Source organism: Girardinichthys multiradiatus, chromosome 2 (assembly GCF_021462225.1).
Source record: "Girardinichthys multiradiatus isolate DD_20200921_A chromosome 2, DD_fGirMul_XY1, whole genome shotgun sequence".
NCBI lineage: Eukaryota > Metazoa > Chordata > Actinopteri > Cyprinodontiformes > Goodeidae > Girardinichthys > Girardinichthys multiradiatus.
Genome location: NC_061795.1, coordinates 45,816,706 through 45,947,871, shown reverse-complemented (window position 1 = coordinate 45,947,871; position 131,166 = coordinate 45,816,706). Strand labels below are relative to the sequence as shown.

Below are 131,166 nucleotides of genomic sequence, written 5' to 3'. Positions count from 1 at the left end.
TGAGAGTATGAAAAAATGTCCTTTCTACATCTCTCCACCTTTTAAGAGCATTTCAGATTTAAAGGGACAACAGCATCTTTGTGTCCTTAATCATTACTTTCAGTAGTCTTTTGAGACAGATGTAAACTTAGTCCATGATGTTCTAGGAACAAAAGGCAAAAACAGAGAACTGATGGAGTGTGTGGCTGAATTCTCTAATTGGCAGATAGAATAAGTTGAAGTTGTTTTACGTAGATGTGGACTAAAATGTCTGATAAAAATCCGAGACCTTCAAAGGTTTTCACAAAGAGGAACGTGTATAATAAGGTTTTGAAGTCAGGTGAGCTTCCCATATCCCATTGTGGCACTAACCTAAAAGGACTAATCTCTGTTACAAACTAAGAACCATTAGATAGTAAATTCAATTCAATTCAGTTTATTTATATAGCGCCAATTCACAACACATGTCGTCTTACGGCACTTCACAAAAGTCAGATACATACATTCCAATTAATTAATAGTAGAGGACAAAAAGCATGCATTAATTAAGCTAGCGATTTTCAGACTTGCTTGTTGGAAAGACAAACTGAACCTGGTTAACCTGAGCATAAAAACTGTGTTAAAGCCAAATGAGACAAGCTAGAATTAAGTAGCCTTTACCATTGTAGTGCCAAGAGATTGATTTACATAATTCAGGCTTGCACAAGAACTTGGAGCCAAGGCCTGGATTGTTTAGAGTTTTACCTTCAGGCCGCCGCTACAGAGCATTGTTTACTGAAACCAGCCGCCACAGAGACAGTTTCTTCCCCCAGGCTGTTTCTCTGTTGAACATTTAATAGAGTACAAAACAACAGCATACAGATGTTGCAAATGCACCTTTTTATTTATATATGTGTATATTTGTATATTGTATATATATATATTCTTTAATGCAAAAAACTAAAACCAGAGAGCAAAGTGTACCTGAGTCAAATTCCTTGTTTGTACGTACGAACTTGGCAATAAAGCTGATTCGGATTCTCATTCTGATTCTGGATGAAAGGCTGGTCTGCTGGTCCCACTCATGGCCTTTAGGCCTGAAGGTGACCCATTGGAACCACCCTCCTGTGGACCATCCATTTACAGAGGGCATTGTAAAGAACTGGTACATTGGAAACTGGGTGATAGTCTAAAGACTTAATATTGAGGAAACTGCCTAAACATCTGTAGGGGTTTGACAGATACTGGGTTGGCATAGTAGGATGTAAAGGCAAAGCTTTTGGTTTATCAAATGATCTACATTCTAACTCTCACCTAGTGTCATTAGATGTGGGTAATGATTGACAGAATGAGATTGTGAATTCAAGCAGCTGAAATGACTTTTCTCCACAGGAAGTCCGAACTCACAGTTAGGGTTATTTACGATGAGATGCAGAGAAGATGTGATACTTCTTACCGTTGAGAGCAGCCCAGTAAGGTATCTCAGGTATCTGAAATCAGGTTGCAACAGTAAATATGTCCAGGGAAGTCCAGACATCCCTCTCCCCATCAGCACACCAAGTTTCCTCTGGTGGACTCCAATGCATTCCCAAGTTAGAAGAGACGTGTTCTTCCTCTTGCAAATTCTTAATCAGTTCCAGATTCTCCTACCAATGTGACATGTCCAGAAAAACATCTAATGAGAAACTTTCTGAAGGATTCCTTGCAAGGTGTCCAAATTACCTCATGTCAATGCCGTCAATTTCTAGAAGCAGGAACTGATGGGCTCCAGGCTGAGTTCCAACTTTTCCTGGATAACAGAGCTTGTCACCTCCTGTGTAAAGCAGTGGTAAGCCACAGCATAAAGGAAACTGGAATCTGGTATCCTTTTCCTTGGGTATTGTCTAAATCCCATTTTTTAGGGTTGATATGTAAGGACCAGTAAAATAAATCCTCCTGTGTTACTTAACGCATGTTGTAAATGTTGTTTTGTGGTTTATGAGTTATCTGCACACTAAAACAACACAATAAGGACAGATAAGAAACCTTCCAATGAAACACATGCATTAAATGAGCTGAGTGTCATGAACAAGCACATGTCATGTGGAAGACCACAGATAGCTATTTTCATTCTGTTTTGCCACCTAATTAGGATCATAATATTATCGAGAGCGTTTTGTTGGCAGAAATAAAATCAAAATATCACTGTAACCCAAAAGACGACTTTCATTCCCTGGATGCTCATTTATTCTTTACCCCAGAGGACAAGATGTAATTACGTGATGACATGAACATTTGGAAATCTAATTTAATAAATTACGGTACTGGCAGAAGATATCAGTGAGGTCAGGTGTTTTTATTACTGCAAACCCCTCAGCGGGATCCAGAGAGTCACTAAAACATTAAAAGCTCATTTGCATTGTTTTTTCTTCCCATTGATGAGATTTCTCATTTGGACTCCATCAATTTACTGTCATTTGTGACCTGTTGACTTACCACTGAACATCCTTGTCTCAGTCATTAAACATCACTGGTGTAAAATGTATATCTACAAACTATTAAAGCATTAAGTATTTTTTCATTTGGTCACTTTTTTTAGGAGACTGTTGTTGGAACCTAACATAGTTTATAATTCAATTTTACCATTTTCTTAGACATAAAGAATATCTAAGAGATCCATGAGACGGCCTCTGTCACTGCATCAGAACTTGACTGGGCCATCAGAGATACTGGACATCTTCCAGGTCTTTTGGGCTGTTCATTGTATTTTCAATCAGTACCTTTTCTTCAGACATTTTCTGTGACACCTGTAATTTTTATGTCCAGCGCACTGCTTACACACACCACCCAGCAAACATAGCGCCTGATCTTGCCTGACCTCCTTGCAGGTGGTGGACCTGTGCGTAAAGGCCATTGCTTTTTTCTTGCTGAGCTTGGGCTTAGCTCCAGAAGAATACACAACCAAGAGTTGCTTGCTTGTAAGATCTTCTCTAAGCCTGTCTTCATCGGACTGTACTTTCTACGTAATCCTGGCAAAGTGTGCAAGTTCCTGTATTCACCTAGTGTGGATATTTTCAGATTGCTGACCATTTAACTCCTCCTCTGAGACGATTTGCCATGGGGATTGTTAGGGTACTCAAACCCCTTAAAACCCCAGGTTGGACACAGAGCTCGGTATGTGCCCCCAATGGCCTTGGATTCCACCTGTTCAGTATTGCTGGAGAGAAGGATATCTGGGTTCACCTCCTGGATCTGGTACCCTTGATACATGAGATTTATTGACATACAGTGCCTTGCGAAAGTATTTGGCCCCCTTGAACTTTTCAACCTTTTGCCACATTTCCCATGATCACTCTGGATGAACTGCAGAGATCTACAGCTGAGGTGGGAGAGTCTGTCCATAGGACAACAATCAGTCGTACACTGCACAAATCTGGCCTTTATGGAAGAGTGGCAAGAAGAAAGCCATTTCTCAAACATATCCATAAAAAGTCTCATTTAAAGTTTGCCACAAGCCACCTGGGAGACACACCAAACATGTGGAAGAAGGTGCTCTGGTCAGATGAAACCAAAATCAAACTGTTTGGCCACAATGCAAAACGATATGTTTGGCGTAAAAGCAACACAGCTCATCACCCTGAACACACCATCCCCACTGTCAAACATGGTGGTGGCAGCATCATGGTTTGGGCCTGCTTTTCGTCAGCAGGGACAGGGAAGATGGTCAAAATTGATGGGAAGATGGATGGGGCCAAATATAGGACCATTCTGGAAGAAACCCTGTTGGAGTCTGCAAGAGACCTGAGACTGGGACGGAGATTTATCTTCCAACAAGACAATGTACCAAAACATAAAGCCAAATCTACAATGGAATGGTTCACAAATAAACGTATCCAGGTGTTGGAATGGCCTAGTCAAAGTCCAGACCTGAATCCAATTGAGAATCTGTGGAAAGAGTTGAAGACTGCTGTTCATGAACGCTCTCCATCCAACCTCACTGAGCTCCAGATGTTTTACAAGGAAGAACGGGCAAGAATTTCAGTCTCTCGATGTGAAAACTGATAGAGACAAACCCCAAGAGACTTGCAGCTGTAATTGCAGCAAAGGGTGGCGCTACAAAGTATTAACGCAAGGGGGCCGTATAATATGGCACGCCCCACTTTTCAGTTTTTTATTTGTTAAAAAGGTTTGACACATCCAATAAATTTCATTCCACTTCACGATTGTGTCCCACTTGTTGTTGATTCTTCGCAAAAAATTTGAATTTTATATCTTTATGTTTGAAGCCTGAAATGTGGCAAGAGGTTGAAAAGTTACTTTCGCAAGGCACTGTATAAACACAAGTTACTACCATGCAATGAAATGTTTACCTACTAGCTTCCCTTCACATTGACCAAAAATCTTGTGAGACAGTTTATTGGATTATAAAAATCATAAAACGCTGGTTTGAGTGCAGCCGTTTAAAGTGGAAATGTTGGGGTGTGTTTTGTCTTTTGGGCTCTCCTGATGACCCTAGTGGTATAAATATCCCATAGAGAAGACAAGGTTTCTCCAGAAATGAGTGGCGATAATACCTCTGTGGAAGTTGGTGAGTATTTTGGTTGGCATGCCACATTTCTTCAACTTTCACAGGAAGAACAGTCCTTCGTCTTCTCTGGTGATGAGCTGTTTGGTGTTACGAGATGAGGCAAGATCGAAGAAATTGAAAAGTTTTCACCCTCTAAACCTCAGCCTCTCTAATGTTCATAGTGATGTGCTGTGCCTTCCTCTTACTCAGATCAATGATCACCTCCTCGGTCTTCTGACGCCAGACAACAAGTCCTGCTTTTTCCCTCCTGTAATCCACCTCCACCCCTTTACTGATCAGCCACGTGGTGGCATCAGCAAATTTAATGATGCTGGTGTTCCTCTGAGAGGTCAGACACTTGCAGTTGAAAAGCGTTTAGAACTGTGGACCCAGCACACAGCCTTGGGGACTACCAGTACTGATCATCTTTGTGCTCAATTCCCAACTCTGACTGATCTGGGTGTGTCTGTAAGGAAATTCAGCACCCAGCAGCAGAATGTTCAGTGTCAACTCAACAGCCTTCCCATTGTTTTCCAGTTAAAGAAGTAAAATCATATAACGTTAGGTCAGACAAAGGTCTAATCTGGTCCAATGTTAATTTGTCATTATTACCAATAAAAAATATCTCCAAGTTATTGGAAATCTCAAAGACATTGTTGATGTACTATAGCTTGAACCAATAAGCTTTAAGATTATTTCACAGAAAGATTTCTTAAAGTTTGTAAACTACAGATCCGTTACTCGTCAATGACTGATCAACAACACAAAATGTTGATTATGATGTAACTGACTCCAGAGAGAATGAAACGTTTTTTGTTGCTGAATGAATGAATGTTTTCCCTTTTTGATCTGTTTTGAATCCTTGACAGCAGGATTGAGCGTGATGACAGCTTGAGGCTCACGATGCTCTGTGTGTGTCATCTGTAATTGGTAATGCCGGATTTGTGTGTTTCAGATATAAAAAATCAGGGTAGCGATCTGTCTGCATTCAGGCAAACAGTCAAAACATCAAGGGACGTTTTTATATGAGAGGTAAGAGGAGGGAACACTGCAGCCAACAGATCAAACCTCATCTCAATGAATCAGCATGAGACAGAAATTCTCCCCTTCAGTCTCTAACACACACAGGCAGACCGGATAATTAAAGGGAAGATAGACTGGAAGGAAATCAGACAGGCAGGAATGCCGATGGGATAAAGATGCCTTTAAACTTCATAAAGAAAAGAGAGCAAATTGACCCCCTGAATAAGGGAAATGTTTCATTACATGTCCCCTGGGTCTGTGGGGTAATGAGGTTAACACTTGGGGCACTTACTACAAGATTAAAAGACACAGAGTGAGGACAGAGGAAATTAGAGATAAAATCCTTGTGGCACTGCAGTATCCGTGTTTAAACACCCTTAAACTGACTCCAGTCTAAGTTCAACTTGTACAAATAACTGAGATACAAACATTTTCTAAAGAAAACTCAACTACATCAGTGTAGCATTGGGCCGTTTACTGATCAGTTTTTAAAATCTTCTCGCTGAAAGCAGCAGAGAGAAGTCCTCACTGGATTCTGAATGCCAAAGTCTCAATCAGACTGGGACTTCACTGTCAAAAAGACAAAGCTCTCCAAGATGCTATAGAGACAATAACGTGCCCAATAAACTCATAATATGGATTTTATTTTTAACCGGTACATCCACACAGCTGCTGAACAGACCTGGTAAGACCAAACACATGATGAGGGTGAACTGAGAAGATCCAGGAAATGTTCAACTCATGCTTCCAGGAGAGTTTCTCACATGTTCAGAGGATCTGAGAGGACCATTTTCAGATTTGGCTTCCAGGAGCCATGGCCTGAAGGTAACTGGGGCTGCCCCCATGACAACTGAAAGTAGACATAGTTGATGGACACTAGCCATGACGGAAGCCGCCAACTGAAGTCGGAGATGTTTAGGAATAAAACTAAATTCTGCTTGGAGAAACACTAGCATTAGTATTCTCAATCCTGTTGCTCCCAATAATAATGTTTGCAGCAGAAGAAAAGTACACCACGAAAAGCACCAACTATGGCAGGCCAATTAATCATATAACAATTTAAGCAGATATCCATGAATTCAGTTTTAAGAAAAGAAAATCTCAGATATCCAGAATGATATGTAATCTATTCATGATCAACATTTCATATATCAAGAAGAACAAATTTATTTAGGAACAAATAGCCGCAATGGCCTAGTTTAAATTCTTCTTCTTTAAGAACATGGCTAAGTGCATAAATAGAAGGACAGCCATCTTTTCAGGTTTATAAGACAAAAATACAGTACAAATACAGAAAAACACACAAAGTACGAGCAAGTGTACTACCAAGGTGGTAATCTGTAAAGACATCTACTGCTAATCCAATATGCAACAGCACTAGGTTCTGATTGAGACTTCTAGATGTATGTGTTTATATTAGGACAATCACATTATTGACAGATATGGCCTCACATTTGACTCTAGAATACTAGATAGTTTACAGAGGCTTCAGAACAAGGCCAACTTTTAACCCCTCGGTCACCTACCCCTGTCTTTTGGCTACTTTACTTTATGATTTATTAGAGCAGCGGTTAAAATATCCTAAAAGTGGATAACTCTCACAGTAAACCACTAAGCTTACTTGAAATTTTTGATTTCAGGTTTTTAATTTTTTTCACACCACCTTGAAAAAGAGGGTTATTACAACGAATTCATGCTTTTCTTAGTGTACTGAGGGTGTGCCTTTACACAGGAGGAGCAGCAATGAAAGTGCATTTTTTATGTGTTTTCTTTGCCAAAGAAAAGGTTAAATAAAAAAAGTCTAAGAAATAAGTGTTTTTTTTTTAGTTGGCCGAGGTCATCAGTCAGTTCTGAATCTTTTATAGCACAGCTGAATGACCTCCTGCTCTCAGAGATGGAAAAGATGGACAGCAGGAAACAGACACACACACACACACACACATGCTGGAGATGGGCACTCGGTAAGGATGGGTATATGGTGGACCCACTGGCTGGGCACAAGAGTTCACCACACACACATCCAATGTGCACCCGGAACGAGTTGTGCTGGTTTGAAGGGCAAAAGGTCGGGGGTTGGAGGTGACCGACGTCCAGGTGTGCCTCTCCAATTATCGGCTGCAGAACACGCACACACAAGCAGCTGATCCCACAAAAACACACCGATCCGACTCCAGCTCCTTTCACATCCTTCCTCCCTGCACAATTAAAGCACCTTCCCGCTCCGACACCTGGTCTCCTGCAGCAGAGGAAGGCAGGTGGAGAATCGTCTATTTGATATTACCTCTCTGATTCCTGTCAGCATCTCATCTTGTGTCTCCTGTTTCCTCTAAGGTGAAGGTGAGTGGAGGAAAACTGCAAAGCAAACAGGAGTTGAATAAAAACACGACGTGTTGGATGAAAATATGCACGTGGATGGATGTAGATCAAAGCGTGAGCGGGGCGAGGAGTAACATGTTGAGCTGAAACAGCAAACTGAGAAAAGACAGCAGTGTCCAGGGTCGAGAGGCTGTCTTCTGAAGCAAGGGAAAGGTTACTATTACGGTCCTGGAGGACATTAAAACATCCTCCACGTCTGGCAGGAGCAAGACTCTGAGTCGAGAGAGGTGATGATCCGAAGAGGCATCCACTGACCTCTTGTAAAACATTGTACTTTCTCAGGTTGTCATTTCCTGTAAAAGTTTAGTCAAGCAAAATAAAAGCATTTATAACGTTCACTGACTGAGCAAAGATTAGATAAGACAAATTACTTAAAAATCTATGTAAAAAAAAGTTTATGCAAATAATGCAAATTAGGAATTTAAAATGAATATGGCGTCAGCATAAGCAAGACAGGCAGAAAATTAACAGTAGACCCAAAAAATATGAGGTGCTTTGAAGTCAGATGTTGTAAAGACAAAAATAAATGTATTAACCTTATTAACCAAATGTGACCACTGTTGGTCATAAACACAATGTCTCTGCTCACAAAACAAATAAAGGCAGCCTGTGGTGACCTCAGAAGTGTCAGAGTTCTGGGAGTTGCTGTCCACCTGTTTGCCTGCTACTAACCATTTCCAACCACTAGATGGCACCAAACGCACGGTAGGAGCTGAGCCAACAGGTGTCCTCCATCAGCCTCATCAGGAGAGAAGCATAAGAACCTCAAGCTGCCAACACTCCAGTGCCTGAGTGTTGACCTACAGTGGTAACTCTAGCTGGCCAAAACAAATCTCTTTGTGATTATTCTGAGTACTTACCTTCTCGCGTCTTCCTTCCCAGGTTATCTCCAGTCTGCTTATGCAGAAAACCCAGATTCGCTTTTCCAAGAGAACTTCACGGATTATCTTCTCAGTTGGCTACGCTCTGGTTCCAATGCTCCTCAGGCTACCCTGCAAACGAACCTAGCTCACCCTCAACCGTGGTCACCCTCCAGGAAAGACCCACCTGGTGCTACCTTCATTTATAGAGCAAGCAAGACAGGATTACCTGGACCTATTCACTCAACTCACACGACCCCAGAGTTTCCATCCAACTTTCCTTCTCCCTGGTGGGTCTTCAACTGTAAGCAGAATTATACCAGGATCTATAACGCTCAGCAATATCAATCACTTACTATTTATCCCTTCTCCATACAATGGCAAGTTCCAGTTCCCAGTATTCTTACACTTCTTAATAAATGTATTAAACCTTTCTTGTTTCCTGAAGTGTATCTCTGCATGTGGGTCAAAGCAGCTAGAAAAACGATGACGAGAAGGGGTTACATCTAAAACAGGGAAAAATACTCAACACTGAAAAAGCTAACAACCAGAGAGGTGGACTAACATGGAGGTCCTGTGTCCGTCCAGAAAGCAGTGAGCTAACTTGTTGTTAATAACTACCTCAGGATGATTGACTGCTGAGCATGCCAGGCTTGCAGTAACTTTACCATATCTCAGCAAATGCAGTCAGGAGGTGTCAAGTATTTAAAATCTGAAAACTATTTGTTTTTCAGTGGTCACCATCAGCCAATCCCCTCAAGAGTCTAAATCTGGAAGATGGTTTTTATGAAGTTTTGTGTCTGCAGCCTGAAGAAATGATATATTGGAATGTTTTTTATCCTTTATAGCAGTTTGTCCACAGTTAAGCCCAGTTAGAAGTAAGGGAGTTTGAGTTTGTACAAAAAGCAGCTGCTGAGGCTGCTCCAGGGGACATCTCCCGTGCCAAAATACCAGTAAACTGTTGAGGTATTTGTCTAAAGTAAGGAGTAAAAGTCTGATACGGTGGGAAAACCGAGACTTTTTGTTTTTTATCAGAGATGTCTTCTGGAGGATAACAGGAACTAGATAGTGGAGACGGACTGAAAAGCGCATTCCAAACTTGGGACTGTTTGTGTGTGCTGTTTTTAAACCTTTAAAGAGGGACTGTAGGAATTGCTCTTTAAGAATCCTATATTCAGCTTAAGATTTCTCCTAGGTCCGACGCGTACATCTGTAATTTCAATACGAGCCTGATTAAAATCCTCATGTTATAAACAATCCTGTTTCCTGAACATGTGCCGTATTCCTGAGTTACCTTTCCAAATACATTCCCATCTCATGCTGGACCTGTTTCAAATTGTGTTATAAAGTCAACTTATTACTGCTCATGCTGTCTCTTCCTCCTTGGTAAACATGATGCAAGGGCTTTTATTTGGCAGTCTGGCTGGCAGTTACATTTTACATTTAAACTACATACTGAAAAACTAACAGCTCTTGTTAATCATTCTGCCTAGGTACAATATGGAGGTGTGGGAGCTTCTCCACAGCTGGGAGCCCTGTCCCAGCTGGACATACTTTCTGTGAGCAAGGTACCCGAGTTAGATCTGATAGCTATTGGCATGGAGAGCTTGGATTGCAGTTGCTGGAGCAGATCCCGCTGCAATTTGCATAGCAGTAATGGTGCCAACAGCAAACAAATAACAGACTTGGAGCACTGCAAGCCCAGTGTGGGCATGATGTGATTGTAGCCTGACAGGAGGTCGGCATGGCAGAGCTAGCTTCAAATTCTCTGTAGATCGCAGCCTGAGAGAATAGTATACCCCCCACCTGCATGCCACCAAACAAGCTGCGCATGCAAAGGTAGAAACTGCTTTGGGCGTTTGCTTTTTGTTCGCATGAGAAGAGTGTTAGTGCTGCTATCTGAAAATGCTAAACTTATCAAACATCCACAGGTTCTCTGTTCTAAAGGTAAGGACTGTTTTCACCACCCTGTGTCTCTGCTTGGTGCACTGAATACTACAATCTAAGACACAAGAAAGGTTTTGTAGCATTCACACCAAATTAATCTGTTTCTCTAGAATGATCCTTGCATGCTATAAAGATAAAAGCCACCTCCTGCAGAGGTCCGGTAAATGCAGAAGTAGCAGGTGCAGATTGGCTAAGTGTTAGTGAGTGTAACTCCTGCGCCTATCAGCCTTTCTGAGGTGGAGCGATCCTTGTCGCTTTAAGTTATTAATAACATCTCATAATCTCAGTACCATATGTGTGCACACACTTTTATTTTCTTGCCATCTGCACCGTCAGGGAGCGTGTGCTGTAGGTGTTTCTGTGTATGAGTGTGAAGGGGCCTGATGGATGCTCATAACGCCATTAACGGAAAGAAATGCCGTTCCAGGTAAGTGAGGTGGTCCATCTCTGTCAACTTAACTCCTCACCTGGTGCCAGACACGTGTGCAACACAAATGTGCACACACACTGCTGGACAAGCAGCAAGAGCTTTCAATGTAGAACAAAGGATAAATGAACTGAAGGTTGAGTGTAGGGGATGATGTGCTGCATGATTTCCAGAATGTTTTTAGCTGCAGATGTTGAAGGGTCCTGCAGTAGCAGTTTACAAATGAAACACACAAAGCTTTTGAATTTTACACTTATTTGTTAAAACCTAAATTACTGTCTGTTATTCCATTGCACACTGTAAGATCCATCCATTCACCCATCCATCCATTATCTACACCCGCTCATTCTATCACGGTTGCGAAGGGGCTGCTGCCTATCTCAAGCGGTCATTGGGAAAGAGGTTGGGTATTATTTTAAATTTTATTTAACTTTTATTTAATTATGATAAAGTCACATTATTAAAATACTCTTTTTCAAGGGAGTCCTGGCCAAGAGGTAGCACAGCACCCTGGACGGTTCATCACTCTATCACAGGGCAACACAGACATACAGGGCAAACAGACATGCGCACACACACACACACACACACACACACACCTAAGTGCAGTTTAAAGAGACCAATTAACCTGCCTGAAGCTTGTTGCCAGTCATAAAGAGTGTGTGATCAAGGTGCAACTTGCAAAAGGACATTTAGGTTGGGAAAAAGGGAATGTCCTGATGCTTTGTGAAGCCGTTCTAAAAACCATATCCGCTGTATTTTGTACAGCAGTTGCAGTTGTATAACCATAAATCAAATATTCATACAGTTTATCTCTTTTTCCACCACAGAAATGTTATTTATTTGCATGTCCAATGGCAGCCCCATATCTGATCGAACATGTCGCAAATTGTTCATTTGAAGGAGAAACAGACACTTGGAGTTCACACTGAGACACCACGAAGCTCTGTAGGTGTTTGCTTAATGAGCTTCAGATGGGGCTCCTTCCTGCCGCGCTGTTGAGGAAAATGGACAAATCAGAGAGGAGATGACAGAGGAGTGAACGAGCAAGAGAAGAAGGAAGGTAGATCTAAAAGACAAAGTGGCCTGGGAGGGTTTATATTTGATGTGAAATGTTAAAATAAAACTTGTATTTTCTCGATCTTAATCTTGTTGCAACGTTTGATTGGGCTTAGGCTTCAAAAGGACATAATGACAACTTCTCCACACTCTGCTACATTCTCCTACTACTCTCAAATTTTGCATTATCTCCTCTTATTGCTGCCATAAACTTTATGTTCTTTCTCATTATTCTCTTCATAGCACCTACACTTGGCCTGGTGTTCTGTTTAGCTGTCAAACCTTCCTGGAGGGGGACATGAGCCGATAACTGTCTACTTTTTCTTAAACATAGAAAGTAATCCTGGATCAGTTCCATCTGAGAGTATTTCCACGTGAGAACATATTGGTCCCACTGATCCCAGTATTTAAGTTTGATTTCAAGGTGGATTCCACCTCTGGGGTTATCAAGAGGAAGATGAGAGACACCAGAACTAACAATGTAGATGTCCTGAAAGCCACTATCATAGCAATCTGGGCTTCTGTTGCACCTCAGCAGAACCACAGGCTGATCTCCTCCATCCCACAGGGCAATAATGCAGTAATTCATGCAAAAGGAGCCCCAACCAAGTGCAGTCTCAGCAGGGTATCAGTCTCAGCTGAGAGGCTCAGACTTCCCTCTCCCCAAACATCTCCTCCAGCTCCTCTGTAGGAAGGCCGAGGCATTTCCAGGTTAGCCGAGAGACATAGTTCCTCCAGCGTGTCCTGGGCTGTACCCTGGGCCTCCTCCCGGTGGAACGTGCCTGGAACATCTTCCTGGGGATGGGGGCTCCTCTCGATGCAGTGGCTTTACTCTGAGCTCCTTCTGGATGGCCAACCTCCTCATTATTTCAGTCATGAGCCAATGTTTGGGCCCACAGGTGAGAGCAGGAATGTAGACCTATAAATTGAGAACTATGTCTTTCAGGTCAGCTCTTCACCACAACGGGCATGCACAAAATCAGCATTACTGTGGCAGCCACACAGATCCATCTGTCGATCTGCAGCTCCATTCTCCCCTCACTCATGAACAAAAGCCTGAGATGCTTGAACTCCTCCACTTGAGGCAGGAACTCCTCTCCAACCTGAAGAGGCCAAGCCACCCTTTTCCGGTCAAGAACCATGGCCTCGGACTTGGAGAAGCTAATCCTCTTCCCTGCCCTCGTGCATTCTGTAGGTTTTAGCTAGAAGATAGCAGAGACGAAATCCGCTGGTATGCAAGCCGGACCCCCTCCAGGCCCTTGACTGTGCCTAGAACTCATCTCCATGAAAGTTATGAACAGGAGTCCAACATGCCCCTAATAAAGGGACCCTGACTTTATTCTCCTGGAGCGCCCCCCACAGGGCACCTCAAATTGACACTTTCATCAATCCAAATCTTTGTTTCAAGCCTCTATGTTTGAATTTTTTTCTCTGCCTACTGTCTTTACATACGACCCCCTTCTAACATCTGGTGTCCCAGACGTTCACTATGCAGAGAAAAGGTCAGTCATCTTCTATACTGGGTTGCGGGGGACCTGGTGCCTATATACAGCAGTCTATGGGCAGGAGGCGGGGCCCACCCTGGACAGGTCGCAAGGAAACACACAAACAACCATCCACACACTTATTCACACACCAAAGAGCAATTTAGAGAGACCAATTAACCTGATAGTTATGTTTTTGGACTGCGGGAGGAAGCCGGAGTACCCGGTGAGAACCCACACATGCACAGGGAGAACATGCAAACTCCATGCAGAAAGACCCCCGGCTGGGAGTTGAACCCAGGACCTTCTTGGTGCAAGGCAACAGTGCTACCAACTGCTCCACCGTGCAGCCTGCAGAAAAAAAAATTTACTTTAAAACTTCTGATGTTTACGCTGGAAATTCAGAATTTTTGTATCCTACAGTTTTTGTAAAATAATGATTGTACTGTTGTTAAAAACCGAAAATCACCTCTGGATTTATTTGAAAGTTTTCCACCTTTTAATATATTTTGAATGTGGCTTTTTCAAACAGTTTAGTATATTAACTCAGTTCCTGGTTAATATCAAAGAGAAATTTGTAGGAACTGATTGAAAAAAACAATTCCTTTGTGATGCCACTGATGTGTCAGCAGGAAACCATTAAATGTGAATCCCTCTCAAATATTTTAGATTGTGCTGAATTCTTCTCGTTTTAATTTTTCTCCTTAACGACGCTGCAGTTGTTGCAACCTTGAGATGTTCCAGTTTAACATTCGATTGTGCTGTGCATCGATGCTGCCTTACCTCTTTCTTTTTCTCTTCTCCTCTGGCTTCTGTTTCCTTCTTGTCTGCTTGGAAGCAAACAAACACACAGAGACACACCTAAGACCCCCCTCGTCCCTTGTGCCAGCCCTAGCTACAGCTTCAATTACTTGACGGCTGCAGCAGAGGGGCCCTAAATGGGCTGCAGCACCGGACAGGCATGTCTGCAAAGGATTGTCAGTGGGAGGGAAGGAAGAAGAAGAGGAGGTTTAGGGGAAGGTGGAGGAGAAAGGATGCGGGGGGTGGTTGCAGCCATAGAGTATAGGCTTCAGTAGAGGAAGGATGGATGAAGATTTGGAATAAAGAGTGGAAATGAAGCTCCTGCTGCTGGCCTGGAGAAAACACAACTACAAGGAGAAAACAGACGAATATTCCCATTGTCCCTGACGTTTTATAAGATTTGCAAGCTTTAACCTGGGTATGGTATTGTTGTGTTACATGAAGGTTACATGTGCTGTATGCTACTCCTAATTCCTTTTTTCTTCTGCTGTTGCTCCTCAGCTTGTGAGGAGGAGAAGGATAAGACAAGAGGAGGAGGAGAAGGAGGAAAAGGCAAGCCAGCAGAAAGAAGGGGCCGTGAGTGGGCGAAAATGAAAGGAGGCTGTCATTTCCTACAGAGCTTAAGAAATGATCTCACTCAGCGTGATGCCAAATACAATCCACATGTTGTTTTTATGACACAGAATTAAAGATAAGAGTGTTTTATTTTTGCGTCTAAAAAACCAAAACAGAGCTGCATTTTAGACGAACAGTGCTGCAAAAACCCTTAAATCTGCTTCTGATCTGAGTGACGACGTTAAAGGTGAATCTGCCTCCAAGAAAGTTCGTTTTCTTTGCCAGTTGAGAATGAAACACATGACTCAGAACCTCGGAACAAAGAGAACATTTTTAGGGCCAGAACCAGAACATAGTTCAACAGTATCAAACATTCCCATTCTCATTAAAAAGAGATGGAGAATTGACTGCGTTTAAACCTAACCCCCCTTGGTTCATGTTTGATGCCCTTTTTATTTTGTTCTTGCATAACTAAGGCTGTATTTGTGTAAAATGCATAAAGTTTGGCCAGGTTGTGTCTGTTAGGGGATTTTTTGTCCTTTGTTAGTTTGTAAGCTAAATAGAGCTCTGTGTCTCTGGATTGATTGATTCATTCATTCATTCATTCGTTTTAATGTGTACTTGTACGTTTATTCTCTGGTGGTGAAATCCCTTCACAATTCTGCTGTACAAAATATCATTTTTTACCAAGACAGAGATCAATGATTGTCACTCAGAATCAGCTTTATTATTAACTTGCCAGAGTGAAGGATTTTTTACAGCATTGGACAAAAGTGCTGCCAAATCATTCTGACCAGACAAAGCAAACGTTCTCCTCATAACAGCTTCAACAGCTTTCTAAGTGATTCTCATGAGACCCAGACTCACAGCAGAAGGAGACGAGGTGAAACCTGTTGTAATTCTCTCCTGGACATGTGGACAATGGAAACTGAACCCCACACAGAGTGGCATATATGTTATCTCATATAAGTGCTCTGGAGAAGGCTGAGGAGCCATCTCTCTAAGACTAAACAGAACCATAGATCAAGTCTGTGATAGAACAACACAGAAGGGTTTTGAATACTTTTATCAGGTCCTTCAGAGTTTTAAGTAGAAAACAAGGCAGAGCACTAAAATATTCTTGTAGCTAAAGTCAGAAAGCTTCAGCATCTTCATCTCAAAGTTTGGGTTGAATCACATTAAGTGCAGCATTAGGAGAGTTCTGCGCTGTTAACAGCTACTTGTGGGTCAAACTGAAAGAAGAGGATGAGGAGAAGCTACACACTTCTTCTCATCCTGTGGTGATCCAAAGCGAGTGTGTTTTTCCACCAGATCCACATTTTCAGAGTGGATCGTCTTTTCAGTCCGCGTGTGTGTGTGTGTAAGTGACTGTTTGGGTGTGTGTCCAGCGCCATTCACACATTCTGCATCACCATTCGTCTCAATTTAACGGCACTTGATGTGCGACTCCCCACCCGCCCGTGTGTGTGTGTCCGACCATCAGTTGTATAAATCATCAGTGGAGATTACGGCTGTTTTATTATTCATGATGCAGGCCTTTTATTGCCCGCGATATTTATCTCCTCGATATCTCCCATGACCTGCAAGGAAGAGAGAGATGATGGAGGGAGGAGGAGAAGAAAGAAGGGGAGAAAGAGGGAGGTAGGGACAAGTCAGCGTGATTGGAGAGGGTGGGAGGCTGGAGCTGAGCACTACATAAATAAATTTGTTAAGTGGGCGGGTGTGTGTGTGTGTGTGTGTGTGTGTTTGTGTCTGCTGAAAGTGTTATCTTCGATTCTCCCTCCATGAAGCTCAGGAACCACACGGAGCAATCCCACACAGCACTTTTCCCTCTGTTTTCCTCACATATGCATCCCTTCTCCTTCCTCTTCATCCCTCCAGATCTAGAGTATTTTTGGCAGCACCTGGTGAGGATAAGGTAGAACAATCTCACAATAAGCATTTTTCAAAAATGTATTAATCATTATTTGAGTTGATTAATTTGGTGGCTAACAAAAATCCCTCATTAAGAATTAATTACTTATAATTAATGGTTGCATAATTACATCTATTACCAAACAATTTCTTAAACATACATGTAATTTAAATATTTTGTTTTATTTTTTAGAGTTAATCAGAGTTTTAAGGAACATTTGATCACTGAATTGTCATAAATTTGGAAAATTTGACATTATAAGAGAAAAATTTCAAATGCTGTGGAAAAGTATTTAACCCCTAAAGGATTTCTTCTATTTTAATTTTTTTCTATCACACTGAAATGCTTCAGATATTCAAATAAAGTTTAAAATCAGACAAAGAAAGCCTGAGTAAATACAAGCATTTGTTTTCAAATGATAATTTTATTTCTTAATGGGCAACAAACATCACAGACCAATCAGGTCCTGTGTGAAAAAGTAATTGCACCCTTTGGTAAATCATGAATTAACAGTTTTTAACTGTTAATTCATGTGAATAAAACTGAGTTTAATTCACTGATTACACCCAGGCATGACTGCCAGACCCGTAGAATGAAGAAATCTCTTAAACAGAATCCTTCTGACAGCATGAAGTAGGCTAAAATATTCAACAACGCAACACATCATGCTGCAGATCAAAGACATTCAAGAACCAATGAGAAACAAAGTCACTGACAACATCAGGGTTCAAACCTGTTTCTAGGGATTGGGGGTCCAGTGAAGCCAGTGAGAGTTATTATCCACAAATGGAGAAAACATGGAACATTGGTGAACCTTCACAGCGGAAGCCAACCTCATCCAGGAGGTCACAAAAGAATCCAGACAAACCTTTAAAGCTCTGCAGGCCTCACTAAACTCAGTGACAGTCAGAGTTCAAGATTCGAAAATAAGAAAGAGATACTGGACAAAAATGGCATCTGTGGGAGAGTTTTGAGACCAGAACCACTGCTGACCCAGAAGAACACAAAGACCCATCACACATTTGCCATAAAAACACCTTAATGATCCCCACGACTTTTAAGGAAACAGTATGTGGACTGATGGGACAAAGGTTGAACAAACACAGTGTTTGTTAGAAAAAGAACATCATACATGGCCAAACATGTTGGTGGTACCGTGATGTTCTGGATCTGCTTTGCTGCTACAGGACCTGGATGACTTCATATAGTTGATAAAGCCATGATTTCTGCTTTTTGCCAGAAGCTCGTTAGGGAAAATGTCCGACTACTAGCTTTTGACCTTAAGTTCAAGTTGACTGTCTGGTACTGCAGCAGCGGGTCAGAACCACAACAACATCTGAAGGACAGGGACTGCAGATGTGACTTAACTTAAAGCTATAATATGGTACAACACATCAATGCTTGAGCTCTACATTGTCCCTTTAAAAAATAAAGTGAAGTTCAAAGCAGGACCACCACTAAATAAGTCAAAAAACAAAACACTTTTGATTGGCCTAGTTAAAGTGCAGACTGGGATCTGACTGAGATGCTGTGTGATGGGTTTAAACAGGCCATTCATGCTTAAAAGCCCTCAAATGTGGCTTCATTAAAATAAACAGTGGTCCAGAGGTTCTCCACAGTAATGTGAAAGACTCGTGGCCAGTTAACACAAACTCTTGATGGCAGTTGTTGCTGCCAAGCGTGGCAGACCAGTTATTAGGTCTAGAGGCTAATTGTTGTTTTACATCTGGTCAGATTGGTTTATACGGTTTGTTTTCCCTTAATAAATATTATGATCATTGAAAACTGAGTGTTGTCTTTACTCAGGTTAAATTTGTCTGATGGTAAAGGTAGTCTTATGATGTGAAACATTAATGGGACACTGAATAAAAACTGTTAGATGTAATGTTTCTTGCAACCGAATCATGATGGAGCCACATCTAGTTTTGACTCATCGCCTCTCTTTAATCTTCCTCTCTTGGGTCATATTTGCTTTTTGATTCATATTGAAGTAGAACAACTTTTAAGTAATTAAAGAACTTAGCCTGGATTCTGGCTGCCTCCTCCTCTGGATATCCACTGGAAAAATCAGCCGGCCTGGGTTTTCCATTTAATTTGGGAAAATGCTGCACTCAGTCCGTCTCCTTCCCTGTTTTTCTTCCACCGTTTTTGTCTGTTTTTGTCATGTGGAACCAAAGACCTCGCAGGTCAGCCTCCCTTTCGCCTCAAAGGTAGCAGTCACAGCTGTTCAGGCTCCCCCCCCCGCAACACACTCACACACACACACACCGGACTCCAGCTCTCACTGACATGTTTTCCTCATCAGATGCTTTCTTAGTCACACATTAAAAACATTCAGTAAATGTAATTTACTTTATTGAAGCTGTAAAATGTTTTTCTATGCCCTTGGAAATATTTAGTTAAAACACTCTGGTATCGTTACTCGTTTGCAAGGTTCCCACAGTTTCTGGAAAAGTCCAGATCTGGATAAGGATGGAGAAGAAATTCATATCCTTTTGTCTTCCTTCCTTCCTTCCTTCCATCATTCCTTTCATCCTTCCTTCCTTCCCTCCTACTAGCTACCTGCCTATAAAGCTGACTGGCTTTTAACTGCTGGGGAGGTAACTGAGTGACTGGAGAACCAGATAAGACGAATCAGGAAAATGTGGTGCAGCTGGTTGAGAACCTGAACAGGGGAACCAATAGAAAGGTGACTAACACATAAATTAACAAGTAGGTATTTACCAGGACACGAAAGGATCTCCCTGAACCCAAAAGCTGAAGACTAACACTAAAAGTCAAAATCTAAGACAATACACAAAGAACAGACATATGAGAACGAACCAAGAATCATATAAAAATGAGTAAAGCATGCAGGGTTTGAGTGACAGAAAACAGAAATAACAACCTAATAAGATCCAAATACAAGACTAAGAAAACACAGCATCTGCCCTTCCTTGTGTCCAATTTTCCTCACTCTCTTTCTTGTTTCCTTCTTCCTATCTTCTCGTGTCCTCCCTTTCTTACTTCCCATCTTCCTTGTTTTCTTCTTTCTTTTTATGTTCTTCCTTCCACCCTTCCTTATTCTTTCTAATCTTCCCTCCTTCTTTTATTTGTTTACCTTTATTCCATAATTTCATTCTTGTGTCTGTCCTCCCTGTCTTCTTGTCTCCTTCAGACCTTTTTACTTCTCTCTGTTCTTCCTCTACCCTTTCGTTCTTTTTCTTCGATCCCACTGTCCTTCCATCCTTCCCTATGTCTTTTGTTCCCTTTAAACATCATTTGTTGAGTCCTTCCTTCCTCACTATTTTATTCTTGTGTATTTTCTGAATGTCTGGCTATCCATCTGTGGTTTTTGCAGGTTCCATACAAAAAGCACTCTGACTCTAAACATCTTTGCTATAAACTCATAAAGAGTTTTTAATTTTAATTTAAAATGGATGAAAATGGCTGATAATTCTGAGTTTTCAGTTTGGAAAAGTTTGTAATTTTTACTTGAAAAATCAGTGGAAACCCTGCTTTTACTGTTTTACCAGCTGTCGATGGAGCAGGTTATTTTTATTAGTGGATGGTTTGTTGCAGATTGTCTTGCAGATTAACTGACCGACAGAATCAGATTCAGACAGTTAGACATTAGTGCCGAGGACGAACAGAGAGACAGCAGCCTGTCTGTTCCTCTGCAGCTAAAGTAACACTGTGAACTTTAATAAAGACAATATTCCTTTACCGTGTAAGTGTGGACCTCAAATAATGAAAAATATTGATTCAAAGCATCCTTAAGTCGATATTACACTCTGTCAGCTGGGAGCGGCGAGGATGAGAACCAAGAAGCCAAAATGAAGCTTACAGCGCCATCTAGTGGTAGGTTTGAGATCATCTCTGAACCTTTTACATCAAAACATAACATTCTTTATTTTTATTTGCTGTCTGAAATGTCAGTATAAAAGTAATAATATTCATATGATGTTGACTGAACAGACATTTGTCTTAAAATAGTGATATTAAAACATCTCATCTGACATTAAGAAATGCTGTGAATGTGTGAAGCCCAGATTAGCGCTTAATTTTTGAACGATGAGCACTGATTCAACCCCTTCATTATGTGACATTTACCGTTGTTTGCTTTATTAACAGTGTTTAATAACAGTTTTAATCGTAACACAGGCTTAACAACAATTGTTTTTACACATATGGATTATTTTGAAGATTTTCTGTACTCCACACAGAGTTGAACTATTTCCACACACATCCATTAATTTTAGTTAAAATGGCCTTAGCAAGTTGCACCTCAACCACACACTTTTCATAGCCTTCAGCGAGCATCTGACCTCATTCTGGTCCGATATATGACCACTCTTCTGGCCCGAATTGTAAGAGTTCATTTCTACTGGTTGGTCTGATGCCATGGACTGTGTTTTTAATCATAGTGAGAAATTTTGGTTGGAAGTCAGAGCTTAGAAAAGCATCCATAAGACCCATCCACCAGTGTGGATGTGTGTTTGGGATCGTTGTCCTGTTGGAACACCCAACTGTGTCCGAGTTTCAGCAATCTAGCTACTGATTTCATCCACTTTGTGCAATACACCAGCCCCTGCACACAATGCTACCACCACCATGCCTCACAGTTGGTACAGTGCTCTGAGGTTTTAAAGCCTCACCTTGACTCTTTTAAACAGATTTCTTGTCATTTTGCCTAGGCAGGCACTCTCTCAGTTAGGACTGAGTGAAATGGCCTAAAATTAATATCATGATATACTTTAATTTATCAAGATACACAATTTATATTTAAAATCAAATCTTCTGAGTACAAGGTTGCTGAGTTGGTAGAGCAGGCGAACATGTGCAGAGGCTGTAGTCCTCGATGCGGATGTCCTGGGTTTGATTCCCAGTCTCTGGCCATTTGTTGGATGTATTCCTCGTATCTCTCCACCCACTTTCCCTTTTTTAGTGCCAAAAAAGATCTTTCACTTTAATAATGTTCAACTCTCTAATGTCCATCCCTCCAACAGCAAGAAAAAAGCATCATCTTTTGCTGCTGTCATTTTAAAAATTAGTTTTTAATCATCAAGAATGTTTGTGATGTGGAGAAAGATAAATAAAATATCAGTTTTCTGTGTGATCCAAGGTCTGAGAGAACAGACTGACTGAAAAGGAAGTCTGACAAAAAAGAAACAGCTAGAAGGGCGCCCTCTGGTGGTAGGCAGAGGACAACAAAATAAAATAAAATAAGAATAAACTTTATTTTTCAGTTCAAGTGAACAAACACAAATAAAATAAAATAAAATAAAATAAAACATCTCGTTTTAAATTAAAAAAACTCCAAATAGTAGAATGAAAAATAAATAAAACTAATGACAATATTACATGTTACCTTATGTTATTCAAAACAGAAAAAAACAAACCAAAAATGATTTTTATTAAATAAATCACAATAATAGAAAAATAAAAAGTAAAGGAAATTTCATCAAATAAATGCTCTGAAATCTTTGTTTACTTACTCAAACAAAAATAAACAAAAATAAAGATGATTTCTCTATAAAACATCAATAATAAATACAATCGAATACTTTTTTTATTCCTAAATAAATAGTTCAAAAAGAAATTTTGTATTTTTTAAATTTATTTATATCTGTCTTTAATATTAAATTGTTAAATTTTTGTTTCTCTTGGCATTTCCCTTTCAGGGCCCACCCCAGTGCGTCATCTGTCTCCATCTAACCCTATCTCCTGTATCTTCTTTTCTCACCCACAACCTTAATGTTCTCTTTCACTCCATCCATAAATCTCCTCTTTGGTCTTCCTCTACTCCTCCTGCCTGCCAGTTCCAGCCTCAGCATCCTTTTACCAATGTCCTTACTATCCCTACTCTTTACGTGTCCAAACCATCTCAGTCTGGCCTCTCTGACTTTATCTCCATCATATCTAACAGGAGCTGTCCCTCTGATGTTCTCATTCCTGATCCTATCCATCCTCGTCACTTTGGGAACCTCAACATCTTCATCTCTGCTACCTCCTGCTTTGCCTCCTGTCTCTTCCTCAGTTCCACTCTCTGTAAGCCATACAAGATCGCTGGTCTCACCACCATCTTCTACACTGTTCCTTTCATTCTTGCTGATACTCTTATCACACGACACACCTGACACTTTTCTCCACCTGTTCCAACTTGCTTGGACACGTTTCTTCACCTCTTTTCCACACTGTGGACTGTTGACCCCTATGTACTTAAAATCCTCCACCTTCTTCATCTCTGTTCCCTGTAACCTCACGGCTGCACTTGGGTCCCTCTAATTCACACACACGTCTTCTGTGCGATGTCTTGATAAATAAAGCAGATTTTTCACGTCTACACAGTTATATTCCCGCTCTAAAAACATTGTAAAAGTTCATTTGTGTCACAGAAAGTGTAATTTTTCACAATTTACTCACAGCTTTTGCCACTGTGGTCCGCCATGGCTGCCCGTGTTTGACCAAACCGCTTCGACCCGCAAGGAATCATGGGAAAAGATGGACCGCGAAGGATACACACAACTCATCCTTCAAATCGGGCAAAAGAAGGACACATTTGTCGGCAGCATTTGACAGACCTTCCGGCAAGCAGCACTGTGACGTAATCGGCCCGCAAGTACGCACTTGGAAGGATCCAGCCCCTGAATTGGGACACACCCTCGGCCTGCATATGGATCCTCCTTCTTCCTGTTTATTGACCAATAGTAGAGGAGCTGGAGAGAAGAAGGCAGCCCTCCTCATTTGCATAATGAAGCAGAAATGCATACGGTAAAGGAAAAAGAGAGACGAGGAAATGTAAAAAGAACAAAGGCATGTTTAAGGAAAAGGAAAAACAAAATATATATATTTCTGCTTTTATTTTTAATTTAGTCACGATCGGTCCTCCATACACCAGTCGCCACCACTGACCTGAGATTAAATGTGGATAACACCTGCTGACCACTAGAGGGCAGAGCGGTGGATTTTCCCTCATGTTAAACCTGTTTTGGTTTGTTTGGTTCTCAGATTCTGTATTATCGGTGGACGTATTTCATGGCGCGGATGTCATCATAAATTGGGTTACTTTGAGCGGAGTTTTTATTTTCACAACTGTCAGGCAGATAATCATCTTAGGACACAACGCTTGACTGGGCTGTCGTGCTCTGATGAGGCCATCAGTGGGACTTTCCGGATACGTCAGAACGAGCTTCCGACTAGTTAACGCTAGCTACTGCCGCCGCGTTCATGTCGTTAGATGCGGTTAACGTAACGTCGCAGCTCCGAAACAAACGCAGACAGGAGGCCATGAAAACTCCCAGAAGCCGCCAGCAGCGCCAGGAGGTCTGAATACAGAGGCGTGGTGGTCAGAAGCGACAGGGCGGGATGTCAACAACTCGGCCTCTGCTCGGAATGAGACGAGTCACCGAGCTACCGTGCCCGGAGCAGCCGGGCAACAGCCTCTCCGCGTCGGCCGGCAAGCAGCAAGCAGAGGCCTCCACGGTGGACGAGTTTACGGTTCTGGAGGACAAAGAAGATGAGCTAAAGTGTGCCAGGCCCCGAGTAGAGCAGGTCTTTAAAGTGACGTTCACCATTATCGGACTGTTGGACCACACGGGACAGCCGCACGGCAGCAAAACATCCCGACAGATCTGGCTGCAGCTCCGAGGGAACAGAGACGACGTGTCCAAGGCGAAGGTGGGTTTAACCGACCTTTCTGTACAGAAGCCAACCGATCACCTCAGTTTCTTTAGACAAATCAGCTGTTAGCTGTGACATGTGGCCGTTTTTATTCAGATATAAGGACCTAAAGTCCATGTCGGCTGTCCCTGATAAACATGGGTGTCAGGGGCATCAACCTCATCTTTACTGACCAACTGTTTTTCTGCCTCACTGTAGTGGCTCACAAGTGTTAAGAAAAACATACTTTCTTTATTTGTTCTTACCGTCCTTACTGTAAGGTTTAAAATCTTAAAACAACTATCATGTCTTTGTATTTTCCTTTCCTGTCTTTTTCCGTTTAAATGTCCTTAAATCTATTTTATTTTAATGCCAAGCTGCTACACTTGCTTGGTACAGTAGTGTCTATCAACAGTTATCCTGGCTTTTCTTTTTCCTGGTGTTTCTTTGGACTTTGCCTGCCTTTTTAAACCCATTTTCAGTTTTGATTCACCAATCAATCAGACAATGATGCTACTTACCGATTTTCAGGAGGCAAAGCTCTTAAAAATCAGAACCACAACAATCAACGTAGCAACAAAGACTGAAAATTGAGACGAAGTCACAAAAATAGTATTAGTTAAAAAATCGCCATTAAATGTTCTACCTACGATATTTGATGAATGTTCTGCCTTTTCAGTGGTCAGAATAAATGTCAGTTAATGGACTTGTAATGGTACTTTCATTCAGAGAAAAAACAGACAGTTAGTGTGTAATATGTTTTCTCAAATAAAAACTGATGGAGCATATTCTACATTGAGCTTGCATTGTTTTCAAAATAACCCTTATAGTTAAATCCTCAAGGTAAGCTTTGTATTGCAAAACTGGACCTTGCATGGGCTAATTAAGCATATTCATTGATATATATATATATATATATATATATATATATATATATATTCAGCACGACCTAAGGAATAAACTTTGACCAGATTGTTATATTCAGTGATCTGAGCATTTTTATGCTGTAACTGCAAATTCCTGAAACAACAACCTGGCCGAGCAATTAACTGGCTGTTTTTGAGGCATCAAAACTAGAAGCTTCATCATAAATCAAACAATTGGAGCAAAAAAGGCAGCCCCAGACTCACTGATAGGGACAGCCCAGCTACCAGGGTTATTATACAGGTTCGTATTCATAGAATTACAAGATTTTATTATCATGGGCATAAAATTGTGTTTTGGGCTAAAAGGACGTCAATTCATAAATATTTGGTAGAAAGCTACTTAAAAATATGAACTAATTGTTTTTGGCAAACATCAATGTCCAAGGTTAGCCATAGCAACATACCTGCTACTACTAACTGCCTTCATTTCTGTCCTAATGTGGAAAGCAAGCTTTGATTGGAAAGGCTATGGACTGGGCAGTGAGGCTCCAGCTTCACCGCTCTGAATATTTTGAGCCTGTGTATTTTTTTTGTCTTTTGACTTTTGGATTAATCTTCCTCTTCGAGGAATTCCACCAAAATTACATCAAAACTGAAGAAAAGTACGTCCTAATCGTGGCTTAGTCTGCCCAAAACATTTGTAGCTCGTTTTTTTTTATTGTTTTTTTTTAGTATTGTTTACAATTTCCTCTCAGTCGTTAACTTCTTCCACCTAGGACTGCTTCACTGAAACAAAGAACAAAGTGAGACACATGTGGAAAACCCCACTAGGGCAGATTACTGTGGATTCTAGCATTGAAAGCAAAAGTGGACATGGCCGAAGTAGACCAATAGGTAATTGTTCCTAAACATTTCTGTATTCGTTGTCCATATGTATGCACATAAACAGTTGGTGAACTCTTCCGTTTGGAAAAATGAAACTCACCAAAAAAGTAAGAAAATCAGTTTTTAGTGTGGACACGGGCCTGAGCATATAATTACTAAACATTTAGAAGATAAACATGAATGTACAAGATTGTAGCTGGTGGCTAATCTTCATCTTTTGTCCCTTGGGCATGTTGATGGTACCAACTGAGTAATAACAAGCAAAACAATAATGAAATAGAAAAATAACCTTAGTTACTGTTATTAAATGTCTACTTCCAATTATAAGATGCTAGAAATGAGATTGTGTTTCCACTTTTCATTGATTGGATTGTCCAATCTCCTCTACAGTTTCCTGTAATTGACTTGTTTATGTTCTCCTTGAAGCCGTCGTCCGTAACGTTTCTTGAATGATGAGAGAAAGGAGATTTCGAAATAGCTTAGCTTGATGTTCAAACTGACATTACATGTAATGTAGGTCTGGTTAGCATTTGTGCTGTTAAAAAAAAATCCGCTAAAATCCAATAAATTGTTTCGTTTTTACCGGTTCAAACAAAACTTTGCCAACTCTTCATCAGTTTGGAGCCCTTAGGGATCACGAAGCTCCCTCCAGCTTTTAAAAGTGTCTCCAGTGTAAATTTTAGAAAGTTGTAAACTGCGAGTTTTATAGACGGACTTTTACACAATCTGAACTTTCTTTTGAGAAGTAGGAAGTAGTTGAGGGGTTGATAACTTCAGTCCTTGTTTTGGTTGCTCCTTTGCACACCATCTGGCTGACTGAGGGGCGTGAACTCTTTATGCACACTGGCGCTGATTGACACCCCCCTCCAGATAAATACACAAGTCAACTGGTTGTAGGGAGGCATTTTGGATTTGTTGAGGTGTAGAAAGCCGGGGAGAGACTACACTAAAATATAATTATCACAGATTACGTACTTTACATCATATAACAAGTCAGATAGATACATTTAGGTATTACATACATTATTTGACCAAATACACCTTTTTATGTATAGACATAAATTAATAATCTGTCTCATATGGACTTTAACGGTCCACATTTCTTCAAAATGCAACGGTGACGTTTTGGGTTTTCTGGCTAAAACCTCCAGAGCTTGTTATTTTGCTGGGCTTCAGAGCGGTCTTACAGGCTGATGCCCAACTTGGGGTGCAGTAAGTTATATTTTTTATTCAACCAATATCTCATAACTGTTGCACGGCAAAAGGAGAAGGGAACACATGACAAAAAAAGACTCAACATAATATGATGTGATTTGTGCAATAAATTACATGTTAGGAGTTTGGTCTCAGTGATAAAATAATTACAGTTTAGGACACCAGAGAACAATTATATGAAGTTGAAATTATATTTTAATTAAAAACATGTTTTTTAATGATCACACCAAGTCTAATCAGTAATTGTGCGAAAAGGAGGAAGTCTGTGGGCCTTTCTTTAGCGTCGTCACAAGCTGGCCAGACCACAACATGGAGACGATCAAATCCTCTCCAGACCTCAAGCAGCATCAACACGCAATGATTTGTTTACAAGTTTTTTTACTTTAGATTTTAACACTGAGAAAGGTCTGGATGCACCTACAGGGTAAGTGTTAAACCAAAAACAAGAAATAAAGAATATTAGCTAAACTGACCTATTGAACATTATTTAACCAAATGACAACAAGTTACTTCTTTAACCGAGACAAACAGGAGAAAATGAAAGGCAGCACACCCCAACACACTCCTGGATGTAACATAAAGACCTAAAGGTGCTCCACAGGTAAAGGTGTGACTGGTTGGGTTGAGCAGACGATGAATGATGGACAGTCTTATACATCATCTTCTCTAAGGTGACCAATCTGTATGCCTCTGTCTTCTGGATCCACCAATCACAGAGAGACACCGGCACCCTCAGACTTACGCATTTAATAAAACGGCACCCGTCGTAACCTCCCCAAATAAAAGTCCAGTAAGTTTGAAAGAAACACTCAGTATGTTACAGCGACAGTATCCTGTATAAAGCCTGCTTCCAGCTCTTGATTCGCCAACATTACATTTGTTTAGATCTACAGGAAGTTTGTTGCCTGCTTTATTTTGCAGATTTTACAAAGTGGCTTGAAATATTTTTTACAAGAGGAAGGTTTCTGTGTGAACCAGCAGATGTAATGACTAGTTAGCCAATATTTCTTCCCCAACAATGCATGCCGAGCAAATATTTGTGACCATAGACGCAGCAGTTAAACCAGGGGATCTCCATATAGGAAGTCAATGTTCTGGGTTTCATTATCTGGCGTTTACATGAACACACCTGAGGAAATAACTTGGGCAAAGGGATCCTGATTTATCTGACGGTTGTCCTCAACCCTCCCCTCCGTTGGTTTCAGATCCTCCTCAGGTCTGGACTTGTGAGACAGGAAGGTAGCAGCACTTTTGTTTGGTATGAATGAGTCATAATGATCTGATAAAAGTGCCACAGATTTTAAGAAGTCATGTGAGCCTCAGCTGCGTTCAGAGATAATGCTGGTGGCTTTTAGATCAGACGTTAACCAGTCAGTATCCTCTGTGATTTTCCACTCAAGAGCCTCTTTCACACTTCTGCTTCCTGTGCCGTGAGTCTCGGTCGTGTTTTACCAGCTGCTCCGAGCTCCGCCAGTCAAGCAAGACTGTAAGGGGGTAGTGGACATTTCATCACCTGCCTTGTCCCTCTAATGATGAGCAGGAGGCAGTAGTCAGAGGTGGCTTCCAACCAGCAGAGTTATCATAAAGGCTTGGAAGTATGGAGTTTAGTTTGACTGTTTCTAGATCTGGATGAGTGAGGCGGAAACGAGAACAGATTCTGTTTCTCTGGACTCTCCAGATTCCGTTTTTTATTTGAATTATCTGACATTTTAAAACATTTTGGCCCTTTAGTCTTTCTAAAATAAAAACATCATATTTGTCAGAATTTGCTATGTGTGCCAGATTAAGTGATAAGTTGACATTTTTTAAACTCTTTTTTTTATTGTTATATTCTGTCATATTTTTATATTCAGTAAAGGCTATTTTAAGGTATATTATTTACTATTCTGTATTTGATTGATATTTTCTTATTTTATTCATTTATTATCAACTTAACCCAACCTTTGCCTAACCCTAACTTATTTTCAGCTTTCTATTAAACTGTGGTTTTATTTTACATTAACTTGTAGTAAGTAAGTAAAAACTGCCCTGAGAGAAGCAAGCAGCTACATCTTGTTCCCTTCGGTTCTGAAAGCAAACCTGAGCATTTATCGGTCATTTTACACATGCTGCTAGGGCTTCACTAATACTGCGGAGGTGTGTCACATAATCAGTCAGAAAGCTGCTGCACCGTCCCAAACATCTGCCTCAGCCAGGAGAGTTCCCGAAATACGTGTCGGCTGTAGAGGCAGACATGAATGAATTACACAATGACTTGACTTTATGTTGTCTTCTGCTTTCTGTGTAAATCTGATGAGCTTCGCTCCTTCATGCTGCAGGAGTACGTTCGAGGAATGTGCGACCCGGAGCTGCAGAAAGAAGAGCGCTATCCCACAGACATGCACTGCATCTTCGCCGGGGCCCGGGGCCTCTTCCTGGACAGGCTCATACGGGACACCAGCGCCGAGGTTCTGGTGCCAGAGCCGGGCCGTTTGTGGCTGGTGGGCCGAGCTGAGCCTGTTGTGATGGCTCAAAGCAGAGTTCAGCAGTTTGTTGCACTCTTCCAAGTAAGGCTGGTCATTTTAATTAAAGAGGCATGGGTAATTATTGGCAATTTTCGGTGGCTTTTCATTTTGGTCTTTTAAAACAGAACAATAATTCTGCCAGTTGCTCACTCAGCCTGATCCATCTGGGTTATGTTTTCTGTACAGGAGAAGAAGAGTTTGCCAAGTGACAGAGAAACAGCAGTGAAGCGAACATTCAAGTCGTTTGTGGAGGAAAGAGACGATAAATACACCATGGAGCTCCTGCTGCTGCCCAGTGCCCTGAAGGAGGAGTTACTGGGACTGGTTCACAGCCCCACCAGCACAAACACATCTGCTCTGGTTGGTCTATTCAACATCATTTATGGGATTTGGTCACAATCTTGAGCAGAAGCTCCTTGTTTTTTTCTGAATAAATGAGCATATTATCAAAAGGTTCATTTATGTAGAGTCATGTAATTAGCTTGTAAGGTTTTGCACCATAGCTCAAATGGTCAGCTCCATTTAAACTCAGAATCAGCCCTGAAGTCCAAGTCCTGAGTTTGAAAGTTGGGCGTTTCTCACCTGTCAGTAATGATTTCAGCACATCTGTTAGTTTGTATCTCATAAATCCACTGATGGTAAAAGGGAAGTCGTCTTTGTTTCAACCCAACATTATTCTTATGATTTTCAATCCCACGCTCAGGTCAACCAGGTGCTGCTAAACACCATGGCAGAGGTTGACCAGGACCGCTCCCAGAGCAGCACTCCGGTGACAGAGCTCTCCAACCGCATCCTCGACACCAGCTTCGAGGAGAAAGGCGGTGCGGCTGCGTCTGTCTTTGGAGGCGGAAAGTCAGGGTGCGGGATAGGTTTAGGTCAAGAGGCAGTCTTGCTCAACGGCACTCGACCCTCACACAAGCGGCGCTCGTCCGAGAGCGAGACTCGGGACACAAAGAGACAATACTCGCTGGAGCGCAAGGAGGAGTCGCCTGAGAGAACGACAAGAGAGCGTCCTCGGGACAGGGAGGTCCGGGGGGCCGGCAGCAGCTATAGGTCCAAGACCCCATCTGCTTCCTCAACGTTCTCGTACTCAGGGAAAGCAAACACAGTTGCCGGTCCAATCACACAGGAGACGGGTGAGGCGAATCCGGACGATGGAGAGGCCGTCAGCCCAGAAACTAACCTCCGTTGCTTGGTGAATTTTTTCAGGTAAATTCCAAAATAATTGAACTTATTGCTGCGTTTAACGATGTATAATAATCACCTTTAAGCCACGTTTACTCCGGGTATTGTCGACACAAAGCATCTTTAGCAGTATTTGACTTCTTCAGCTCAATTTAGTGACGCCCCCTGAGGACCGTTTAAGCCTAGTTCCTTTTAAATGTTCTAGTGACATTGCTGGGTCTACTTTTCTTTTCCAGAACCATGGGCTACCAGCAGGAGGTGGTGGAACGTGTCGTCAGGGCGACGGGACAGACGGAGGACACCTTTCTTATACTGGAGAAAATAGTTGAAGAAACCAAACTTTGTGAGCACGACTCCAAAGGAGGAGACAGAGAGAGACGAATGAACTCTGTGCATGCCTCCGATACCCTCTGCTCCTCTTCCTCCTCCTCCTCATCATCATCCTCGTCAACAGCTTCCCGTTTCAGGGAAAAGGAGCTGGCAGACTCTGGGAGAGCTAAGGAGAACATAAAGCCGAGCCAGCGCGGAGGAAGCAGCAACGGGTTGGGACACAGACGGAAGTGCAGCGGCAGTGAGACGAGCACTCAGCAGGTATTCCACATCTGGGTTCCACGTTATGGGTTTTGGTTGCAGTTAAAGGTTTAGTGAGATTTAGCGATACTAAATTGCAGCAGCGTTTCTTCTGAAAGGGAAATCTGTCTCGAGAACCTCTGTCCAGTTGCTGTGTGTTGTATTATTGTGAGCGGCAGCGTGTAAAGATGCATACTTCATTCATGACATCTCAAATTTATTGTAAATGAGCTTCTTGGTGATAAATCTTACACCATCGAAAAGCTGGTTTATATCTCCTCGTTTGCGCCAAGGACAATGCATTTGTGGGATTAGCAGCAGAGCTGACCATGTGGGCTGCACTCTCTGCCATTGCCAGACAGCTTTTGGTGGAGGCGGTGTGATGGTGTGGGTCAGCCTCGCCATCATTGGAGTCAACCAGAAATATGGAGATAAGATTCTGCAAACATTGATGAGCCCATATCTTCACTCTTAGGGACTGAACTCGGAACAGGACGGGAGATAAATTAAAGAAAGTTGCTCTGCCGTGGCTTCCTTCAACATTCCTTCATAGATTGCCTTGATTGAATCCGATTTTCTGAGAAACACGCTTTTATTGCTGGTTATCATATCATTTCTTGACATTTTTTTAAAACCAACATCAACTCTTCTTTTAGGCCATCACGATCAAGAGAAGCTCCAGTGCTCAGGGCGGAGCAGGGAACTATGAGGTCATTACGATCGACGATGACGACGACGTCATCCCCACTAACGGCAAAACAGCAGATGGCCGAATGTCTCGGATAATGACGATGCCGCACCCTGACACCACCACGCCGTCTGGATCCCGAACGGACTACCTGGCGCGAGGAGGTGGCGGAGTCCCGCAGCGGGACTTCCTGTCTCGCTGCGGGACTCAAACTTTGGGCGGATCGGTGAAAGTGGAGAGCGTGACGGCACTGCGCAGCACACCCCAGTGGCAGAGTAATTCCTCGCTGGCTTCAGCTCCCAGCGTGAGTGTTTCTGTCTTTGTTTGGATTTGCTTCCATGTGAGAAAAGACATAAAGTAATCGTACTAAGCAACTGACTAGGTTTAATAATGAGAGAAAAGCAACCTCGGATTAACAGGACCCAACACTGTGTTTCAGCAGGACCTGGGTATCTGACGGGCTTTAAAGCCACAGGCTCGCCGTCCCCTATAGGAACAAATAGGAGGTCTTGTTCTCAACAGACTAACGTTGTTAATATGACTGATGCCGTTTATTGCATCATGTTCTGGGATTTGACTCAGACCCTTAATTAATGTCGGTTGCGGGACTCTTACACACTTTGTCCATTTATAGTTAATCAGCCACTGACTCATCCTCCGGTTTTGGTAAATAATATGAAAGATGATCAAAGCTGTACTTAATGATCAAAAAGCTAAAGCAAAAATGCACAAAAAACAAAAACAGAGCAAATCAGGTCAACTGCCTCGTAATTACTCTGGATTTTTATTGTCCTTTTAGTTATTCTATGTTTTGTCATGTTACTTTCTACGATATGACACCCAAATTTAACTTTTCAAAGCTAAGATGAGCTGCTGTCTTTACACAGTGAGGGTTTGGACATGTTTGGTTCTGAATCACAGCGTTGTGTTTCTGCTTTCTTTGACCTCCTCAGTCAGCTCAGCCTATCAACCGAACAGCAGCCTCTTCCTATCAGACCATCGGCCACATGGGCTTTCAGGGTGGCATGGCCCGGACCTCTCCTGCAAATGACCCCCCGGCCCCGCCCGTGACCGGTCTGGCTCGGTTCCACCAGTCGCTGCGGACTCCATTCACCTTGAACCTGCCTAATGAGTCAGGAAACCCAGATCTGAGGCACATCATCATAGATGGCAGCAACGTGGCGATGGCGTGAGTCTGCACATAAACACCGAGTGAACACAGTGTCAGCTGACCTGGTAGCTTAAAGCAGAATTACTGTCACTGTACAGCTTCTGTTCCATGCGGGAATGAGTTGTTTTGCTCCTAATCCTGGATCCCCAGCATTTAAATGTTTCATTATAGACACCGATCACTTCTGGGTCTCTTTCAGTTCTTATAACTTAAATGTGGAGAGAGTGGAGTCGCCATAAAACTCTGAAATGATAAACTGGAAGTGTTTGTAAGAGCAGGAAGAGGACTGCAGGCTCCTGGCAGATAGGTTCTCATGTGATTCACAAGAAACAAAGAATCTTGCCGGGTTTGAATCTGTATGTGTGTTCAGTCTAAACCGTTACCGGTTACCAAACTACTATAAACCGCAACCATTCATAGTAGTTTGACGTTTGTTTGCTGACTTCTACAAGTAGGTTTAATGTGGGAAGACGGAAAGAAACCCGAACTCCTGTTCTCTGATCGGCACCAACTGACTGATGCATTGCTTTATTCAGTCGCCTGAAAGTGACGTAATAAACGTTTGGCAGTAGGACATCGTTTAGATGCTTTTGTAACATTTGGCAAGGTGTGGACCGTCTCTCTAGATGTTCCTCTCCTCAGCCCGCTGATTTTCTATGGAGACAACCATGGAGGGAATGATTTAGGGTCTGGTGAAGCATTTCTGTTTAGATTTGAATCATCATCAGTGTTCTGGCTGAGACCACCAGGTTATATTTTTTCTGAAACTCATATAATCATGATGTTAGGACTCTTAACACGGTACTCAGAGGGCTTTGGAAGAGTAAAAGGCCCACAGAATCACAGGTCCTTCACCGTACTTAACAGCAAGGCATGAGGTGAGTTTCTGTACTCAACCTTTTTCTTTTCACAGCAGACCCATCTCAAGTGTTTGTTGCTGAAAGCTGAATCTTATCTGATCAAAGCAGCCAATGCCAGTTAAAGAACCAGTTGAGGTTAGCAAACTCCACCTGTTTCTGTCTGTAATGTCTACAAAATGACCAGTTGCCATGTAGATGGTGTCTAATTCTACACTTTTTAACAGTAATAATATTTGGTGACATAATCATGATCTGAGTTCACATTAAGAAAAATCATGACTAACATTTTGATAAGAATCGTGCTCTTCTTTCATTTCGCACACATCTTTGGGGTGATACCTGTAATACTGGAGTTACTGGCATATTGTAAGCGTAGTCATTGGCTTTTTAATGTGTTTGGCTGAAATCGAGAGTTTCTTTAAGCAGTGTTTGAGTCAATCCTCACTTTTTGTGATTATAAAAACAAACCGAGGAGTAAATGTTGGTAATACGGGCCAGTCATAACCAGTCTACACTGATATTCTCTAGAATCACTTTTAGGTCGGGTTTTTTTTTTTTTTTTAAGAATCTGTGTGAAGATGCAACGCTTTAACTCATCCGGTGACAAATCGAATCTGTGCTGGGTTGGCGTTGAGTCCCACACCCGTACTACATGTTTTCTTTTTGACTTGTGAAACCACCACCCTTCCCATCAGCACCAGCACCAATTCATGCACGCGCCATACAAACCATCCCTGCAGGCCTATGCTGCAACCCTGATTGCGTGGGCGCACCAAAATGTTGCCCACGCCTTCACATGTCTTTTGTTACTCATCATCTTTGTGTATGACTGTAAGCGGGCCTGAAAGCAGCTGTAACACCATGTCGATGCGAGGGCGGGTCGTACGGGGGTGTTTCTCAGAACAAAATACCTTTTCTAGTAAGAAAAAATCTCAGATTGATCCAGAAATTGTTCCTGAAGAATGTCACGTGTCGTTAAAAGATAAAAGGAGTTGTAGTTTTTTCATTTGACTTTGATGTACCGGCACAGTCTTCATCCTGCATGACCTTATCCCGACTCCTCACTTGCACAACTACTTCCTGTCACGTTAGCGTTTCCTCCTTCCTTCCTCCCCTTTTACCCGAACTGTCCCCCACCTGAAGCTCTGACTCAGTTCAGCCAAATGTGACAACATGCCAGGCAGTTCAGTTCAATATATTTTTCTAGAAACCGTCAGAGTAAACGGGTCATTTCAGTAGGTTTGAATCAAAGGCAATTCATTTAATAAAATTATCTGTACCACTTAAACCTTTTCACATTTGCTGTATAGCACCACAAAGTTTCTGCAGTTTTATTTGGATTTTATGTGACTGACCAACACAAAGATGTTTATAATACATGATTTGAACATAGAAGTAAAAATATGTATGGCATCCATTTATTTTCAGCCCCATTTACTCTGATTGCCTCCAATTAAAATCTAGAAATAAAGTAAACCATGAGTTATTATTAAGCCAATTAAGACAATTTACTTTAAATATAAGCATACAAAATTGGCTAAAATCATTGCTTAGTGACAGACAGCAGTGCTTAATGGTTAAAAATGTGTCATCTCCTTTAAAAGCATGTAATATGGGGTCCCACAGGGCTCAATTCAAGAACACTGCTTTTTCCCTTTACATCAAGTATCTCCTATCTTGTGTTTATGAAAATATAGTTATGTACTGATGACACTGTATTATAATATCATGGTAAAACTGTAGTAGCTGCTCAAAAGTTAACAGGAGAAACGCTGCAGGTCTCCACTTGGTTGAAAACTTTTGTCTAACCTTAAATATTGATAAAGACAGTTTCAGTGTTTTTCACTAATTGGCACAAATCTTTAAATTCTCTTGATATCTTGTTATTTAAATGTAATAACATGCACAAACGTGTGATTTTCAACATGATCCATGGTATTCCTGCCCCTAATTTACTCTGAGCTCTGGAGTTGCTCGTTCAAGTGTCCGAGGTCAGTGATTGTTCCCAAATACAGAACTCGTTTTTTGGCAAATCAGCATTCTCAAGTGTGGCAGTACACCAATGGAGCCCAACAGAACTATTAACATGTACAGACTTTCACAAGTTTTCACACCTGATAAGATCAGACCTGTTCTCCTGATCAACTGCATATGACTTGTGGTATATGCTATTGGAATGTATTTGGGATAATTTATTAATAATGGGCGGTGTTTAATAAATGGCTACCTGTTCCAGGGACTATAGGTGTAACCTGGTACAATGCATCCCTCCTTCCTGAGGTGGATGTATCATGTATACTTTCCCTGTTTAAATAAATGAACTAAGCTCAGTTCTACCGGGGTGGCCGACTGCAGTCTTCAAGAGCCGATGTTCTGCATGTTTTAGATGTTCCACTGGTCCAGCACAGCTGAATCATTCGCAGGCTCCTGCCGAACATGAGGATGTGTTGAGGAGGTAGTTAAGCTAGTTGAATCACCTGGGTTGGACCAGGGACACACAAGGCCGGTCCAGTCCAGTCTAGTCCAGTCTCCTGATATCTGCCATATATCCACAGAGTTCTCCATAAAAGGACCAATGATTCCTGTTAAAAGTCTTTAATTTTGACATAGAAAACGTGTAGAAACCCTGTTTTCAAACGAAACAGTGTTTTTACCTCAACCAAATAATTTCTACCTGTTCTATTCTAAAACAATGAGTTGCAATTGTTGTTTTAGGGACTTTAAATATTTTCAAGGCTTACAGACCAGGACCCTCTATGGAAGCCTATTTCTGCCACTCTGATGAAAGAAAAACACTTGTATCTCATTATTATGGGATACAAGTGATGCTATCTCATCAGATAACATACAGCTTTTCTCATAATGACGAGATCAGGATCTCGTTATTATGAGTAGATGTCATATTTACGAGATAAGATGTCATAAGTACGACATTGCAGCTTTCGATTCAGGAAACAGTTAAAGGGCAATTCCACCTTATTTTTCATTACCTTGAGCATCGTTAATCTTCTCCAACTGTGGTCCAAATGCCAAAACGGCACTAATGTGGCCCTTTATGGAACTTTCACAAAGCAAATAAAGCTTTCACAAATCCCAAATTGTGTTTATAAGGTTCTGACATTAGTGTAGAACAGTCTAGTCCAGGTTTGAAGTGTCTTAAGTTCTGTACAGATAACAGACAAAGTTAAGTCATAATTATGAGATACAGGTTTATTTGTTTTTTATCATTAAAGTGGCAGAAATGGGCTTCCGTAACACCCTGATCCTGGAAAAAAAGGTCTATTTAAAATTATTCAAACGAGCTTGGAGCCTTTTTCCCTCTTCAGGTATCGTTTCCGCAGAGAGTTTGATGATTACTACATAACTTGCCCTGCTTTCATGTCTTTCATTACTTTCTCTTTCAACAGCTGTGGGGACTTCCCTGGTGTTTGCATATGTTGACCCTTGGCTGAAAACGATCTGCTTCTGAATGTGCTGCGTTTAGACCGAGCTTTTTGTACAGAGTAACAAACAGCAGGGAAAGTGAAGCAGGTCTGTAGTTTTTCCCCAGATCTGTATCATGGATTCAGATCAGACACCAGAGTCTCAGCAGGAGTTTCATCAGATTTTATGGTGGAAAGTTTCTCTCCTTAGTTTAATTACAAAAGCTGCAGTGACGTGCAGCGTTTTAGAGCCTGTTCCTGCTGTAGCTGTAGCTTTATCACTCATTGCATCACCATTTGCCCCACAATAAACTTTCTTTGGTTTTTATTTAGGCCACATAACATCAAATTTGAAGTAAACCTGCTAAATATTCCTTATGGCATCACCGTGCTGTAAAGGGCAACCTGTTGAGGCTGTTCCATGCGTCTCCATCAAACCACAGCTCACGTGAGTCCAGATCTCTAAACCTGATAGCAGCCCAAACACAAAGGGGAAAAACCAGAGCATCACAAAGAAGGATTCATTTTACAAACCAGTCTATATTACTAATACCCACAGAAACCCTTTTCCTCACAGGGCGAGAGCTGCTTAAATGCAAAGAAACGATCATTTCTTACTAATTAAAATATCTAAATCTTATAAAAGACTCCAGCATGACTGATTATGACCTGAACCTATTTATCATGTTTCTCATGTATTGGTGCCAAATAAATTCCAGTTTGTCTTTTGTCAAATAAATTGTAGTTGGTCCATCTCTCCATGTTCAGATGACGGACTGAACAGAGCTCTGTGAGATGCTCACAGCTTGGGATATTGTGTTGGAACCTAACCCGCTTTAAACTGAACCAGAACCTCCTCCGTGACCTGTCTGCTGTGTTCCTTGGTCTCCGTGATGCTGGTTGTTCACTGATGTTTGAACCTCTGAGACCAGAAACAAAATAGCTGGATTTATTCTCAGATTAAATAATACTGGCTAACTGGACTTCTAAAGACAGTTGATTGTGCTGGATTTTATTTAGGGGTATCCGAGTAAATGGGGCTGAAAACAGATGTTTCTATTAGTAACAAATGTTTAAGACCATGAATGATTTTCTGCTGAAGGGAATTTGCTTCATTGGATTTTTATCAGAGTAAAGGGGTGGCTGCACCATTTTTCTTTCATTTCACAGTTATTTGCTGGTTTTGTTGGTCTGTTCCATAAAAGCTGCATAAATACATTAAAGTTTTTGGGTCTTTCTTGTAAAAAAGTTCAGAGGGAATTTATGAACATATGAAACATGTTTTTGTTGCTGTCATGTCTTCAGCCGGTTGAATCCATGATGACAGAAACTATGTGCTTTATCTATTTTTAACCTTCAAACGGTTTGGTGGTTGGTGGAGCCGACGAACAGTACCTGGATGAAAATAGACACCGCCTCGTGGCCCAGGCGCTCACACATGTTTTAACTGACTGTGATGATGTTTCTAGTGGTGAGGTCTTTCTGCAGCTTCCTGCTCTCAGGGAGTTTCTCATCTCTGCTGCTGCGTGTTGTTTGCGTTGTGGTTTTCTTGGCCTCGCTACCAACATGTTGTCTTAGAGCTGTGTGACGTGCGCATGCAGTTTTTGCACGTCACCACCGACGATGTGTGTCAGCTGATGTTTTGCATTGGGTCTCTGGAAGTTTTGTTGAGGCTAATTAAAACTTACTTTCTTTTGAAGTTGTTGCTAATCTTTAAAAAATGTTCTGGCTCGTTCTTTCTGGTTGCATCAGTCACAGATGCTCATGCATCAAGTCTCAGGGATGGATGTCTGCACAAAAAGGCCAGATTCATATATTTCACAGCTAAATAAAAACGTTTTGCTCTATTATGAACTTTCTGCTTCCCCGATTCATGGTTTTCTTTCACATTTTTTTTTTTTTATTAATTTCCACCTTTAGTGACACTTCTGAACAAAACAAGACTGTGTATTTGCAGTTATTTCTTGCATTTTATTGCATCTCTCCAAATTCTTTTGAAGTCTAAAGCTACAAATTCCTCAACTCAGTGCGGTCTTCTTCCACTCTCTAGTCACGGCCTTCATCGGTTCTTCTCGTGCCGCGGCATCGCCCTGGCTGTAGAGACCTTCTGGAGGAGAGGCCACAGGGAGATCACGGTGTTCGTTCCACAGTGGCGTCAGAAGAGAGACCGCCTCGCTACAGGTAAACCTGCTATGAAGGTTAATCCTTGCTGCTGTCGTGGGGTTTTAGAGTGAAGGTAGGACCTTGGTGCTGCTGATCAAATGCACTGATCATCATTAGTGGAAGAACCTCTGCCTTTACAGAGGTTAAAGCAGCAGAGGTGCTCACACTAATGAGCACCTCTGCTGCTGGAGAGTACAGGTGTTGAAGACAATGTCAAATGTGGAAAGACATCAGCAATGGGAGAAGCAACTGCTAACCGTCAATCTGGGAAGGGTTATAAAGCCATTACCAAACTATAGGCAGTCCATTATTCCTCAGAGAGAACGATTATTCACCAGTCCCCGTAGTAGACGTCCGGGTGTGCTTCCATGAACAGAAACAACTTTGGACAAAAGATTTGGTTAATATTCTTCTACGGTGATGTGAGAAACTGATAAAGTCAAAGCTGCACTTCTGCTTCGTTTCACACATTCTGGACGTCCTTGTGGGTTCTTGGGTTGTCCGAGGGTTTTGTGTTTTTGGGGATTCCAAATTGGCTTTCATTTGACTGACGTAAAAGTAAAAGATTTTTGTCGTCTCCTTGTGGATTTGTGTAATTAGGATTTGCTGGGATGAAATGTGCAAAGAAAGAAACTAAAGCTTCTTGAACCGATCAAATTAAGGGTTTTTTGTGTTTTCTTCAAGTTTTATTTTCCTGAGATTTGTTCCCATAAAGTTTGTTTAAATGTTTTTGTTTTTCATTTTTCCTAGAGCAACACTTTCTAAACCAGCTGGAAGACCTGCGGCTGCTGTCCTTCACCCCCTCCAGAGAAGTCTGCGGCCAGAGAATATCTTCACATGACGACAGGTAAAAACAGTGTTTCACCTGCGGCGACAACTCATAGCTAGAGGGATCACAGCCAGGCGTTCAAACATACATGGGAGACTCTAGGTGATCTCAGAGCTGCTGGTTTATAGACTCATCTTGTCCCACATAAATATCCATGTTACACCTCCAGCCCCACCACTCCAACCAGTCTCCTAGCTGATTACGGGAAGGTGCTCCTATAAAAGAAGTGTCCAACTTAAAACTAACTTAAATCATGTCTGTTTAGGTGGGCTAAATGAAGCTAGCTAAGTTCAGATCATTTCAGCTAAGATAGAATAAGATACTACAAGCAAGATAAACTAGAATAATTAGCTTAAACTGCAGTAAGCCACGGTCCAATAAACTAAGATGAGACAGGCTAAACTGAGGCAGATTAAGTTAAACTATGCTCACCAAACAAAGCAAAGTTTATGTACATTTTGGTGGGCCTAGTTAAAGTAAGCAAAGTTACACTAGCTGCATTGATGTGAGATTAACATAAGATAAACTAAAGTAATCTAAATTAAGCTGAGCTGATGTAGGATGAAATAAGGCACGTTGACCTGTTTATTGAATATCTGCTTTTTGCCAAGTTTTCAATTTTGTTTATTTGTTTCAAACCTGCAAGTAAAAGAATACATACAGTTCACTGTAGTTCTCAATAATTATACATTTACATGATTTGAAAAGTTGATGGAGAAGAAGCTGTGCTTATACGGTTCCAACCCCCATCTCGTCACGACTCACCGACAACCAGGGCTGAAAGTGAGCCGGTACCGTCCGGTACTGCGTACCACTAAAAGATTCTGCGCCGGTACACAGTACCGGGAAGAGGGAAGAACGGGTCTGCTATGAAGCCGTCGTCCAGAACCAGTTACGGCAGCAAAAATTCACGAGCAAATAAAGATCATATCCGCTACCAATAGCCAGTCTAAAACATAAATATAGCTTTTTTCCCCTCATTCCAAATAGTTTCTGAATTGTTCTGCTATGATGGAGCCTCAACGCTCTTTGCTTCTCTCCTCGGAGTTCGAGGTTTTTATGAACAGCGTTTAAAACGAGCACCGCTACGTTTAATGTCTGTCTGCTCGCTGCTAAATACTCCAGTTAAAAGCAAAGGGAGAGAAACTAGTTGTTTTTCATGTTATTTTGCTGAATTACAGCAACACAGTTCAGCTCGAAAACACCGCTTACGACCAGAGATTTCACATACGATACACAAGAGCGCATGCGCACTTACCTCCGAAACGGAGCGGTTGCGAAGGAGATCGATGCGTTCGATTTAATGGACTGGAAGATTTTACACGGGTGGTGCACAGACATAAAAAACCGCTGCTTGCATTAGGACAGGACGAACAATAAATCACTTACCATCTACAGACTTTTAAATAAAAAATAAAACAACCGAAATGTTCCATTTTTAATTTAAATGAAATCAAAACTTGACCACAATGCAGAGAACAATAACTTCTTTGTTCAAAAGAAAAGACGGAAACTGAAGATGAAAAGTTATGCATCAGAAAATGTTTTATCATGGTTTCATACATGGCAGTTCTTTAACAATTGAGATTATATATACAGTACAGACCAAAGGTTTGGACACACCTTCTCATTCAAAGAGTTTTCTTTATTTTCATGACTATGAATATTGTAGCTTCACACTGAAGGCATCAAAACTATGAATTAACACATGTGGAATTATATACTGAACAAAAACGTGTGAAACAACTGAAAATATGTCTTATATTCTAGGTTCTTCAAAGTAGCCACCTTTTGCTTTGATTACTGCTCCACACACTCTTGGTATTCTGTTGATGAGCTTCAAGAGGTAGTCACCTGAAATGGTTTTCACTTCACAGGTGTGCCCTGTCAGGTTCAATAAGTGGGATTTCAAACCTTATAAATGGGGTTGGGACCATCAGTTGTGTTGTGCAGGAGGTGGATACCGTACACAACTGATAGTCCTACTGAATAGACTGTTAGAATTTGTATTATGGCAAGAAAAAAGCAGCTAAGTAAAGAAAAACGAGTTGCCATCATTACTTTAAGAAATGAAGGTCAGTCAGTCCAAACAATTGGGAAAACTTTGAAAGTGTCCCCAAGTGCAGTCGCAAAAACCAAGGAATGGACATTAGACCAGTGGAAATCTGTGCTTTGGTCTGATGAGTCCAAGTTTGAGATCTTTGGTTCCAACCACCGTGTCTTTGTGCGGCGCAGAAGATGTGAACGGATGGCCTCTACATGCCTGGTTCCCACCGTGAAGCATGGAGGAGGAGGTGTGATGGTGTGGGGGTGCTTTGCTGGTGACACTGTTGGGAATTTATTCAAAATTGAAAGCATACTGAACCAGCATGGCTACCACAGCATCTTGCAGCGGCATGCTATTCCATCCGGTTTGTGTTTAGTTGGACCATCATTTATTTTTCAACAGGACAATGACCCCAAACACACCTCCAGGCTGTGTAAGGGCTATTTGACCAAGAAGGAGAGTGATGGGGTGCTGCGCCAGATGACCTGGCCTCCACAGTCACCGGACCTGAACCCAATCGAGATGGTTTGGGGTGAACTGGACCAGAGTGAAGGCAAAAGGGCCAACAAGTGCTAAGCATCTCTGGGAACTCCTTCAAGACTGTTGGAAAACCATTTCAGGTGACGACCTCTTGAAGCTCATCAACAGAATACCAAGAGTGTGTGGAGCAGTAATCAAAGCAAAAGGTGGCTACTTTGAAGAACCTAGAATATAAGACATATTTTCAGTTGTTTCACACTTTTTTGTTCAATATATAATTCCACATGTGTTAATTTATAGTTTTGATGCCTTCAGTGTGAAGCTACAATATTCATAGTCATGAAAATAAAGAAAACTCTTTCAATGAGAAGGTGTTTCCAAACTTTTGGTCTGTACTGTATATATATATACATATATATATATATATACATATATATATATATATATATATATACATATATATATATATATATATATATGGCCTCACTTATGGCCATGAACTTTGGGTCATGACCGAAAGAACAAGATCCCGGATACAAGCGGCTGAAATGAGCTTCCTCCGTAGGGTGGCCGGGCACTCCCTTAGAGATAGGGTGAGGAGCTCGGCCATCTGGGAGGGGCTCGGAGTAGAGCCGCTGCTCCTCCACATCGAGAGGAGCCAGTTGAGGTGGCTCGGGCATCTATACTGGATGCCTCCTGGACGCCTTCCTTGGGAGGTGTTCCAGGCACGTCCCACCGGGAGGAGGCCCAGGACACACTGGAGGGACTATGTCTCTCGGCTGGCCTGGGAACGCCTTGGGCTCCCCCTTGAGGAACTGGAGGAGGTGTCTGGGGAGAGGGACGTCTGGGCGTCTCTGTTGAGTCTGCTGCCCCCGCGACCCGGTCCCGGATAAAGCGGAAGACGACGAGTACGAGTATATATATATATATATATATATATACATATATATATATACATATATATGTATATATATATATGTATATAGAGACCTCTTCCCAACCCGAAGGCGCAGGGATGCGACCCTCTCATCCACTGGGGTAAACCCCAACACGAGACAAGCAAACCCACACCAGCCCACCACCTTACCCCGTGGGCCACTCCAGAGTAGAAGAGAGTCCAACCCCTCTCAAGGAGATGGGTTCCAGAGCCCACGCTGTGCATGGAGGCGAGCCCGACTATTTCTAGTCGATATCTCTCGACCTCCCGCACCAGCTCAGGCTCCTTCCCCCCCAGCGAGGTGACGTCCCTATATCCAGCCTAAGCATCCGGGGATCGGGCCGCCGAGGTCTCCACCTTCGTCCGCCGCCCAATCCTCCTTATATATATATATATTACCCCCAGTGCTTCCCCAGCCCCTCCTCTAGCTCCGCCCCTAAGTACCGGCAAGAATTTAAACCTACTTTCACCTCTGCCGACAACCAATGCCGAGACAGGCCCAAACACTCCGATCCTACGTCTCTCCCTCCAGAACATATGGCCCAGAAAACAAACAATACCTAAAGGGAGTCCGTCAGAGCAACACGCTTTGCAGCTGCTCCCTTTAAAGTTTCTTAAAAGCCTGAAATTTTAAGGACTTTAAGAAAATTCTGGATCACAGGAAGGATGGAAAGAGTCCTGGAAATTCATTGGCTCCAAGTTGGATTGTGTCATAGGTGCCTCCAAGCTGAAAACTGATCCTGACTCAGCTCCTCAGGTTTTCCTCTGCGTGCCGGGAACCTCCGACCTTTTAACGTGGGGAAAATCCTCAGTGCCTAATCCAAACACACTGTGTCTGTCTGTCTCTTCTCTCCTCCCGTCAGGTTCCTGCTCCACCTCGCTGAGAAAACAGACGGTATAATCGTCACCAACGACAACCTGCGGGACTTTGTCCACACCTCGGACACCTGGCGTCTGATCATTCAGGAGAGGTGATTGTTAGTGACATATACAAGGCTTCGTTTGTCAAATGCTGACGTGTTTCATTACCCAACGAGACGCTGGAAAGTCCAGCAGCGCAGCTGACTAATAAAGATTTAGTTTGTTTAGCTTCACTAAAAATGTTCCTCTGAGAAACAGGAAACGGACTCGTCACAGCAACATGTTTACGGTCATTTCTAACAAATAAAAGCTTTGTTTAGTTTAGTTGACATAGATGAAGATCTTCTGAAAATTAGCCTCCAACTCTTAACATTTCATATTCTTATTCCTTTCTTTTAAATTAATTTTGTATGATAATTTAATCTACAGTTAAATCAAAAACTGGATTAGGTTTTCAGTGTGCTAAATTAGTCGTTTTATTTATTTATTTCAGATTCATTTACAGACCAGAAGATCTACTAATTTTTATGGAAAATAAATCTTAAAAGCCGATAATATTCCTGTTTTTTCTTTGGCTTCAGACAGGTTAGACATTAACCTCAGTTTTTTTTAACCTGTTAAAATAGACAGACAATAAAAATACCAATATTTATAAACTGAAACATCACCAGAAATAACACTTATTGTTTCACACAGTTATGCAAAACCAGGTGTTTCCAGCTGTTATTAAGAGTTATTTATTTCAAGTTAAAATTTGTAAACATGTAAAATGTTCAGCTAAGCTGCAGCCAGTCCAACCAAAAATAAAGCTTTTAATTTCTGGTATTTGCTCGCCATCTGTTGGTTGGTTTGTGTATTACATCAAGATGAGGGCCACAGTATTAGCCGTGCTCCTCTGGGCACTAACCTCTGATTTATTTCTTATAGCAGAAATGAACCCTGGCTGGTTTCACCTGAGGTTGACCTCAGCAAACAATAAGATTTAAATTTTTTCCCCTAAAATTTTGTTTATACACAAAACTATTAACTGTAAAATTTTCATTTTGTATTATATTCACTGCAAAATGACTACACTACTAACAAATTGAGAGACTCCAAAGAGACTTTCAGGTAATTGAAAACTTCATTTCGCTTGATGAATTTATCTGACAGTTCCAAATATATGGAGGTGTTCCTAAAAGCCAACATCTACTCTTTCCATTTCAACAAGTGGTTCTGGTTGGGCTTTTCATATGAAATTCTGCTGAATATGAAACTTATTTTTAACAAACAGAACAAATAGTTCCTTATTTAGGTGCATTATTTCTTAGTTACATAGTTACTTACATATCTGCTTACATTGTTACTAAGTTACTTATTTAGTTTGCTTATTAGATGTTCATGCTTGGTTACATATGTACTTAGTTATTATCTACTTACATAATTACCTTTTTACAAACTTGTATTGTTATTTGGTTACCTATTTACTCACTTGTTCAATAACTTACCAACCAACTACCTCTGTTCATTTGTTGCATCCCTAAACATGTGTTTATTTAAATGGACGTCCAGTATTGTGTCAGTCTGGGGCGTAGGGACGCCAAGACTGCCGTCAGGGTGAAGCTCTGTTGCCATGGTGATGTTTTTAAGCTAAAGGAGAAATCTGAGTTAGCCCGTTAATCTGGAGTAGTTGGTTTATCTGAACCAAAAACAGCAGCATATCACAGCGTAGCATCATTTATTTAACCAAAAACTACATTTATAGTAGGATAAAGTAGAAGAAGAATACGGAATGATTATTTGGAAGCTGTTGGTACAGTGTTGTAATATGAAAAAATTAAAAAAAAGGGAAATTATGAATTGGTGTCAGTTCTTGTTTTGTCGGGATTTTTCTACTTTAACAATGACAGGTTCCTGCAATCATTTTACTTTCTGAATATTTGTTTCCTGACAGGTTGCTTCAGTTTACGTTTGTTGAGGATCACTTCATGATTCCTGACGACCCGCTCGGAAAAGACGGACCGCACCTGGACGACTTCCTGCGTAAAGATAACAGGTGAGGTATCGGATCGGCTCAGTCGGATGTTTTGTGTCTTTTATTTCCTGGAACCAGGAAGATTGTTTTGGATTTTGGTGCAGCAAACATCCTGTTTCTTCTTCTCCCACCAGGAGGGCTCCAGTCTCTCCCCCGCCTCTCCAGCCTCCAGACTTCCAGGCCTCATCGCAGCAGCAGCCCGTTAACGTCCAAACTTTGAGGAACGCCACCTCCCAGGCAGCCCACCCCACTGCACACTGGCCCCACTCCGGCCCACCCGAATGGCACCCGCCCCGCCGCTCTCCCTCCCCATCGCCTGCCGCTCCATCCCAGCGGTCGCCGGAGGAGACGTCAGATCTGAAGAGGAAGCTGTACGACATCTTTCCCGACCAGAAGCAGCGGATCGACCGCATCCTCAGTGACAACCCGTACATGAGAGACCTGAACGCCCTGTCAGGGCTGCTGCTGGGCTAAATAAACTCTGAGAGTACCTCTGTCTGTCTGCGTAAGAATAATTTATTTGACCGTCTTCTCCTCGTCGGGGGGAACGGAAACAGTTTTATTTTACGGAAAGACTGATCATCAAATTAGCTGCTATCTGCAACAAATATTTTCTGGGATCTTTTCTTTCGTCTTTGTTTTTTGGTTCCTAATTGATCAAGGTGAGCAGCACCAGCGTCTGCAGAACAACAGTGGAAACAGATTTCCGTACTTCATCGAGAAAAGTTCTGTGTTTGTGTGGGAATTAATCTCTGCAGCCGACCAACTGGACTTTCAGTGACAGCTTTCACCTCCTCACCAACTCTGAAGACACTGAGGAGTTCATTGTCAGCTGCGGTGAACCGGATCAGTCGTGCTGGACAGAGTTAGCATCAAAGCAGCTCTGTGTATGTGAAGAATGTCCTCTTTATGTCCTGGGAAAGCACCTGGTTTAGTTTATATTTATGAGTGTTTAAGTTTACAGTTGGAAATCATACTTTCATTAAACTGGCCGACCTCCTCACCTTCCCTCTAAGCAACGTTTTAAAGACCTTCAGAAAATTCATCCAAATTCAGACGAGGCAACAGAAATTCTAAAGAAAACCGGAGATGATTAAACCTGACCACTAGGTGGCGATATGGTCCAGCAACAACATGTAAAAAAACAGCAAATTGTTTTCTTCTCGGAACAGGACAAATGACGATTGTTTTTTCTACCAGACTGGTTCTAGTGCTAAACCAGAGTCGGAACCGACTCTTAACTGGTTCTCTGTTAATATTTGATTCTCCTTCTGGGGTTTTGGGAGTTTTGGAGAGAGTCATAGAGCAGTGAGAGGATTTTCTACACCGATTAGTCTGGCTGTTAAGCACCATTCTGGCCTTTACACATCAGGACATGTTTATAAGCGCTGTGTGGTGCTTTTATCTTTATTATCATTACGCTGCTTGTTTTGTACAGTGTCCTTGAGTGCTCTGAAAGGCACTTTAAATAAAATGTACGATGGTGCCAGCATTTGTAAGCAGTCACACTGTTCCAAGTCGGATTCATAAACGCCACCTTTCGATATTAAACAGTTTTTATGAACAGAACTCCGAACAAGGTCTATGAAACCACAGCTGTAGAACTAGGAGTTACATGCACTGTTTCAAGCTGGTTTTATGATCACAACCTGATTCATAAAAAGCAAACTGAGTGTTTCTGACACCCCTCCAAACAGAGCTGTAACTCGTATAAGTATAAGCTGCTCAGACTGGTGCTGAAATAGTCCGTTTGAAACATGGAGCTGCCCCTGACCAATGCGGGAACTTGCTCTGGTTCAGCACCAGAACGTTGGTGCAGCAGTAGAACTAGTCTGGAGTCTGCGCTGTAGAAACTGCAGGAACTGGAGCTGTGGAAGCACTGGAATCAGTTTGGTTTGGAAAACAATCCAGAAGCTGAAGAAAGCTGGTAAAAATGACCCGGTTGTCATGTCTAGTGCTCGTTGCAGGAATGCGCAGGTAGAGGTGTAATGCTTATTTCAGGTACACATAGAATATAAGCTAAAAGTCCTTGTAAAAAACTATAACGGCGGTGCAGCACAATAATTTCTACCAATTGGACGTAGTATTTTCTTCAGGATGCAGTGACACCAACCGGGGATTGCAACCTGCTTAAAGACATGATGTAACATGCCAGATGAGAAAGAAATAACTTCTTATATTTACATGATTCTTCACTAGTAAAATCATGGAAATATCTGAAGTTATTCATTTGCAGCTGATTGATGTTTTTTTTACAAATGACCTCTGAGAACATTTGGCAAGAAAGTTCACAGAATATATTTTGCCAAGCACCCACAGAACCAACAACATTTTATGTTTTATAAATATAGAAATTAAATGTATTGATAAGTCTTAGTTATACCTCCTAAAACATGGTTCATTTCTGACAAAAAGATGAAGACAGTAGAAGAGTTTGCTTCGTCTGTGGGAACATGGTTTGGTAGCCGTACTTCCTGTTACTACAAACCAGGCTTTAAACTAAGATTACTCCGTCAGTATAGAAGTAGAGCAACCCAAAGAGGTAGGTGGTGCAGAATGTAGTGACATCTAGTGGCACAAACTACAAGTTACAGCCTCTGTGGAGCTAATGTTGAGTTTCCAATGTTGGGTCTCCTATTTTTATTCCCTTAAAAGGTGTCAGGGTTTCCAGGAATGTGTAACAATCTGACTCAGGTCTGGTTATGAACTGTTCATTGAGAGTCCGGCGCTTGAAAATTCCCACACCGAACCAGAATTTGCTGCTTTGATGATCTCTTAAGAAACTCCACGTTTGGATGAGCGTCCCGTCACTCTTCCTACGTTCAGTTCTGAGATGTTTGGTGAGTTATGAACCTTGGTGAGGAAGCGACACATGATGGAAACAAACACTACAATATTTATTTTCTGTGTACGTCTTAGACGACGTTTCTGGGGTTTTCTTGGAGATTATTTTCAGTTCTGAATCACATTTGTACCTAAAGCAAGATGCACTGAACATAAAGGCTGATGTGAGCGAGCAAACAGATAAACGTTTGACGTTTATCTCTTAAAAACTCAGAGACAGAATGTGGCTGCAGCTTTCAGATCGAATGTCCCTCCTTTACTTTTTAAAACCCTTCATGTGTTTAAAAAGTAGAAGATTCTGCACAGAAACCTCTGTTTCATGTTGAGTTGTTGTAAGGCTTATTGAAGGATTTAGTTTCCCTGTATTATAATTGTTCTGTGTATATTGATATTTTGTTGTGTAAATATTCAAATCTTTGCTTACAGTGCACACATGGTTTTATGTATATGGAAAATACAAAGTAAATGCATCAAAGATTTGCTGTCTTCTAAATTCTGTCACATTTTAAACAGGTTTTCTCATTTTTGATTAAGGGTGTCACAGCACTGAAGCACATTTACTATTTACCACATTTCTTCTTCGTTGCAAATTCAGTAAGACGTTTTGTAGATACATCAGTGTTTTTACCAAATGCACAAAAACCTTTGAAAATAATGGGATTTGGTGAAAGTAGAGAAAATTCAGCCACAAGTACCATATTTTCCAGCAGAAACACCATTCAAACTTTCTGAATTAATCTATAATCAGACAGATTCAGTTACAGTCTAAATCAGTCATACTTTTCAGCCAAGTTCAGTTCATCATATTACGGCAGCTGGTAAAAAGTGACGTAAGGAAACCCATCAAGTAATTTACTTTGCAGCAGCCCCTCCCACTGGGCACAAGAAACCTCCAGCAGAAATAGAAACAGGCTTTGTATGAGCCATCATTGGTGGCAACCGAAAGGAGTGGTGCTGTGGGCTCCCTTCTGCTCCCTGAAAAAGACGGGAATCAACATAGCAACAAATGACTCAGCGGTTTCTTGTTTTTATTCCCCGAAAACAGAGGTGGAAACTAATACTCTCATTTACTCTCGATAGGCCAACCAACTTTATTTATAAATCAGGTACTGACCAAAAGAATGATTAAATTAAATGAATAAAATATTAGAATTTAAAATAAATAAAAGTAGCAGCAAATAATTTAGAAAATCTACTTAAAATTCACTACTTACTATAAATGAGTCTGAATGTTGCATATTTTTAACTTTGAAATTAGTTTTTTTTTTACCTGAGTATGTTTTGTTTTATGGCATATTCTGAGTTACATTTTAAATCGGATCCGTACCTAAAATCTGATGTCGAATGAAATGTGGAAAAAATCCTGCAAGGATGCACGTGTTGTCTTAAATAGTGGACCAGCGTGAAGTTAGAAACCTCTGCAGGAACATGCATGTCTCTCAGTGTCAGGACCACAGGGGGCGCCGCCTGCTAACTCTGCAAGCAGGAAAAACCAGAACCAAAAAGTGAAGTCCCAGCTAACAGCAACGCCCAATTTCTGTTGTATTTAGAATTAATAGCTGGTCCCTGAATAGATTATTGATCCGAAATCACCTGCCTGATTTTGGGCCCAGACTGCAGCCATCAAATAGTCATATTCCACATGTTCTCTTTAAAACCATCGATTCTATTTTAAATGTTCCTCAATCTACAAACCTGAGAGACTGACACTTATAACATTTTCCTTTACTTTAAGGTTCTGTTCATGAGGTCTTTGATCCCATCTTCTGTACATGATCCATTTATCTTTGTTCACTGCTCGGCTTTCTTCAGTCAGTTTGACGCCATTTCACTTTTTAAACAAAGTAGTTAGGCAGAAATCTTCAGGTTCTCCCTCTGATACCATTCCTACATGTCTTTTTAAACAGTTGTTTCCTTCAGTTCTTATAAACCATTTTTCCTATGGAGAGGTTACCGATGTTTTCTTAAACCCCTCAAAGAAAACTATTTTTAATCCAATTAAATGACTGTTTAGAAATGGGAATTTCTGTTTAGCAGTCTGATTTTAAACATCTCCATAGCACTAAAACTGCTTGAGAGTTTTTAAATGACATCCTTTTAGCAACTGATTCTGGAAGCTTTGTGATTTTGGTACTTTTAGACCCAACTACAGCATTTGATACTGTTGACCACTGTATTCTAAAATCCCCAAAGCAAGGGGAACCCCAGGAGGACCCCTGCCCAGTACAGAGCAGAGCCCCAGGTAAACCAGCCAGCAGCCACAGTGCAGAAGTCCCAGGGAGTTGCAGCGACAAGCTCACAGACCCTGCCAGAGCAGATCTAGCCAGAAACCTTGGGGCATATCACCCCCCAGCAGAGGCCTGACAGAGTCAGGGGGCCCAGGCCCCACCAAACAGCCTGCAGAAGTGAGCCGGGACACACCAATACACCAGCAGAGTGTGTAACTTCACAGTAAAATGTCCTGGATTACACCATCTGTTGTTCACAAGTACTGCCAGTCCACCTCCTCTACATTTGCTGCTTCTCTTTAAATCTCTGTCTGCTCGTATGGTTAAAAAGCCAGGCAGAGAGATGCTGGAGTCGGGGATATGATCCTGCAGCCATGTCTCAGTAAAACACATAATACTGCATTCCCAGTACTCTGACTTGGTCCTTTGTAGGGCTTGGAGTTCATCCAACTTGTTTCCCAACAATCTCACATTGCCCATCATAATCGACGGAAGAGATGGTTTGAACTTCCTCCTTCTCTCTCTTCTCTTAGCTCCTGCTCTGCATCCACGACGTCTCCTTTTCAACTCATCAGGGATTTGGGGTTGTAATTGAAGTATTGTTTGAGCTTTTGAGATATTAATCAGCTGCTCCCGGTTGTAAGAAACAACCCCGTTGCCATGGCAATGCATCATAACAAATGTCCAAAAGTAGAAAAGTATTAGGATAATCCAGGATAAGTATTAGATAATCCTACATTAAATCCTCTAATCAAATCACTTTTTAATATTTTTATTTCTGACAACCCAAATCTGTTGGCACATGTACAGAAGATTCTCTATCCATGTCATCTGTCATTCTCTCTATGCCTCTTTCTGGCCAAAGTGTCAGCAGACATTTTGTGATCCAGTGAGCACCTGGATTTCAAACGTGCGCAAAAAAAATGCGCCCGCAAACCGTTTCAGGCTTTGAAAATCGCACTGGTAAGGGATGACATTTGCATATCCTCCTCCCAATTTGCGCGTTTGGGTCATTATCATATGTTTTGCATATTTATGAAAGCAGAAATGCTAAAAAGTTTGCACAGTTTCCACACACAATCGGTTACTACCTCATTTGTAGATAAGCTTTGCTAACACAGGTTTGCGTAGGGTTTTGTACACGCAAATCTTTTGAAGATCAGGCCCATAGTTCACAATAACTTGGTCAAACAGTTGTGAGATGAGAAAACTGAAATATTAATACCTGGGTAAATTCAGGAGTGAGCATCAGACAGAAATAAGATCCGGATCAGATGTAGGATCAGAATTAATGGGAATAATGAGGTTGTTTAGTAGAAATATTAGACAATGATTCACTTAGGAGATTAAAATAATCAGATTTTATTCACATTAAATGTATTGTGAACACAGCCCATGAAGAATTAATGTAAACATTGGAAGAATAAATTCCTGCATGTTAGTGGTCGGTGTCCTCTGCTGCAGGTGTTCTCACTGAACAATCAGATCCCATCAACTGCAGCTGGTCTGAGGTTCATAAAACTGCAGCTCTGCATGTTATCACTGCCAGAGTAATCTGATAGCACAAGTCTGGTTTCACAGAGGTCTCTATAGCAGTTACAAAATGAGGTAAAGTTTTGCTTTGTTAAGGCTGTTTAATCCTGAATTGTGACATTGTTTCCATTGAGATCCAAGGATGTTGGATGTTGTTTAAATGTAGGATCTTCTCATCTAAAATGTTATGAACTTCATGATGTTCTTTGTCTGCAGGACACTTTGGATTTCTTTCCTGTTGATGGGAAGCATCACTGTGCTCCTCAACAACCAGGGAAGGTGTGTCCAATCATGAACTCTTAAAAAGCTGTTAATTTCTTACTCTAACTTTAAAATGCTTCCTCAGGTAGCGAAGGTGAACAGCCAGTGTGGTGGTATGTAGCTTCACCTTCACAGGAACCATCCAAGCCAGTCTACTAGAACCCCAGTGGGAAGCTGGTTGGTTCTGGCAGTTACCCAGGAGTTTACTACACCAGCAGTCCTACTTATGGGGTCCAACATGGCAGCCATCAGCACCGCCAGCATGCAGCTCCAGGAGACAACAGTGCTCATTTTGCAGAGGAGAGCTGGAGCTCTTCATCTGATACCAGCGGTGCAGATGAGTCAGTCTTCTCCCCTGTAGATGAAGAGGATCAAGTGTACGCCTAAAAGTCCAAGTCACGATACAACTGTAAGCGGCTGAGGTTCAGCCAGTTCCGCTACAACCCAACAGAACCGATTGTCCTCCAGCCACCAGTGTTTCCCCATCATGGGAACATTTCCCATTATCCTGGCAAAAAGGGTCACTGAAGATCTGAGTTGCACTTCAGTTGGTATGTTCAGTCCCTGCTACTGATGATCTGACTGGATTGTTTTGTTTCACTTGCGGTCCTGCTGTTTCTAACTGTGTTTTAATAAAAACTGACGTTTCTTTGCAAGTCTCAAACTTTTTCTCTGGGGGGTCGATCCTGCCAGTCAACATGTTGTTTAAACAAACTCTAAAAGTCTAGGTTTTCCCAGAATAAGGAAGGGCTGCACACTTAAAAATTCATGTTAAATTCTGATCGATGAAGACCCAGAAGGTTTGAAAAGCCAGTTGACTGCTGCAGTACAGTTGAGACTACAAATGTTTTATGTTTGTGCCATGATGTGCTGTTGGGATTCCCAACACTTGACTCCCCTTTAGTTGATCTACAGGAAAAATGCAGGTTGTGGACTAGAAGGAATTGGGTGAGGGATGAACTTCAGCCATTAAAAGACTGTAAGGATTATGATTATTTAATATTCATCAAGAATTATAATTTAAAATCATAATTTGAAATTTTTTTTATTTCTTAACCAAAAATCATTACTTACAAATAGAAATCAGAGATATCCTCTGGTGTTGTGATTATGGGCTCAAAGCTCTTTAATAATAAATTATTAACCAAAACCACAAACTGTCACTGTTTATTCAACCACTTCACCGAAGGTGGGGGAACTTCGACCTTGTTTTGACAGATAAATCACTCTTGCACGAAATAAACACAAACGCTTCTCTTAATTATATATATGAAGATTTATTGAAGCCAAATAATCCTGATATACCATTATTCTGGTTCAAAAACCTTCACCTATCTAACAAGCACCATTCTACACAAAGGGAATAAAAATTACTACCTGATAAAAGAAAAACATATGCGCATTTAGTGTCTATGAAGATCAAACCAGTAGTTTTATGGAAAAAATTTGTAATTTGGGTTAAATGGAAAGAAATCCTCCTGGTGCTGATGTCTCGATTGCAGCGATCAGCTGGTAAAACGGTGGAGCCACGCCCCTTTAGCCACAACCACTTGATCGCCCCAAATCTTGACAAATGGTCATAAAACTCTGAGGCGGGAACTCAGTGGAAAATCTCCAGCAATAAAACTGCTACAAGGAGGGGTCACACCACGAGGCCCAGACCGCAGTTGCTTTGAATGAAAAACTTTTAAAAGTCCAACTTCTAAGTCCTGGCTGATTTGAGATCAGCCGGACAAAACAACCACGCACGATTCAGCAGCGCTTGCGCATCAAATCAAAACACAGCTCAGCATAATATAATTCAATCGGTATTGCATGCAACAAGTTAATACCTGAGATTAACTACTGGTGATTCTAAATCACCTTAACTGCCTCATCCTGCCCAGACCTCTAAATGCACCTATCCGGTTTAATATGAAAAGAACGAAATTACTTTGACGTTGATTTCTGCTCTCCACCAGTCGAGGAGGGATCAGGTCTGAAGAAAAAGGAGAGGAGGGAGACCCCGCGTCCGTGATCAAATTAAAGAAAACAAAACAGTAATTTCTCATCCGTCCAGGAGGGGAAAAGATGACCCGTTAGTCGACTGCATACACAAGGAGGAAAACTCATCTCCTTTGACATAGAACCTCTGTGGGTTTCCGCCTGCGCCGGGTGTCAGCGTGGTCTTCGATCGGCAAATAAATCTATTGATCTTCTCGTATCAGACAGATTTCCAGCTTTCAGGCTCTTCCGGGAATGGCCTTGAGGAGGAAAAGTTCACCTGCAAGCTTTTGTCTCTCCAGATATGCGCCTCCGTTGCGCTGTCCTTTGAGACACGCGAGAAATTGCCACGAAACTCTCCATCTCAGCCGGTTTATGCTCCCAGTGACATCAGAGCTGCGACATCTGTTGAGCTGCCCATGTCAAAATGTGCAACCAAAATGGATGGCCCCAACAAGACCGATGGTCTCTGTACCAGCTTTCATCCTGGAACTCATGGCCCTGTGACCAAAGGTTTGGACGTTTGGATTCTTTCTTACCATCAAAAATTACCCAATTTTTTCCATTTTCATTTTAAAGGTTTTCTTTGCCAAGGAAAATGTGTTTAACAAAACCAATTACTCTCAAAAGTTTTAAAAGTTTTAGCTGGTGATATCTTAGAAAACAAGTGTTTTAACATTTCTGTGCAACACAGAACTGATTAGGTTTCCTTTCCTTCCCCAGAGGAAAACAAAAAGAAGCCGCAGGCAGGCACTAGGACTCCCCTCTGTTAAATGGAGGTGGACTGAGGACAACTTAGTCTCCAGGCTGGCCAGGCGTTCTTATCCCCCCCTGCAGATTCCTCTGGCCCGTCGGATCCTGTTCGTGATGCCAAATTGTTATGGATTTTCTTATAAAAGTGGGAGAGAAATCAACTCATTAACAAGAGAATGACCGGACTTTGTCTTTATAAGTTTAGTCAAAGGCATTCAGCATTTGAAGACTCTGTCACTGAGTTTAGTCAGTGAAGCAGAGCAACGAACAGAAGTCACAAACAGTATTTATACCAGAATGAGGGTGTTATCTCAACTTGAAAGAGTTTAGAAATATAGCCCCTAGAACCCACCCCAGGTCGGAGTAACCAGGTAATTTATGAGAGCACCCATCTACAATCCCTTGAGATATAACACTTCAGGAGTGTTTAACCATAAAACTCCCCCTAATGAATTTAGAGCCCATCTGCTCTTAAGTAACCAAAACACAAAGGTCAGAGAGGAGCGAGGTAAAGAAAAGTTCAGAGCACTAAAATAATTTTCCACAACAAAAAGTATCAAAGTTCACCAAACTAAATGAATGAAAATGTCTTTTAATTATAAATTACAAGGATAACGAATCTTTTTAAACTAAGCAATGATAATTTATGTACAAATCTTCCGACAGTAAGGAAGCACCGCAGCTGCATTAAATCATTGAGTCCACATCGATCCTTTCTACCGAATAAGCATGTGGTGACAGTGGGAAGGAAATAAAAGAGAGATGGAAAGAATGGGCTCGGGGAAATCTGTTGGGTAAAAAAATACAAAGGGAATATATTAGAGGGGTTTAAATATATTCATATTAGACTAATTGATCAGTTATTGAATATATATTATATATTCCATTTAATGGCACTCAAAATTATATGTCAGCTACTTTTTGGCCCAGTAATTGTTTTCTTGAGTCTTTTAATTACTTCTGAATGTATACTTAGTTATGGCAGGATTGGTCCTCCATACAATATGAATCAGATTTTAAACGGAAAATCGAATGTAGACGGCAGAATCATGGTCTGATCACATCAGAACCCATTTACTGTTAAAATCCAATTTACAATATCTCCTGATGTGCTTCCAATTTAGTGCTGCAGTCTAATGCTTGAAGCTAATAGTTTGTCAACAATCAGTGACAAAAGAATGGACACATAACAATACACATTATGCATGAAGATAACCTGTTCAAACACTAAAGGTTTATGTTTTCACATTAAAAAGAGGCTGTGCTTTGCCTGGAGGAAGAAACATTATCATAATTTCCATAAGATAATGAGGATGAGGATTAGAAGGGAGAAGAAAGAACTCTTTGTTAGTGGTTCTGTTTCCTCTACAGCAGCTGGTCCCACTCAGCAATCAGCTCCAGTTGCTCTGAGAATCATATAAAAGCAGCTCCTGCAGGTTGGAGTAGCTATCAGAGGGATCTGAGGTCTATCCTGCACTAATTCTAGCACCATGAGGTGAGATCCAGTTTATCAAGTTTAATGTTGGGTATAAGCCTATAAGCTGTGTTGGGAGAACCTTCTGGTGTGTTCTCCTTGTTGTGAATTTAATAATTTGATCCTCCATATTTCTACAGGATGTTGTGGATTTCTTTTATGCTGCTTGGAAGCATCACCTGTGCTCCTCCAAAACCAGGTAAGCCTTCATTGAACATTACCTCTTAACAAGCTTTAAATTACTTTAACCCTAAACTGCTTCCTCAGACAGAGAACAGCCAACTTGGTGGACTGTAGTTTCACCTTCTCAACAGGAACCATCCAAGCCAGTCTACCAGAACCCCAGTGGACAGGTTGGTGGTTCTGTTGGTCACAGCAGTTACCCAGGAATCCACTACAGCAGCAGTACTGGAGGTGCCAGCAGCCCTACTTATGGGGTCCAACATGCTGGCCATCAGCACAGCCAGCATGCAGCTCCAGGAGACAGCAGCTCTCAGTTTGCAGAGGAGAGCTGGAGCTCTTCATCTGATACCAGCGGTGCAGATGAGCCAGTCTTCTCTCCTGTAGATGAAGCGGATCAAGTGTACACCTACAAGTCCAAGTCACGATACAACCGTAAGCGGCTGAGGTTCAGCCAGTTCCGCTACAACCCAACAGAACCAATTGTCCTCCAGCCACCAGTGTTTCCCCATCATGGGAACATTTTCCATTATCCTGGCAAAAAGGGTCACTGAAGATCTCTGGTGAGGATCACTTCAATTGGTATGTTCAGTCCCTGCTACTGATGGTCTGACTGGATTGCTTTGTTTTCTCCCAGGTTTCACTTGCAGTCCTGCTGTTTCCAACTGTAGTTTAATAAAAAAAACTCTGACCTTTCTTTGCAAATCTCAAACTTTTTTTCTGGGGGGGCGGTCCTGCCAGTCAACATGTTTGGTTTGTCTAAACAAACTCTAAAAGTCTAGGTTTTCCCAGAATAAGGAAGTCGAAAGAGCTGCACACTTAAAAATTCATGTTGAATTCTGATCAGATGAAAACTCAGAAGGTTTGAAAAGCCAGTTGACTGCTGCAGTACAGTTGAGACTACAAATGTTTTATGTTTGCGCCATGATGTGCTGTTGACTCCCCTTTAGTTGATCTACAGGAAAAATGTAGGTTGTGGACTAGAAGGAATTGGGCGAGGGATGAACTTCAGCCTTTAAAAGACAGATGGTCTCTGTATCAGCTTTCATCCTGGAACTCATGGCCCTGTGACTAAACATTTAGACCAGTGGGGAGAAGGTTTAAACTGGACTCTAAATGCTTCACCTAAAATATTAGGAAGAAATTAACTGTTCAGGGATGCTTGGGTACAAATATTCCACAGTCATTGTGTGTGCTTTAAATTGCAGAGAACAACATTATGGGTTTTACTTGGGTTTCCTGCAGTAGTGAGGAAAATTCCAGGGTGTTGAGACAGCCTGATCTGCTCCAGCAGTGCTGTTAATATTAAGCAAGTGTTTAGTCCATTAGATCTGAACCACAAGCTAAGATTTGTTTTTTTTTGTTTCTTGGTCAAAGTGAGAAATGCCAAATACAGTTTATATGGACCTGGTCTACTTCAAAGATCTCAATGCATTTTCTAAAAGAAAATCCAATTTGTACACAAAGACAAATCCTGTGGAACAACCCAATTTGATCCTAGTTATGAAGCATTGAAGTTCACTTTATGCCAATTAGATTTTTAACAAAACCCAGCCAATTGAATTGAGTCACTGATGCGATCACTCCCACTAAATGAGCATGTAGTGAAAGTGGACAGTCAATTGTGTGGAGTCATTAACTAAGCAGCAATCCTTTACACTATGTATGCATGTGGTCCCAGTGGAACAGGAAGAATCCTCCCACAGAACCTGGATCGGTGTGAACGACCATCTGCCGCAACTGACTGGGTTTTGGTATGCAGTGTTTTTTTAATTGGTTTTAAAATAGTTCCTTTTTTTTTTCCTCTTGTCTTTTGCTAACCAAAGTAAAATGAATTCCCTGATTGCAGAAATAATCCCATTTTACTTTAGATGCATGTTACAAACACCTGCTGAAGTCACAATTTAAGATTTGTCTGTTTTGTAAAAAAAACAAACTACAAGGGTCCAGCTTTAAACTAACAAATACATGGACTGGTTCTGAAGCCTCACTCTAGAAGAGTATTTCTATTTTTTTTTTTTTTTTACAATATTGTGGAGGTTGAAGGATTTCCTAAAACCATATTTAATGTAGGAGTTGGATAAAATCTTAGAATCAGAATCAGAAAAGCTTTATTGCCAAGTACGTTTTTGGACATACAAGGAATTTGTTTTGGCGTAGTCGGTGCAAAACAATACAAATTAAACAGTATAAACATATCTACAATATAATATAAATATATGTGCACAGTTTTAAGTGAGTGAGAGTAAATGTAGAGCAGTATAAGACACAACAGTGCAGGTGATCAGTGTGCAAGTATGTCAGTGCAAGTAAAGCAGGAGTCCAAGCTGAGCGTTAATGTAACGCATAGAGTTACAGGTTACAAGTTTCCTGTCAGCAAAAAAAAGGGGGGGGGGGGGGTGTCAGGGTGGTTTCCGTGCTTTGTTAACCAGGCTGGTGGCAGATGGGAAAAAACTGTTCTTGTGGCGTGAGGTTTTGGTCCGGATGGACCGCAGCCTCCTGCCAGAGGGGAGATTCTCAAAGAGTCTGTGACCGGGGTGGGAGGGATCAGCCAGAATCTTCCCTGCCCGCTTCAGGGTCCTGGAGGTGTACAGTTCCTGGAGCGACAGTAGACTGCAGCCAATCACCTTCTCAGCAGACCGAATGACACGCTGCAGCCTGCCCTTATCCTTGGCTGTAGCAGCGGCGTACCAGATGGTGATGGAGGAGGTGAGGATGGACTCAATGATGGCTGTGTAGAAGTGCACCATCATAGTCTTTGGCAGGTTGAATTTCTTCAGCTGCTGCAGGAAGAACATCCTCTGCTGGGCTTTCTTGATGAGGGAGCTGATGTTTGGCTCCCACTTGAGATCCTGGGAGATGATGGTTCCCAGGAAGCGGAAAGATTCCACAGTGTCAATTGTGGAGTCACAGAGGGTGATGGGGGCAGGTGGGGCTGGGTTCTGCCTGAAGTCCACAACCATCTCCACTGTCTTTAGAGCGTTGAGCTCAAGATTGTTCTGGCTGCACCAGTCCAACAGATGGTCCACGTCCCATCTGTACGCGGACTCGTCACCATCAGAGATGAGTCCGATCAGGGTGGTGTTGTCCGCAAACTTCAGAAGCTTGACAGACTGGTGACTGGAGGTGCAGCTGTTGGTGTACAGGGAGAAGAGCAGAGGAGAGAGAACACAGCCTTGGGGGGAACCGGTGCTGATGGTCAGGGAGTCAGAGACGTGCTTCCCCAGCCTCACGCGCTGCTTCCTGTCAGACAGGAAGTCAGTGATCCACCTGCAGGTGGAGTCGGGCACACTCAGCTGGGAGAGCTTCTCCTGTAGCAGAACTGGGACGATGGTGTTGAAGGCAGAGCTGAAATCCACAAACAGGATCCTGGCGTAGGTTCCTGTGGAGTCCAGGTGCCGGAGGATGAAGTGAAGGGCTAGGTTGACTGCATCATCCACAGACCTGTTGTCTCTGTAGGCAAACTGCAGGGGGTCCAGGAGGGGGTCGGTGATGTCTTTTAGGTGTGAGAGCACAAGGCGCTCAAAGGACTTCATCACCACAGAGGTCAGGGCGACGGGTCTGAAGTCATTAAGTCCTGTGGTCATTGGCTTCTTGGGAACAGGGACGATGGTGGAGGACTTGAAGCAGGCTGGCACATGACATGTCTCCAGTGAGGTGTTAAAAATGTCTGTGAAGACTGGAGACAGCTGATCAGCGCAGTGCTTCAGGCTGGCTGGTGAGACAGAATCCGGACCAGCAGCTTTCCGGGGGTTCTGTCTCCTGAAGAGTTTGTTGACGTCCATCTCCTGGATGGAAAGAGCCGTCCTCGGCGTGGGTAGGGGGCTGGTGGGGGGGAACTTCAGGGTGGGGGTTGGAGGTGCCAAGGCCCCTCTTGAGGTTGGAGAGATGGGGGTGGTGGATTGTGGCTGCAGCTGTTGGGGGGCATCGTGGGGGATGGTTGCAGGACTGTCCCTTTGTCTTTCAAAGCGGCAGTAGAACTCGTTCAGGTCGTTGGCGAAGTGTCGGTCGTTGATGGAGTGGGGGGGCTTTTGGCTTGTAGTTGGTGATTTGCTTGAGCCCTTTCCAGACAGACGCAGAGTCGTTGGCTGAGAACTGGTTTTGGAGCTTCTCAGAGTACAGTCGTTTGGCCTCTTTCACTGCCTTGCCAAACTTGTACTTTGCCTCTCTGTATATGTCTTTGTCCCCACTCCTGAAGGCCTCTTCCTTATCCAGTCTTAACCTTCTGAGTTTAGCTGTGAACCAGGGTTTGTCGTTGTTGTAACTCACCCTGGTGCATGATGGTACACAGCTGTCCTCACAGAAGCTGATGTAGGAAGTCACAGCCTCTGTGTACTCATCCAGACTGTTGGTAGTAGTCCTGAACACATCCCAGTCTGTACAGCCTAAACACGCCTGGAGATTCTCCACAGCCTCACTGCTCCACTTCCTTGTCGTCCTCACAACAGGTTTGCAGAGCTTTAGTTTCTGTCTGTATGCAGGAATCAGGTGGACCATGATGTGGTCGGATTGGCCCAGTGCAGCACGTGGGACGGCGTGATAAGCGTCTCTGATGGTGGTGTAACAGTGATCCAGAATGATGTCCTCTCTGGTCGGACATTTTATAAACTGTCTATATTTGGGGAGTTCGCGGGTCAGATTACCTTTGTTAAAGTCACCAACGACGATAACTAAGGAGTCCGGGTTGGTCCGCTCCACACTCAGTATCTGGTCGGCGAGCATGCGCTGTGCGACCTGCACGTTAGCTTGCGGCGGGATGTTAACACCGACCAGGATGAACGAAGCGAACTCACGGGGGGAATAGAAAGGCTTACAGTTTATGATGAAGGCTTCCAGGTCTGGAGAACAGTGCTGCTGAATCACTGTCACGTCGTTGCACCAACCACTGTTGAGGTAAAAACAGATTCCTCCACCTTTCGCTTTGCCGGAGAGTTCCGTGTCTCTGTCCGCTCTGTAGAGCTGGAATCCTGCCAGCTGCAGCGCAGAGTCCGGTATTAATCCACACAGCCACGTCTCCGTGAAGCACAAAACTGCCGATGAATAAAAGTCCCTGTTTTTCCCCAACAACAGTTGTAGTTCCTCCATTTTGTTGGGAAGTGAGTTAGAGAGAAATATTCCAGGTAACGGTGTTCGTAGTCCACGCTGGCGAAGACGTACCAGCACCCCAACCCGTTTCCTTCTCTTCCGGCATTTCACCGCGTGAACAAAGGTGAGCGGAACCTTTGACCAGAATGTCCAAATATTCCAGAGCAGTAGGCAGAAAAATATAACACCAAGGTTTGTAAGATAATCGTTAGAGGAAAATTATTGCTAGCCAGAGAAAGTGGCTAAATATTAAGATGCTCTGGTCCAAAGGTGACAACTTTGGTCTTGTCTGAATTTTAAGCAAAAAATTTAATTCAGGTTTTTATGTCAATACATGCCTGTAGTCTAACTGATTTAATGCTTAATACTGCTGACCATCATCAGTTTGACAGTGGAACCCTATCCCATAATGTTTGAAGTGAAAGCATGTAAATAGATAAAATAACTGGTCCAAGCATTGAACTCTGTGGTACTCCAAAAGTAACCTTGATGCATGAGGAAGATTTATCATTAACAGAAATCCATCCTATTAAATCCCTACAACGTGTTGGAGCTTCTGTAAGACTCTTAGCTGGTAACAGTACAGCATCTAATAATTTCAGTAATAACTTAGCATTTTTCCATTGTGCTGCCAATTATACCTTTTATTTCTTTCCATACATAATATGGAAGTCCAAGATGTTAAGACCTGTATGGTGTCATGATAGTGTTAAGTAAAATAAAATTGGAACTTTTCTACAAATGTTTCTGTTTTGCGATGATAAAGCTGCTCTCTTTTAATCATCTGGTTCCATTACAATTTTTGTGGTATTCATCATAATATTATAACGGCTCTGAATGTTCTATTTTAATCTAGCTTTATTTAGATGTATCTATTATTTTTATTTTATTTTATTTATTTTTAATGTAGTAAGTCCTTATTATATTTAAGAATGAGGTCACCATTTTTGTTAGTTGCTATTTTAATAGTGTTTCGTTTAATTTACGTTTCATTAATAAAATATCCACTTCTATCATTCTAATAAAAAATACTCATTCCCCATTGATCAACACAAAAATGAAGGGCATGTTATGTCTTATAATCTTAGTTTGTCTTACCTAGTTTTATAAACACACCGTACAGTTTCAGTCAGTTATAGTTCTTCCCTTTTAATTAGACTTTGTATTTATTTCAAGTAACTAAAGTTTGTTTCAGTTAACTCAAGTTTTCTCCATTTCAATCCAGTCCAGTAATTCTGTTAAGGAGCATTTCATCTTGTGTTAAATTTGAGTCTAATTTGATCATTCTGAAGCTGACTGCAAAAAGTCCAAACATCTGTTAAAATCCTTTTGTTTCACCATAAAGAACTGACCTAATCTTATTATGTTACTGTTGAGGATCAGACCTGCTCTTGTCATTTTTAATTATTGTCATGTACACATACCCTATTTTTTACATAACATTAAACAGACATTAATTTTACAAAAACAGCCAGACAAAATGGACAGATATTTGGCTATATAAAAGTTTGATTACCCTGTTTGTAAAAGAATTGTGAAAAATTGAAGAAAGGTCTATGAGCTTTCTTATGTTTATCAGTATTTTCAATACAGGTAGACCCTTTGCTATCTTCATATGATTTTGGAAAAATTCTTTATTGAGACAGAAGTTTGGCAATGATCATCAGAACATCAGACCTTTATTAGCGCTTTTAAGGTCCCTCAAAGACGCTCTATAATGAAATCAGTTATTCCCATTCACACAGCACTTACTTACTTCTGTTAGAGTCATTTCAAATGCCAAAATTTGAACATAATTTGACTTCTATTATTCTTAAAATGCACATTGTTTTCTCATAACCCTTTTTGTTTCCACTAGGTCTGTTTTGAATGCCTTAATTTTTTTTATTCCCCAAGAATCAATAAGGTGGTCTTAGTGGGGTCCACCTTAAAGGTATTGTCTGTTGGGTGTCATGTTATCATTGTCAGGTCAGTCAGTTTCAGAAGTCAGTCAGAACCTTGGTCATTTGGTCTGTGCACATAATGTTTCATAGATCCAGCCTACGATTAGTCAGAAAAACTTCCACCTATAGGAGAAAAATTGATTGTTTATAAATGAGATGAATTTCCTAGGAACACTGTCTTCCTCCTGGATGAGCATCACCTGTTGAAAAACTTTAATCATTGTTTGTTTCACATATTCAATCAGATCTTTATATTATACCAGTAGGTGAAGTTGTTAGTATCTCATGTAGACTGACATATACTGTTGCATTTGGAGAGGATCTCAGATTAAACAAACATAGTTAGAGATTCAATCCAGATTAATTTTGTGTCTGCAGACTTTAGCCCATTTTTCTTTTTGTATACATGAAGAGCAAGATCCAAAACATTTTCAAAAGGCAGATTGTGGCAGAATGTAGACAAAAGTGCTTATTGATTGACAAAATAACATTCAAGCACACAATCACCATATTAAAAGGCTCTACTTATAGAGAATCACATAAACTTCTGGGGGCCGGTTTTAGCCCGCGGACCTTGAGTTTGACACATGCAGGGTAGAGTTACAATTTTCATCAGAGCTTTCAGCAGAGACAGGCTTCGGCTGTGTGCAGAAGTTTTATCTTTGTTGTCAGGCAGCTGCATCTCCTGTGTCAAGGTCATTTCACAGAGCTGAAACTTAACTTCCCTCAAAGAAAAACAAAAATCAAAAATGCACACAATCTGAGTCAAATATGGAATTATTTCCCTATAAAATGAATCTTTTGCATTTTATCATGGTGCCACTGGTAGTATAACACCATGGAATGATTTTTAAAGCGCCCCTTTCTCACTAACACTTGACTACAAGATCTATTTATTCTCAGATTACTTCTCAGCACTGTTCTGCCTATTGTTTTCAGTTTTCAGTTAAGCTGAAGTTTTTGCCCTGTGCTTTTCAACAGGCCTCAGCATTATGGGTATGTTGGTTAAAGGCAGCTCTTAATTTATCATTTTTGTTTTAATCTGTTTACCAGCTGTGTGCACGCAGAGACTGAGAGGTCCCCTTTGAAATTATAATCCTAGTCACCTGAAATGGTTTTCACTTCACAGGTGTGCCCTGTCAGGTTTAATAAGTGGGATTTCAAGCCTTATAAATGGGGTTGGGACCATCAGTTGTGTTGTACAGGAGGTGGATACAGTACACAGCTGATAGTCCTACTGAATAGACTGTCAGAATTTGTATTATGGCAAGAAAAAAGCAGCTAAGTAAAGAAAATCGAGTTGCCATCATTACTTTAAGAAATTAAGGTCAGTCAGTCCGAACAATTGGGAAAGCTTTGAAAGTGTCCCCAAGTGCAGTCGCAAAAACCATGAAGCGCTACAAAGAAACTGGCTCACATGAGGACCGACCCAGGAAAGGAAGACCAAGAGTCACCTCTGCTGCGGACGATAAGTTCATCCGAGTCACCAGCTTCAGAAATCGCAGGTTAACAGCAGCTCAGATTAGAGAACAGGTCAATGCCACACAGAGTTCTAGCAGCAGACACATCTCTAGAACAACTGTTAAGAGGAGACTGTGTGAATCAGGCCTTCATGGTAAAATAGCTGCTAGGAAACCCCTGCTGAGGACAGGCAACAAGCAGAAGAGACTTGTTTGGGCTAAAGAACACAAGGAATGGACATTAGACCAGTGGAAATCTGTGCTTTGGTCTGATGAGTCCAAGTTTGAGATCTTTGGTTCCAACCACCGTGTCTTTGTGCGGCGCAGAAGAGGTGAACAGATGGACTCTACATGCCTGGTTCCCACCGTGAAGCATGGAGGAGGAGGTGTGATGGTGTGGGGGTGCTTTGCTGGTGACACTGTTGGGGATTTATTCAAAATTGAAGGGATACTGAACCAGCATGGCTACCACAGCATCTTGCAGCAGCATGTTATTCCATCCAGTTTGTGTTTAGTTGGACCATCATTTATTTTTCAACAGGACAATGACCCCAAACACACCTCCAGGCTGTGTAAAGGCTATTTGACCAAGAAGGAGAGTGATGGGGTGCTGCGCCAGATGACCTGGCCTCAACAGTCACCAGACCTGAACCCAATCGAGATGGTTTGGGGTGAGCTGGACCGCAGAATGAAGGCAAAAGGGCCAACAAGTGCTAAGCATCTCTGGGAACTCTTTCAAGACTGTTGGAAAACCATTTCAGGTGACAACCTCTTGAAGCTCATCAACAGAATGCCAAGAGTGTGTGGAGCAGTAATCAAAGCAAAAGGTGACTACTTTGAAGAATCTAGAATATAAGACATATTTTCAGTTGTTTCACACTTTTTTGTTCAGTATATAATTCCACATGTGTTAATTCATAGTTTTGATGCCTTCAGTGTGAAGCTACAATATTCATAGTTATGAAAATAAAGAAAACTCTTTGAATGAGAAGGTGTGTCCAAACTTTTGGTCTGTACTGTATATGTGTGTGTATATATATATATATATATATATATATATATATATATATATATATATATATATATATATATATATATACATACACTGCTCAAACAAATATAGGGAACACTTAAACAACACATTATAACTCCAAGTAAATCAAACTTCTGTGAAATCAAACTGTCCACTTATGAAGCAACACTGATTGACAATCAATTTCACATGATGTTGTTCAAATGGAAAAGACAACAGGGGGAAATCTTTGGTGATTAGCAAGACTCACTCAATAAAGGAGTGGTTCTGCAGGTGGGGACCACAGACCACTTCTCAGTACCGATGCTTTCTGGCTGATGTTTTGGTCACTTTTGAATGTTGGTGGTGCTTTCACACTCGTGGTAGCATGAGACGGACTCTACAACCCACACAAGTGGCTCAGGTAGTGCAGCTCATCCAGGACGGCACATCCATGTGAGCTGTGGAAAGAAGGTTTGCTGTGTCTGTCAGCGTAGTGTCCAGAGCCTGGAGGTGCTACCAGGAGACAGGCCAGTACACCAGGAGACGTGGAGGAGGCCGTAGGAGGACAACAACCCAGCAGCAGGACCGCTACCTCCACCTTTGTGCAAGGATGAACAGGAGGAGCACTGCCATAGCCCTGCAGAATGACCTCCAGCAGGCCACAAATGTACATGTGTCTGCACAAACAGTTAGAAACCAACTCCATGAGGATGGTATGAGGGCCTGACGTCCACAAATGGAGGTTGTGCTCACAGCCCAACACCTTGCAGGACGCTTGGCATTTGCCAGAGAACACCAGGATTGACAAATTCACCACTGGCCCCCTGTGCTCTACACAGATGAAAGCAGGTTCACACTGAGTACATGTGACAGACGTGACAGAGTCTGGAGACACTGTGGAGAGCGATCTGCTGCCTGCAACATCCTTCAGCATGACCGGTTTGGCAGTGGGTCAGTAATGGTGTGGGGTGGCATTTCTTTGGAGGGCTGCATGGCCCTCCATGTGCTCACCAGAGGTAGCCTGACTGCCATTAGGTACCGAGATGAAATCCTCAGACCCCTTGTGAGACCATATGCTGGTGCGGTTGACCCTGGGTTCCTCCTAATGCAGGACAATGCTAGACCTCATGTGGCTGGAGTGTGTCAGCAGTTCCTGCAAGATGAAGACATTGAAGCTATGGACTGGCCCGCCCGTTCTCCAGACCTGAATCTGATTCCGCACATTTGGGACATCATGCTTCATTCACCTACGTCACTTTGCACTGCAGACTGTCCAGGAGTTGGTGGATGCTTTAGTCCAGGTCTGGGAGGAGATCCCTCAGGAGAACATCCACCGTCTCATCAGGAGCATGCCCAGGCGTTGTAGGGAGGTCATACAGACACATGGAGGTCACACACAATACTGAGCCTCATTTTGACTTGTTTTAAGGACATTACATCAAAGTTGGATCAGCCTCTAGTGTGTTTTTCCACTTTACTTTTGTGTGTGACTCCAATCCAGGCCTCCATTGGTTAATAAATTTGATTTCCATTGATGATTTCTGTGTGATTGTATTGTCAGCACATTCAACTTTGTATAGAACAAAGTATTCAATGAGAATATTTCATTCATTCAGATCTAGGATGTGTTATTTGAATGTTCCCTTTAATTTTTTGAGCAGTGTATATATGTGTATATATGTGTGTTTGTATAAATATACATATGTATACATATATATGTAACAAAGTGATCATTGCACTTCACAACACCACATACCAACCATACTCAATTGCAGACGTGTCAATTGGATGTGACGTCACTGAGAGATCAGATACTCTGATTTCCGACGTAAACAGAACGCAGCATGAGATTTGTCTATCACTATGCAAGTTTCGAAATTTCCAGCTGTCCAAAACGCACCGCAACGTCAGCCAAACATTTCTCCTCAGATCGACGCTGCGTGATGACGTCATATATCGGCGCCGGTGTGATGTGTTTTTAGCCGGAGCGACGTGCAGCCTAATGTAGGAGGAAAAAGGGTTTTATATTAGAAAGAGGTAGCAGCTCTGAGTTGTTGTGGACCGCTGATAAAAGTTAGCAGTCTGAGATGACCTCTGACATCTTCTCTGCCATACATTTCCTGACCAGACCTCTGAGCGGTAAGTTTAAATCTGACCAAGAAGCTGGAGTATGTTGATTTATGCCGTCAGCTACAGCAGCGATAAACTCTGGTAATCTGTTTGGGATCATCGTCATGTTGAAGACCCAGTCTTGTGCCAAGCTTCAGCTACTGGACAGATGCTAGAACATTTTGGTTCTACAGAGGAGATCATGATCCACTCAGTCACTGCGAGGTGCCTCCAAATCATCATCCCTCCATCGTGCTGAACACTTGCTATGAGCTCCTAAGATGTTATGCTGTTGGATTTTTCTCCAAACATGCTGCTCTGCGTCACTTGGTCTTATCTGTTCAAAAGGACGTTGTTCTGGAAGTCTTGGGGTTCATTCAGGTGCAGCTTTGCAAACCTTAGTCATGCAGCCATATAGTTTTTAAAGTGAAGAAGAAGCTCTCTTTTAACCCTTCCAAACAAGCTATCTTTGTTCAGTCAGGAACTAGAACTGTACTCTATTTGGATCAATGTCCACAAGGTGCCCAAACCATCAGCCCTCCACCACCGTGCAGTAGTAGTTTGTTATTCTTTGTTTGCTTTACTCCAAACATGGTGCTGTGCATCATGGTGGAACACTTCTAAATCGGTCTCTTCATCTGTCCAAAAGACACTTTTCCATAGATCTTGTGCTTCTTATAGATGTTCATGTTGACCATTTAATCAAAAAGCTTAACAGAGGCTCAGAGCAAAGGAACATGGACTTAAACAAGCTAAGCTAAGTAAAGAAAAAGTAGGAAATACGACTGCAGTTGTATGAAGGACCAGAGAGGGATGAGAACAAACTTAAAAAGTTATGAAATACAAAACAATCTTAACCATACAAACAAATGAGCAGAACAAATTTAACTACATTCAAATTCTAATGAACCAAGAATAGTTAAGATAAAAATTAAGGCTGGACATTAAGATCAAATTGAACACGCTATAGAACCAAATAAAATAAAATTTACTTAAAATATGCAACTGATAAATAAAACAATAAATAAAAAAAGTATATTCAGAATAAATAAAAAAAATGTATTCTGAATATACTGAATAAAAGAATTGGTTTAAAAAAATAGGTTTTACTTTTTTAAAACATTACCAGAAAAGCAGCTTTCTCAAACTTCAACCCTTCCCTTAGAATCAGAATCAGCTTTATTGCCAAGTTCGTACATACAAACAAGGAATTTGCCTCCGGTACACTTTGCTCTTTGGTTTTGTATTACAGAATATACATATTTACAATGTACAATATACACATATCTAATAGAAAAGGTGCATTTAAAACATCTGTATGCTGTTGTTTTGTACTTTATTGAATGTTCATCAGAGAAACAGCCTGGGGGAAGAAACTGTCTTTGTGGCGGCTGGTTTTAGTAAACAGTGTTCTGTAGCGCCACCAGAAGGTAAAGCTCTGAACAGTTTATGTGCAAGGTGTGTGGGGTCTGCAGAGATTTTAGCAGCTCTTTTCCTGACCCTTGACCTGTATAAGTCCTGGACGGAGGGAAGGTCAGCTCTGATTATTCTCTCTGCAGACCTGATTATTCGTTGCAGTCTGGACCTGTCCTGATTTGTGGATGATCCAAACCACACTGAGATGGATGAAGACAGGACAGATTGAATGATGGCAGTGTAGAAGATGACCAGCAGCTCCTGTGGAAGGTTGAACTTCTTGAGTTGCCTCAGGAAGTACAGTCTCCGCTGGACCTTCTTCCGAACAGTGTCTATGTGTGAAGACCATCTCAGGTCCTCAGAGATGGTGGTTCCTAAGAACCTGAAGTGGTCCACGGACGATACAGTGTTGTTGAGGATGGTGAGGGGGGTGAATGGGGGTGGTGTTCTCTGGAAGTCCACCACCATTTCCACAGTCTTGAGTGGGTTGAGTTCAAGGTAGTTCTGACTGCACCAGTGGACCAGCCGATCCACCTGCTGTCTGTATGCAGACTCATCACCGTCCTGGATCAGTCCAATGACAGTGGTGTCGTCTACAAACTTAAGGAGTTTCACGGACGAGTCCGATGAGGTGCAGTCATTTGTGTACAGAGAGAAGAGGAGTGGGGATAGAACACACCCCTGGGGGGCACCAGTACTTATTGATCTGGATCGGGAGAAGATGCTCCCCAGTCTCACCTGCTGCTGTCGGTCCGTCAGGAAGCTGTTGATCCACTGACAGGTGGAGGCTGGGACGTTGAACTGGGTGAGCTTCTGGTGGAGGATGTTTGGTATGATGGTGTTGAAGGCCGAGCTGAAGTCTACAGGTCCTTCTCAAAATATTAGCATATTGTGATAAAGTTCATTATTTTCCATAATGTCATGATGAAAATGTAACATTCATATATTTTAGATTCATTGCACACTAACTGAAATATTTCAGGTCTTTTATTGTCTTAATACGGATGATTTTGGCATACAGCTCATGAAAACCCAAAATTCCTATCTCACAAAATTAGCATATTACATCCGACCAATAAAAGAAAAGTGTTTTTAATACAAAAAACGTCAACCTTCAAATAATCATGTACAGTTATGCACTCAATACTTGGTCAGGAATCCTTTTGCAGAAATGACTGCTTCAATGCGGCGTGGCATGGAGGCAATCAGCCTGTGGCACTGCTGAGGTCTTATGGAGGCCCAGGATGCTTCGATAGCGGCCTTTAGCTCATCCAGAGTGTTGGGTCTTGAGTCTCTCAACGTTCTCTTCACAATATCCCACAGATTCTCTATGGGGTTCAGGTCAGGAGAGTTGGCAGGCCAATTGAGCACAGTGATACCATGGTCAGTAAACCATTTACCAGTGGTTTTGGCACTGTGAGCAGGTGCCAGGTCGTGCTGAAAAATGAAATCTTCATCTCCATAAAGCTTTTCAGCAGATGGAAGCATGAAGTGCTCCAAAATCTCCTGATAGCTAGCTGCATTGACCCTGCCCTTGATAAAACACAGTGGACCAACACCAGCAACTGACACGGCACCCCAGACCATCACTGACTGTGGGTACTTGACACTGGACTTCTGGCATTTTGGCATTTCCTTCTCCCCAGTCTTCCTCCAGACTCTGGCACCTTGATTTCCGAATGACATGCAGAATTTGCTTTCATCTGAAAAAAGTACTTTGGACCACTGAGCAACAGTCCAGTGCTGCTTCTCTGTAGCCCAGGTCAGGCGCTTCTGCCGCTGTTTCTGGTTCAAAAGTGGCTTGACCTGGGGAATGCGGCACCTGTAGCCCATTTCCTGCACACGCCTGTGCACGGTGGCTCTGGATGTTTCTACTCCAGACTCAGTCCACTGCTTCCGCAGGTCCCCCAAGGTCTGGAATCGGCCCTTCTCCACAATCTTCCTCAGGGTCCGGTCACCTCTTCTCGTTGTGCAGCGTTTTCGGCCACACTTTTTCCTTCCCACAGACTTCCCACTGAGGTGCCTTGATACAGCACTCTGGGAACAACCTATTCGTTCAGAAATTTCTTTCTGTGTCTTACCCTCTTGCTTGAGGGTGTCAATAGTGGCCTTCTGGACAGCAGTCAGGTCGGCAGTCTTACCCATGATTGGGGTTTTGAGTGATGAACCAGGCTGGGAGTTTTAAAGGCCTCAGGAATCTTTTGCAGGTGTTTAGAGTTAACTCGTTGATTCAGATGATTAGGTTCATAGCTCGTTTAGAGACCCTTTTAATGATATGATCATTTTGTGAGATAGGAATTTTGGGTTTTCATGAGCTGTATGCCAAAATCATCCGTATTAAGACAATAAAAGACCTGAAATATTTCAGTTAGTGTGCAATGAATCTAAAATATATGAATGTTAAATTTTCATCATGACATTATGGAAAATAATGAACTTTATCACAATATGCTAATATTTTGAGAAGGACCTGTATAAACAGGATCCTGGCGTACGTCCCTGGACGGTCGAGGTGTTGCAGGATGAAGTCTAGACCTAAGTTAACAGCATCATCTGCCGACCTGTTTGCTCGGTATGCAAACTGCAGGGGGTCCAGCAGGGGGCCTGTGATGTCTTTCAGGTGCTTCAACACCAGCCGCTCAAAGGATTTCATGTCCACAGACGTCAGGGCTATATGCCTGTAGTCATTTAATCCTACGATTAGAGGTTCTGCGTGGGTATTACTGGGTTGGACAGCTGTTTGATCATATTTGGCAGACTGGGACCACTGTGTGTCAAGTGGTAGTTAAAGAGCCTACAAAAGTATTTACACCCTTACAGATTTCCTGTTTTTGTAAGTAAATGGAATAAAACACAAAATAAAGTTTTTAATGGATGATTTTATTTATTAATGGAAAAAAGCGGACTGGTCCATCTGTGTGTTTGTGTCTGCAGAAGCGTCTGCGCATACTTCGCAGCAGGAGGCCCTTCATGCTGCTCTGGGGGCCAACAGGGCCCTTCTTCTGAAGCGGCTTCAGAGCGACAGCAGCCTGCAGCAGGTTGGAAGGTTGAGGGAGGAGGTGAAGGCAGCAGCTGATTGGTTCTCTAGCGAGACACAAGACATCACATGGAGCTTCGTTCAGGAGTGTCTCCTCCTTCTGCTCACCTTAACTCAACATCTGACCAATGAACTGAAGCGCTTCCAGGAGGCCCAGCCTTCTTCTTCAGGAAGACTCCGCACGCCTGAGATGGCCCCACTGTTACCCCCCGACGTCCTGAGCGTCTCCCAGCAGAAGACGCTCAGCGCTGCCCTGCAGTTTGTGGTTTCGCTGGGGCTCTGCCCCTACCTGGTCACCGGGGTCGGTATCCCACTGGGCCGCAGGTCAGCGTTTGGTGCTGTGGTGGAAAAACTGATCCAGAAGGAGGCATCGCCCCCAGCAGGACGCCGCCTGCTTACCACAACAAGAGTCCTGCTGCAGGTATCGGAGCTGGCCACTCTGGCCACGCTGGTGTTTACAAGACATCTAGGAGACATTATGGCAGCACTGTGTCAGCTCGGCTATGAGCCGCACCACAAGGACAACAGGGTGGTTTTACCTTTCCTTCCACATAAACCTACTGAAAGTTTGCTGTTATATAGGCTTAAATGCACCGAAATATTTTCATAGACTGTCTGTTTCTGTCCAGTTTCAGTCCTATTGACCCATTTTCTGTTCTCACCTCCTTGGTGCAGCCACTCAGCACTGATGAGTGTCGGTCATGTAAAGAGGCCCTCAGAAACCTCCTTGGAAAAGTCTACCAGCCCATTGTCATCAAGGAGCTGCTGATTCTTCAAGGTGGACCCAAACAGGTGCTGCTTCCTGAACACTTCTGACCCAGATCTTGTATTTTATGAAACATCTTCCAAGAGCAACTTCTTCCTACAATCAGGTCTAGTTTAATAATCTGTGGATTTGATGGAGCACCATGTCACAAGCTGATAACAAAGTGGCTCAAAGATCACAAGGTTGAACATTTGGATCTGTGGTCAGGAAATTCTACCAGTCTGAAAATAATCACATCTGGAAATATCAGAAATTATCTTTCAGATTTAGCGGGTTTCCATTAAAAGATCCAAAAATTACAGCTGCAGTAATGTATCTGTCCACACCATGGCAGTTTATCAACGAATCCTCAAACTGTGGCTATTTTCTTTTGGTCCAAAACATCTTTCAACATTGGTTAGTGCAGCAAGTGAGGAGCCATTTAAATAAGAATAAAACATGATAATAGCATCAATAGTAATAATAAAATCATGCAAAAACAGCATTAAAACATGTTTGTTTAGGTTTTATTCTCAAACTTGTTAGCAGCCAATCCTCTCTCCTGATGTGCTGCAGGAGAGCTTGCAGGCGCAGAGTTTATAGAGCTTTGATGAAGCTCGGATTGGTATGGATAAAATTTCTGGACTCATTATGTTCCTACATGTTTGCTCCGGTTTCTCTCTGATGCAACACACTAAAGGAAAATGTGATGAATTCTGTTTTGTTTTTAAATGCTTTCATGAACGAAATTCAATCAATTGAACTGATTGATCCCAGTAACCTCACATCATTTCCAGTAAGACACATTTTTTTCAGATATTTCACGTCTTCCTCCTCTCTTCTTTCTACAGTCGGGTCCAGCTGGGAGCTCCGTTGGATCCAGCGGCAGCAGCAGAGCCGCTCTGGGTTCAGCTCCGGCCTGGCTGAGGCGTCTCTGCGGTCAGCTGCTGTCCAAGCGTCTGATGCAGCCAAACGGTGTGCAGGCGGTCGTCAGAGCCATCCTGGAGGGAGGAGCGGGTGAGGAGGAATAGGAGGAGGAGTAGGGGGATAATGCACAGATACACAGGCTAAACGGTATTAGACCAGACCTTGGAAACAACTGGAAGTGGTTTCCCATAGTTCTCCCTCTGCGGAGCAGAATATCATGGAACCACTGAAGAGATCTACAGGAATTTCAGGGAGAAACCTAAGCTAAACAGCCGTGATCTCCAATCTATTGGACAGTCAAGAACAGCTGGTTGAACCTCATGAACAAGGGAATAGAAACTGCTGCTGTTAAAGCGCTGCTCCCTCCTTGAAAGTCTTGCCCAATCTGAAGTTCTATTTGTCTCCTGCAGGGGGCGACTCAGATTGGAGGAAATGTGACGCTGTGGCCCGGATCCTGGTGGCCTGCCCCCAACAGTCGGCCTCAGCAGATGGGTACTTCAGACTGGTCTGTCCTCAGGTGGGCTTCACACTCGCAGCTCCAGTGGGGAGGCGGCAGGTCATCCATCTGAGCAGAACCAGCCTCTCAGTGTTTCTGCTGTCCTGTTTGTTTTTTCCACCTGCATGATGATACTGCAGGTATATTGTAGCACATGTACCTCGTTATCTCTGCATCCATCCTTCATCTCCCTGACTGTAGTAACGGGTCAGACAGGACACAGAATCCCACCGCCTGAAGGTCATTCTGCACAAGAAATGGAAGGAAGGTCCTTCCTTTGTCCTTCCTTCCATCCTTCCTTTCTTCCTTCCGCCGTACCTTCTTTCCTTCCTTGTGTCCTTGCTGTCAGTCTCTGAGTTTCTCAAGTTCAGGTAGAAAGCCTGCCTACTGGTAAATATTTATCCATGGGGGCTGGTAACTATCTCCAGCGGTCAGCGGGGTACACCATGAACGGGGTGCCAGTCCATGCTCTAGAAACATCTGGCAAAAATCCTTTGGAGGTTTTCTACTTATATTTAAAAATGAACAAGAACTACTGAGAACGTTGAGATTTTGGTGTCTGGAACCCTGAAATATCCTTTACTTTATCCATTACTTGTTTTTTTTTCAGTTTGTACTCCTCTTGGCTTTTTAGAATGGTTTTTAAAAATGTTTGTGAATGAAGTTGTTTTAGCAATTGAACACTTGCTGAAACAAGTTGATGTTTCTCAGATCCTTGAACTCCTGCACTTCCAAGACAAGCTGACGGCCCAGCAGTTCCAGCGAGTTGCCACCAGAGCGGCGCTCTCGATGGTGCAGGAAAGGCGCAGCTTTGCTCAGCAGTACCTTCTTGGCCCACTGCTGGCTCCGCTGCACCGGTGCATCACTGCCTCTGGTCAGTAACACTTAAAAAGTTACTAATGTAACAAAGAAGTAATCAGTAATTCAGAAGGAAAATCACAAATATTCAAAATGGTCTTTTGAAGGAGGCTGATGCATCCTCTGCTGAGAAATCCAACATACCTCAGCTACTCACTGCTAGCGATGTTAGGATATTTGGATCCTCCTTGACGATTAAAATAAGAGAGAAGAAGCTAAAAAGCAACATAGCGACCTCACTGAGAGTATGCTAAGTCACTGGTTGTTATGGTGATTCCCCCCCACCACTCTAAATCGTACGAACACAAGAATCTGCGTCCCAAACATAAAGTCACTGCATGAAAAGTATAAGTCATATTTGGACATTTTTCGAACAGTGAGTGTCAGAAGCTACTGTTGTCCACACAGGGGAATTTTGATGTTTCTGGTGTTTTATGAACAAGATATGAGAGGTTGAAGAGAAAAAATCAGCACTGAAATATAATGGGAGTGTATGAGAGTTTAGGTGTGCGCCTTCTGCACGCTGGGCGGATTTGACAGAAAGCTGTACGTCCTACATCAGTGCGAGACAAAAACAGCTACGTTTTGATGTATAAACTGTACATGTGGAGATGAAACTTGCAGCATGAAAGTAGTTTAAATCAAAAAGTTTCTGAATATCTCCCAAGGTCAGAATCTGGAATGTGTAACATCATCAGCTGTACAAAATCACAAAAAAACCCATCAAACCTGAACTGTTTTTGTTTAAAAACTGTAAAAGGGAACAAAACGTTCCTGTGAGCCGTTTAAACTTTGAACCGTGTTTCTGCTGTTTAATATGGCTGACCTATGGAGCTCCAAACAGGGCAGGTTTTCTCTTACATCCACATAATTACTATTATTGGCTATTTGGAAATTTATTTTGCAGTTTTTACAAGAGAGTGGTGTAACACTTGCATTATAAAAAAATCTATCTGGCACCAGCAAATAGGTTCATTTACTATGAAGTGTTTAAAGCTGTCTAGTAAAATAAATTAAAAGCAGCAAGGAACAGGAACTGCAATTAGAACATCCAGAACAGTAAAATAAAATATCAGTATTCTCAAACAGATTTATGGTTCTACAAAGAACGATCTCTGCAAATATGTTGAGAGTTTGGTTATTTTTTGCCCTAATAATCAACATAATGACATAAATTGTTACGATTTAAAATCTCTGCAATCATCAGTTAATTTTAAATGTAGAATCACTAAATCTTTGAGGCCACTATGAACCCATACGTACTTCTTCACCACCTCTTGTGTTTTCTTGTAGTTGAGGAGCACCCACAGGTCGCTGTGGAGGAGTCTGAGCTCACTCGCTGTTTGGAGGATGTGTACAAGGTGACGTATAACAATATGAAAACATGCCGTGGTTTTCTGCCTTTGGGATTGTTCTTTGATTCAGCTGAAGAAATGAGAACAGGTTGTATTTTTGTGACTCTTGATAACCGAGATCCATAAGATCGATAGAACACATCGTGCTTAGCAACGTTTTCCGTGGGGTCAACATGACACTCGTTCATCCCATGAGTTTCAGACCCTTTTTCACCCTGAATGATTCAGAGTTAAGTGGCTTTACAAAAAAGAAGTAACAGAATTAGACTGAAAACTGAGTTAAAAATGTAGCCGAAGTTAAAAAAAAACTCTGACCTCTGACCTTCAGAAAGCCTGGAGAACTACTGATCAGGACCACTTTAAAACATTATGAAAAAATCTGACTGTGACATCATCAGACTCTGAGCTGAACGTTCATAAAAATCATCAAATCTAAACTGATTGTGTAAAAACTGTAAAAGGAATCAAAATGTTGAATGATGTGTTTATAAGTGTAACATTTTATGATGTTAAAAATCATCATCAATGCATCAGGGTGACGTTAACCTTTGATCCTCCTTCTTTGTGTGCTCCCTGGCCGTCAGGTCTGGGTGGTTGGAAACGGTCCATCTGCGACTCTCCTCACGGCGCTCGAAGAAGTTATTCCTGTCATCTTCACGCTTTTCTGTTTTACCAAACAGAGCGTCTCCCATCTGCGGTAAGTTTTAATTCTGTGCTTCGTCTTTGTGATGAGAGCCAACAGACGAGGCGGTCATGGAGGTGGAAGCATGAAATCAAGACCTCCTCAGCTGTATCGCAGAAACTATAGATACCCACATCTTCTCTGTGCACCACAGCGGCCCCTGTCAGGAAATTTTGCTGTGGTTCCTGAACAATTCAGAGACCTCTGCAGCACTTTCATCACTGAGGCAGCTTTCTGGCCTGAGGGAACATAAGAACGACGTGGCGGTGGAGTTCTACTTCACGGCGGGCAGCGATGGAGGCGTCAGGCTCGAGTGCAGACAGACCTGCAGGTAGAGACGCACAGCTGAGACATGATCGTCCAAGTGGTCTCCAACTGTCAGCGTAACTCAGACTTTCTGCTGTAATCCTAGTGATGAGGATGAGGAGCTGTACGAGAAGCTGTCAGGGGAGCAGTGGAGGCTGGAGTGTCTGATGCAGCTGCTGGCTCAGCTCAAAGACTCTGACCTACCTGGGGATTTCTTCCTGGACCTGCTGCAGGTAAAGGTTCCTACAGGAGTAATGAGTAAGAAACTCAGTCCTGAAATAAAAAATGCTGTAAATCAGCATATGTTCATTTTTATTTGTATTTTTTATTGAATTGCCAACCTAGAGGTAGCAAATGCATGGAAATGTTCTACCTCACTGCTCTGAGGTACAGCATTTCATATTATGCTCATATTACATACAAACAGAAAGCAGCACTAAAAACTTGTTTTAAGTTGCTGTTAAAGAACATGTGTTGGTCTACAGTATCTACCAGAGTCCTTAACCTGGTTCTGGAAGCCAAAGCAAAGCCATCCATCAAAAATATGTACTAGATGGCGTGTTTCTAAGGAGCTGAAGCTCCAAAGGTAAACTAAAAGAGTAATTAACTGATGAGATCCATTAAGGCTTTATGTATCAATACAGCGTGTCCTTGGCCATCCTCTGGGCCTCCTCCCGGTGGGACATGCCTGAAACATCTCCCAGGCCATCTCAACTGCCTCCTCTCGATGTGGAGGAGCAGCGGCTCTATTCCAAGCTCCTCCCAGGTGGCCGAGCTCCTTAACCTATCTCTAAGGGAGTGCCCAGTCACCCTGCTGTGTCCGGGATCTCGTCCTTTCGGTCATGACCTAAGGTTCATGCCCATAGGTGAGGGTAGGAATGTAGACCAACCGGTGAATTGAGAGTTTCAACTTTTGGCTTCGCTCTCTTTTCACCACAATGGACCGGCACGGCATCCTAACTACCTCGGCGGCTGCACCGAACTGTCTGTTGATCTCCTGCGCCATTCTCCCCTCATTCGTGAACAAGACCCTGAGATACTTGAACTCCTTGAGGCAGGAACTCCCCTCCAACCTGAAGAGGACAAGCCACCCTTTTCCGGTCGAGAACCATGGCCTCGGACTTGGAGGAGCTGATCTTCATCCCAGCCGCTTCACACTCAGCTGCGAACCACCCCAGTGCATGCTGTAGGTCTTGGCTAGAGAGAGGCCAGCAGGACCACTTCTCCTGCAAAAGAAGAGACGAAATCCACTGGTCCCCAAACCAGACCCCTTCCGGCCCTTGACTGTGCCTAGAAATCCTGTCCATGAAAGTTATGAACAGGACGATGACAAAGGTCTCACTGGAGGGGCTATGCCCCTCGGCTGGCCTTGGATCGCCCCGGGCTTCCCTCAGAGGAGCAGGAGGAGGTGTCTGGGCGTCTATGCTTAGACTGCTGCACCCAAGGCCCGGTCCGGGATAAAGCAGAAGACGACGATGGACATATCTGAGTATCCTCGACTATGTTCAGCTATGTTTCAGTTTTAAAAAGTAGAAGTCTATGCAGCTAAAACACACTTCAATTTTTCATTTCTTGCTGTCTGACGTTAAACTAGACTAGATTTATCATTAACATACCCAAACTGAAGCTTCGCCTGAGAGTTACATCCTGTTGTCGTGAGCTTCAAGAATATGAATCACTTCTTATTATACAGAGCTGTGTGCTGACCTTGCGTCTCCTTGCAGGAGCTGACCAGTTGGGCCGTGGCTGCAGATGAAGAGATTGATGAGAAGAAGGTGGATGTGGCGGCCATGACGCTGCTGGAGGTGGAGCAGCAGCTGCTGGGTGGATCTGAGAGACAAGCTGAGAAGCTAGCTCTGCTTCAGGTGCTGGCTGTGATGGTGGAGTGTCTGCAGCATGACAAGCTGCTGAGGAGAACCTCACAGGTCAGTGGATGGATGGATGGATGGATCAACATTTCATATATCATATATCAACATGCATGTTTGTAAGTCAGCCTCTCAATCTTGTTTTTTTTCTCATTACAATTCAGTAGGTTTACGTCTCTGCGTTCAAATTTAGGACAAAAAACCCCCAAACTTTTAACGATGCGGCGCTCTAAATTAGACCTTTTTGGTTTGTGCGGAATAAATTTCTCGCTTATTGATGAAAATTGTTTATCTTCTGTTAAAGTTACCAACAATCAATTTACTCTGAGGAATTTAAGCATTTCTTAGCTTTCCAGGATGTTCTTTTATTTTGATATTGTTCCCAAAGTTTTAGTGCCTCCTCTGATAACACATCTTCTCCTGCAGAGGAGTTTAGGATCAGTATGCCGTCTGGGGAGAGTTCTGGTGATGGAAGTGGGCCACATTGAGTCATTCTGTCCGATAGAAAACAGCCTCTGAGACTGGTAACGAGGCCACAACGTCACTGAGTAAAGTTTTATTTTTAGTCCGTGAGAAGACGGGCTGCTGCAGGATGTGAGTTTCAGAGCTGCACTCCTGGTACAGATCAGTTCTCAGGCTTTAGAGATCCAGACCGAGGTTAAAGTTCACGACTGAACAAGGAAGGGTTGAGGATAAGCTGCTTCTTCTCTTTAAAAGCAATGTGGAGCATGACATCTGAATGGACACCAGGATATCTAGAACAACATCCTTTTGGACAGATAAGACCAAAGTGGAGATGTGTGACCATAATGCATGTTTGGAGAGAAAATCCAACAGCCTAACATTAGGCAGCTCATAGCAACTGTCAAGCACGGTGGTGGAGAGCTGATGATTTGGAGGAACTGGGCTCCTTCCAATGATTAAGTGGATCATAATCTCTGTAGACCAAAGTTTTCTAGAGTTAAATGTGAGACCGTCTGTCCAACATCTAAAGCTTGGTCCAGACTGGGTCTTCAACAGGACAGAACTTTGTTTTCTTCTGTCAACAGATTTATCTTCTGCTCCTGTTGCAGGTTGTGGACTTCATGGTGTCCTTGCTCCAGAGGGCCTGTGTTGGCCTGGATGTGGCCTCAGGGCCAAATGTTGGGAACCCAGTGGAGAGCCAGACGCTGAGCATGGGGATGGGCCTGGTGGCGACTCTGCTGTCTGCACCTCAGGTACACATCCCTGGGACTCTACATGACTCCTCCAGCGGCGGCAACTCTGCAATTTATTGATTTTCTGGCTGTTTTATCTTCTTAACTTCTTGTAATTAATGAAGCAGAAACCTTCCCTTTGACTCAACAGCTCAGCTCAGAGGACTATTCCTGTATGTCGAGGCTGCTCCCGCCTCTGGAGGCGCTGTCTCAGCAGCATCCCGACATGGTCATCCAGGAGCTGGCGTCCAACCTCAGAGCCATCATTGCCACTCACGGCGCCTACCGGCCTGAAAAGCTTGCAGATGCTGCCCAAAGCTCCAGAAACCCTGAGGGAACTCCGAAGAAGAACAAAATGAAGAGTGATGGAAAAAAACAGGAGACACCTGCCAGCACCCACAGCAGGTTCCCACAGTCCTCACAGCATCCCAGTCCAGCAGGTAGGGGAGGGACCTCCAGCTCAGATGACCCTGATCCAAACAACAAACCTTTCTCTGACTGGCTGCTAGAGGCATGCGACCCAGAGGTGCCCACCCGAGCGTTCGCCCTGAGAGTCCTGACCCAGAGGGTGCAATGCAGAGACCCAGAGGCCGTCCGGGCTCAGGAGAAGGTCCTCACGGTTTGTGTTCTTCTTACGGATTCTTTTGTTACAAGTTTATTGCAACCTGTTGGCAATGAAACACGATGTTTAAGTTTTTACACCCTCAGTAGGTTGTTGGGAGAGTTTGCTCTCTGCTTTGGAGTACGAGGCTATTATTCTTGTTCCTCATCACGTCACATTCTTGGGTTTGGTATTTCTCCTACAGCGTTGGAACGAGCAAAACATTCAACAGGGAGTAGTGTGCTGTAGCTTTCATAGAGATGTTATGGATTTGCAAAGAAAGGGCTTAGATTTTCCTGTAGGACCTCATGAGATTCTAGTGAAAGGAGTGTTAAAACCCAGCCCTGTTTGGATCGGCACAGCTCAGCAGAAACACGGTTTAAATGGCTCACAGAAAGTTGAACCTTATCTGACATTTTGATCCCTTTTACAGTTTTTATACAATCACAGTTTAAGTTTGATAATTTTAGATTTCACACAATCTTCAAGGCGTTCCCAAACATTTCAGCTTGTGACCCCAAAATAACGGAGCCAGAAACTGGCACACATACAGGTCCTTCTCAAAATATTAGCATATTGTGATAAAGTTCATTATTTTCCATAATGTCATGATGAAAATTTAACATTCATATATTTTAGATTCATTGCACACTAACTGAAATATTTCAGGTCTTTTATTGTCTTAATACGGATGATTTTGGCATACAGCTCATGAAAACCCAAAATTCCTATCTCACAAAATTAGCATATCATTAAAAGGGTCTCTAAACGAGCTATGAACCTAATCATCTGAATCAACGAGTTAACTCTAAACACCTGCAAAAGATTCCTGAGGCCTTTAAAACTCCCAGCCTGGTTCATCACTCAAAACCCCAATCATGGGTAAGACTGCCGACCTGACTGCTGTCCAGAAGGCTACTATTGACACCCTCAAGCAAGAGGGTAAGACACAGAAAGAAATTTCTGAACGAATAGTCTGTTCCCAGAGTGCTGTATCAAGGTACCTCAGTGGGAAGTCTGTGGGAAGGAAAAAGTGTGGCAGAAAACGCTGCACAACGAGAAGAGGTGACCGGACCCTGAGGAAGATTGTGGAGAAGGGCCGATTCCAGACCTTGGGGGACCTGCGGAAGCAGTGGACTGAGTCTGGAGTAGAAACATCCAGAGCCACCGTGCACAGGCGTGTGCAGGAAATGGGCTACAGGTGCCGCATTCCCCAGACCTGGGCTACAGAGAAGCAGCACTGGACTGTTGCTCAGTGGTCCAAAGTACTTATTTCGGATGAAAGCAAATTCTGCATGTCATTCGGAAATCAAGGTGCCAGAGTCTGGAGGAAGACTGGGGAGAAGGAAATGCCAAAATGCCAGAAGTCCAGTGTCAAGTATCCACAGTCAGTGATGGTCTGGGGTGCCGTGTCAGCTGCTGGTGTTGGTCCACTGTGTTTTATCAAGGCCAGGGTCAATGCAGCTAGCTATCAGGAGATTTTGGAGCACTTCATGCTTCCATCTGCTGAAAAGCTTTATGGAGATGAAGATTTCATTTTTTAGCACGACCTGGCACCTGCTCACAGTGCCAAAACCACTGGTAAATGGTTTACTGACCATGGTATCACTGTGCTCAATTGGCCTGCCAACTCTCCTGACCTGAACCCCATAGAGAATCTGTGGGATATTGTGAAGAGAACGTTGAGAGACTCAAGACCCAACACTCTGGATGAGCTAAAGGCCGCTATCGAAGCATCCTGGGCCTCCATAAGACCTCAGCAGTGCCACAGGCTGATTGCCTCCATGCCACGCCGCATTGAATCAATCATTTCTGCAAAAGGATTCCCGACCAAGTATTGAGTGCATAACTGTACATGATTATTTGAAGGTTGACGTTTTTTGTATTAAAAACACTTTTCTTTTATTGGTCGGATTAAATATGCAAATTTTGTGAGATAGGAATTTTGGGTTTTCATGAGCTGTATGCCAAAATCATCCGTATTAAGACAATAAAAGACCTGAAATATTTCAGTTAGTGTGCAATGAATCTAAAATATATGAATGTTAAATTTTCATCATGACATTATGGAAAATAATGAACTTTATCACAATATGCTAATATTTTGAGAAGGACCTGTACATACAGAGTGAAATAATTAAATTACTTTTAATTATTTTTATTTCATAATTTAAAAGGTGTATTTACTTTTTTAAAGGGACATTATTTAATTGTAAATTTCATTATTTAATGGTATATTTATTTCATTGTACACGTAATTATTTAATGGGGTATTCACATTTATTTCATGATATATTTATGTAATTTTGTCCCTTTTAGCCCTCCATACACCTCAGGGGTCATATCATGCTGATTCTGAAAATCATCTGGAGACCCCCCACTTGGAGTCTCGCAACCCCTTGGGGGCTCCCGACCCCCACTTTGGGAACCACTGCTCTAGATTCTGACCCATTGAGACATTCAGGAACTTTTTCTTTTAAGCTACTTTCATGCTCACAGTTTCATCTCTACATGTACAGTTTATACATCAGCATGTAGGTATTTCTGTCTGTTTTCACCCAGTGTGCCTCCCACTGCTGTAGGACTCACAGTTTTCTGTCAAATCAACAGAGAGCTCACAGTTCAAGAATTTAATGCAACCTACATTTTTATTTGAGGCTTAAATTCTTATTGGCCTGTTGACTAATAAAAGCGGTGCAGCAGGCTCCTGCTTCACCTGCTGACCCCGAACTGGTGTTGGCAGGTTCTGAATCTCTGGTGCTTGCATTACTCAGCAGCTTCTTCTTTCTTGTATTGACCCAAGTCTGAAGTCTCCGGAGCTAAGAGAAGGAAGTTGAGGTACAGCGCCCGTAAAATCTCCTCCTAGACGCCTTAACCTGGTTTAAGGATTTGCCTGGTTGGCTTAGAAATCCAAATTTTCATCAAAAAAGAAGAATCTGGAACTAAATAATATACAGCAAAAAGGATCAATAGAATTATTCAGATACATCCCAGGATCTTTGCTGTATGGAAAGTTATTTTATAACAGCTTCACTAAAAACATTAGTTTATGCTGAAACGCTCCCTTTGCATGAAAAACTGCACAAGTTGAATTGCAGTCGTCATGAAAACACCGGTGTTTGCAAAGGACTGCTGGGCTGGATGTCCTTTTACAACTGCAGTCACATTCATTGTCTGCATGCCAGCAACACATCTGGCCAGTTGCATGGTCACTATCTGCCCTTGATGCCTTAGACGGATGGGTGAGATGTTAGTGCTCACACAAGGAGTCAGGAAAATGTGGGTCCTTCAGACCCATATTCAGCAGTAGGAACACAGTTAGATGTTTTCCTCATGCCGTGCAGCCATATTAGGGATGTTTTGTTTTCTTCCTCAATCCTAAAACATTTGGTTATAGAAACTTTGGGTTGTAAATTTACAAACATGTAAAAACCTTCGAGTTTCTAATCAGTTCCTACTGATAGTTTTGAAGAACTCAGAAGAACAGCTTCATGAAAAAGTTCGGGTTCATCACCTGAAATAAGCTGGATCAAGGAATTTTCTAGGATACAATTCCTGGATTTAGGAGTTCTTGTTTGCTTTGTGATCTGAACGTGAGCAGCAGCAGGTTTCTCGTTTCATCTCCGTCTCCTGGGATATTTATAATTGATGAGCCAGTTGGACCTCCTCCTCAGTGGGACAACCGCTGCTCTCCTGGGGGCTTGTTAAGATGGTATTGTCAGGAAAAGTAACCCCTTATTTAGGATTCCCTTTAATTCCAAGTCCCTGCTGATGCTGCAGAAACCCCCAGTATTGATTTTGCTCCCTGGTTCAGTTCTCGGATTCCCCACACAGTCCACCTCTCCTCAGATCTATCATCTGTCTCTGTATTATTCTCTCTGATGTCTGTTTCTCACATCTGATGACTAGCTGATCCTCGGTGAGGTCATGCATAATTCCCTGTCCCGCTATGTTCTGCCCAGCTCTTCCTGGAAAACCTGGAACATGAAGATGCGTTTGTCTACCTGTCAGCCATCCAAGGTAACGCTTCTTCTCAATTGCAGATGATCCTCACAGTGATAAAAGTGATCAACCGAGTCTGAACTGTTTTCAGGTCTGGCTGTTCTGGCTGATTCCTACCCGGGTCGGATCCTCGAGAGGCTCCTGAAGGATTTCCAACACGGCCCCTCCCTCCCTTCGTCCAACAAGGGGCGCTCGCTGGAGACCCGGCTGAAGGTGGGAGAGGTCCTGATGAGGGCGAGCAGAGCGATGGGTGAGCATCAGATACTGTCAGGGGAGCTCATTCAACACCAAACAGGCTTTTATTGCCTTTCCTTCTATTTCTGGTGCAGATGCATAAAATTCACTTGTCACTGTCCATAGATGAGACATTATGTCCAGCTCTTAATGGAGCTGTTTGTTCAGTCAGTCAGTCATCAGATGACAATGATTCTGCAACAAGGTGAAAACAGTAACAGCTGGAGATGCACTGAGAAACTGGCTAGTGAAAAAACTCAAAAAAACAGGCCTTCTGTCACCAGTGAATGCATCATACCTCAACGCTAGATCACGCCAACAAGACCCCGAACAATACATCAAACAAAGTATAAAGAAACAATGCTCATCCCAAAGATGGTCTCAGACGCTTGCTTCGATAACAGAAAGGTGTACCGGTTCTAACTTTTTAATCAAACGTCTTCTGTTTTGTTGGTCCAGAAAATGTTTTTAGTCTATTTCCAGCAACAAACACAAGAATGTTCTTGGAAAACCCTCGCTGTATTTAGTTTAATGAATGGGCTCGGCCCAAATCTTCGTTGGAGTAAACGTTGCAGGATGTTTTTGGCCCTGCACAAAAACATGACTGGTAAAAGAAAAATGCTTGCTGGACATAACATTCTCTGCTTAAGAAGATCTAAAATTGTCATTGAAGATCTCATCCTAAATAATCATTAAAAAGTGCTTTGAGCACCATTTCAGTGCAGCTCTGGCTTTAGGAGCGCATCCTCAGTCTCAAATCCTTTGCAGCCTCACCTTTATTTAGCACCATGTATTTTGCCATTAACCGGTTTTCCTGTCCCTAATGAAGGAAAGCCCCCTTACAGTAAAACATGGTGGTGGCGCATCATTCTGTGGAGACTTTGTGTTCAGGGTGATGTGCACGGTTAGTTTGTGGTTGTAACATTAAAAAATGTGAAAAGAGTTGAGGGGTAGGAATGTTTTTTCAGGGCACTGCATGTTAAAAGGTTCCCACCTGGACACTAAATGTCCCATAAGAGGACCATGGATGGTTATTTATTCAGAGGTGACCACCACTGTGAGATGCTGCTAGCTGTCTGAAACTGGTTTGATCCTGCGGCCAACTCGGGGAACCAGCTGTGTTCGTGGGTCGCACAAAGAACAGAGCCGACTGCAGCTGCTTCTGCCAAGCAACTCCGAGCCGAGCCAGTGGCTTTCATGGAGAGGAGGCGACCAGCTGACGGGTCGGTGGCAGTAAGACCCAACCAACCCATGTCTTTAGAAACACAAAAAGAGCTCTGGACCTTCATTACCGTGGTTGTAGTGGACAATAAAACTAGTCCAACACCCACAAACATACCCCAATCTCACCACGCAGTTCCTTCTAGTGTACAAATACATGAAAATGTCAGGAGCTCACATGAGTCTGCAGGTTTCTCAGCCAGCAACTGGGAACAAACCAGAACGCAAACTGGGCCAGACACTCACTAAACATCCAGTCAGCCAGGCAAGTCCGTTAAGAAAACCTTTTTATTTGAAAATCACAGCTTGGCCAGGAAGACACATTTTGGCCAGTCGGGGGTTCGAGTCAAACACAGCAGCTGTCTGAGTGGGAAACTGAAGCTCCATCCAGTCTCCCAGTAGAGATATAAACACCTGATTGTCCCAGAAAAGTGGCACGATGGGAATCTGGCACACTGAACCAAAACTGAATTTAAAAAAACATAAAGAAAAGTCCCAAAACAGAAATGATGCACAGCATCTCCTCTGACTGAAGAGAAAGATCAATTTGATCTGATGTTTGTGAGGTGATTAAATCAAGAACAAACCTCAACATGTTCCCATTCCTGCAGGGGATGCATTTTTCACACCTGTCAAAAAGCAAACATATTGAACCAGAAAATGTCAATAGAAATTTTAAAATGTGCAGATGAAGCCCTTTTTTTTAAAAGATTTGGTGGCTCTAGCGACCTTTATCCATCGGTAGCTTGAAAGGATAACTGTGACGAGGACTTTAGACTATAGCAGCAACTCTACCGCTGAGACACGCAGCCCACTGGTGCTGATGAACCCTAACCCTCTTCCAAGCCTTTTACGAATTTGGAGCTTAAGAATTTACGTCATGACGAAACCAACTTCTTATTTTTCAATGAGTTTTATTTTGAAAGTCCTTCTTATGAGCTCTTTGTCTGTTTTTTGGACTGGAATTACTAAATCTGCTGAGCATTTCAGTAAATTTATTAGTAAACTTCTAACAAGGGAGGAAATGATACAGTTACAGCATCTGTGGGCGTGGTCAGGATGGATTAAAATAAGAAAGAATAAGCTGCTCCTGATTTAACAACCAGAAAATAATGAAAAGTCACTGGATGCTATGACAATTTACATCATTTCCAGGAAACAGTTGGAGCCTCAAAGAAAGGTCCGAAAAAATTCAGGATCTTTCCTTGAACTGATGAGGCACGAAGAGTATTTTTTTATTTCTTAAAATCTGAGTTTATTCAGAATCAAAACTAAAATGAGCACTTTAACTAAAGAGGAATCGATCAGAGCTAATCGCCAAACTCGGTCAGGGTCCCATCACAGGTCAACAAGGACACAAACGGGATAGACAAACATGCATGCACAGTTATACCTAAGGCAACTGAACAGTGCGCCCTACTTGCTGTAAAATTCATCTGTCTCACAGAACCTGCTTGATCTCTTGGCTCTCAGCTCGGCTGGCGGCTGTTTCCACAAAGGAGGAGCTCCTCTGCTGGCTGCAGAACCTGATTTAAGCAGGTTTATAAATATTGTGTCTGTTCTTCCATCAGGGGAACTGACGCCTCACCTAGGCCGTCCTCTGGTGAGCGTCTTCCTGCAGGGAACCAGGGATCCGGACCAGAGTGTCCGAGCCAGCAGCCTGTCCAACCTGGGGGAGCTCTGCCAGAGACTGGACTACTCTCTGGGACCGCTGGCACAAGAGGTGAGAACACCAGGAAAAAATAAAACTGGTTTAATGAATTTAAAGTCTGCCAGATTAGCAAACTTAAGGTATAGAAAGAAGTAAACTGGTGATTAGTCAGACTGCAAATTTACTGGAAATGTCAAAATGTAATCGATTGAATCCATTTTTTGTCCACTAAGGAGCAAAATAGGTCTATAGATTGACAGAAATATCCATATTCTGTCCTTCATTGACAAACTGAAGACTGCAAACTTGCAGGACTTCTTTGTCCAATAAAACAGCTTGAATGTAAAAAAATAGCACCACATAATCCAGTCAAAGGTAGCTAGAAATGACTGCAAAATGATGGTAAACCTAGTTAAATAAAGTTGTCACTAAAAACTACACTTTCATTAACTTTACTGGAGCAATAAGCAGGAAAGATAAAAGTTCAAAACAATTCTCACAGATTTTACCTGAAGTTTTAAAGTGCTGTTGCAGAGATGTTTCCCACAATAGTCAGAAAGACTATGAGCTGGGTCTGAATTAGAAGAACTGCTGATGAGGTTCTGCAGAGGGAGAAACCAAGATGGTAGTTTGCTAACAAAATAGTTCCTAGACCTTTCTGCTCTGGAGCCACATGAAAAAAAAAACGCCTAACTGCATATTAGAAGCGGTTCAGATGTTCTAAAAGGACTTTTGCACAACTGTTGTGACGCCACAGATCCATTATCGACCGCCTCCCGTGTTTATTCCGGGCCGCTGCAGATGTCCATGTTCGCTGCAGCCATGAATAAGCTTCAGTTTCAGCCGGAGGAACAGGATGCTTATTCATGAAAGACACATCAGCCGATCCAGTTTAGTTCTGTTTCTGAGCTCAGCGATGCCACTGACAGAAAGTATTTCAAGATTTTTATCGTGAAAATGATGGGATTTTGATGAAAGGAGTGAGGAAACCGAGCCCTGTTTGGAGCTTCCCAGCTCAGCCATACTTACCAGAAACACCATTCAAAGTTTAAACGTCTCATAGAAAGTTGGACTTTACCTGATGGAATTGGTTTTCTGATACTTTTTGTAGCTTTTACACATTCAGTTTTAGTTTATTTCTCTCCCAGAGTGTGATGATGTCTGTGAAATATTCAGAAACCTCTCGATCTAAACTACTTTCATTCCCACAGTTTCATCTCCCCACAGCTAGCATATACATCATAATGTAGATATTTTTGTCACTTATTTCAGTTAAACTCAGAGTAAAATATTTCAGGCCTTTATCTCTTGTAATGTTGATGACGATGGCTTACATGTAATGAAAACCCAAAATTCAGTGTCTCAGAAAATTTGAATATTGTGAAAATGTTGTAGCAGATTCATAGAAAGTTGAGTGGAAGGAAAAAGTGTGGTAGGAAAAGTTTCACCGGCAACAGGGATAACCGCAGCCTTGAGAGGTTTGTCAAGCATCAAATGCTATCACACACAGATGATTCCTAGACATGGACTACAAACGTTGTTTTCCTCGTGTCAAGCCACTCCTGAACCAGAGACAACGTCAGAACCGTCTTACTTGGGCGAGGAGAAGGAGAAGAAGAACTGAATTGTTGTTCAGTGGTCCAAAGTCCTGTTTTCAGATCAAAATAAAGTTGACATTTCATTTGGAAATTAAGGTCCCAGAGTCTGGAGTAAGAGCGGAGAAGCACAGAATCCATTTTGCTTGAATTCCAGAGTGAGATTTCCACTGTCAGTGATGATCTGGGGTGCCATGTCATCTGCTGGTTCTGGTACACTGGGTTTTCTAACATTCGCAGTCAATGGAACCATCTACCGGAAAATGCTAGAGCACTTTAGCTTCCTTCAGCTGACGATCTTTATAGAGATCCTGATTTTATTTTCCAGCTGGACTTGCCACACACTGCCAAATGTACCAAAAGCTGGTTCAATGTCAACAGTGTTCCTGTTCTTGATTGGCCAGCAAACTGGCCTGACCTGAACCCTATAGAAACTCTATGGGCTGTTGTCAAGAGGAACATGAGAGACACCAGAACCAACAAGATCTGAAGGCCACTATCAGAGCAACCTGGGCGTCCATTACATCTCACCAGAACCACTTGCTGATCGCCTGATGCAAAAGGAGCCCCAACCAAGTATTCAATGCATGGAAATGCACAAACTCATACTCATTTTCTATTGATCTTATGTAGTATTCTAGTAATTTGAGACACTGAGTTTTGGGTTTTTATTCTCTGTAAGCCAGAGAATCACTAGCTAGCTTGAAATATTTCACTGTATGCGTAATGAGTCTAAATAATTTATGAGAGTCACTTTCTGAAATAAGGGCCATAAAAATATAGAACTATACAAAGGTGTACTTGTACTTCATCCCAGTGTGTCTTCCACTACTGTAGGACTTCTAGTTTTGTGTCAAATCAGCCCAGAGTGCAGAGGATCCACACTTGGACTCTGATTGACTCCCATTATATTTCAGCTCTGAATTTCTTCTTTCCTAACTGGAACTGAAGGCTCTCTTTAAGAAGTTATTTATCCTACCTAAAACACTGCAGACACATACAACGTTGACCTGTGAGGCCACCAGAGGTTTCTGCTGCTGACTGTTCAAGATTTCCTTCAACGTAACTTATATTTTTACAGCGTGACTGTTTGAGGTTTGAAAGAGTAGTGCTCTGGGCTCCCACTCCCTACAGAAAGGAGGGAATCACCATAGCAACCAAAAGCTAAGCATTTTCTGAATCTCTGTTTTTTACATAACTTAGCAGCTTCTTCCTCATCACTAAGGTTTCAACTGTTTAATTCTGTTTGTTTATTGGGTTTTTAGGTATTAGGAACAGAAGTTATTCAGTGAGTTCTTCCGTTTTACAGATTTAGCGGTCCTTCCCTCGGATTCACCCTCATTTCTTGCCTGTACCTGCTATGAATAATTAATGGTGCTGTGTTTCTGGGTTCTTTTGGGGTCTTTTTGTGCAGTTGAGCTCCTGCCTGACAGCTCTAATTAAAACAGAGAAGGAGGCCGAGGTGAGGAGAGCGGCTGTCCACGTCATCGCTCAGCTGCTCCGAGGCCTCAGCGATAAAACCACCCAGGTAACAAACACACGGTGCAGGAGACACAAGCAGAGGTGGTATATGCAATGCCTTGCTAACGGATTCGTACACCTTCAGGTTTTGCACATTTTGCCATATTAGAACTATAAACTTCTAATTTTATCATCCTAAAAAGTTTGCATTCATATTTAGCCCCTTTTACTCTAATGCCCTTAGATAAAATCTAGTCGAATCCGTTGCCTTCAAAAGTCACCTAGTTGCTGTACAGTGAATCTGCAGGCAGGACTATCATCAGTCATCCTCTCCACAGGTCTGGTCTTTACAGAAGAGTTGCAAAAAGAAAGCCAGAAGTCATCCTGTTTGTTGTTTACCACCAATCATGTAGGAGAAGAACAGGAAGGTGTTCTGGTCATAGACCAAAATGTAACTTTCTGATCTAGAAGCAAAATGTCATGTGTAGCAAAAAGCAGACACTCCACATCAGCCTGAACACACCACCCCCGTGGTGAAACTTGGTAATGGCAGCATCATGGGAGGCTTTTGTCAAGCAGAGACTGGGAAGCTGGTCAGATTTCATGGGAGGAGCTGAATACAGAACATTCCCAGAAGAAAGCCTGTTAGAGGTGGAGGTTCACCTTCCAGCAGGACAACGGCACTAAACATACAGCCAGAGACACAATGGAATGCTTTAGACCAAACCATATTCATGTGTTAGAATAGCCTAGTCAAAGTCCAGAAACAAGTCCAACTGAGAACATGTGGCAGGCCTCAAAAACTGATGTTCAAAGATGTTCTTCATCTAATCTGATTAAGCTTGAATCATTTTATAGGAAATAACGGGCAAAACGTCCAGTCTGTAGCTGATGGAGACATACACCACAAGACTTGCAACTGGATTGATTGACTGCAGCTTTATTAATCCCCCACAGGGGAAATTCATTTGTCCCAGCATAAAACACAACAATAAAACAAACAATATACACCAGTATAGGTATAGGGGGGACACACACATTACTCAATAAAATATGTAATATTGGAGTTATCTAGGACACAGAGTTGTGGAGGCTGCATGCAAGTTAAAAGGTCTGACAGCCTCAGGCAGAAAAGATGTGTTGTACTTTGGTTGCATTAAAAGGTGGTTCTGCAAGGTATTGACTCAAGGAAGGTGAATCCAAATGCATGCAACAATTTTCTGATTTCTTTTATTTGTAAAGATCTTTGATAACCTTCTAACATTTTCTTTATACATCATAATTATAAGCTTGGCAAATAACTTTGCAAGCTACTGTAGCGGTACAAAGTTGCTGCACCTTTTAAGATGATTACAAGTATGTTGAAATACCCGAAGAAAATAAACCTTACGTTGATGACAACTCAATATAAAAGCAGTGTTTAAAAAACTTCTTTTTCAACTTTCTAAACTTTGAACCTGATTTCGGGCTTTATGATTGGAGGAAACCTCCTGACCTGCAGGTCAATCTGAGACAATCGCTGTTTGTTCTGTTTGCCATAATGGATGTTTCTTAAAGCTCCATGCCTTGTAATTTTCCACCTGGTGGTTTGTGTTTTCATTTCTTTTCCTGACCCGGGGTTAGAAACTTTGGTGTGGCTTCCTCATGTTTGCTGCAGCTCTTCAGGCCTCCAGACAGCTGAATGGTTTGATGTTGGTCAGAGTGAGGGGCCGTCGTTAGAGACCTTGACAGGTCGTAAAGACTAAATGTTTGCTTGTCACTGTGAACACTGAGGAAACTCAGCAGTGGTATAGTGTCTATATTCCTCATACTCGGAGGTTCCTCTGTCTAAAGACATCTTTTACTAATAAACCACCCCAGCGAAGACACAAGTATCAGAAAAATCACTTTAAACATTGAGAAAATTTTACGTCCTTTTGTCAATTTATTTATATTAACATTTCATCTTACGTTTTCTTTTAAAACAGTATTGCACGGTGCAGTAGCAGTAGACCGCACCACCCATTTACGGAGGCTTTGGCAAAACAACATATAAAATAGAAATAGTTAAAGCTTGTGAGTCAATCAGGAATAGAGTGCGGGGAGTGTTGGCAGCCATATTTTGCACCTTGTTTACAAAATGAGACAAAAACTGTAACATTTCCTCAGAAACTAATGGAAATTTAATAAATTAGTAAGAAAACTCAGCCTTGTTTGGAGACTCGTATCTCAGCCGTACTTCGTAGCAGAAACATCATTCAAAGTTTATATAGCTCACAAAATGTTGGATTTTATCTGACTCGATTAGCATTTTGACACGTTATGGTTTTTACACAATCACAGTTTAAGTTTGATGAAACTATGATTTTTTTATTTATTTTTTTTTATCTGTCCTGTCGCAGCGTTTCAGGCATACCATATGGAGCAAATGGTTGCCTACATGTGCCAGGGCAGGTTTGCTCTACAGGAAAGAAATCTCAGCTCAGTGTCCTTATTGATTGAATTTTGATGAAATTTTCTTTTTAGATTTTCCAACAAAATGTTGTCTGATGATGTCACACTAGATTCTGACCCGGTAAAATATTAAGAAACCTTGATATAAACTGCCTTTATGTGCCAAGTTTCCATACCACATGTGAGGTTTATACATCCAAACGTAGATATTTTTGTCTGTTTTCACCCAATGTGTCTCCCTCTGCTGTAGGACTTAAGGTTTCTGTTCAATCAGCCCAGAGTGCAGAGAACGCACACCTAAACTCTCATTCACACCCATTTTACATGAGCTCTGAATTGTTCTTTCCAACCTGGAATTGAAGGACGTCTTTATCGTCTTATATCTCTTACATAAAACACTGTGGACACATAAAGAGCCCATTTTCGGTCATCGGAAGGTTCTGACACACAAGTCAAGAATGTTTTCAATGCAACTTGAGGTTTTTACACAGTTTCTGAGGTTTAAATTTTAGACTATACTGAGAAGGGTTCAGTCATAATAGCAATGAGTGACTCTTCATTTTCACAGTGTCTGGTGCTTTAAGAAGTATTTGGTCCCAATCAATATCCCACTTTACAACCTCAAACGAAGATCAACATTGGAACAGTATGGGGGAAAATGTTCTCAACCAGCAGCATCAATGCATTTTCCCCATGATAATAGAAAACCACATTTTTTACACATTACAAAGACACGGCTAAGGGAAGAAGAGGGTACAGCTACCGGAACGGCCTGCCTGCAGTCCTGATCCGTCCCCGACCAAGAATGCTGGAGAATTTAGAAACAAGAACAAGACAACCGTGTTGGACGCATTAAGAGCAGGAAAATTAGGAGAAAACAACACCTAAGACTCTTCATGGCTTGGTATCCTCAATGCCAGATCGGATTTATGTTCGGGAGAAGGAATGGGGACGTTACAAAGTGTCATCCAACCGGAAATACAAAACCTCACATGTAATGACTGACACAAACACATGAGGAAATATTTCTTCAACCTGCCCTACTTCATCCTGACCTTTGTGTACCTGCTCAAGTGTGATGTGGCTCCTGAACTCTTCCAGCTGCTGGTCCTGATCCAAGTCCTGTCATTACTGGAACAGCTGGATAGGGGCAGGACCAGCTGTATGCGCTAATAACATAGTGGGATGTGGGAACAGGAAAAAGGGATGGACTGTGTTAGTTCAGAGAGCAGAGGTCGGAGAAGGTCAGGATGGGGTGACGGTGGAGAACATGTCAAGGTGCCGAACGACACCAAAATCTATAGAACTGAAACCTGAGAACCAAACGATTTCTGTAGATTTTCAGAAAGCATGGAGATGTTATATGCAGTTTGTGTAACCCATCTTTTGGCCTCCTGCAGGTTCTCAGGGACGTTCTCCTGGACCTGTACCGGGCCCTGAAGTGGGTGGTCCGCTCAGACCTGGATGAGGTGGCCGTGCTCCATGCGCAGCTGGCTCTGGAGGAGCTGGATGACATGATGAGGAGGTTCATCTTCCCAGAGCAGAAGCTGGAGAAGAAAATTGTCGTCCTGCCCTAGAACATTGGTAGAACTTTGAAGAGCAGAACCACTAAAGCAGGGAAGCTCTGTAAGAACCTCGCCTCCTTCGCCATGCGGCTCCGGGTCAATTCCTACCCATCCATTATCATTTGGTACCTGTAAACAAACCAATTTTCAGCCCGTCTAATTAAACCAAGATGTATACTTTTATTTTTTACTGAAGCTAAGTATTTTCATCAGCTGTGCAGATAAATGGTCATAAAATGCTCAAATGTGATTCTTTAATTCATTTGTATGTATTATTTTCTGAAAACTTTATGCTCTTTATTTGCATTTTTCTGTTTTGATCTCATTTGGAACGATTATGACTCCTGATTAAACCAAAGTTACTATGACCTCCTGCTAGGAGATATTGTTTATTGGAGTGTCAGCCATATTTCTGCCTAGTAGAACATGAGTAGAACATCAAACATAATTTTAAATGTTTTTAAAGAGGATATGAACCATCTTCAACCATCTCCCTGCCTGTTATACATTAAAAGTTGGTCATTAAAAAACATCCTGCAGCAAATGAAAAACTGGTACGAAATGGTCAGAACCGGGCCCGCAGTTTCCTAAATAAAAGTTTCAAATGAGTCATTTTCTGGATCTTTTCCCGAAGGCTTTGACGAACGTCGATCATAGCTGAGGTGAGTGAGGTTTACGGTGCTTTAGGTTTTGTTCTGGGTTCTTTTATGACCTTCTGGATGAGCTTTCCATGGAGTACTTCTGATACGGTGGCCACTTCTAGGAGGGTTCATCACCGTTCTATATTTGATGCATTTCTGGAGGTTCGCTGGAGTCCCAAAATCTTAGAAAAAGCTGCTGCTGTAATTGTCAACTGAGGGACAATAAAGGCTCCTTTATTGTCCCTCAGTTGTGAAAATAAAACCAGAAACTGGCTGATCACAGTTAATATCCATACGAATTTGGCAAGGGGAGTTGATATATTTTTTACATAGAGCAAAGTGAGTTTTGATAACTTATTCCCTTAATAAATTAAATCATAATTTGCCAACTGCTTTTTGTATTTAGTTTGATCTGAAACATTTAAGATTGAACTGTTTGGCCACAATGACTAGAAAAATTAATGCTGTACCAATGGTCATGCATGGTGAGGGTAGCATCATGCTCAGGGTCTGATTCTCTTCCAGTGGTAATGGTACATTCACAAGTGAATGGAACAATAGAGGAGGGCTTTCTTTTAATGCATCTTCCACGCCATTGAGTGTAATTAAAAAGCAGGTCTGGGTTTTGGCAACCAAACAGAATGGTGGTGAAATATTTAACCCAAATTATGCCAAAAAGGGTTTTATGGCTATAAAAAGTGCGTGTTTGAGGTGCCTAAGAACATTTAACCAAATATTAGTGGGGTGTATGGATATATTTGAGCTTCTATGAATAATTCTGACCCTCATTTTAAGGTTTTATACGTTTTGGTGAATTTTAATTGTAATACAATAGGACTGTCTGACTTGCAAAAAGAAAATATAAGGAAATAAATACTAGGTCAAGAGTTGCATAGTTGTGGATGATACCCTGAATCAGGGGAACACTTTTAGCAGAAATATCTGAATGAGACCAAAGGTGTCTTTTTCATGATGTTTAGGAGCCCAATGCAGTCTGGACTACATGGTGAGAAGATCTGGGCTGAAATGTTCAACAAAGGCTGCACTGCTTTGTGTAAACGCGCCTGTGTGGTCTAGAGTCTGAGAGGAATTCCTTCTTTTGTTGTCATTTGTTTAGCAAAAGGCTAACGGGGTATATGGTTGACCCCCTCGTCTGTCTCTATATGAATATGCAACAGTCAAACCCGACAACGGACAGAGTTGTTTGCAGTCTCCGAGATCTCCCCCACAGCGGGACCCCGCCTGTTTCCATCTTTCTGCTAAAACCCCGTCCTAACAGAAAAATGTCATGCAGTGCTGCTTCATGTGCACAAATGTGTAAACGTCTTTCTTCTGCTCCAGCAGAGGCTTTCCAAGCCACTGGAACAGTTGGAGACTTCAGCTCTGTGAACAAATATACCCAAAGTCTGCAGATATTTTCAGAATGAGGCAGTATGCAGTTATCTTGGCTCAGGAGATCTTAGTCTATAAAAGGAGAAATGTTTTAGAGTTTAACCCAGAGGAGAATATCTGAATGCCAACAGACCGGAAATCTCTAAAGTTACTGCTGCTAACAGATGTAAATAATCAGCTAAATCATAGTTGGTCTTGTTGGAATCTTAAGGGGTGTGTTAAGAAGCCAATGTGCTCCCTATTATGTATGAGAGCTGATGAGTAAGTTATTGCAATAGACTTTTCGGTGTGGCTGGTACATTTATCTCACTGCAGTTCCTAAGTAGAGTCCATTCAGAGAGTTTTCACAGCGCTGCACTTTTTCCACATTCAGTTATATCACAGTGTCATTCCAAATAGTATCACATTAATCTCTCTCCGCAAAATTCTACACACAATACAAAATGCAAAGTTATTACAAATAGAAAACTAAGAAAAACATTGACGTAAGTATTCACAATACCATCCCTACAGTGAAGAATGGTGGTGGCAGCATCATGCTATGGGGATGTTTTTCAGCAGCAGGAACTGGCAGACTAGGATAGAGGGAAATATGAATGCAGCAATGTACAGACATCCAGGTTGAAAACCTGCTCCAGAACGCTGTTTACCTCAGACTGGGGCGACGGTTCAATTTGTAGCAGGTCAACGACCCTAAGCACACAACCAAGATCTCAAAGGAGTGGCTTCAGAACCACTCTGTGAAGGTCCTGAAGCAGCCAGGCCAGAGTCTAGACTTGAATCCGATTGAACATCTCTGGAGAGACCAGAAAACGGCTGAGGACAGACGTCTCCCATCCAACATTATGGAGCTTGAGGTGTTCTGCAGAGAAGAATGGGTGAAACTGCCTAGAGACAGGTGTGCTAAGCCTGTGGCATCACATTCAAAAAGACTTTAGGCTGTAATTGCTGGCAAAGGTGGATCAATAAAATATTCATCAATATTAGCATTTAAAGATTCTCAAACCTTTTTCACATTGTCATAATGGGGTATTTTGGGGAGAATTTGGAGGAAAGAGATTAATTTGCTACCATTTAAAGTAATATGGCTGTAACATAGCTAAATGTGGAAAACGTGCAGTGCTGTGAATACCGGATGCACTGTATGATCTGAAAATGCCAACCAGTTGGAGTTTGCCTCGGTTTGGAGGTGAGTCATCGTTCACAAGGCTGCAGAGTCTGGTGGCGGAAGCCCAGAAACCTCCCTTTACGGGCCGAGTGGTAGTGCGGAGTACCCGGCCTTCTTGGTGTCCCTGTCGGGGGTGCTGGATAGTGCCTCTCCCGGGAACTCCATTATTCTGCTGGGGGACTTCAACGCCCACGTGGGAAACGACAGTGACACCTGGAGAGGCGTGATCAGGAGGAATGGCCTCCCCGATCTGAATCCGAGTGGTGTTTTGTTATTGGACTTCTGTGCTAGTCACGGATTGTCCATAATGAACACCATGTTCAAACATAAGGGTGTCCATCAGTGAACTTGGCACCAGGACACACTAGGCAGGAGGTCGATGATCCACTTTGTTGTCGTATCATCAGACCTTCGGCCGCATGTTTTGGACACTCGGGTGAAGAGAGGGGCTGAGCTGTCCACTGATCACCATCTGGTGGTGAGTTGGATCCGCTGGAGGAGGAGAAAGCCGGACAGACTTGGCAGGCCCAAGTGCATAGTGAGGGTCTGCTGGGAACGTCTGGCAGAGCCCTCCCCCAGGGATGTATTCAACTCCCACCTCCGGGAGAGCTTTGACCAGATCCCGGGAGATGTTGGAGACATAGAGTCCGAGTGGACCATGTTCTCCGCATCTATTGTCGATGCTGCTGCCCGTAGCTGCGGCCGTAAGGTCTGTGGTGCCTGTCGCGCCAGCAATCCCAGAACCCGGTGGTGGACACCGGCAGTAAGGGATGCTGTCAAGCTGAAGAAGGAGTCCTATCGGTTGTGGTTGGCTTGTGGGACTCCTGAGGCGGCTGATGGGTACCGTGAGGCTAAGCGTGCTGCAGCTCGGGCTGTGGCAGAGGCAAAAACTCGGGCCTGGGAGGAGTTTGGTGAGGCCATGGAGAAGGAGTACCAGTTGGCCTCGAAGCGATTCTGGCAAATGATTCCGGCACCTCAGGAGGGGGAAGCAGTGCTTCGCCAACACTGTTTATAGTGGGGGTGGGAGGCTGCTGACCTCGACTGAGGACATTATTGGGCGGTGGAAGGAGTACTTCAAGGATCTCCTCAATCCTGCCATCACGCATTCCGTGGTGGAAACAGAGGCTGGGGACTCGGGGTTGGACTCTTTCATCACCCACGCTGAAGTCACCGAGGTGGTTAAAAAGCTCTGCGGTGGCAAGGCTTCGGGTGTGGATGAGATCCGCCCTGAGTACCTCAAATCTCTGGATGTTGTTGGGCTGTCATGGTTGACACGCCTCTTCAACATTGCGTGGCGGTCAGGGACAGTGCCTCTGGACTGGCAGACTGGGGTGGTGGTCCCCCTTCATACGAAGGGTGAACTGAGGGTGTGTTCCAACTACAGGGGGATCACACTCTTCAGCCTTCCTGGTAAGGCCTACGCCAGGGTATTGGAGAGGAGAGTCCGACCGATAGTCGAACCTCGGCTTCAGGAGGAGCAGTGTGGTTTTCGTCCCGGCCGTGGAACACTGGACCAGCTCTATACCCTTTACAGGGTACTCGAGGGTTCATGGGAGTTTGCCCAACAGGTCTACATGTGTTTTGTGGACCTGGAGAAGGCATTCGACTGCGTCCCTCATGATGCCCTGTGGGGGTTGATCCAGGAGTATGGAATCGGGGGCCCTTTATTAGGGGCCATCCGGTCCCTGTACGAGCGGAGCAGGAGTTTGGTCCGCATTGCCGGCACTAAGTCAGACCTGTTCCCGGTGCATGTTGGACTCCGGCAGGGCTGCCCTTTGTCACCGGTCCTGTTCATAACTTTTATGGACAGGATTTCTAGACGCAGCCAAGGGCTGGAGGGGTTCTGGTTTGGGGACCAGTGGATTTCGTCTCTTCTTTTTGCAGATGACGTGGTCCTGCTGGTCCCCTCTAGCCAAGACCTACAGCATGCGCTGTGGCGGTTCGCAGCCGAGTGTGAAGCGGCTGGGATGAGGATCAGCTCCTCCAAGTCCGAGGCCATGGTTCTCGACCGGAAAAAGGTGGCTTGTCCTCTTCAGGTTGGAGGGGAGTTCCTGCCTCAAGTGGAGGAGTTTAAGTATCTCGGGGTCTTGTTCACGAGTGAGGGAAGAATGGAGCGGGAGATCGACAGACGGATCGGTGCAGCTGCCACAGTAATGGGGGCGCTGTGCCGGTCCATCGTGGTGAAGAGAGAGCTGAGCCGAAAAGCAAAGCTCTCAATTTATCGGTCGGTCTACGTTCCTACCCTCACCTATGGCCATGAACTTGGGTCATGACCGAAAGAACGAGATCCCGGATACAAGCGGCTGAAATGAGCTTCCTCCGTAGGGTGGCCGGGCACTCCCTTAGAGATAGGGTGAGGAGCTTGGCCATCCGGGAGGGGCTCGGAGTAGAGTCGCTGCTCCTCCACATAGAGAGGAGCCAGTTGAGGTGGCTCGGGCATCTATACCGGATGCCTCCTGGACGCCTTCCTTGGGAGGTGTTCCAGGCACGTCCCACCGGGAGGAGGGACACGCTGGAGGGACTATGTCTCTCGGCTGGCCTGGGAACGCCTTGGGCGTCTCTGCTGAGTCTGCTGCCCCCGCGACCCGGTCCCGGATAAGCGGAAGACGACAAAGGACGAAGACAGTCCATTCTTTCCTTTTACTTTTTCCTGTTACTTTCCTGGAACTTCCATTGTATTTATAGGTAGGTTCCACAAAATGAACTATCATCAAGATACCATCATAACTGGAAATGTTGCACATCACATAATGTAGCCCAGTGGCTCAAAGAAACCAGTAGATTCAAGAAAAGTAATCCATAAGTTCCAGAGTGTACTCTGTAAGTACCCTTTAAGTTTCAGAAAATTAACCGGGAAGTACCCTTTTAGTTCTGGGGAGCACTGTGTAAGTTGATGTACATTGAAAGCAGCAGGTCACAAATGACCTCCGTACAATTCAGTTCCAGGTATTAGCCGTTATGGTTCAGGAGAGTTACCTGTGAAAGCAACCTCTAAGTTGTAGGAAAGACCTATTTTATTACAGGTAAGTACCGTGATGGAACCAAATTTACAATGTCATATTACAGCCTGGTCCTCAAAAGTACCCTTTTACATTCCAAGAAAGTAGCCTGCTAGGTGGGGTTTTTTTTCTGAAAGTACCATGTCAATAACGTTTAGGTTAAAGTACCCTATGAGTTCTAGAATGTACACTGAAAGTGACCTTAGTGTTCCACAATTGTACCTTCAAAGTTCCAGACAGTATCCTATGTTCCTGAAAAGTAGCCAAAAGTACATGGAACTTTCTCCTATATCTCCGGAGCTACTTCCCTAGAAAGCTCCCTCTATGTTTAACCCCTGAGGTCACGAAGAGGATGTTCTAAGATTGAGAAAGTACCCTGCAAGTGCATTTAGTTCTAGTACTTTCTGGGCGAACAAAAAAGTAACTTCAAAGTTTCAGAGTGGACCCTGTAAGCAACCTCTAGTTTCCAGGAGAGCAATCTCCGACTTTTAGGAAAGTAATTTGAGTAACTCCAGTTCTAGAAAGTACATTGTAAGTAACCCTACATTTGTGGAAAAGTAACCTCTATGTTCCAGATAGTACATATGTTGTAAGTAGCCCATTAGTCCACGAAAGTAACAGTTCCAGAAAGTACGCTATACTTACCCTTTGATCCCTAAGACTCAGTAAATTACAGTAAAGTACCCTATGAGTATCTGGAAAGCACCCTGAAAGCACCAGATTACAAATTGCATAATATTACAGCCCTCTTCCTAAAATTACCATTTATTTTACAGAGCTGTGAATTCTAATTGTTTTAGAAAGGTAACCAGTAGGTTATCACAAAGTTCCCCATAAGTTCTAGGAAAGTTACCTGGAAGTTCCTGGAGAATCCAGATTTCTATCTTTTACAGAATCCCACAGCTGCAAATATTGCAGAACATTTTAATAACTGTTTTTCAGCCTCACCTGCATGGATTATAATGAACATTATGTTTTACATTCATCATTTGGAGCTTATTATTTTGTGAAACACTTGGACTAGTTATTTTTTATAAAATGTGCCTCATAAAAACAATTATATCACTACTTTTAGACCAGTTCTTTATTATGGTTAAATTATTCCTCATGTGAAGAATGTGGGAGAGCCTCATTACTGAGATCACCTTATCTGTTTATCTGCAGTCTGTTACTTGACCTGAATGAAATGTAATTGAGTAGCTTGAACAGTATTGATTCTCAGAGTTGCTGCAGTTTGTCCAACATGCAGGTCGTCAGCATCTCAGCCTCAGAGGGAGGAGAGGAGGAGAAGGTGGAGGGAAGATAAATAAAGCCATAAAGGATGCTTTGAGCCAGCCAAGGAGGTGGGAAGGAGAGGGGGCTCCGCTCAAAACAGTCTCCCCAACTTGGTGGAAGCTGCTGGCTGCATTGCAGAGAGAGAGTGAGCAGGTTGGGGCGTCCTGCGAAGGGAGGGGGTGTGTCGAAGGAGGTGTGGAGGAGTCGGCGGCAGTGGGCCAGAAGGGATGGAGTGACAGAGGAGAGAGGAGGACAAGGATTTAGGCTGCTGTTGCTGCAAACTGGGGATGCAGAGAGAAGCTGTTTCTCCAGCAGAGCAGAGAGGACAGAAGAGCTGAAGGAAACCTGCAGGAAACCTACAGAAAAAAGAATTAATCAGGCCTGAGAGAGAGGACTGAGTCCATCACTTTGACCCTCAGACTTCACCTTCAAGGATCATGATTGGGATCAGGAGATGGAGGGCAGCAGAGTCCTGACTAACTGCAGGCCGAAAACTGCAGCAGCATCATCTGCTGGCTGCACAGCTCAGACCAGTCCCAACTGGGGGGTGGAAGAGCTTCATGCCCTGGGACGGGACCAGTCCTGGAAGATAGAGGGAGGAGGGGGTGGAGGAGCCCGGCCCCCAGGCAGGGAGGAGGGTGGTGGTCTGAGCTGCCAGCTGTATTTTTGGATGTGGGATCTCCTGAATTAAGCGAGCAAGCTGGAATAAAGATTTAGTGTGAGCTGGAGGAGGAAGGGGGGCAGAACAAGGAAAGCGCTGTGCTGAGAAGGCTGGACGTCCTGGCTGGACGGACGGAGATCTGGGTGGGAGACGAACACAGAGGGTTCACTGGATCAGGAAGGTAAGTGCTTCTTTAATGAGACAGAGAGATGAGCTTAATTAAGGGAAATAAAACTGTGATTAGACATCTTTGATTAAACCAGATTAGGTTTGACATCTGGCAGGTTGATGCAAAGACCGAATGAATGAACGTATTCAGAGACACAAACTGCATGGAAAGTTTGAGGAAAAACTGGAATAAGTAACAGCTCAGCCACAGTGCAGGACAGTGTTCAGGTCTGGGAGGTTCATGTTTGCAGAGTGATGCAGAAAGGAGATTTTTCCAGTTTTATTCTGTGGGAGAATTCCCAAATAACCTGGAATAAAGACGATGCATCCTGCTGTGCTCAGTGTGTCGGTGCATGTTTTACCATCACTCAGTCGCCTGAGCTGCTTTGTTACAACAGTAACTGTTTGTGAGGAGGCAGGCTGTGACTGCTGAAATCATCCAGAGAAAAACCAGCCGCCTGTTTGGGTTTCTGTGGCCTCAGCAGTACAGGACCCGGTGGCACATTTACACCAAATGTTCAGCCTTCCCACAGACAGTTGGGGAGAATATATGCTTCCTGATTTAGATGGAAAAAAATAAATATATTACTCTTAGAAATGAATAGTGCCTTCATTTGCTCCAGAGCTCATAGGAGGATTTATCTGAAGGTATGTTTAAACTCTGTTAGTTCTTTGCTGAATGAGGCCTTATTTTCCATGCCATGCCATCTATGATGTATTTTAATTCAGAAATCCCTTTTTGTCTCTCCTGCCTGAAAAAAAGTGGTAATATGTGCTTTAATAAGCTGTTTTCAGTCCTACCTATGTCAGGAAATCAGCCGAACACACATTACTACCCAGCCTCTGTCTGTGAGCATGCACTCTTGGGAAGAAGAAGGTATACCCTCTTTACATTTTAAGAATTTATGTATCAGGACATAAAAAAATAAACTGACCCTCTGAAAATGATTGAAATCTAACCTCAAAGATACAAAAACATGCAACACATCTCACGCTATCATTGCATTAAATAACAAAAAAGCATAAAATAAAAAAGCTTTGTGTGGAAAAACTAAGCCTTCTCCTTTAACAGTAATTACTATCAGCAATCATTTTCTGAGTGCATCTTCTGATATGCTGGTTTTGGTGTTCTCCAATCATGGTTCTGTGCATTATGGCCAAACATTGTTCTTTGGTCTCACCTGTGTTTGCAAACCTAAGTCATGCTACTGTATTCTCCTTAGAGAGAAGAAGCTGGTTCTCTTTCAGCTCTTCCAAACATTCATACTTGTTCAGTCTTTTTCTAATTTTCCTCTCTTGAACTTTAACCTTTAACCTGCTAACTGAGACCTGTAAAATCTGAGATGGAGCTCTTGGGTTTTTGTCATTTGTTTGAGTAAGCCACACTCTGACTTTGGGGTGAATTTGATTGGATGTCCGCTCTTTGGAATATTAGCGGTTGTCATAAATGTTTTCTACTTGTGAATAAACGTTCTCCCTGTAGAATGATGGACTCCAGCCAGTTTGGAAATGGCCTTGTAACCATTCCCAGTTTGATGAGCATAAATTGCTTCTCTGAGGGAGGTGTTGATGTTTTTCCATCTTGGCATTGTGTTAAAACACACCTATCTGCTTCAGTGCAGCAAACTAATAAAACTCCTGCATTTAAAGAGATGTTCAACCTGACGATGATCAGCAGCACCTGGCTGCTCTTCTATCTGTTAAATCCTGTAGAAGTGGTAGGGGTTCACATTTCATGTTGGTGGAAAATAACCAGGTTGTACAAATGCCTTTGAATTGTAAAAACAATTAAAGATGACCAAGTGCGTACAACAATCCAAGTGGCAGCCTCTTCAAAAACTTCCCCTGCACTGCTGGAGGATTCAACTGACGGTCCATGAAGACACAGCCAATGAAGGCCCTCATTGCAGCACAAACTTCCTCCATGAGAAAAACATTCGTCTTTTGCACCACTCAACATATTTAACATATTATAACAAATGTTTAAAACAGCATGAAAATCTTTAAGTGTTCATCTGCAAGTAACAAAATTCCTTTTTACAATATTGGCAAAGTGTTATTATGTTACTGGCTCAAAAAACATTATTGCGTTATTTTGTTTTTACACTACTGGCTTTATTACAATTAAAATGAACAAAGTTATTGTGTCACTGTCCATTAATTTATTGGTTGCTCCAGCTTCATTTACTCCTTCAAACTCCAGACTGTGGTAAATCAGGAGTAAGTATGGATTGACAAAGCTTAAAATTCTAAGCATCCTCATTTGAGTCGTTCCTCCCCACTGTTGCCACATGCTTGCCCAAGATTTCGCCTGTCAATGACTCGATGCAATCATTTGGGTTTCCTTAGATAATCAACCTTTGTCCATTATAAACAGACTTTAACTGCAGTGTATAATAACTAGGATTGAACAATCTGAATCAGTTAATATAATTGGATTGTATTTGATTGCATATTTCTGCAAAGTGCCTTCAAGATGACATTTCCTGTGAATGAATGCTATTTAAAAACACTGAATAAGTCTTCTCTGTGACAGTAGGACTCCACTTGAAATAAAAGTAACACAATGCTCACTTTTTGCTTTTAATCATCTAACAGCCTCCAACATTTTGTTCAAACATCGTTTGAGCTATAATTGTTTAGGTCCACAGCAGAGGACATTTTTCTTCAGGGTGCTCTGATTAGATGCCCTCTGGTGGCAACTTTTATTATGCTTTACCTCACTTCAGTTTATCATATTTCTTCACATCAAGCAGTATTGTGTTTGCAGACTTGCTCGGATCTGAATTTTACTCATCTTAGTAAAGATTTACTGGCTCACATCTGCCAATGAATCAAGGAGGCGGGGGCTGATGAATGGAGGTAATCATCACACATCCAGGTTGGTTCTTGCAGAAGGAATTAACACGTTGCCTGACGTCTTCTCAAAGTTTAATCTCTTTTAGCTGAGCTTGTAGGATAGATGAACACTTTGCACAGTGAAACTGAATCTGATTACAAACATCTCCATCACATCTCTTCCTGCTGGCTGATAGCATTCCTGTAGGTTTATATTTCCCCCACATCATCCTTTCTACCTTTGCTCCTCCCCACCCACCTCCAGATAATAACCCCTTTCCTCCTCCTCCTTCGTTTGTGGAAGTTCAGAAACACCTTCTCCACCTGAGCTCCCAACACGCTCCCTAGCAGGCTCCAGGAACATGAATCCTCCTCACGCAGCGTCTCCTGGTCTGGGATCTGATCTGGATTAATTTACCTGTCGGCTTATTTGAAGCTTTAAAAAATATCTTTCAAAGTCATTATCATGCAAGCAAGGCTCGCCTGGAATTGGAAGTAGAGAAGTAGTTTTTTGGTCAAAATGTCTTTCAGAAATGTGACCATTTGTCTGAGGATTTGATTTGATACAGAAGACTGCAAGATTTTTATTGATCTCTACAAAGGTGATGCTATGTTTGCTTCCACTAAACTTTCCCTCTTTCACAGTACTAATAATGTTTCACCTTATTAGGTTTGATTTCAAGTAGAAAGAAGTTGTAGGATTTTGGTTCCCTCAGTTTGCTGCTTTAGAAAGAAACACAGGTTATAAATCTGGAAGAATATTGGGATTTTGCTCATTTTTATTGTTGAGATAACAGTTAAAACTCTGTGCGTTCATCACAGGAAACTGGGTTGGAGCTTTGCGGCGTTGCCAGTTTATTTAGGTTTAATTCTACCTGGATCTCTTTATCTTTTTTGTCTGATTCCCAGCTCCCTTCCTAATCTCAGCTCCTGGCCTGCCAGCAGTCTTCTAATCAAACCATCCATGTTCTGTCTCCCTGTGACTTGGCCTGTGACCCAAAACTCCAAACAGAAATCCCAGTAGAACATCAGCGATTCCCCGAAGAAACTGTATCATTCTGCAGTTTTAAAGGGAATAAGTAAGAAAATCCAGTCTGACTAATTTGTGTCCTCTCCATTAAATCACACACATAAAACTGTGATCTCACCTCACATCAGTGTCTTGATATATTACAGAAATTTAAAGGTGAAGGGACAGTTATTTTATATCTGATATCCACTGTATTGCTACTTTACAATTCAGTTTTGACTGATAGCTGCTGAACATACAGAAATATAAATTTTCCAAGTTTCAATGTTTATCATGAATTTAAGGGAGAACTAAAGCACGTTTATTACATTTTACCCATTAATATTCAGTTTCTGCCACATTTTTATGTTCGTTAGATTTTATGTATGTTAGATTTTGTAGAGAGCAGTAAGAAAGCCCAGCCCTGTTTGGAGCTACATAGCTCAGTCATCCTTTAAGCAGAAACACCGCTCAAAGTTTAAACAGCTCACAGAAAGTTGGACTTTATCTGACTGAACCAGGATTTTGATCCCTTTTACAGTTTTTACACCATTACAGTTTAAGTTAGATTTATTTTTTCCAGATTTTACCCCAGAATGCTCAGCTTAAGGGGTGATGATGTCACACAGTTTGATCTCCACATGTACAGTTTATTCGTCAAAATGTGGTTTTCTTTCTGTCGAATCAGCCCAGAGTGCAGAGAGTGCACACCCAAACTCTCATTCACTCCCATTATTTTTCAAATCTGGAACTGAAGGTTCTCTTTAACCTTTCAAATTTCCCACATATAACACTATAGAAAGATGAATATTTGCATGTGTGGTCACAAGAAGGTTCTGACACTTGGGCTTGAAGAATCATTTTGACATGACTGGAAGTTTTCATGCAGTAACTGTTTGTTTGAAGCAAATTTGAAAAGTGTCATTCTGTTCCTGTTCCCTCGAAGAGGAAGGAATTACCATGGCAACCATTTTTCAGCATCTTCCTCAGCTTAATTTCTGAGTCCGTTGCTTTTATTTTTCATCCTTCTTATATGAATCCATAATGACTGCTTCCGTAGACGCTGCATTATTTCATAATTTGCCTTATGTCTTATTAGCAATTTTTAAACTGATAATTAAGTGAGAGGGATAAGAGAAGTAAATTTTTACGTTCCTAAGAAAACCCGATAGGAAAAAACCAGAAAGAGGTTTAACATTGACTTTCAAAATGATGTTTAAACCAACTCTTCAGAAGAAGAGTTTCACTATTTCATTGCATAGATACATTTTTGAATGCTGTGGAAGGAGTAGCAAACTGAAACACTGTAGTATATATTAAGTATATATAGACACATAGTAGTTTAAGATACTGTGATAAAAAAGAGGGATATAAAAGGCACAGCGGGCGCAGCGCTGGTGCTGTGGGGGTTGAGCGCACGACCGTGTGCGGGGGCTGCAGTCCTCGGGGTGGCCGTCCCGGGTTCGAGTCCCAGACCCAGCGACGTTTGCTGGGTGTCTCCCCCTCTCTCTGCCCTGCCCCTCTTTCTTGTCTGCCTGCTGTCAAAAAAATTAAAATGGCGGCCACTGGTGCCAAAGGAATATCTTAAAAGGCACAGCAACCTGCTATATACAGGTCCTTCTCAAAATATTAGCATATTGTGATAAAGTTCATTATTTTCCATAATGTCATGATGAAAATTTAACATTCATATATTTTAGATTCATTGCACACAAACTGAAATATTTCAGGTCTTTTATTGTCTTAATACGGATGATTTTGGCATACAGCTCATGAAAACCCACAATTCCTATCTCACAAAATTAGCATATTTCATCTGACCAATAAAAGAAAAGTGTTTTTAATACAAAAAACGTCAACCTTCAAATAATCATGTACAGTTATGCACTCAATACTTGGTCGGGAATCCTTTGGCAGAAATGACTGCTTCAATGCGGCGTGGCATGGAGGCAATCAGCCTGTGGCACTGCTGAGGTCTTATGGAGGCCCAGGATGCTTCGATAGCGGCCTTTAGCTCATCCAGAGTGTTGGGTCTTGAGTCTCTCAACGTTCTCTTCACAATATCCCACAGATTCTCTACGGGGTTCAGGTCAGGAGAGTTGGCAGGCCAATTGAGCACAGTGATACCATGGTCAGTAAACCATTTACCAGTGGTTTTGGCACTGTGAGCAGGTGCCAGGTCGTGCTGAAAAATGAAATCTTCATCTCCATAAAGCTTTTCAGCAGATGGAAGCATGAAGTGCTCCAAAATCTCCTGATAGCTAGCTGCATTGACCCTGCCCTTGATAAAACACAGTGGACCAACACCAGCAGCTGACACGGCACCCCAGACCATCACTGACTGTGGGTACTTGACACTGGACTTCTGGCATTTTGGCATTTCCTTCTCCCCAGTCTTCCTCCAGACTCTGGCACCTTGATTTCCGAATGACATGCAGAATTAGCTTTTCCGAAAAAAGTACTTTGGACCACTGAGCAACAGTCCAGTGCTGCTTCTATGTAGCCCAGCTCAGGCGCTTCTGCTGCTGTTTCTGGTTCAAAAGTGGCTTGACCTGGGGAATGCGGCACCTGTAGCCCATTTTCTGCACCCGCCTGTGCACGATGGCTCTGGATGTTTCTACTCCAGACTAAGTCCACTGCTTCCGCAGGTCCCCCAAGGTCTGGAATCGGCCCTTCTCCACAATCTTCTTCAGGGTCCGGTCACCTCTTCTCGTTGTGCAGCGTTTTCTGCCACACTTTTTCCTTCCCACAGACTTCCCACTGAGGTGCCTTGATACAGCACTCTGGGAACAGCCTATTCGTTCAGAAATGTCTTTCTGTGTCTTACCCTCTTGCTTGAAGGTGTCAATAGTGGCCTTCTGGACAGCAGTCAGGTCGGCAGTCTTACCCATGATTGGGGTTTTGAGTGATGAACCAGGCTGGGAGTTTTAAAGGCCTCAGGAATCTTTTGCAGGTGTTTAGAGTTAACTCGTTGATTCAGATGATTAGGTTCATAGCTCATTTAGAGACCCTTTTAATGATATGCTAATTTTGTGAGATAGGAATTTTGGGTTTTCATGAGCTGTATGCCAAAATCATCCGTATTAAGACAATAAAAGACCTGAAATATTTCAGTTAGTGTGCAATAAATCTAAAATATATGAATGTTAAATTTTCATCATGACATTATGGAAAATAATGAACTTTATCACAATATGCTAATATTTTGAGAAGGACCTGTAAACTGTGGTTTGGAAAATAAATTAAAGTTATTGACAGTCATGTAAAGTTGAAGTCAGTGTTTTTCTTACTGTCTGACAATATATCATCTTCAACCCGCTGTAGGTCAGTTAGGATGCCAAAGGTTTTGACATAGTTTTACCTTCAAGTTCAGGAGTTTACATTAATTTCCCCGGTGTTTAGTAGAATAGCCTTTTTATGAACTGGGTCAAACATTTTTCATATCCCTTTACAAGCTTCTCATAATAGTTTGCTGGAACTGTGCTTCCATTCCTTCTGGCAGAACTGGTGTAACTGGGGCCGGTTTGTAGGCTGCCTTCCTCACACACTTCTCTTCAGCTCTCCACTAATTATCTGTGGGACTAAGATCAGGGCTTAGTCAATGCCACTCCAAAACGTTGACGTTGTTGTCTTTAAACCACTTGGTAATTAATTTGGTGGTATGCTTAGGGTCATGGTCCACTTGGAGGACCCATTTCTGTGTGTCCAAGCTTTAACTTCCTGGTTGGTGTCTTGAGATTTTACTTCAATGTTTTCACATGATGTTCTTTCCTCATGATTCCATTTATTTTGAGAACTGCACCAGTCCCTCCTGCAGCAAAATACCCATACAACATTATGCTACCAACTCCATATAGTTACAGTTGAGATGATGTTCTGAGGTTTGCATGATTCATCCTTGGCCAAACACTTCAGACTACAGTATGTCTCCAAAAATGAAGGTCTTTATCTCTGAGTGCATTTGCAAACTATAACCTGGCTGTTTGTTTTGCCTGTGGAATACTGGCGTCTTCCTCGCTGAGTGGCCTTTCAACTCATGTTGGTACAGGACTCGTTTCACTTTAGAAGACAATCCCTTACTAGCTTTAGCCAGCATCTTCACAAGGTCTCAGACTTTTGTCCGTGGCGAAACGTTCATCTCTGGGATACAGAACCTGTCTCCTTTCTATCACAGAACCTGTCTATGCTATTTGTACTTGTGTATAATTGTTTGAACAGATAGACACGGCACCTTCAAGCATCTAAAAAGTGGAACCAAAGGATGAACCCTATTTGTGGAGGTTCATAAACGTCTTCCTGATATATATTGGCTGATTTCTTTGTATTTTCCCATGATGATACACATGAAGCAATGTGTTTGAGGTGTTTCCTTAAGACATATTCACAGGTATGTCTCTATTTAACTCAAATGTTAATTAACATAGAAGTTTTTAAAAAGCACGTCGTCATCATCTGGACGTTCCCAAATTGTTTAAAAACATAGTAATCTTGGTGCATGTACACTTCTAAATGTAATAATGAGTAACAAAACAATTATCTCATTATTCTGGTATTTAGTACATAGAAATCATTTTGGAAATACTAAATGACTAATAACAGGGACAGTTTGGTCTGATTTAATGACACAGTGATATAAAAGGTTGTATTACAATAGGCATTTGAAAATCAGGTTTCAGGTGTATCTGTGGATGAAATAATTAACATTTTGTCAGAAAAAAAACAATGCAGGAGAGAATGAAAAATGTCCTGGCTCCACATTCAAGTTAAGTTGGGTTGGGTTAGAGAGATTTGGCCCAATTTCATATTTTAGACAAAAGTTTGTTTCCTTCATCTGGGAAAAACAGAACATTCTCAGTAAAGCTAAAACATGCTAAAATGAGAATTGATCATTTAGAGAAAAAGTTCTGATATCTGATTAACCTGCCTCTAAATGCCTGTGATGAAACATGAGGGTAAATATGGAGAAATGTCTCCTTTGTGATCCAAAGCTTCTGTTGGTAAAATCAACCTTTTTTGTCAGAAACCGCAGATATCCCAGATCATCCTGGAAGTCTGCCAGCTTGTAAATCAGTACGACCACTCAGATTGGGCGATAAACCTTTCTGTCCCACTGAGCTGAATGTGAGTGGCCAGGTGGGGGCTGGAGGTAATTTCATGAATGAAAGGGCAGAATTGTTCCTGTTTCAACCGGGACTGAGCTCCGGCTAAAACCCCGTCTGGCCTTTAATTAGAGCTATTAACCCAGAGAGGGGGCAGACTGGGAGGAGGGGATTGGTCGTAGTAACAACAGCAGGAGTCGGGGCTCTGAGTTCATCTGTGATGTTAGTGTCTGATACCAGTGGTTCATGAAAGCTCAGGAAATGATGCTTCAGTCAGCTAACGTAGGATTAACAAGCTCTCTCTGTCCAGAGACGAGCTTTTCTGTCGACATGAGTCGGAAAAACATATTCGTGTTCCTCTAGCGTCTTCAAAATGGAAATTATATAAAATATCTGCTTGCAGTGCCTCGGCTGCCTCATGTATGTTAAACATTTGAAGTTAAATAAAGACACAAAGAGAATTAAGTGCTTTTAACATTTGAAGCAGAGGAGTACTGTTTGTTTAAGTTGCCACGCTGTGCTTTCCTTTGAAGCCACAAATGCTGGATGAAGAAGTCCAGCATTAATAAACAGGACCACAGTTGAGAAGGACCACGGTTATCCTCAATGTCAAGTTTCCAGGGTTATTAGAAGTGTCTTTGGGATCGTTGTCCTGTTTATGACCCAGTTTGGGCCAGGTTTTGGCTGTTGGACAGATGACCTCCTATTTGACTCAAGAATACTTGGACATACAGAGGAGTTCATGGTCGACTTACAGACTGCCATGTGTTCAGGTACCAAAAAAGTCCTTTGCAACTTTGCAAACTTAGTTAAGGGTTGCCATGTTTTTTTTTTCAAGCCATACACATTCATTAAGTTTTAGTATTTAGCATGCTAACTGAGACATGGAGTTTTTTTGGGGGGTGGGTAGTCATTTCTCTGAGCATTGCACGCTTGATGTTGTGAATCTCCTTGGACTTCTACTCCTGGGAAGATTAGCAGTAGATTAAATTTTTTCCTATTAATACTCTTTCCCTCTGTGAAAATGTGGACTTCAGACCTTTTTTGGATTGATTGATGGGTAGGAAACAGGTGCTTCTCTGAGGTCATTGCTGATGTCTTTACATCTTGACGCTGTGTTAAAATAAACATCCATGCTTCAGAACAGCTAACTGCCAGAAGATCAGCTTTCATAGAGGTTCTCACACTGACAGTGATCAGTTAATCAATGCATCTGATCTGCAGCACTTGACTAAGGCAGCAAGGTTGGTCTCTTTGCAGTGGCTGTCTCTGAGCTGAGACTAGGTTGCAGTTTTTACTGTTTAACCAGTTTAGTTTTGTCCAAAGACCTTTGCACTGTACAAATAAACTGAACTTTTTTTTGTTGTCCCCTTGTTCCTTTATGTGGTCCATGACTCGACTCCCCGCTGCTCGTTGGGGTCCCACTCTGTCTACTTCTTGGACCCCACCAGATGCCCTCGCGCTGCAGGAATGCGCTGAACATCGTGGTCACCACCCTGTTTGCTGCGGTGGTCCTCTTCACCATCCTATTGGCCTACGTCACAGGTTGTCTTCTCTCACACTCTCACTTTAACATGTCCATGAGAAGTAAATGTGATGCTCATGTTTGGTTTCTGCTGTGAAGGTTACCAGTTCATCCACACTGAGCAGCACCACCTCTCCTTTGGACTCTACGGTGCCTTCCTCTCCCTCCACCTTTTACTCCAGAGCCTCTTCGCCTTCTTGGAGCATCGGCGGATGAGGACCCCAGCCCGGCCTCAGTACCTCCGCCGCTCTGTGGCCCTCTGTATCGCAGCGTATCAGGAAGACCCGGATTATCTGAGGAAATGCCTGCGCAGTGTCAGGAGGATCTCCTTCCCAGGCCTGAAGGTAGTACTGGTGGTGGATGGGAACCGCCCTGAGGACCGCTACATGATGGACATTTTCCAAGAGGTGATGGGTGGGGCTGAGCAGGCCGGCAGCATGGTGTGGAAGGGGAACTTTCACAGCGATGGTGGCAAAGGAGGAGGTGTTGGGGGCGGGAGGAGGAGCGCAGTGCACATGGAGGAAGCGGCCCGGGTGGCTCGGCTGGTTAGGGGCTGTCGCTTCTCCTGCATCATGCAGGAGTGGGGAGGGAAAAGGGAGGTGATGTACACTGCCTTCAAAGCTCTGGGCGACAGCGTGGATTATGTTCAGGTAAGACTTACACTGTGCAGAAAAACATCTTAAGTTTGTCAAGGTGTCATAAAATTTTGTTGTACTGTTTTTATAATTAGGAAAGAAAATATGTACAATCACAAATGAAAGATTTGCATGGCAGTAATTCACTAATTTGTTAATATCCATTTCTGCATCCATTTACTTCAGATTACAAATTGTCTGTTTTAGTAAAGCTTTTCCTACGTTTTCATTTCTTTTACAAACTCTTTCTAAATTCTTCAATATTTGATATATAAGAAATGTCGGGGCTACAGACGAAGTAACCTTACCCTCTTCTTCCCCAGCTATGCATATGGAAAGGGTTTAGAATGTGATTTTCTATTGTTTTGATAAAAATGGTTGCTAAAACTCCAGTTTGCCTCAGAGAAGCAATGAATTGTTGAGCCTAAGCGGATAAAAAATGTAGTTCTAGGAAGTGCAGGATAAGTGGTATAAACTATAATCAGTTCATTTAGCACCATTGTACGGCAACAGCTCAAAGACAGTTACTATGTTTAAGGTTGAAAGGAGGATCCTCACATCCTTATGTCTTGTCAAAATAGATAAAACACAATAAATGTTCAGAATAACATTTGAAAGATGCGAAATTCCACTACTGCCTAAGAATCTAACACTACCTCAACATTATTCGGCTCAGCCATCTAGTTAAAACGTACCTGATGATGGATTAATATAAGGCAGAAGATGCCGAGTAACAAAAGGACCAAAGATGCTGAACCACTAGTTGCTATAGAGATTCCCGCCTTTCCTGGGGAGCATGAGAACAGTACCAACCTCTTCATCAAACAGGCACAAATTAAGCCTCAAACAAACAGTGACTGTATGAAAACTATAAGCTGTATCAAATAAATTCTTCCTTCTATTCCTCCTTTTTATGTGTTTCCAGGGTTTTATGTAGAAAATATGACAGGTTGAAGAGACCCTCTCATGCCCGTTTGGCAAGAACAAATATCACAACACTCTTAATGGACAACTACAAGAATTTACATCTCAAACAAACAGTCACTGTATGAAGAGTATAAGTCATATTTGGGCATTTTTTAACAGTGAGTGTCAGAAGCTTCTGATGTCCACACAGGTGAATCTTGATGTTTTTACAGTGTTTTATGAAGAAGATATGGCAGGTTAAAGAGACCCTTCAGTTCCAGTTTTAAAAGACAAAAATCAGCACATGAAATACAGGTCCTTCTCAAAATATTAGCATATTGTGATAAAGTTCATTATTTTCCATAATGTCATGATGAAAATTTAACATTCATATATTTTAGATTTATTGCACACTAACTGAAATATTTCAGGTCTTTTATTGTCTTAATACGGATGATTTTGGCATACGGCTCATGAAAACCCAAAATTCCTATCTCACAAAATTAGCATATCATTAAAAGGGTCTCTAAACGAGCTATGAACCTAATCATCTGAATCAACGAGTTAACTCTAAACACCTGCAAAAGATTCCTGAGGCCTTTAAAACTCCCAGCCTGGTTCATCACTCAAAACCCCAATCATGGGTAAGACTGCCGACCTGACTGCTGCCCAGAAGGCCACTATTGACACCCTCAAGCAAGAGGGTAAGACACAGAAAGAAATTTCTGAACAAATAGGCTGTTCCCAGAGTGCTGTATCAAGGCACCTCAGTGGGAAGTCTGTGGGAAGGAAAAAGTGTGGCAGAAAACGCTGCACAACGAGAAGAGGTGACCGGACCCTGAAGAAGATTGTGGAGAAGGGCCGATTCCAGACCTTGGGGGACCTGCGGAAGCAGTGGACTGAGTCTGGAGTAGAAACATCCAGAGCCATCGTGCACAGGCGGGTGCAGAAAATGGGCTACAGGTGCCGCATTCCCCAGGTCAAGCCACTTTTGAACCAGAAACAGCAGCAGAAGCGCCTGAGCTGGGCTACATAGAAGCAGCACTGGACTGTTGCTCAGTGGTCCAAAGTACTTTTTTCGGAAAAGCTAATTCTGCATGTCATTCGGAAATCAAGGTGCCAGAGTCTGGAGGAAGACTGGGGAGAAGGAAATGCCAAAATGCCAGAAGTCCAGTGTCAAGTACCCACAGTCAGTGATGGTCTGGGGTGCCGTGTCAGCTGCTGGTGTTGGTCCACTGTGTTTTATCAAGGGCAGGGTCAATGCAGCTAGCTATCAGCTATCAGAGATTTTGGAGCACTTCATGCTTCCATCTGCTGAAAAGCTTTATGGAGATGAAGATTTCATTTTTCAGCACGACCTGGCACCTGCTCACAGTGCCAAAACCACTGGTAAATGGTTTACTGACCATGGTATCACTGTGCTCAATTGGCCTGCCAACTCTCCTGACCTGAACCCCATAGAGAATCTGTGGGATATTGTGAAGAGAACGTTGAGAGACTCAAGACCCAACACTCTGGATGAGCTAAAGGCCGCTATCGAAGCATCCTGGGCCTCCATAAGACCTCAGCAGTGCCACAGGCTGATTGCCTCCATGCCACGCCGCATTGAAGCAGTCATTTCTGCAAAAGGATTCCCGACCAAGTATTGAGTGCATAACTGTACATGATTATTTGAAGGTTGATATTTTTTGTATTAAAAACATTTTCTTTTATTGGTCGGATGAAATATGCTAATTTTGTGAGATAGGAATTTTGGGTTTTCATGAGCTCTATGCCAAAATCATCCGTATTAAGACAATAAAAGACCTGAAATATTTCAGTTAGTGTGCAATGAATCTCAAATATATGAATGTTAAATTTTCATCATGACATTATGGAAAATAATGAACTTTATCACAATATGCTAATTTTTTGAGAAGGACCTGTATAATGTGAGTGAACTAGAGTGGAGCTGTGCGCTCTCTGCAATCTGGACTGATTTGACCGGAAAATGTAAGTCTACTGTGTAGAAACTGTATGTGTGAAGATGAAACTGTGGATATAATAATAGCTATAAATCCAAGACTTATAATCTAGTGTGTGACATCTTCATACTCTAAGCTGAATATTCTGCGGTAAAAACTAAAAAAGTAATCAAACCTGAACTGCAATTATGTAAAATCAATAAAAGGTATGAAAACATGAAATCAGTTGGGTAAAGTTAAAATTTTTGTTGAACGTATACACTTTAAGTGTTGTGCAAACAAGACAAAGAAAATAAATTATAGGTCCTTCAAAACTTCAGTGAGACCATTGTTTACCAAAGCAGGTAAACTTTTAATAACAAAAAAATAACTTGTGCCTGGACATTTAAATACTTTTATTTCTGTTGTGTTTATTTGTTAGCATATTAACTCATTGTAAGCATTACATTTAGGCTAAACCTGATCCTACACTGACACCAGCAATCATCAAGCCTTATGCAGCCATCTCATGTGTTTTAACCAAAACAGAAACACTTTATTAGACTTCAACAATGAGCCTGTGTGGAACAGCCAGCTGCTGCATACTGCTTCAGGTCAGAGGTTCTGTCCACAGCTGACCTGGTGATGTGAAAACTGAATAATCCAGCTGAGTTCTCCGTCTGCTGTCCCTCATTTCTCTGCAGATTTTTAAGCATAATCAGCAATCCACATTCTGCAGCAGCTGCAGCCTGAATTTGGCCTTCTGAATTATTCAACCCTGTGTCTTCTTTCACAGGTGTGTGACTCCGACACTGTTCTGGACCCAGCTTGTACTATTGAAATGCTGAAGTTGCTTGAGGAAGATCCAAAGGTGGGAGGAGTTGGCGGGGATGTTCAGGTATGGTGCTGATATACAAGCTGTGTTGAAAGTCAACCTGAAGGATGTATATATTTTTTTTGAGTAGGGTTGTGGTGATGTCTTTTGATTAGTTTCTCACAGTAGCCAGGGGTCAGAGGGCTCTCAGTCTGGAGGAAAGGTTATCTAAAACAATGTCCAACTTAAAAACTGCCTGTGCCTGTTGTAAAGAATTAAAATATTTAATAAAAACTGCACAATAACTGAATACAAATACAAAACAAATAAAAACACTCGTACTCGTCGTCTTCCGCTTTATCCGGGACCGGGTCGCGGGGGCAGCAGACTCAACAGAGACGCCCAGACGTCCCTCTCCCCAGACACCTCCTCCAGTTCCTCCAGGGGGAGCCCAAGGCGTTCCCAGGCCAGCCGAGAGACATAGTCCCTCCAGCGTGTCCTGGGCCGTCCCCTGGGCCTCCTCCCGGTGGGACGTGCCTGGAACACCTCCCAAGGAAGGCGTCCAGGAGGCATCCGGTATAGATGTCCGAGCCACCTCAACTGGCTCCTCTCGATATGGAGGAGTAGCGGCTCTACTCCAAGCCCCTCCCGGATGGCCGAGCTCCTCACCCTATCTCTAAGGGAGTGCCTGGCCACCCTTCGGAGGAAGCTCATTTCAGCCGCTTGTATCCGGGATCTCGTTCTTTCGGTCATAACCCAAAGTTCATGGCCATAAGTGAGGGTAGGAACGTACACCGACCAGTAAATTGAGAGCTTTGCTTTTTGGCTCAGCTCTCTCTTCACCACAACGGACCGGCACAGCGCCTCCATTACTGTGGCAGCCGCACCAATGTCGATCTCCCGCTCCATTCTTCCCTCACTCGTGAACAAGACCCCGAGATACTTAAACTCCTCCACTTGAGGCAGGAACTCCCCTCCAACCTGAAGAGGACAAGCCACCCTTTTCCGGTCGAGTACCATGGCCTCGGACTTGGAGGAGCTGATCCTCATCCCAGCCGCTTCACACTCGGCTGCGAACCGCCACAGTGCATGCTGTAGGTCTTGGCTAGAGGGGGCCAGCAGGACCACGTAATCTGCAAAAAGAAGAGACGAAATCCACTGGTCCCCAAACCCGACCCCCTCCGGCCCTTGGCTGCGTCTAGAAATCCTGTCCATAAAAGTTATGAACAGGACCGGTGACAAAGGGCAGCCCTGTTGGAGTCCAACATGCACTGGGAACAGGTCCGACTTAGTGCCGGCAATGCGGACCAAACTCCTGCTCCGCTCGTACAGAGACCGGATGGCCCCTAATAAAGGGCCCCCAATTCCATACTCCTGGAGCACCCCCCACAGGGCATCACGAGGGACACAGTCGAATGCCTTCTCCAGGTCCACAAAACACGTGTGAACCGGTTGGGCAAACTCCCATGAACCCTCGAGCACCCTGTAGAGGGTATAGAGCTGGTCCAGTGTTCCATGGCCGGGACGAAAACCACACAGCTCCTCCTGAAGCCGAGGTTCGACTATCGGTCGGACTCTCCTCTCCAATACTCTGGCGTAGGCCTTACCAGGGAGGCTGAGGAGTGTGATCCCCCTGTAGTTGGAACACACCCTCCGGTCCCCCTTCTTATGAAGGGGGACCACCACCCCAGTCTGCCAGTCCAGAGGCACTGTCCCCGACCGCCACGCAATGTTGAAGAGACGTGTCAACCATGACAGCCCTACAACATCCAGAGACTTGAGGTACTCGGGGCGGATCTCATCCACCCCCGAAGCCTTGCCACCGCGGAGCTTTTTAACCACCTCGGTGACTTCAGCCTGGGTGATGAAAGAGTCCAACCCCGAGTCCCCAGCCTCTGTTTCCACCACGGAATGCGTGATGGCAGGATTGAGGAGATCCTCGAAGTACTCCTTCCACCGCCTGATAATGTCCTCAGTCGAGGTCAGCAGTCTCCCACCCCCACTATAAACAATGTTGGCGAAGCACTGCTTTCCCCTCCTGAGGCGACGGACGGTTTGCCAGAATCGCTTCGAGGCCAACCGGTAGTCCTTCTCCATGGCCTCACCGAACTCCTCCCAGGCCCGTGTTTTTGCCTCTGCCACAGCCCGGGCCGCAGCACGCTTGGTCTCACGGTACCCGTCAGACGCCTCAGGAGTCCCACAAGCCAACCACAGCCGATAGGACTCCTTCTTCAGCTTAACAGCATCCCTTACTGCCGGTGTCCACCACCGGGTTCTGGGATTGCCGCCGCGACAGGCACCGCAGACCTTACGGCCACAGCTACGGGCAGCAGCATCGACAATAGATGCGGAGAACATGGTCCACTCGGACTCTATGTCTCCAACATCCCCCGGGATCTGGTCGAAGCTCTCCCGGAGGTGGGAGTTGAATACTTCCCTGGCAGAGGGCTCCGCCAGACGTTCCCAGCAGACCCTCACTATGCGCTTGGGCCTGCCAAGTCTGACTGGCTTTCTCCTCCTCCAGCGGATCCAACTCACCACCAGGTGATGATCAAATAAAATCACTAAACTCTAAATTACAATGCCATCAACATGAGCTGTTCCTTGTTAAGAAACTGCTTCAGCTTTATCTTGTAAAATGTAAACGTTTAAAAACAAAGTTAAGATTTGAAAATTTTATACAATTGTAAAAACAAAAACAAACAAACATCAGATTCAACATATGAGAACTTTGCAAAGATATGACCGAACAGGCTTCCTGTCCATGATGAATGGATAGGGTCCTGGTCTGCAGTAATGAGGTAGTTGCTTTGATCTGTGGTGGTGGTGGTGAAGGAGCTGAGCTAAAAAGTGAAGATCCATCTACCTTCCAAACTTCATCTGTGATAATGAGGTATGGATCGTGATTGAAATATTGAGATCCTGGATACAAGCAACTAAAAGAAGATTCTTCAGTAGGGATTTGCCTTGGAGATAGATGAGAGCTCATGATAGGGGGCGCTGTTTCTCAACACTAAAAAGAAGTCAGTTCAAGTAGTTTGGGTATCTCATTTGGATGCTTCTGGACACCTCTCTTTACTGGTTTTCAGGTCACATCCTACAAGGAGAAGACCTTGGCAACAACCCAGAAATTGCTGGTGGGGTTAGGGTTATATAAACCTTCTGGCCTAAGAACTCCTTGAGATATCCCTTAAGGAGCTGGAAATTCCAGTTAGGGGTGGGGTGTCCGAATACATATATATATTTCAAAATCAAATGCCACAGTTTTTGAAATCTTGGTTGAGAATAGATCCCATATACTTGAATTTAGATTTATAGGAATCAATATTGTTCTAGAAACATGTTGTATTCAAAATCCTGTGTTTTTTTCCCAACACATTTTTTCTCCACCATGTCATCCTCCAGATCCTCAACAAGTATGACTCATGGATCTCGTTCCTGAGCAGCGTGCGCTACTGGATGGCCTTCAACATCGAGCGAGCCTGTCAGTCCTACTTCGGCTGTGTCCAGTGCATCAGCGGCCCGTTGGGGATGTACAGGAACTCCTTGCTGCAGCGCTTCCTGGAGCCCTGGTACCATCAAACCTTCCTGGGCTCCAAGTGCAGCTTTGGTGATGACCGCCACCTGACCAACCGGGTGCTCAGCTTCGGCTACAAGACAAAATTCACAGCTCGGTCACAGTGTCAGACTGAGACACCCACACAGTATCTGCGCTGGCTCAATCAGCAGACCCGATGGAGCAAGTCTTACTTTCGTGAATGGCTCTACAATGCCCTCTGGTTCCATAAGCACAGTCTGTGGATGACCTACGAGTCTATGGTCACTGGTTTCTTCCCCTTCTTCCTGGTTGCGACGGTTATCCACCTATTCTACCGTGGGCGGCTCTGGAACATCCTGCTCTTTTTACTGACGGTGCAGCTGGTTGGGATGGTGAAGGCCACCTACGCCTGCTTCCTGCGTGGAAGTCTCGTCATGATCTTCATGTCACTTTACTCTCTGCTCTACATGTCCAGCCTGCTCCCTGCCAAAATGTTTGCCTTGCTCACTATCAACAAAGCTGGATGGGGAACGTCTGGACGCAGAAAAATTGTTGTCAACCTCATTGGTGCTGTGCCAGTCACAGTTTGGGCTCTGGTGCTGCTCGGTGGTGTAGTGTATACCGTCTACTGTGAAACCCAAGAGCCGTTCAGCGAAACGGAGAAGGCCTTGTTGATAGCAGGGACAGTACTGTACGCATGCTACTGGCTCATTCTGCTGGTGCTGTACTTGGCGATCGTAGCCAAACGATGCAACAAGAGGGAGGAGCAGTATCATCTGTCATACGCAGAGTCCTGAACCACGGCGACTGGATGGACATTCGTCCTAGGTTTCCCTACAGTTTGACTCTAGTAAGATAGAGCAAAGAGCTGAGATCTTTATCACTGGTGCTACAAAGATGTAAATCTGAATTCTGAGAGATGGTGCTTCTCACTGTTTTGATTCAGGTCATAAAGTGGTCAGATGGACATCTAGTTAGCCTCTGAGCAAAAGTTAGCGGTAGACCTGTGATTTTTTTTTCTTTCTATGAATCAGAAGTGAGAAAACAGAGTTCAGATCAATTACGCAGCTGTTTTAAATTAGAAGAGGGAGCCTCAAAGTACCTGATGTGTCTGACGCAAAGCAAAATTTTAAAAGTGTGCAACACAGAAGAAAACGTGTAAGCTGCAGAGGGTTAATCTTAGAGTTGTGCAAGTCTATTTTAGAAAGTACAGAGATGACTTAATTAAAATAGCAGGAAGGAAGGGATGGCACAGCTAATGTCTGAACATTTGATGCAAGAACGAAATGTTCAGGAGAAAGGTCTACAGTCTCTCAGCATCTATCATAAAACCACACTGGTCAAGAGCTGCTGTATTTGTTCCCTCTTCACTCATAGTTCCTCTTAGTGTAACTGCCCGAAACCACAATGAGAAACAACAAGAATCTTAGAATAAGGGGTTTAGTTCTCCAGTACGTCCAGTTCAAAATGTCAACCTCAAACTTGTGGAAACAGAACTTCAGTTAAGCAGAAACAATCTGAAGAGCATTGCTATGAAGTTATCCGAGCATAACCCCAAAAATCAGTTGTTTCTGAGATTCACTGTCTTTTTTCAAAGTAATCTAAAAGCAAAGAGTGCAGAGAGGCCCCAAGAAAACATAAAATAAAAAGAGGGAGAAAATTCTGAAAGTATAGTGAGTGCACAACCTGAATATTTAGAGGAAACAGATAACATTTGTACTCGGGATAATTTTAAAAAATGTGAAGGGATAGTAGTATGATATCTAAACACAGATTCAAGGAAATCCTGATCAATCCAAAATTTATTTTTAAATTTCTGTCTTTCCAAACGGCAAGAGATTGATTTTTCAGTGGTCTTAATCAATGCTTCTTCAAGATTTATTAACGTCTTACAATGTTTTCTTTAAACTGCTGCTTTTCAATTGTTTACTGTTCAGTCCTTGTACCTGACAATCTTCAGATCATTTGTTCATTTGTAAAGCCACTTAACTCTGACCTTTGAATCATTCAGGCATAGAAAGATTCCTAAACTCAATGAATGAACCAGTGTTGAGTCAATACAAGACCTAAACCTGTGTTAAATTAGGACTTTAGATTCTTTCGTTTCCTGCAGCTTGCCACCAAAACACATTTTGTTTTCATTTTTTGGCTGAATGAAAAAACATCTAAAGTATCACAGTTTTACATCTATAAAATAGTAATTTAGCTTCACAAAAGGGATTTCCAAAGAGCCACAAGCTAATGATAATAATCTGGTTTATAAAACCGAGATTATGCATCTTGGTTTTATTTCAATACAATCTGAAACCTTAGTAAAAAGCAGTAATATTAAACAAACCCAGGCATTATATGTAAGAATACTCTTAAACACTTTAATTTTAAGTAGATTAAAAATCAAAGAAATATTGATTTAAAAATGCACTTCCTTTGGTTAGCTTATTTTAGATTAGCCTAGCTTAGTTCCGTTATTATCTTATTTTAGTTTACCCTGCCATAGCTGAAATTAGCCAGCCTTAGCATTGCTTAGCTCTGTCTACTTTACCTATCATGAGGTTAGCTTAGTTCGGGTTATTTTACGTTAGTCTACCTTAGTGTCTCTATATTTTTTCTAATCTTACTGTAGTTTACTTTAGCTTGTCTTTGCTTACTATACCCTACCCCGCCTCCTCTAGTTTGGCCAATCTTAGCATGTCTTAGTTTAGACCCCTTTGGTCTATATTATCTTAGCTTATTATAGCTTACATACCACAAACAGTTAATCAATTATGAGTCTTTCAGAAGAGGACATAATCCTCTGTCAAGAAGTTTTATTTGTCTTTTTGTAATTTTTCTTTCTTTTTATCTCCATAAATGAGCGTTTTTAAGTAAGCTAACCAGCTGTCAGTTTTATGTCACTTGATGAATGTGATATCTGTGTCAATATTGATTTGTATATGAAAGCTTAGCTCAAAAAGTAGAGCAATTTGTATTTGGTCTATTTTCTGCATTTGTAAGGAAAATGCATTTGCAGGTTGCTCCCATAAAAAAAAACTTCTCCGGTCTTCAACCCCATTGATCACTTGTGGGATCATCTTTGGTGAGCTGTTTGTGCTAGAATCACCAACGCTGGCTGACTTATGACAAATGCTGCTTGAGAAATATGTGTGCCATCTCACAGCAGTGTGTGACCAAGTTGGTGAAAAGCATGAGAACCAATTACCAGGCTAGTACTCCTCCTCCAGCTCCTCCGGGTGGAGCCTGATGCCTTCCCTGCCAACTGAGAGACATAGTCCCTTCAGCGTGTACTGGGCCATCCCCTGCGCCTCTTCCTGGTGGGACGTGCCTGGAACATTTCCTGGGGAGGCGTCCAGGAGGCATCTAGTGCAGATGCCAGAGCCACCTCAACTCCACGTCTCCATGTGGTGGAGCAGCGGCTCTACTCTGAGCTCCTCCTGGATGGCCAAGCTCCTCACCCTATCTCTAGGGGAGTGCCCGGACACCTTGTTGAGGAAGTTCATTTCAGCTACTATTATCCAGGATCTTGTTCTTTCGGTCATGACACAAGTTTCTTGAAACTTCAATCATCAAATCCAATAAAGCTGTCTGACATCAACAAAAATTATTTATTAAGTTTTTAATGGGAGCAACTCAACGCTGTGGCTCAACCCTCAGAAGCATTTTCCTTAAACATTTGCACCATTTAAGGGGGCTTTCCAGTGGTATAGGATATATTGTCATGGTCAGGTGCAAAGACTGGACTTAAAATATGCATAAAGCAGCTAAAATCCAAAGGAAAAACCTGCTGAGCTATTGATCAAGACCACATTAAAGGTGACAAGAAAGTCTGTCTGTTTGGAAGGAAACGTTCAGTAGCTTAAAGATTTTTCAGCAGACGTGTAATGACTATCCACACAGATCTGAAAAAATTTCATTTTTATGACAGAATTTTTATCAGGAAGCCTTTATGACCCTAAATGGTAATCACCCAGCAGCTTTGAATCAGTCCCACTGGTCAAGAACAGCACAATCATCTGCTTCAAGCAGAAAATCTGAGCATCTACAAGCAGCTGGATTTTTGGTGCTGTTGACTAATTTATTGTTCATGAATGTCCAAGTATCCATTTACAGTGACACGTCTCAGCTATAGTTTCATTCAGCAAATCAGAGATTTTTTTTAAACATGTTTGTAAAGTGCCAACTTTCATTTGTGTAGCAGTGATGTTTTTCTATTGAACACTGTTCTTTTAACTGTGGACATTTGTGTCCTTTTACATGGGATGTGGACTTTGTTATAAACAGTGTAAAGACTGAACACCAAAGAGATTTAGGTTATAAATCCAGGACCATGTTTTCAGTTAAATTTCCTCTTTTAATTTATGTTGTTGCTGTTTTGTTCCATTTTAAATGTTTAAACTCTAAAAGGACCTGTACATTAAAAGGAAAAATGTGTCTTTATGACATCACAGGAGTTCTTGTTTCTTGATTTTCCATCTTGGAGCGTTCTGAGACAATTCAATTCAATTCAGTTTATTTATATAGAGCCACTTCACAACAGTCAGGTACATATATTCCAATTAATCCTAACCTTGAACAGTGCAGTCAGATTCATTTATTTATTCAAATTGGATAAAAAGTTTTTCTATGTAAGGAAACCCAGCAGATTGCTTCCAGTCAGTGACTTGCAGCATTCCCTCCTCCTGGATGAGCATGTAGAGACAGTGGACAGTCACTGGCGTTGACTTTGCAGCAATCCCTCATACTGAGCATGCATGTAGCGACAGTGGAGAGGAAAAACTCCCTTTTAACAGGAAGAAACCTCCAGCAGAACCAGGCTCAGCGTGAGCGGCCATCTGCCACGACCGACTGGGGGTTAGAGAGAACAGAGCAGAGACACAAAAAGAACACAGAAGCACTGATCCAGGAGTCCTTTCTATGGGAAGGAAAAGTAAATGTGGATGGATGTAGCTCCTTTAGTCGTTTTACCTAGAAAGAAAGAACAGATAAACTCTGAGCCAGTTTTCAAGGTTAGAGTCTGAAAGAGAGCACATAGAGTTAGTCACAGTAAACACTCACTCAATCGACATGTCTAGGAGAGAGAACGGGTTAAACACTAAAAGACAGGGCCATGTGGATCATCGGTAGAAGGTGAGCCTTAAGCTGTTGCCAGCAGAAGCTCGGACAATTCCCCTCTCCAGAAAGGTGTCACAGGCAGGCACAGAGTCAGGCCAGGTGTAACTTCTAGGAAGAGAATAGAGAGAACAAGGTTAAAAGCTGAAATAACAGCAAATAATGCAAAATTGGAGAGTAGTGTGAGAATGTAGCGAAGAGCATGAAAGTGGTCGTTATGTCCTCCAGCAGCCTAAGCCTATAGCAGCATAACTACAGAGAGAGTTTCAGTTCAGATTTTTTAGTTAAACAATGTCGTCTCAAGGCACCTCACAAAGGGTCCCACTGATGGTCATTGTTATACTAAAAACCACAAGGATTGGGATACCTCTCTCTGTCAGACTGATTATAACCATTAGAAAAGAGAAGGGGTCATACAGGTAGCAGAAATGGAGGGTGTGTTTGCACCTCAACCATAACTGAGCCGGTTTTGGGTAAAGCTGACTCCCCTTTACTCCAACCAACAGGGAGGGAGAAAGGCTCCCTCCCTGATAAACTATGCCAGTAAGCTTTATCAAAAAGGAAAGTTTTAAGCCTAGCCTTAAAAGTAGACAGGGTGTCTGCCTCACGAACTAAAACTGGGAGCTGGTTCCACAGGAGAGGAGCCTGATAACTAAAGGATCTGCCTCCCATTCTACTTCTAGAGACTCTAGGAACCACCAGTAAACCTGCAGTCTGAGAACGAAGTGCTCTGTTAGGAACATATGGAACAATCAGATCTCTGATGTATGATGGAGCTAGATCATTAAGGGCTTTATATGTGAGGAGGAGAATTTTAAATTCTATTCTGGATTTAACAGGGAGCCAATGAAGGGAAGCTAAAATAGGAGAAATATGATCTCTCTTTTTAATTTTCATCAGAACCCTTGCTGCAGCATTTTGGATCAGCTGAAGGCTTTTAACTGCATTTTGTGGACATCCTGATAGTAAAGAATTACAATAGTCCAGCCTTGAAGTAACAAATGCATGGACTAGTTTTTCAGCGTCACTGCTGGATAGGATATTTATAATTTTGACAATGTTCCAGAGGTGAAAGAAGGAAATCCTAGAAATCTGTTTAATATAGGATTTAAATTACATGTCCTGGTCAAAAATAACACCAAGGTTTTTTACTTTATCACCGGAGGTCAATTTAATTCCATCCAGGTTAAGTGATTGACTAAGCAGTTTCTTTTTTAAAGACTCTGGTCCAAAGATGACAACTTCTGTCTTGTCTGAATTTAGAAGCAGAAATTGTAAAGTCATCCAAGTTTTTATATCTTCAAGACATGCTTGTAGTCTATCTAACTGGTTGGGCTCATCAGGATTTATGGATAAGTAAAGCTGAGTATCATCAGCGTAACAGTGAAAATTTATCCCATGGTGCCTGATAATTTGACCTATTGGAAGCATATATATAGTAAAGAGAATTGGCCCAAGTACTGAACCCTGTGGTACTCCACAATTAACCCTGGAGTTTAAAGATGATTTATCATTTACATGAACAAACTGGAATCTGTCAGACAGATAAGATTTAAACCAGCCTAGCACTTGTTTGCATTCGCACTTTACTAAAAGTGTCCATAATTTAAGTGATCCAATCAATAGTTGGTTTCACGACCCTG

General features: G+C 42.6%; 3 protein-coding genes and 1 long non-coding RNA gene across 4 annotated transcripts; all 4 read left to right on the top strand.

The window, feature by feature from the left end:
• The first annotated feature begins 23,918 nt into the window (after positions 1-23,918).
• On the top strand, positions 23,919-50,612 carry n4bp1 (nedd4 binding protein 1). Its single transcript, XM_047347874.1, has 12 exons — positions 23,919-24,610; positions 29,877-30,104; positions 30,249-30,422; positions 30,766-31,271; positions 31,484-31,838; positions 32,474-32,809; positions 33,459-33,694; positions 40,009-40,139; positions 40,872-40,968; positions 45,278-45,385; positions 47,209-47,310; positions 47,424-50,612. Exons 1-12 carry the CDS (start codon positions 24,299-24,301, stop codon positions 47,761-47,763), a joined length of 2,925 nt encoding a protein of 974 aa, XP_047203830.1. The 5' UTR covers positions 23,919-24,298; the 3' UTR covers positions 47,764-50,612.
• Positions 50,613-53,309: 2,697 nt separating this feature from the next.
• LOC124859074 lies at positions 53,310-54,811 on the top strand. The gene is made up of 4 exons (XR_007036007.1): positions 53,310-53,324; positions 53,826-53,969; positions 54,111-54,173; positions 54,241-54,811. It is a non-coding gene; the product is annotated as an uncharacterized LOC124859074 (long non-coding RNA).
• Positions 54,812-69,990: 15,179 nt separating this feature from the next.
• On the top strand, positions 69,991-98,174 carry tango6 (transport and golgi organization 6 homolog (Drosophila)). The gene is made up of 18 exons (XM_047354752.1): positions 69,991-70,187; positions 74,508-75,139; positions 75,286-75,402; positions 76,207-76,372; positions 76,693-76,799; positions 77,490-77,652; positions 78,930-78,997; positions 79,576-79,688; positions 79,828-80,004; positions 80,086-80,212; positions 81,704-81,904; positions 82,921-83,064; positions 83,195-83,662; positions 87,607-87,664; positions 87,738-87,896; positions 90,673-90,824; positions 93,762-93,875; positions 97,642-98,174. The coding sequence occupies exons 1-18, from the start codon at positions 70,136-70,138 to the stop codon at positions 97,816-97,818; spliced, it is 3,195 nt and encodes a 1,064-aa protein (XP_047210708.1). The 5' UTR covers positions 69,991-70,135; the 3' UTR covers positions 97,819-98,174.
• A 7,364-nt stretch (positions 98,175-105,538) lies between these two features.
• On the top strand, positions 105,539-128,844 carry has3 (hyaluronan synthase 3). Its single transcript, XM_047384907.1, has 5 exons — positions 105,539-106,123; positions 116,508-116,601; positions 116,681-117,231; positions 120,862-120,963; positions 124,285-128,844. The coding sequence occupies exons 2-5, from the start codon at positions 116,508-116,510 to the stop codon at positions 125,212-125,214; spliced, it is 1,677 nt and encodes a 558-aa protein (XP_047240863.1). The 5' UTR covers positions 105,539-106,123; the 3' UTR covers positions 125,215-128,844.
• Positions 128,845-131,166: the final 2,322 nt, after the last annotated feature.

What these genes read in the sequence shown, in the direction of transcription:
- n4bp1 (XM_047347874.1), top strand. Translation starts at nt 24,299, where the DNA reads ATGTCAACAACTCGGCCTCTGCTCGGAATGAGACGAGTCACCGAGCTA. An exon ending in GTGAGACGAGCACTCAGCAG is followed by an intron (nt 31,839 to 32,473) that starts GTATTCCACATC and finishes CTCTTCTTTTAG; the next exon opens with GCCATCACGATCAAGAGAAG. An exon ending in ATATCTTCACATGACGACAG is followed by an intron (nt 40,969 to 45,277) that starts GTAAAAACAGTG and finishes TCCTCCCGTCAG; the next exon opens with GTTCCTGCTCCACCTCGCTG.
- tango6 (XM_047354752.1), top strand. Translation starts at nt 70,136, where the DNA reads ATGACCTCTGACATCTTCTCTGCCATACATTTCCTGACCAGACCTCTG. An exon ending in CCTGACCAGACCTCTGAGCG is followed by an intron (nt 70,188 to 74,507) that starts GTAAGTTTAAAT and finishes TTGTGTCTGCAG; the next exon opens with AAGCGTCTGCGCATACTTCG. An exon ending in CTACCTGTCAGCCATCCAAG is followed by an intron (nt 87,665 to 87,737) that starts GTAACGCTTCTT and finishes AACTGTTTTCAG; the next exon opens with GTCTGGCTGTTCTGGCTGAT.
- has3 (XM_047384907.1), top strand. Translation starts at nt 116,508, where the DNA reads ATGCCCTCGCGCTGCAGGAATGCGCTGAACATCGTGGTCACCACCCTG. An exon ending in CCTATTGGCCTACGTCACAG is followed by an intron (nt 116,602 to 116,680) that starts GTTGTCTTCTCT and finishes TCTGCTGTGAAG; the next exon opens with GTTACCAGTTCATCCACACT. An exon ending in ACAGCGTGGATTATGTTCAG is followed by an intron (nt 117,232 to 120,861) that starts GTAAGACTTACA and finishes CTTCTTTCACAG; the next exon opens with GTGTGTGACTCCGACACTGT.